The sequence below is a fragment of the Tenrec ecaudatus genome, chromosome 16 (assembly GCF_050624435.1).
Source record: "Tenrec ecaudatus isolate mTenEca1 chromosome 16, mTenEca1.hap1, whole genome shotgun sequence".
Lineage (NCBI taxonomy): Eukaryota > Metazoa > Chordata > Mammalia > Afrosoricida > Tenrecidae > Tenrec > Tenrec ecaudatus.
Genome location: NC_134545.1, coordinates 20747123 through 20888447, shown reverse-complemented (window position 1 = coordinate 20888447; position 141325 = coordinate 20747123). Strand labels below are relative to the sequence as shown.

General features: G+C 53.0%; 3 protein-coding genes and 1 non-coding gene across 6 annotated transcripts; 1 reads left to right on the top strand and 3 right to left on the bottom strand.

Annotated features, from left to right (window-relative positions):
* Nucleotides 1-35099: 35099 nt before the first annotated feature.
* LOC142429960 (U1 spliceosomal RNA) lies at nt 35100-35263 on the bottom strand. Its single transcript, XR_012780461.1, has one exon. It is a non-coding gene; the product is annotated as a U1 spliceosomal RNA (small nuclear RNA).
* Nucleotides 35264-38256: 2993 nt separating this feature from the next.
* Nucleotides 38257-43960, bottom strand: SNRPD3 (small nuclear ribonucleoprotein D3 polypeptide). 2 transcript variants are annotated; one of them, XM_075535137.1, is made up of 4 exons: nt 43815-43960; nt 42495-42719; nt 39523-39715; nt 38257-38483 (listed from the first exon to the last, which is right to left on the bottom strand). In XM_075535137.1, exons 2-4 carry the CDS (start codon nt 42618-42620, stop codon nt 38422-38424), a joined length of 381 nt encoding a protein of 126 aa, XP_075391252.1. In that variant the 5' UTR covers nt 42621-42719; nt 43815-43960; the 3' UTR covers nt 38257-38421. The 2 variants fall into 2 exon arrangements, with proteins under 2 accessions (XP_075391252.1, XP_075391251.1); XM_075535136.1 differs by having other exon boundaries at nt 42495-42638; nt 43815-43916.
* A 181-nt stretch (nt 43961-44141) lies between these two features.
* On the top strand, nt 44142-56289 carry GUCD1 (guanylyl cyclase domain containing 1). Of its 2 annotated transcripts, none has more exons than XM_075535135.1 (6): nt 44142-44278; nt 50035-50119; nt 50421-50586; nt 51730-51821; nt 54202-54443; nt 55245-56289. In XM_075535135.1, exons 2-6 carry the CDS (start codon nt 50109-50111, stop codon nt 55334-55336), a joined length of 603 nt encoding a protein of 200 aa, XP_075391250.1. In that variant the 5' UTR covers nt 44142-44278; nt 50035-50108; the 3' UTR covers nt 55337-56289. The 2 variants fall into 2 exon arrangements, with proteins under 2 accessions (XP_075391250.1, XP_075391249.1); XM_075535134.1 differs by lacking the exon at nt 44142-44278 and adding an exon at nt 44603-44810.
* A 14889-nt stretch (nt 56290-71178) lies between these two features.
* On the bottom strand, nt 71179-102154 carry UPB1 (beta-ureidopropionase 1). The gene is made up of 10 exons (XM_075534672.1): nt 102051-102154; nt 97889-98060; nt 96025-96112; nt 87181-87275; nt 85813-85974; nt 83605-83774; nt 78494-78575; nt 76063-76105; nt 75221-75375; nt 71179-71325 (listed from the first exon to the last, which is right to left on the bottom strand). Exons 1-10 carry the CDS (start codon nt 102152-102154, stop codon nt 71179-71181), a joined length of 1218 nt encoding a protein of 405 aa, XP_075390787.1.
* Between the last annotated feature and the right edge of the window lie 39171 nt (nt 102155-141325).

The window sequence follows — 141325 nt, the reverse complement described above, 5'->3', positions numbered from 1 at the left end:
TTCTGCTGCCTGGCCTCCTGCCCAGTACTGGCCCAAGGGAGGGAGAGGGAGGGTTCCTACCAGTGGGGGCGGGCTCCCCAGGAGAGCTCTGGGAGGTCCAGGTAGAAGCAGATGGTCTCAGTGTCCCTTGATCTGGCTGGTTGGAGACACTCGGTGACACAGTGGCACCCGGTGACACGGTGGTGGAGAGGAGCTGTGAGCCAGCTGAGCTGGACCCTGTCCACATGCCCCAAAGGCAAGGCCAGGCAGGGACTCCCCGGGGGGAAAGGGAGGGGAACCTGGCCGGGCTGTGAACAGAGTCAGGCGAGCCCCAGACAGAGGAAGCAGGTGGGCCTCGCTCAGTCGCTCCCAGGCCGGCCCCAGAGCCAGACGGCCCTGGCCTGGGTCCCGCTGGCCTGGGTCACTTGCTGGCAGGCCGAGAGGAGGTACTCCCTTTGCACAGGAACCAGGGGGACAGAGCTCTGAAGGCACTTCCCACGTGGGGCCTCCAGCCAGGGCCCTCTGGGTGCGACGACTGGCAGGGACCCAGGCCTGGGGACAGTTTGTTGACTCAACACACTGGAGCTTTCTCCAGGCCAGGTACTACTGCCTGGCCCCTCCATGCAATGCATTCGCCTCCAACGTCCCTTGTGTGTGGGCCAGAGCGGCCACAGGCAGAGACTGAGGGGTGTGTCCAGATAGCCTCGGGGAGCAGCTGACACATCTGATGCTGGGACATCCATCAGCCGGTGACATAGCTGCAGGTCCCCACTGGCTGCAAGGCTGCTGCTCACCCAAGTCTTTCCCCCACCCTGGGGCGCACTTGAAGTCCTCATTGGAGGCAGGAGAGGGGGCCCTGTGGCTATGCAGAGGGTAGGTGAGTGGCAACAAGTAGTGGAGATGGCTGGGGGGCCCTCAGTAGCTCCCCCTCCCCCCCTCTCGGGATGCCTGTTTCCTCTTATGTGAAGAAATGGAGGCATTTTCCTGTGGCTGGGATGCTAGAAGTGACGTCACCAGGTTCAGCCCCCAGCAGGCTCACCGGTGGTGCACAGGCTTCGGCAGCGAGCAACCAGGCCGAGAGACTAGGAAGAAAGGTCTGGTGATCTGACAACCACGTCTGTGAAAATCTTAGGGATCGCGATTCACCACCGTCTGACTGGCTTGCTTCGGGAAGGCTGGCTCTTTGGGGAGGGGCTGATCCCTGGAGGAGGCCGTCCCGTGAGTTGGAACAGCAGGAGACCCTCGGGGAGACAGCTGCCACCGAGAGGATGACGCCAGAGCAGATACCGCTTGGTTCTGTTGCGTAAGTTCAGCATGAGTCAGTTGAGTGTCTAGCTATCTGACAACAGAGCTCATGTGGAGGAAGTGCAGCCAGCACGCTCCGTAGAAGCCAGATGGCAAGACTAAACATTTTTTTAAAATAATTATCTATGTATCTCTTAGACAACGAGGCTGGCAAAAATTACTGAAAGCACCGTGGCCTACCAAAAGAACCAACCAACCGGTCTCGGGAGAAGTGCAGCCAGCGTGCTTCTTAGAGGTCAAGGTGGTGAGACTTGTCTCGTGTCCTTTGGACGTGTCGTCAGGAGGGGCCCGCCCCTGCAGAGGGACCTCATCCTTAGTGACGCACGGCGGTGGCTGTCCACGAGATGGTTGGACACGTGAGGTAGGGGCGTCACCCCTATGAGGTTCTCAAGCCTGGGAACACGTGTGAGGCTGGCTGGGAAAGGACCGGGTTTGAAAACGTGGAGGACAAAGAAGATGGAGACCCTCCGTGAGGTGGGCTCCCACAGTAGCTGCACCAACAGGCTCAATGCAACAACCACTGTGGGGAAGACGCAGGACCACACAGGGCTTCCTTCGGTTGCGCACAAGAACATGCATCTGTCTGTCCGTCCATCTCTCTATCCAGCTACAGATCCACCTGTACTAGTCCAGGTAGAGTAGAGAAACAAATTCATAGACACGCGTATAGGTATAAGTGAGAGTTTTATATAAAGGGTAAGTGTACATTAAGAAAGCATCCCAACCCAGTCCAATCCCAAGCCTATAAATCCGATATTAGCCCATATGTCTGATGCCAGTCTATAAAGTCTTCTTCAGACTCACGAAACACATGCGATGATGTCGGATGCAGGACAATCACAGGCCAGTGGGTAGAAAGTCTTTGGATCCAGTGGTGTAAGCATCTCAGCGCTGACAGGGATCTCCATGTGGCTTCTCCAGCACCCCAGGCTGCATCAGGGTAGGTCCATTTGGCTTCTCCTCAGGGATGTCTCAAAGGAAATGAGGAGAGAGAGAGAAGTCTCCCGACTCCAAGGAGGAAAAATCGGATTTCCCAGAATTCTCAGGAGAAGGCCATGCCCACACAGAGGCCTCATTGGCTATGAACCGATTGACAGACTAGATTCCACCCCTTCACTCTTAATCTTCACAAGTCCCAAATTGACACCAAATTATGTAACTGCCACACCACCCTTCCGTTCATCTGCCTATCCATCAACCCATCTCCCCATCCATCCATCCATCCATCCATCCATCCATTCATCCATCCATCCATGTATCCATCTACCTACCCACCTGTTCGTCCATTCATCCACCCATCTATCCATCCATCCATCCATCCATCCATCCATCCATCCATCCATCCATCCATCCATCCATCCGTCCATCCAACCTTCTACCTGTCCATTTATCTAGCTGGAGAGAGGAACAATGATGGTGAAGGCATTGGCCTCTTCTAGGGCTGCCTGGTACGAATGAGAATGGAGCTGGAGGTCAGTTTGCACAAAGGAAACCCAGGAGACACTGAGCTCAGGGATGCAGGATCCAAATGCAGAGTAGGACATCGGCAAGTGCTTTCCTCTCTCTCTGGGCCTCAGTGCCCAGCAGGTAAAGAGCGTCAGACAGAAATACACACTGGATGTGTACCCCCGGGGGTCTCGGATGCCAGAGTCCACGAGCTCCAGTGTTCACTGCATCATTCTTCATAAAAGCCCAAGGTGGAAATCATGGCAAAAGCATCCACATGTAGGTACTGCACAGACACAGTGAAGGACACAGGAACGGAAATCAGATACAAGTTACAATGTATCACCCATTAAAAAGAGGGATGTATTCTTGTACAAGTTACAATGTGTCAACGTGAAAAGGAATGATGTTTTGATACAATGTAGAGGAGCCTTGAGAAGCATTGAGTGAAAGACGCCCTAGGAACATATTGTTCCCCTCCAGGCTATGAAAGACCCCCCACAGGCAAACTCACACAGAAAGTTGATTAGAGGCGATTTCATCATGGTAGGGAGTCTCTGAGTGCTGCAAACAGCTGATGTACAGGAGCTGCTACCCTAAGGGTTGGAGGTTTGAGTCCACTCAGGGGTGCCTTTGAAGAAAGGCCTGGCTGTCTACACCAGAGGAACCGACCTTTGGAAATGCTACATAACACGGTTCTGCTGTGGCACCTTTGCGGTCACCCTTGCGTCCGAGAAGACTGAACCCAGTCTGGAGGTCCAGGCTTGTGGTGAGGGGGATGGGAAGTTATTGCTTCATGGGGAGAGCTGCTGTTTGGGGTTATGGGAACTTCTATTTTCTCCTAAGAAGGGATACACATTGAGTGTAGTGGTTGGGCAGTTCGAAACTACCAGCAGCTCCGAGGGAGAAAGACCGGGCTTTCGACGCCTGTAAATCATTACAGTGTGGGAAACCCACAGGGGTGTGCGATGCGTCAGCAGTGACGATGGCAGGGATGTTCATTTGGTTCTTGATGCTCACCGCAAGGTCAGCAGTTCGAACCCACCATTGTCCCTTGAGAGAAAGGAGGAGGCTTTCTGCTCCCCTCCACCGTGACCGTGTCTGAAATCCACGGGGGCAGCTCTTTGCTCTGTAGGGTCACTGTGAGTTGGAATGGACTTGACCGTGGCACTGAGGACCTTCCTCCGTGGGACTGTTTGCCATACAGGCAGTCTTCACCTTGGCAGCCAGAGCCTCAGGCGGCTGGCCCCAGGAGAGGTTATCTTCCAGGTGCCGGGAGCTAAGAGAATGTACTCTTCCTCACAGTGACAGCCACCTGTCCCCAGGGAAAACTAGCGTGTGCTCTACCAGCTCTCGAAACTCACCTCCTTCCCTCTGAAGGGCCAGTTGGGTCAGATTCCTGATCTTGTGGGAAACAGCGCGACCCATAGCCCACCGCACCGTCCACTCCAAACTCCCTGACATTTCGGGTCAGCTCTGATTCATAGCCACCCTCCAGACAGGGTAGAATTGTAACTTGTTACAGGAGTAGAAAGCCTTGTCTGAGAGAGAGAGAGAGAGAGAGAGAGAGAGAGAGAGAGAGAGAGAGAGAGAGAGAGAGAGAGAGAGAGAGAACCACGCAGACTTCCTTGATTGTAGTATGCATTTCATGGCGGTGATCTAGAACCGAACCTGCCAATACCTGTGCCATCTTCTGGTGCCACAGGACTACCAGAAGAGCACCGGGATGTGTCCTGGAAGGAGTACAACCAGCATGCTCCCTAGAGGTGACTCTGGCCAGCTTTCAAAACAGAGTTGTCGGGTTTTTTTCCCTTTGGCTGATTGTCGCGAGATTAGATCGAGTCCTTGATTAGAGTCTACTTCTGAAAGGTTGCCCCTCCCTTACCTGTCTTTTTAAAAGCAGAAGTTTGTTTGTTAAAGATGGTTTACATTCAGGACAGACACATTTTGTCTCAGGTTCTTGATTGTTGCCCACCCCCACCCCCCCACCCCAGGTGACCATTCTTTTTTTCACTCCTCCCCTCCCTGTGTTTTCTCTTCCCTAACCCATCTGAACGTTTGTCCCTGGGTAAATGAGACCCTTTTGATCTCAAATGGTTAGTTTATTCTAAGGTGCGTGACATCACTAGTGTTGTTCCCCCCCACCCCCACCCCCAGCTGCAATGGAGAGCCAGTCTCCTCAGGGGTGTGGTCTGCTTCTTATAGAAGTAGACACCGCAGGGAAGATCGCTTGCTTCTTGCTGGGTCCTGAGTCTGCTCATCAACCTCTGGTTCTTCCAATGTTGGCCAACGGCCTGCCATATTGTCTGCATGCCCTGGGTGTCTTCCGTGGTCTGCCATCAGGCTTGCCAACCTTGGAGTCATTCACCGCTGCAGTCACCCCTGTCACCGTTCTGTTGACCTGGGGTTCATCGGACCCCCCCCCCCCAGCTCCAGGAGTCAGGAGACGTCTTCAGTCTAACATCTGACTCAAAGGCTTGGTACCTGCCTGCACTTGGTCTTGATGGCTTCTACAACTGTGGGAACCCTTGTCTTGATATTAATCTATTTCTCTATAACACACATAAGCACCATGTGCTTTATTTCTCTAGAAAACCCAGCCTACCTCAGATATCTAAACAATATTGAATGTTGTGATGTGTGCAAAAAAAGGATTCCCCACCTCCCTCCCTCTAGATGCAAGAGTTAAGTGGTTTTCCTGGATTGAGAGCCAAACAAAGATTAGTTATAAGGCCATGTTAAAAGAAGATCAAAGGAAACACGTTTTACTTATCAGCATGAATCAGCATGACCTCAAACCACTCTCAGATAAAATAAGCCAGCTGAGCTCTCCGTGTCCAAACAAAAGGGAACAATGGATCTCCCACTTTGCTCAGCAGAGCAAAGGGCAAGACCAATGCAGCATACCTCAGAGAAACTGAGATCAAGTCCAGGCCATTGCAGTAAAGTGAGTCACCCACGTTTTGGGATTCCCTCCCTCCCTCTCTGCCATCACGTCGATGCTGACTCAAAGCGACCCTACAGGACAGAGTAGAACTGCCGCCGTGGGTTTCCAAGACTGGGAGTAGAAAGCTCCATCTTTCTCCTGCAGAGCAGCTGGTGGTTTTGAACCACTGACCTTACAGTTAACAGCAGCTAGTTCATTGCAAGTCTAGAGAAATCCAGTGGGGTTTTCATATGGCCCTTCTTAAAATTGGTTAATTCTTTTATTAAAAAAAAAACTTCTGACACAGAATAGGTCAATTCTCTACTCCACATTTCAGGACCCTTTTGTTTCTTCTCAATGACGGCCACGCCTGCAATGGAGTGTCCCTCATCCCACTTCCTGTCTGGGTTTCTCATTTCCTGTCCTCCTCATTCCCAATCCCTTGCTCTCCGCTCTGCTCCATCCCAGAGCCAGTGCTGCCCCTTTGATCACAAACGATTGATTGTTCTCAGTTGTGTGTACCCCACGTGTGAGTGTCCGCCTTAGAGGACAGACCTGTGGACTGCTTGGTGGGAAACTGAGCTGCAGGCGGGGCTCAGTGCCAGGATTTAAGGGTCATAATCTTGGGGGGTCCCACCATTCTCCCATTTTCTATTTGATCCGTCACCTTGGCACTATCGCTCTCTCTCACTTAATTTCTCTCTTTCACTCATCTTCCTCCTCCTCCTTTTCTAGTGATTTGGAGTTTGGTCCACAGCCCCCTCCCCCACCCCCAACCTTCTGTAATGTGATCCCTTTCACACTGGTCAGTAGGGTTGGCTGGGCACCATCTAGTTCTTCTGATCTCAGGGCCAGGGTGGCTGAGCCTTCTTACGCTCAAGATGGGAGAGATGCCGACATGCTTCCTGAATGGTCGACTGTTGATCCGGAGTAACCGTTACTTCCTTCATGGACTACTTAACTCTACCTCAGTGGTTCTCAACCTTCTTCATGCCACGACCCTTTAATACAGTTCCTCATGTGGTGGTGACCCCCCAACCATAACATTCTTTTCTTTTCATAACAATTTTGTTGCTACTTCATCACTGTAATTTTGCTACTGTTAAGAATCGTCATGTCAATATTTGATATGCAGGATGTATTTTCATTGTTACAAATTGAACATAATTAAAGCATAGTGATGAATGACAAAAACAATATGTCATTAGATATTCTGAAGTATTTATTTCTAATGATAAATCAATAGAATGTTGTCTTGAAGCATGGTGTAGCATGGGTCATGGTCTTCACGCTGCCGGGTCTGCATGTGGGCAGACCCACCTGGAGATGATAGAGGAGCGCTGTCTCCATTCCTAAGACCATCGGAAATAGGTGTTTTCCGATGTTCTTTTAGGCGACCCCTGTGAAGTCATTCGACCCTCAAAGGGGTCTTGACCCACAGGTTGAGAACCAGTCTCCACCTAGTGTGTGCATGCAGTATGGCCAGTGTAAGGGATTCCTGAACCAAGCAGAGAAGTTGAGAGTATCGTGGTGTCAGGATGGGTGACCAGGTAAGAGAGAAGATCTGAGAGTCATAGGATATCAGCTTTGGGCTGTTCCTGGTCACTAGTCCCCTTGAAGTTAAGTGGGTTCTGATGCTGCTACCTTAACTATCCCCGTTACAGTCACAGTCTACCTTTAAGTGCTGGCATACGACTAGGCACAGAGTCTAGAAACTGTACATCAGTTGATTTCTCTTTCTCCTCTCCTGGTTCTTTAGCAAGTAGTGCCAAGCACTTCAGTTAACACATGTAGTAAAATCCAGAATATATCGCCATTGCTTTTTCTTAAATAGTGGTATGTATTGAATACAGGCGTTAAGCTCTTATATACCTGTGACTGTCTCCATTTGGAAATGGGCTTTCTTGGTCGTGCTAAGGAGGCAGAGTTCATGTCCTTTTTGGTTCCGTTGTTTGCTTCCCTCACTATTTTCTATGGATTTTTATTTTGGTGAGATAGATATAAAATAACCCCCCTGCTATGACAACCACTTAAAATAATCATTTTATTAGGGGCTCATACAACTCTTATCACAATCCATCAATACATCCATTGTATAAAGCATATTTGTACATTCATTGCCCTCATCATTCTTAAAACATTTGCCCTCCATTCAACCACTTTTCCGTTTCAAATTGCCCACGTTGCTCAGCCATCACCACTGTCCGCCTCTAACTTTTGTCTTCACCCTTAACAGACCCTCAGTGCCCCCCCCAGGCCATATGTGCCCACAGGTGAGTCCCCGGAGAAGGCCCGCATGCTCGCGGGAAAGCGGGAGGGGTGGACACAGCAGCTGCCACCACAGGCTCATACATAGCCATTGGGGGGACGATGCAGGAACCGCAGCGTTTCGTTCTGCTGTGCACAGGGGTCCCTCTGGGTCAGAACCCACCGATGGCCCCTAGCACCAACACCATCATGGTTGAAATCCACCAGTGGGGAGAGACCATCTGCTCCCGGGTCCCCACGGAGCCGTGGTATAGGGTAGCTGAGGCAGAAATGATTAGACAGCAGAGGCCTGGGGATGGTTGTACCTTTAATAATAAACATTGGGCTCCACACAGCTGCCTTTCTAGGATCCCATAAGTGGATCCTGCGCCGTTTGTCCTTTGGGCCCATTTTTTTGCATTCAGTGTTCTGTTTTCCTGGTCCAGGCAGGTGGTAGGATGTATCTGTACCTCATCTCTTCTCTGGTTGGATACCAGGCACTGTCTCTTTGTAGCTCCTACTGCCTGGGAGGGTGTGTCTCCACTCTATCTTCTGAGAGGGAAAAGAGCAGGTTAAACAATCAAGTACAGGAGGATGAGTAACAGAGAGGTGGGTGAACGGAGACAACGGACAGTGTCAGACACGAAATGACAGCAGTAACATATAATCAATTAAGGATTCACCAGGGTGGAAGGGAGGGGAAGAGAAGGGAAAAAAGAGAGGAGCAGATACCAAGGGCTCAAGTAGAAAGAAAATGTTTTGGAAATGTTGATGGCAACAAATGTACAAGTGTGCTTAATACATTGAATGATGGATTGTATTATAAGATTTGTAAGTGCCCCCCCAATAAAATGATGAATTTATAAAAATGATTGAGCTACTCAAATGTATGAGATGTAAATTATGTGCCAATTAAACCATTGGGGAAAAATAAATAAAAAATAAATAAGCCAGTACTGAGGGGAGGATTCAGGCCACACAATGGCCACAACACCAAGGATTAACCGCTGGAGAGAATCAGCCTATGATGTCACCCCAGAGCTTCCTCCTGAGCCAGCGCCCTGCGCATGGAGGATCAGCCTCCAGCCATGGAGACGAGACTTACTTCTGCTCCCTTACAGCCACCTACTGTGGCATGTCTGTTAGGACAGCCCTAGAGATCTCATGCAAATCACTAATGTCTCTCTTTTTACTAATGAGATTTGTATTGTGAATGCGGTGGGGGTGGGTTTACGAGTCAGGCCATCCACTCTCCCTCCAACAGTTCAAACCATTCAGCAACCCACCCACCCCCCCTGCCCTGTCCTCCACTCCCCTCCCCTCCCAAGTCCTCTCCTCCCTCTTCTGGACTCCATCCTCCTTCACAGCCAAGCCAATCCCGGTGGGTTAGCTTTCTAGGCTGCTGCTTTGTCTCTCCACCCTTGCCCTGTTCCCTTTGGTCTGACACTCTTTGTCTTGGTTTTCATCTCTATAATAGTGGTCTCCGGCAATGAATGTCCTTTTGTGGTTGACCAGCGCCACTCCAGGCATGGTGTCCTCCGGGCCCCTCCCTGCTGTGGAGGGCTTCATGGTACCATCATTGTTTGTCAGCAACACACAATGTTCCATTGTGTGCAGGGACCAGACTTCCTTTATCCATTCTGCTGATGGACTTCGAGGCTGTTTCCAACGTCTTGCTATTGTGAATGGTGTTGCAATGAAGATGGGGGTACACGTGTCTGCTAGAGCCGTGTCTCTCACTTCTTTGGGGCATGTACCCAGCAGAGGGATTGCTAGTCTCAGTTGCTTTCAGCAACACCATAGCAAGTACCATGCACTGCCCAAAGAACAAACATGGCTGTCAGAGGAGACCATCCTCTAACAACCGATGGGTCTGTAGGCTCAACTGTGCGCTTATAATGTAGAAGGATCATAGTACAGTCATAGAGGGTAGGAGAGAGTACAATACAGGAGTCAGACACATTTTATGGTAGATGCTCACCTCAGCCCCTCTTGGTGGTCCACGTGGGGGTGGAAGAAGAGGGGAAGGCATCTTTACTGTCTTGGGATATTTATAGGTAGCCATAAGACATGCATATTGAGCAGTTACCTATGTCAACACAAAGTGGGTGGAATCTGCCGTAAGTTCCCTGAGCTCACAGGTGAGAAACCTAATGTCTGCATTGGGGGAAGTTATGACGGGGGCGGGGTGCCATCGCGGGAGGAGATAACAAAAGGATATCTGCTTCTATAGGGAGCTATAATCAATCATGTGCTCACTTTAAGGCAGCATAGTTGTTAGGGGAGACTCTGTGAGAAGGTTATTTAAAGCAGGATAATGTACTTGGACTTTATCTCTAAGATACCAAGGTGCTAGCTTTCCAGATTCCCTCTGTGATAAGTTAGGGAATCTAGACCCCAGACAAAGTGCAGCTAGAGCACTCCTTACCAATGAGCATGGTGAGACTTTCATGTTGCTGTCAGGAGAGGACAGCTACCTGGAGAAGGACATCGTGCTTGGTAAAGGGGAGGGGCAGCAAACACGAGGATGGCCCTCGAGCAGATTCCCTTTTAAAGAGATTAAATACTTTGCTGTTCTAAACTAGGGCCATTTGCCACTTCCAAAGATCTTCCATCCTTTGGCTCCATCTAGCTCTCTCTCTGTGTCAGTGTGTTCACTCTTCTTGTAGAGTGGGTCTCGCGGGGATTTGTGCTGTCATGTCCACAGCCTTTATTTCGCCTTCAGTTTTGAAAGATCTTTTTCTCAGGTATTGGGTTCCAATCATAGTCAGAACACGGGGTCGCTGTGAGTCAGAATCGACTCGGTGGCTATGGGTTTGTTTGGTTTGGGCTAGTGATTCTTCTGGCTCAGCAGTTCTCCACCTTCCTAATGCCATGACCCTTTAATACAGCTCCTCATGTTGTGGTGACACCACCAACCATAAAATTATTTCCATTGCTACTTCATAACTGTGATTTTGCTACTGTTATGAATTGGGCGACCCCTGTGAAAGCATCGTTTGACCCCCAAAGGGGTCACGACCCACAGGTTGAGAACCACTGCCTTAAAGATGTGTTCTACTGTCCTTTTATTTGCATAGTTTCCAATGAGAAATCTGATGTTCTTCTCTTTGTTTCTCTGATTGTAACTCCACCCCGCACCCCTAGATGTTTTTAAAGATCTTTCTCTTTTAAGTTTTGATATGCTTGGGCGTCGTGTTTCTTACCTTTGGCTTTCTAATGTGTGGATGTATTATTCTCATCATGTTTAAAGTTGTTAGTCATTGTTTCTTTCTTTTTTTTTTTTTAGTCATTGTTTCTTTAAGTATTTTATCCAGTCCCATCTTTCCATTGGGGACTCACTTGTTTGAAGATGTCGCAGGGCTGTCTTTGTTTGGTTTGGATTTTTGTGTGCGTGCTTGTTTCATTTTAGATAACTTATGTGGAGATTTCTTCCAGTTCGGTACTCTCCTTTCTCTGTAGTGCACCATCTGTTGTTAACCCCATCCAGTTCTAGAGAATTAATGTTGGGTCCTCCCTCTCCTCCTCTTCCTCTTTCAGCTCAAATCTTTAGGCCTCTAACTTTTTTAACACAACCACAAACAAACCTACTTGTGTTCAGTTTATTCTGACCCTTATTAAGGGACTGACTCTGCATAGGGTTTCAGAGACTACCCATAGGGACTTGAGCAGACAGCCTCATTATTCAGGGGTGACAGTAGATGCAGCCTCTTACCTCCATCTGGAAGCAGAAAGTCAGTATGTTTTCTTTTGAGTTTCTTTTTTTAAAATGATATGGAATGCCCAGCAGGTGAAGATAGAAGCTAGGATGGTCGATCAGTGAGTCTTCTGTCTCAGCCCTAATAGGTACAGATAAAAGTCTTGAGATCTAGAAAAAAAATGTTTTGAGAATGATGACGGCAACAAATGTACAAATGTGCTTGACACAATGGATGGATGGATGGATGGATTTGATAAGAGTTGTACGAGCTCCCAATAAAATGATTATTTTTTAAGCCTTGAGACTTGTAGGGACCTGATAAGGGCCTTTCTTCAATCTTGGTTTACTTATCTTTCTCTAACTCCATCCTCTGTTCTGCATCTTACCTCCAGTTGCTCAGCGTTTAGACTATCAATTTCCTGATAAAAATATCAGCTTCTTTAATAAAACAAAGAAAGAAAAAACCCGATTTTATTGGGAGTTGGGTGAAAATTTACAGATCTGATCAGATTTCCACTGAGCATTTCACGCATGTTTTGTTTCCCGTCTTTGGTGGTTGTCCCCACAGTGGACCATTGCTCGTCCCATGTCCTCCTGGTGCTTGTCTCCATCCCCTCTTCTTCCCTAAGCTTCTGACCTGCGTCTCTGGGTCCATGTGGCCCTTTTGATCTGGAATGGTGACAAGTAGGGTCAGAGTGGGCTGGGGGCGGGGGGCACAGTGAGAGTCAGCATTCCTTTTAGTCACAGAGTCAGAAGGTCAGTGGGAGGAATCTCTCAGATTGCCTTTTCTCTTACGGGTGAGATTTTTATATTTTTCTGGGAGTCAATACTTTACACATTTTAACACAACCTGTATGATGTGCACATGCAGAAATACAATTTATGTGCTTGTGTGCCTCGAGGCTGGTGTTTTGCCAGGGGAAGCCAGCCCCTAACACATCATCACGGGTCCGGTAGGCTCAATTGTACAGCGAAAATAAGTAAAGATCATAGTAAAGTCATAGCATGAGAGATCAAAGAGAAAGATATTGAAATAAATGGAGTCCGACACATTTCATGGTAGCATGCTCATCTCAGCCACGCTTGGTGGTCCACCTGGAAAGATTTTTTAAAATCATTTTATTAGGGGCTCATACAACTCATTACACAATCCGTACATACATCCATTGTGTCAAGCACATTTGTACATTCGTTGCGCTCATCATTCTCAAAACATTTGCTCTCCACCTAAGCCCCTGCCATCAGGTTCTCACTTTTTCTGTTCCTTTCCCTCTCCCCCTCCCTCATGAACCCTTGATAATTTATAAATTATTATTTTGTCATATCTTGCTCTGTCCCACATCTCCCTTCATCTGCTTTTCTGTTGTCTGTCCCCCAGGGAGGAGGTCACATGTAGATCCTTGAAATCGGTTCCCCCTTTTCAATCCACTCTCCCTATGCCCTCCCAATATCGCTACTCACACCACTGGTCCTGAAGGGATCATCTACCCTGGCTTCCCTGTGTTTCCAGTTCCCATCTGTACCAGTGTACATCCTCTGGTCTAGCCAGACTTGCAAGATAGGATTCAGATCATGACAGTGGCGGGGGAAGGGGATTAGAAGAAGCATTTAGGAACTAGAGGAAAGTTGTATGTTTCATCGTTGCTACATTGCACCCTGATTGGCTTATCTCCTCCCCGAGACCCTTCTGTAAGGGGATGTCCAGTGGCCTACAAATGGGCTTTGGGTCTCCACTCCACACTCCCCCGCTCATTCACTATGGTAAGATTTTTTGTTCTGATGATGCCTAATAACTGATTCCTAGAACACCTTGTGATCACACAGGCTGGTGTGCTTCTTCCATGTGGACTTTGTTGCTTCTGAGCTAGATGGCCGCTTGTTTACCTTCTATCTTTTGATAGCCGGGCACCATCAGCTTTCTTTGCCACATTTGCTTATGCACCCATTTGTCTTCGGTGATCGTATCAGGGAGGTGAGCACACATGTTATAATTTTTTGTTCTTTGATGCCTGATAACTAATCCCCTCGTCACCTCGTGGTCACACAGGCTGGTGTGCTTCTTCCATGTGGGCTTTATTGCTTCCGAGTCAGATGGCCGTTTGTTTACCTTCAAGCCTTTAAGACCCCAGATGCTATATCTTTTGATAGCCAGGCACCATCAGCTTTCTTAACCACATTTTGTTGTTCACCCATTTGTCTTCCGCAATTGTGTTGGGAAGGTGAGCATCATGGGATGCCAATTTAATAGAACAAAGTATTCTTGCATTGAGGGAGTACTTGAGTGGAGGCCCAATGCCCATCTGCTACCTTAATACTAAACCTATAAATATAGGCACATAGATCTATTTCCACATCCTCATATATAAATAAATTTACATATGTACATGCCTTTATTTCGACCTCTATAAATGGCCTTTGCTTCCTAGCTCTTTCTTCTATTTCCTTTGACTTTCCTCTTGTCCCACGATCATGCTTGAGGCTGGCGTTTTTCATGAATAATATTGTAGCATGCACTCAGATGCCTGGAGAACATTCCAGAGAGGAGAGAGTGGGGGCAGTTTCTGCAGCAGTCGAGAACCAAAACCTAAAATGGGATAGAGGCAGCAGGCCTGTGGAATTCCTTCACAACCTCCCTGTCATGGTGGGTTCTTCCCAGGTATGTGCTCCTAAGGAGGGTGCTATTGCTCCCCTTGCAGACTTGTCTATTGTTGGGCTGATAACTGAACCACGGGGAGGAGTGTGTTCAACTCCAGGCTGGAATGGTGATCGGGGATCATGTCTCAGATTTCTTTAAAAGAAAATTTTTTTTTTCGGTGAGCTTGGTCAGAAGCTTATTCTCTGGAGGCAGGGGTGAAAGGGTGGGGTAAGAGACTCTTGGCATATATTATGTTGAGATAGTTTATTGTGCCAGCCTGGCCGATAAACACAAGTGGGATTAATGAAGGGCGGAGAGATAAGTGGCTTGGACCAGTGTGCAGCTGCCTTGCTTGGTCTTTTCCTCAATTTAAAGGGCAAACTACCTGTGGGACGCCTAGCCTGTGGACAGTGTCGCTGTAAGTTGAGGTCCCTTTAAGACCACACAAATGAAAGCTACATCTCTGGAGCTGAGGACTGGCAGATGGTGACCTGGCTGATGGTTGGTGACCTGCCTTTCTGTTTGCTGCCTGTGCTGGGATAGCCTAGCTCTCTCTCTCTACAGAGGACTACGGACGGCCCTCAAGACTTGAAGGACTGCCAGTGTCTCACAACTCTCTCACGGAAGTGAGTCACACTGAGCCATTTGTTCTGCTTTATGACTTAACTGTTCATTTCTTATATTATATATCAATCTGTTTATAACTTAACTGTTAATTTCTTGTATTACATATCTGTTTATAATTTAACTGTTCATTTCTTGTGTCATATATCTTTATAAATATATATACATACAATTATCAGCAATCTAGTTTTATCTCTCTAGAGAACCCTGTCTAACACATATGCTGACACAACCCCCATCCCCCACCCAAATCCTAGCCCCCGCTGGAGTCCCCAGAAAGCCAGTAGGTCAAGGTAAACCCTCTGTACATGAGATGAGTGTTCTTCAAGGAATCTGACCAGCTTAAGAAAGAAGTCCTAAAGGTATAGACACCGTGGGTGGGGTGGGGGGGGGTTTCTTCACAGATTGTTCCTTAGGATCACCTTATAATGGCACACTCTCTTTAAGACCCTCCATCTTAAACACTCCTGGGAAAGTTGAATGTAAAGATAATGGGACTTTTCCCTCACAAACTTTGTGAAGTCCCCTTGTACAAGACGGGGAGCCCTGGTGACCTCGTGGCTACTCATGGGCTGCTAACCACCCAAGGTCAACAGTCCGTGATTAGCAGCTGTTCCTCGGGAGGAAGACGGGACTTTTTTTTTTTACAATTATAATCTCAGAAACTCAAAGTGACAGTTCTGCCCTGTCCTCGAGGGTCGCTATGAGTCAGCATGGACTTGCTGGCAGTGAGTTAGAGTGTAGAAGAGGGAGAGAGATGGGCTTTCTATGGCCGTAAAGAGTTACAGTCTTGGAAATCCACAGGGGCAGCTCTACCTTGTCCTATAGGATTATCACGAGTCACCATTGACTCGATTTGGAAAGTTAGTGATATAAATATTTAAAACAAAAAAAATAAAACACTGACCCATAGCCCTACAGGGGACAACGCTGGAGACAGTGTGGGAATCCCGTACGATCTGACCACACCACACCGAGGCAAAACACTAAGGGCGTGCAACAGAACAGCAAGGGGAGCAGAGCAATGAAGTCCTCAGGGAATGCCAAAAAGAGACTTTGGGGCCAGGGCTTGACACCCCATCAGACTTGATCAGGAAACACTCCTAAAGGCCAACAAACAGTACTTGAACTAACTATAAACTTTTCTTTCTTGTTGTGTTTGTTTTATTTTCTGTCACTGGCCTGTTGTTGTTTATTTTGTTGCTTGGTTTTGCTCTATCTTGTTTTTGTGCATGTTATTATTTCTGTAGGTCTGTACAAATAAAATAGGCTGTATGAACAATCTGGAGGAGAAAACAATGGGACTGACATGTATTGGACAGGGTTCTCTAGAGAGACAAACCAGATTGCTAGTAATTATATATAAATATATTTATAAAGATAGATATATAATTCAAGAAATAAACCATTAAATAATATACAGATAGATAATACAAGAAATTAACAGTTAAGTTATAAAGCAGTGAGACCCTAGCAGTCCTTCAAGTTTTGAGAGCTGCCAGGTACCAGTTTCCTTCTGTAGAGAGAGCTAGGCTATATATACCCAGGCAGCAAACTGCAGGGCAGGTCCCCAACTGTCATCAACTGTCAGTCCCCAGCTCCAGAGATGAACATTCCAATCGTGTGGGCTTAAAGGGACCTCAACTTACAGCGACACAGTCCACATGCTAGGCATCCCACAGGTAGTGTACCCCTTTAAACTGAGGCACAGAACAAGCAAGCCATTTATCCCTCTGCCCTTCAGTTAATCCTACTTGTGTTTATCGGCCAGGCTGGCACAATAAACTATAGCAATCCACCCCTTGCCAGCCGGGCACCTGTACACAATTCTTTACCCATACATACTTATATAATTTCCAGATATTAATGAAATCACACTTATACATATCATCAATCATCTATCATACATATAGATGAAAACACACTGAATCAAATTATATCTGACATAACATACTTGAACAAAGAAAATATATGCAATAATCACATACAAAGAAAATATATTGACAATTACAAGCCTCGCTTTTGCAATTGATCACATGATCGTAATTGATAGGTAGAACTGCCTTCTACTGCTACCCATTCTGTATTACCTTTGCCCTCAGCAAGCACCTCAGCTGGCTGTGGTTTTTGGCCTCGCGGGGTGACCCAGACCTTCATTCCTGAGGGGACTGGGTCATTATAAGTCCTGTTAGGATTGGGTTGCTGCAACTTACCATTTACTTTAATAACAGGGCATGGTAACACTAAGAGTCGGCCTATGGGATCTCCTGGATTCCAAACATATTCTTCTTTACCTCCATTATGTAGTACCAGTCCAATTTCTCCTTGGTAATCAGGATCAATCACACCACTTAGTACGGTGACACTCTTCCTGACCTGTTGATCCAAAGGCATGAGAAGTCCAAAGTGCCCAGGGGGCATTCTCAGCTGCCAGTTCAGGAATCCGTGCTGTGTTTCCAGGTGGGAGAGTTCCTTTCTTCGGGACCAGGACCTCCAGGCCTGAGGAACACAGGGTTGCTGGGACAGGAAGCAAAAATGCTGCAAGGGGATCACTAGGAGTAATAGTGAGTGGTGCCACTCCAGCTTCCACCCCTTGGTTCCTGGACCCATGAATTCTGGCTATTGGAGACACAGCGCCATATATTGGCCGCTGGTTTAGAGCGTATACAGCTTCCTGGAGAACATTGCCCCAGCCCCGCAAGTTGTTGCCACCTAGTTGGCGCCGTAATTGTGTCTTTAGGAGCCCATTCCATCGTTCTATCAAGCCGGCAGCTTCAGGATGATGAGGAACATGATACGACCAGTGGATTCCATGGGAATGGGCCCATTGCCGCACTGTATTTGCTGTAAAGTAAGTTCCTTGATCCGAAGCAATGCTATGTGGGATGCCATGCCGGAGGATGAGGCATTCTGTAAGTCCACGAATAGTAGTTTTGGCAGAAGCATCACATGCAGGGAAGGCAAATCCATATCCAGAGTAGGTGTCTATTCTAGTAAGAACAAAACGCTGTCCCCTCCATGATGGAAGTGGTCCTATGTCATCAACCTGCCACCAAGTTGCTGGTTGATCTCCCGGAGGAATTGTCCCATATCTTGGACTTAATGTTGGTTTCTGTTGCTGGCAAATGGGGCACTCAGCAGTGGCAGTGGCCAAGTCAGCCTTGGTGAGTGGAAGTCCATGTTGCTATGCCCATGCATAACCTCCATCCCTGCTGCTATGTCCACTTTGTTCATGTGCCCATTGGGCCATAACAGGGGTGGCAGAGGAAAGAGGAGGACCAGTCTCCACAGCGCGTGTCATCTTATCCACTTGATTATTAAAGTCCTCCTCTTCAGAGGTAATCCTTTGGTGAGCATTCACGCGAGATACAATTACCTTTACTTTCTGGGCCCAATCAGAGAGGTCTATCCACATACCTCTTCCCCACACCTCCTTGTCACCAATTTTCCAATCATGGTCCTTCCAATTCCCTGACCATCCAGCCAAGCCATTAGCCACAGCCCATGAATCAGTATATAATCTCACATCTGGCCATTTTTCCTTATATGCAAACTGAACCGCCAGGTGCACTGCTCGAAGTTCTGCCCATTGGGAAGATTTCCCTTCACCACTGTCCTTTAGGGAGATCCCAGAAAGGGACTGTAGTGATGCTGCTGTCCACTTACGAGTGGCACCTGCATATCATGCAGAGCCATCCGTCAACCAAGCATGACTTTTTTGGTCTTCACTTAAAGTATGGTAAGGAACTCCCCAGGAGGCCATACGTGCAGACTGGAAGAAAGGAGGCAATGTGACAGGAGTGGAGCCTGTTGGCATTTGGGCCACTTCTTCATTCAGCTTACTTGTTCCTTCAGGTCCTGCTTTGGCCCGATCTCGTATATACCACTTCCATTTAACAATGGAGTGTTGCTGCGCACGTCCAACTTTATGATTACGTGGGTCAGACAATACCCAGTTCATGATAGGTAATTCAGGCCCCATGGTGACTTGGTGGCCCATGGTGAGGCGTTCAGTCTCCACCAAGGCCCAGTAACAGGCCAACAGCTGTTTTTCAAAGGGGGAGTAGTTGTTTGCAGAGGATGGCAAGACTTTACTCCAAAATTCCAATGGTCTACGCTGTGATTCACCAATAGGGGTCTGCCAAATACTCCACACTGCATCTTTATCTACAACTGACACCTCTAGCACCATTGAGTCAGCTGGATCATATGGTCCCAGTGGCAAAGCAGCTTGCACGGCAGCCTGAACTTGTTGAAGAGCCTTTTCTTGTTCTGGGCCCCACTCAAAAATGGAGGCTTTTCATGTCACTTGACAAATAGGTCAAAGTAGAACACCCAAGTGAGGGATATGTTGCCTCCAAAATCCGAAGAGGCCCACTAGGCGTTGTGCCTCTATTTTAGTCGTTGGGGGAGCTAAATGTAATAGCTTATCCTTCACTTTAGTAGGAATATCTCGACATGCCCCACACCACTGGACTCCTAGAAATTTTACTGATGTGGAGGGTACCTGAATCTTTGTTGGGTTAATTTCCCAACCCCTTGTACGCAGATATTGTACCAATGAATCTAGAGTCTTTGATATATCCTCCTTAGTGGGTCCAATCAGCATAATGTCATCAATATAATGGACCAGTGTGACATTTTGTGGAATAGACATGTGGTCAAGGTCCCTTCGGACTAAATTATGGCACAGGGCAGAAGAGTTGATGTACCCCTGGGGGAGAGTTGTGAAAGTATATTGTTGCCCCTGCCAGGTGAAGGCAAACTGCTTCTGGTGGTCCTTTGAGACTGGTATGGAGAAGAAGGCATTAGCCAGATCAATAGCTGCATACCATGTACCAGGAGAAGTATTAATTTGCTCAAGCAATGTAATCACATCTGGGACAGCAGCTGCAATTGGAGTCACCACCTGGTTAAGTTTATGATAATCCACTGTCATTCTCCAGGATCCATCTGTCTTCTTCACAGGCCAACTAGGTGAGTTAAATGGGGATGTAGTAGGTAGGATTCACCACCCCTGCATCTTTCAAGTCTTTGATGGTGGCACTAATCTCTGCAATCCCTCCAGGAATGCGGTACTGCTTTTGGTTCACTATTTTCCTAGGTAATGGCAGTTCTAATGGTGTCCACTTGGCCTTTCCTACCATGATAGCCCTTATTCCACATTTTAGGGATCCGATATGGGGGTTCTGCCAGTTACTAAGTATGTCTATTCCAATGATGCATTCTGGAACTGGGGAAATAACCACAGGATGGGTCCGGGGGCCCACTGGACCCACAGTGAGGCGTACTTGAGCTAAAACTCCATTGATAACTTGACCTCCATAAGCCCCCACTCTGATTGGTGGGCCTTCGAAACATTTTGGGTCTCCTGGAATTAGTGTCAGTTCTGAGCCGGTGTCTAGTAATCCCCGAAAAATTTGATAGTTTCCTTTCCCCCAATGAACAGTCACTCTTGTGAAAGGTTGCAGGTCCCTTTGGGGAAGGCTAGAAGAAAGACTAACAGTATAAACGTTCAGTGATGTAGCAGGATCCTCCTTACAAGGGACCCAGCCTCCCCTTCATTCAAGGGGTTGTGGGTCTGTAAACTGGCTCAGGTCTGGGAATTGATTGAGCGAACGTGACTGTCTATTCTGCTGTTCACCTGATCTACCATTCTTTTGCCTGTACAGATCACGTAAATATTTAGTAGGCTTCCCATCTATTTCATTCCTAGGGACACCGTGGCTAAGTAGCCAATGCCATAATTCCACACGAGACAGGTTGCTTTGATTATTATTGAAAACCTGTTGTCTATTATAACCACACCCACCCTGTCTCTGTTGATTCAGTGCTGACACCTGCCCTCTACCATCACGGGGACCAATCAGCCCCATTGTGGGCAAATATCGGAGTTCGCTTAGGGCAGTGCCCACTGTTAATCCTGGTGCACATAGAATAGCAATTACAGGAGTCTTAAGAGATGCTGGGGCCCACTTCACAAACTTGTTCCTTATGGTTGTGGTAAAGGGTATGTCTTCAGGACACCCCCTTTTTGGATCTATGGGAATATCTTGATAGATCCATTCTAACATACCAATTTCTCTAAGCTTTTGGGTGCCTTCCTCTACAGTGTACCAAGGTAGGCCAGGTACTTCAAGTTGGTCTAATCTAGGCCATCTGGCAGTCCATGCTTCATTGAACCAACCAAATAAAGACTTAGATCCCTTTTTAGCCTGTCTCGCAGAGACATTGAAAGAAGAGTCTGTGCTTAGGGGTCCCATATCCAGAAACTCAGACCGGTCTAATATTACATTTCGTGCACCAGTATCCAACACCCTTAGTAACCATTACCAGGGGTTTTCTCCAGGTTTTTGCTTGTACGTATTTGAGAACTCGAGCAGGTCTTTATGTGTGTAGCGCACTTCTTCTTGGATAATCCTCTCAACCTCACCTTTAGGAGGTTTCTGAGACTTAATTTTAGTGACAGGTCTAGCGGAAATAATGGGTGGTGAGGGTGTTTCCTGGGTGCTCTCAGCAATATCTTGCGAGGCATCTTCCTCAGGTAATGCTACTGATGCAGCCCCCACCTGGCATATCAACTTGAATCGTTTGGCTAATCTGCTCAGGTGTTTCTAAGAGCTCAATATCCTCCTCTTCTGGATCATCAGCCCATATGTTCCCATCCCATGTTTCAGGGTCCCAACGTTTCCCAATCAGTGCCCTTACTTTGGTTTCAGACACTACTCTAGGTCTGCAATTCAGCTGCCATTGTAATTCAGCCACTCGTATAATGAGACTCTGGACCTGGTTCTCAGCAATGTCAGCTCTTTTACTAGAGGAGAGAAGGCTCTCCTTTGTAGCACAGATGGAAGTTTTCAAATCTGTTAGTCTGCATGTGAGGTGTGCTTTTGAGGCTCTGAGATCATCCCTCTCCTTAATAACACTTTCCGTTGTATGAAGGACCAGCCAACCAGCTTCCCTATACTTGTCATTATCACAAAACTCCTGGAAAATACCAAATATATGATTGCCTAGAGCATCTCCTTTATCCAGAACGTCATCTACTTTATGTGCTGCTTTAGGTATTATCTTTGCTATTTCACACCATGGAATAGTACTGGTTGTAGACGTATCCCCGTCAAGACTAAATAGGTTGGAAAACCAATTTAAGAAATCCATATTTATAGTTTATTTCTCTAGAAGCACTCCTGGTACCAAAATGTATTCGACAGGGTTCTCTAGAGAGACAAACCAGATTGCTAGTAATTATATATAAATATATTTATAAAGATAGATATATAATTCAAGAAATAAACCATTAAATAATATACAGATAGATAATACAAGAAATTAACAGTTAAGTTATAAAGCAGTGAGACACTAGCAGTCCTTCAAGTTTTTGAGAGCTACCAGTTACTAGTCCCCTTCTGTAGAGAGAGCTTGGCTATATATACCCAGGCAGCAAACTGCAGGGCAGGTCCCCAACTGTTATCAACTGTCAGTCCCCAGCTCCAGAGATGAACATTCCAATCGTGTGGGCTTAAAGGGACCTCAACTTACAGCGACACAGTCCACATGCTAGGCATCCCACAGGTAGTGTACCCCTTTAAACTGAGGCACAGAACAAGCAAGCCATTTATCCCTCTGCCCTTCAGTTAATCCTACTTCTGTTTATCGGCCAGGCTGGCACAATAAACTATAGCAGACAGTTCCAGGGGGACATGGGAGAGGGACAGGTAGGGGAAAGGAAGTGGTGTTAACAAACTCAGGGACAAGGGAACAACAAGTGATCCAAATCGGTGGTGAGGAGGCTATAGGAGGCCTGGTAGGGTGTGATCAAGGGTAATGTAACCAAGAGGAATTGCTGAAACCCAAATGAAGGCTTAACATGGGACAAGAGGAAAGTCAAAGGAAATAGAGGAAAGAGCTAGGAGGCAAAGGGCATTTATAGAGGTCGAAATAAAGGCATGTACATATGTAAATAAAGTTATGGACATTGGGCCTCTAATCAAGTACTCCCTCAATGCAAGAATACTTTTTTCTGTTCAACTGGCATTCCATGATGCTCACCTTCCCGACACAATTGCTGAAGACAAAGCAGGTGCATAAGCAAATGAGGCAAAGAAAGCTGATGGTGCACAGCTATCAAATGATATAGCATCTGGGGTCTTAAAGGCTTGAAGGTAAACAAGAGGTCATCTAGCTCAGAAGCAGCAAAGCCCACATGGAAGAAACACACTAGCCTGTGTGCTCACGAGGTGTAGAAGGGATCAGGTATCAGGCATCATCAGAACAAAAAATCTTACCATAGTGAATGAAGGGGGCAGTACGTAGTAGAGACCCAAAGCCCATTTGGCAGCCACTGGAGATCCCCTCACAGAGGGGTCTAGGGGAGGAGATGAGTCAGTCAGGGTGCGATGTAGCACTGATGAAGAATACAACTTTCCTCTAGTTCCTAAATGCTTCCTCCCCCTCAACTATCATGATCCGAATTCTACCTTGCAAGTCTGGATAGAGCAGAGGTTGTACACTGGTGCAGATAGGAGCTGAGGACACAGGGAATCTAGGGCGGGTGATAACTTCAGGACCAGGGGTGTGAGGGGCGATACTGGCAGGGTAGAGGGTGAGTGGGTTGGAAAGAGAGAACCGATTACACGAATCTACATGTGACCTCCTCCCTGGGGGATGGACAACAGAAAAGGGGGTGAAGGGAAACGTGGGACAGGGAAAGATATGACAAAATAATAATTTATAAATTATCAAGGGCTCATGAGGGAGGGGGAAGCGGGGAGGGAGGGGATAAAAAGAGAACCTGATGCCAAGGACTTACGTGGAGAGAAAATGCTTTGAAATTGATGAGGGCAAAGAATGTACAGATGTGCTTTACACAGTTGATGTATGTATGGATTGTGATAAGAGTTGCATGAGTCCCTAATAAAATGTTGTTGTTGTTGTTGTTTTTAAAAAAGAAGGGTCATCGAGGGTCTGGCCAAAGCAAGAGAACAGACCATCACACACAGGCACCACGTCCCTGTGAGGTCTCAGCACACTGACAACAGAGAAAGGAAAACAAGTCCGTTCCGGTCTCAGAGCTGCTTCAGATTCCCCTGCAACAGTGGGTGCTAGAAGACAGGGAGATCCTGCCACCCAGTCTGAAGGAAAACGGACGCCGTCCTAGTGTTTCATTCCTATCAAGTCATTCCATCCTGCAATACCAACCCCAGTCAAGCCATTCCATTCTAGAACTTCATTCTCACCAGTCAAAGAAAAATTGATATTGCAGTCCAGAGCCCAAAAAATAAATAGATAAATAAAGAAAGAAGGAGAAGGAGAAGGAGTTGTTACAGTAGGTAAATAAATCTGTTGCCCAAGACCTCTTTAGAGTGTTGAAAAGTGGGGATATCCCTTTGAGGAGGCCGGTGTGCCCAGCCCAAGACATGGCATTTAATTGCCTCACATGCATGTCAAAGTTGGACATTGGATAAGGAAGATCGAAGACGAATATATGCATGCGAATGGTGGTGCTGGAGAAGACTATTGACAGTACCAGGGACTGCTACAAGGACAACCCAATCTGACTTGGACAAAGTATGGCCAGAAGACTCCTTAGAGACAAAGAGGGTGAGACTTCATCTAACATATTTTGGACATGTGATCAGGAGCGACCAGTCCCTGGAGAAGGACATCATGCTTGGTAAAGTAAAGGGACCCCCAGAAAGAGGAAGGCCCTTCAGGAGATGGGCTCACATGGTGCTGCAACCCTGGGCTGAAGTATAGGGTGGGGTGGGGTGCAGATCCAGGCAATGCTTCCTCCTGGGGCACATCAAGTCGCTATGGGTGGGGGCCAACTCGCAATCAGTCAACCACAATAACAACCATCAAATAAAATTGTTCCATCCTGGAAAGCAATCCCCAATCAAGGGCAGGAATTCCATCCTAGAACTTCATCCTCCCCAATCAAGTCAAGGGTGAGGTAGAACGTTTTCATGGCACGACTCTCAGGCAAGGTAGCTCTGGAGGGTAGTGGTTACACTGCTACACTCCAGGTTCAAGGTTCGAAACCACCAACCTTTCCAAGGGAGAAAACCTTCTCCTGTCAAGAATGGCAGGCTCGGAAACCCACAGGGGCAGCTCCACCCTGCCCTCTGGGGGTCACGATGGGTCAGCAGTGACTCAATGGCAATGAATTTGGTTTCTTGGTTTTTACTCCCGGGCACCCCTGTGTCAGGATGTTGCTCGGCCAGGATGAGGTGGCCAACCAAGACAGGAAGAGGTTACATTGGAAGTGGGAGACTCCACAGAGGGCAGGTGGTCATTGAAAGACCCAGGAGGGAAATACTGGGAAGGGAAGGAGACAGAGATGGGGAGAATGGAGGGCGTGTCCACACTGCAGAGGTCCCATAACCGGCAGAGTTTGGGGGTGTATTGGCGATGAGCAGATTTTTTTTTAATTTAGCAAATTAAGAAGCCAGATACTTACCCCCAGAAAAAATCAAAGTGCGCAGACACGCCCAGCTGTGACCTACACATCCAATCATTGCCTGCAATATCAACACGGGGTGGGGTCTGGATGTGAGCAGGAGGAAGCCAGTGCTCCAAGATCAAGCAGAAACATGCAAAAGGGGGCTCTGGTGGGTGCCAAGCAGAAGGTTGGTGGTTCAAACCCACCAGCAGCTCTGTAGGGGAAAGATGAGGCAGTCACGCCTGTAAAGATTTACAGCCTTGGCCGGACACCCTCAGGTCAGCTCCACTGTCCTATGCGGTCGCTGTTGAGTTGGAATGGCAGTGGGCAGTAGGTAGGAGCCATGCCAGCCGGGTTCAGTGGAGAGAAACGGTGGGGGACAAGTTGGTTAAGAGTTGACAGCGATGAGTTTGAGGCAGGGAACAGGCAGGGAAAGGAGAGCCTGTGATTTTCACAAGCCTGTGGACCAACGTGTGTGTCTGACTACTCGTTGGGCTGCAAACTCCAAGGTCAGCAGTTCAAAACCACAAGCTGCTCCACCGGAGAAAGACAGGGCTTCTACTTCTGCGAAGGGTCGCGGTCTCAGAAACCCACAGGGGCAGTTGGACCCTGCCCTATAGGGTCCCTGTGAATTGGAATCCACTCAAAGGCAGTGAGGATTTGGTTTTTCTTTTTCTTTCTGAAAGGCAGGACACACAACTTTATAAATTGACTTGCAGGCAAGAGGTTGAGGGCTGACACACACACAGGCCACCACCCGCGCTGTATCACACCACGGGCGGCACCAACCTTGCTTCCGCATCCCTCGTTTATTCTATGCCTCCCTGCTCACGAATGATCGAATGATTGCCGGATGGTCTGGGTTACTCGCTGAAAGGAGGGTGGGGCTGTAGGCCCCAAGGAGGTACTTCAGTAAAGGACTAACCTAAACTGCCCTGCCACGGGCTCCCCAACCCTGTGGGCTGTGCAGCCCAAACTGCCTTAGAAACACAAGCTCACGCCATCGAGTCGATGTCCACTCACGGCGACCCTACAGGACAGGATACAACTGTCCCTGTGGCCTTCCGAGATGGTCACTCTTTACAGGAGTAGGAAGCTGCCTCTTTCTCTTCCAGGGTGGCTGATGGTTTTGAACTGCTGACTTTGTGATTAGCAGTCCAATGTGTAACCCCTATGCCACTGAGGGGGCCTTAAAACATACTTAGCAATGCTTAAAAAGAGGGGGGGGGGAAGCTGAATATACATGTATCATTCAGATAGATGGTTTTAAACTTTGAAAATTATGAGAGCAAACAGTTAAATTGAAATAAAGCCATAAAAGAGATTTTCTAAGGTGCGCCCCTGGACCCTCAGGACCTGGGAAGGGTCACAGCTGGCTCATGGGCCCAAAGAGAGCATGCAGAAGTGTTTTAGGGCTCAGGCTACCTACTGTGATAGGGAGAAGTCCCATCCCATCCTGTGGTGGGGGACTGTGGAGCATGCAGGGCTGGGCCCAGGTGGAGGCACAGTGGGGGGAGAGAGGGGTTATTGGCCCACCCAAGATGAGCAGTGAGGATTTCCAGATAACAGGTTGGCCAGGGGAGAGGGCTGGGGGCTGGGGGAGACCCAGGCTAAGTCTGGGAGCTGGAAGTGGACACTGACTCTGCTCCCTCCCGCGTCTGTTTGGGCCAGGTCTGATTGGGCAGCCCCCACTTCCTCTCAGAGACCTCAAAGCCCCCATTCCCAGTCTCTCAGGAGGATGGATGACCGATTGAACTATGTAACTCCTGCACCAACATCCCAAAGAGCTTATCTCTCCAGGCCAGGGTTGTGTAGCCCCTTCCCCAGCACCCCAGGAAGCGATTTATCTTCCCAGGCTAGTTTGTAGAGTCCCTTTACCAGGATTCCAGAGAGCAGGTTCCCAAACAACAAGAAGATTTCCCTGGGGTCCACATCCTGACTCAAGGCCCTGCAGCTGCAAGCAACAAAAAAATCTCCCTACCTTCTGCCAATGTGTACTTCCTTAACTCGAGCCCTATATGTCTCCCACCACCTTACGGAGAAGCTGCGGCTTTCCTGATCTAACTCACTGGGCCTCGGAACCCCCAGGGCCTCAAGAAGCCCCCCTTCCTTTCCCTGCCCTCCCTTCCCACCCGGGAGTTCTTTCCCTGCCTCAATAAAATCTCAACTTCACATTTCTGGCTAAATTCTCTCTCTGTTTCTCGTCTCCATCTCCAACCTCCCGCGTCTAGAGCCATGAAGAAGTGGTACGCAGCGCTGGGCCTGGTGGCCATCACTCACCCTGGTGGCCCTCATCGTGGTCCTCTGCCTCTGTCTGCCCTCATCCCCCCAGCACCCCTACCACATGTACCCCCGTGTGGCCATGGCTATAGACGCCAAGCACTGTGCAGTGATTGGGAGGTGAGTGGCCCTGGCCTCATGCAGGATGGGGTATGGGGTCTACAAGGTGACCAAGGTCCAGGGGCCACCCCTCACACATGGCCCTGGACAAGACCCTCACGCACAGAGATTGGCCTTCTCTGCTGTTCAGGGAGGACCATGTGCGTGAAGCCCTGGGCTCCGTCCGCTCAGCCATTCTCACAAGGAAAACCAATACACCAACTCCCCATTTACCCACACGGTTCATCAGCTCAAATGGCCATCCTGGCAAAATCAGGATTATGCCAGAACGGAAGACTACATCGAATGACAAAAATGGAAAATACATGTCTTTGCCTAACTGCCAGATTTCACCCTTACATATCTGGCCAACTGCTGAGAATGGCGGCTGAGCCAAGGTAGTGCATCACCTTAATCATTACAGCCAACATTCCTCTCGCCTCAGACTTCCACATTCTCTGCGGCCAGAAGGACCTCATTCGTGCACAAAATCATCCGAGAGCTGATGTCTTGTGGGATATGGAAAGACTTCTCCCCAGCTTTGTCTCCCCCAAAGATAAGCCAAACATTAGAGGCTGCTTGCCAGCACAAGGTGGGAGGTCAGATGCTTAGAGCTATTCTCCCTGAAGGCAGTCAGCCATCCAGAGCAACCAGACACTACTGTTTATCCCACCGTAGGAGGGGCTCACTCCCAGCTGTTAGGGACCATGGACTGCTTCCCCTGGAAGTTTAGACGAAATCCAGTCTCCAGCTGATGGGCCATCAAGGTTAGGCCGCCATCATGAATCTGGGATCTGCCCTTCTTGTCACATGCGTACCCTTAATCCCTCCTCTTCCGGTAGCAGGTACACCCCTAGATGATCCCCCTCCCATTACCGTATTACCTATAGTACAAACCCTTCTGTGATGTATGTCTTGACCTGTAATCAGGGGGCTTGCACACTCCCAAAAGATTTATAAGCCTTGACTAATAATCAATCACTCTTGCTCCTGCAATTCCCACCTTCCATATCCTCACGTGGACCCCCAAGAGGGGCTGAGGTGAGCATGCTGCTATGAAATGTGTCTGACTCCTTTCTCTCTCTTTTTGACTCCTTTATTTCATTCTCTCCTCTCTCTCTTATTCTCTATGACTTTACTTATTATCGCTGTACAGTTGTGCCTGCCGGGCCTGCGATGATTTGTTAGGGGCTGGCTCCCCTGGCAATGCTCGACTGGGGTAAATGTGAAATGTTAGAGCTAACAGCTCAAGAAGTTAGAAAGAGAGCGCAGAGCTTATTTGGTTGGTTCACTGAAGCTTGGATTAAGTGGTGGCTTCCACTCAATCAAGTTGAAATTCCTTGGTGGGCTTGGTAAGAGGGGAGGTCCGCTGCCTCCACCTCCGCCACCACCACTTCTGTCACCAGCACATCACTGCCACCCTCCACCTCTACCACCATCACCTGCTTTTCCTCCACCTCCACCACTACCACCACCGCCTCCTTCTCTACCTCCACCACTTCCACCGCCATCCCTATCACCCCTCCACCTCTTCAACCTCCACCTCCACCATCTCCATCACCTCCACCACCTCCTCCCTGGCCACCACTCCCTCTTCCACTATCTGTACCTCCTTACTATCACCCACAACCACTGCCTCTGCCTCCTCTACCCTTCCCCCCTCCCCCTCCACCACCACTTCCTCCACTATCTCCACCTCTTCCACTCCACCCTCCCCTGACCACTACTACCTCCCCCCACCCCCACCGTGGTCAGCAGTCCATCTGGAGTCCCAGTGCCCCCACTTGGGTCAGAGAACCCGTCCCCACAGAGGTGTTGGTCAAGGGCTGCGCTTGGGGGCAGTCTGTCACGGGCCTTCCTTCCTTCCTCCCGAGCCGGGCGGCCTTGGCCCTCCAACCTTTTGGTCAGCAGCCGGGCACATGAACCATTCACACCCCTCCCACACGGCCAGGGACAAAGCCCAGTTTTCATTTAATTAAAGATTCTAACAGGAAAAGAAAAAGTTATTAATTAAAGAACCAGTTTTTGTTACTTTTCAATGCCAGTCGGCTCAGGGTGTCAGAGGAGCGGCTCGGGGCCAAGGCTGGTGGTTCTGACTGCAGCTGAGAATGTGGCACCCCACGGGGCAGTTCTACTGTATGGAGAGGGGGCTTCAGGATTGATTTCAGAGGCTTCAGAAAACCCACAGATAACTGCTTTCTGACAAAGGGCCAAAAGACATTAAAAGGGACAGAGCCCCTTCAGCTGAGTTAACTTGGCCTCAGGTAGTGGGGCTCCCTAACAAGCTTTGTCTTGGCCCAACCACCACCAGCAGCTCCCCTCTCTGATACACGGTGTGGGTCAGCTGGGGGTGTGAATGCAGGGGCTGCTCACAGGGAACCTCTGAATGACCTTTTATTGAAGAAAAAAAAAACCCAAACACCAACCAGTGACCACTAACCATCTCTGGTCCTGGTGCACGTGCCTGGTCTTGGCATTCCACACAAAGGGGACCACGGGACAGTTTCCCCGCCCAGTTCGTCCACAGCCTAGCACACGTCAAAATGAGTACTATTCCATTGTTAGGAAATAGCAGTTGGTCCATTTCATTCCTGTTGACCCACACCTGGGCCGTTCCCACCTTCAGTAAACAGAGTTTCAGTCAACACAGGTGTACACGTCCCTGTTGGAGCCCCGGGAGCCTTTCGGTAAGTTCCTGGCAAAGGACTTGTGGGTCCTACGATACTTTTCTACGTGCCTTCTGGAGAAAAGGTCAAGTTATTGTGGGCAGTGATTTCACCATCCCGTGTGGTTACCAGCAGAGCAGGAAGAGCTCCCGCCGTACCAACGTTTGGCCAATCCTTGGCTTTGTGTGTTTTCTGCTCAGGCATCGCGGTGGGACCCCTGTAGCACAGTGGTTACAAGCTGACCCGCTAACAGTGGGGTGAGCCGTTCAGAAGCACCAGCTGTCCCGTGGGCGAGAGGAGACTGTCTACTCCTGAGGCAGCCCTACCCTGCCCACAGGGCCACTCGGGGTCACAACAGCAGGGACTCTGGGCTCGCTTTTAGTGGGTCAGTGTGCTGTACCCTGCTAGCACGTGTGTGGTGGTGATGCTGGAAGTTGTGCCATCAGCTTTTCTGATACCAGGAGGGCCGTCAAGGCGGACAGGTTTCTGTGGGCTTCCCAGGCTACGACAGACTAGGGAGGAGGAGGCCTGGCATTTTTATTTCTTTTTCTATAAAAAGTAGTCAAAGGAAACCTTACAGATCCACCACGTGTGTGACACAGTGCTGGGAGCCAAGCTTAGAAGTTAGGTTCTGTGCAGCAGCGATGACAGCACAGACACGGACAGGCAAGACCGTGCAGCGCCACGCAGCCCACCCCCTGGGCTTGCCTATGGTGTCACTGAGTCAGGGTGGACTCGATGGCGGGGCGACCTGGCGTTTAGTTCACATTGACCACGAAGAGCTCTGCTGACATGGTGGGATTTGTGGTGGGTTGCCCTCTTTGAGGTCAGTGGTTCAAACCCACCAGCCTGCCCCTCTCAGGGAGAAAGATGAGGCAGTCCGCTCTAGTCACGACGTACAGCCTTGGAAATCCTCAGGGGCCGCTCTAACCTTGCTCTGAGGCAATATTAAAGACGATTTTTGTTTTCTAATGATAAGGAGCATCTTTTCTTTTTCCCCAGCACCATTAATTTATAATTAGTCATTTTACTCGGGGCGGGGGGAGGGGGGCTCTTACAAATCTTGTAACAATCCATCATTCAATAGCACAAAAGCACACTTGCATACATGCTGCCATCCACATTGCCCAAACACCTGCTTTCTACTTGAGCCCTGGGTATCAGCTCCTCCTTCCCTGTGATCGGATCGGTCGCCAGTGAGGCATGCGCTGTGTCCATCGGAGGAGCAAAGACTGGGAGGCAGGCCCTCAATGAAATGGGTGGACATATGCCTGCAACCACAGGCTCAAATATAATGGAAGGTAAGGTCTTGTTCTGTTGTGCATAGTAGTCGCTTTGTGTCAGAAGCCACTCTCTCTCTCTTTTAAAAATCATTTTATTAGGGGCTCATACAAGTCTTCTCACAATCCATACATCCATCCATTGTGTCCAGCACATTTGTACATGTTGCCAGCATAATTCTCAAAACACCTGCTTTCTACTTGAGCCCTTGGTATCAGCTCATTTTGTCCTTTCCCTCCCTGCTCCTCCCTCCCCCATGAACCCTTGATAATTTATCACTTATTATTATTTTGTCATATCTTACACTGTCCTATGTCTCCCTCACCCACTTCTCTGCTGTCTGTCCCCCAGGGAGGAGGTTATATGTAGATCCTTGTAATCTGTTCCCTCTTTCTCCCTCATAGTCCCTCCACCCTACCGATATCGCCACTCTCACCACTGGTCCTGAGGGATTCATTTATCCTCGATTCTCTGTGTTTCCAGTTCCTATCTGTGCTAGTGTACATCCTCCGGTCCAGCCGGATACGTAAGGTAGAATTGGGATCATGATAGAGGGGGGAGGAAGCATTCAAGAACTAGAGCAAAATTGTATATTTCATCGTTGCTGCACTGTACCGACTGGCTTGTCTTCTCCCTGCAGCCCTTCTGCAAGGGATGTCCAGTTTCCCCCAGATGGGCCCTGAGTCCCCACCCCGCACTTCCCCTCATTCACAATGCTATGATTTTATTTTTTGGTCTTTGATGCCTGATACCTGATCCTTCAACGCCTTGTGATCTCACAGACTGGTGTGCATTTTCCATGTGGGCTTTGTTGTTTCTCAGTTAGATGGTCCCTTGTTTATCTTCCAGCCTATGGGACCACAGATTCTATATATTTTGACAGCTGGGCACCGTCAGCTTTCTTCACCGCATTTGGCTATGCACCCGCTTTGTCATCAGCTTTCGTGTCAGGGTAGACTGGTGTGTTTCTTCCACGTGGGCTTTGTTGTTTCTTAGCTAGATAGCTGCCTGATTGTCTTCAATCCTTTAAGACCCCAGACGCTATTTTGATACCCGGGCACCATCCGCTTTCTTCATCATATTTGCTTATGCACCCACTTTGTCCTCAGCGATTGAGTTGGGACAGGCTGGTGCGCTTCTTCCATGTGGGTTTTGTTGTCTCTCAGCTAGATGGCTGCTTGTTTATCTTCAGGTCTTTTTTTTTTTTTTTTATCTTCAGGTCTTTAAGACTTCAGGTGCTATATCTTTTCGTGGTCGGGGACCATGAGCTTTCTTCACCATATTTGCTTGTGCACCCATTGTCTTCAGCAATTGTGCCAGGAAGGTGAGCATCTCAGACTGCCAAATTGTTAGAACAAAGTGTTCTTGTGTTGAGGGAGTACTTGTTCAGGGACCCACTGTCCATCTGTTTTCTTAATACTCAACCTATAAACATGTACATAGATCTACTTCTCCCTAGTCATATATAAATATATTTACATCTTTATATGCCTGTATTTAAATCTCTATGACTACCCTTTGCCTCCTAGTTCTTTCCTCTATTTCTTTGCACTTTCCTCTTGTCCCACTATCATGTTCTGCCTTCATTTGGGTTTTAAGAATTCCTCAGTCACATTATTCTTGATCCAGCCCTGCCAGACCTCCCAAACCCTCCTTGACACTGATTTTGGATCACTTGTTGTTCCCTTGTCCCTGGGCTTAACACCCACTTCCTTTCCCCCGCTTCCCCTACTCCCATGTCCCCCCGGGAACTGTCATCCCGTTGCTCTCTCTTCTAGCTTGTTTTTCTGCCTATCCCTTCCAGGTAGACATGCTATGTACCATCACAAGACTGAGTACAATGAAGCGACAACAGAAAGTAAAATAGCTACAACAACAACACCCACACCCACACCCAAGCATATGAATAGTTCAGGGTCTGTTTGTTTTCCTTCACAAGTGCTTTCTAGTTAAGTCTGATGGGGTGCCATGCCTGGCACCGCCTCTATCCCTGGGGATTTCATTGCTCTGCTCCTCCTGCTGCTTTGCTGCATGCCTCCAGAAGCTGGCTTTGACGTGGTGAGCTCATGGCGGGCACAATTCACGCCGTGTGTCTCTAGTATTTTCCCCAATGGTGCTATGGGTCAATGAGGAACGCTGTGTCCTGTAGTGAGGCCTGCCCTGTGGTCATCTCTGTGCATTACTGTTCTGAGCTGGAACATTGTCCTCAGGGCTTGGTGCGCCAGGATGTGCGTCACTTTCTCCCCCCCCAACCCCCCCTCCTCCCCTCCTGCCCCCCGTTGGCTCCTGTGTGCTCTGACCAGACCAGACCAGTCCTTCTTCACCTCTTCTTGAGCTGTAGCGTCAGTGCTGTCCTCTGAAGCGAATTCTTCTTGGGGGGGAGAGGGTGGTGCTGTCCACTTAGTTGGTAATGGGGCTGGCCCCTCACGCCTATCGGTTCCCTGCTTCATGTCAGTGTGTTGCGTTCTTGTCTTGGAGTTCCGGGTTGTAGTCTGGTCCCTCTTTCCTTGTGGAGACATAATCAACACTCTCCCCCTCTGTGGGCTAGTGCCCTGTTCCCCCAGCTAACCATACCTTTTTCTCCCCTCCCTTTTAATGGACCACCATATGTATCCGAGTTTAGTCTGGCCCCTGCCATATTACCTGAACCTCACCCCAGGGGCGTATGCTTCTTCCTTATGCCCCTTTGGAATGTTTGCTTGACATATTTTGCTGGACGCTTGTTTGGTGAGTAAATGTTTAGAATGCTTATTGGTTCTTTATGTAATGTCCCCTGAGCATTATATAATGTCCATCCTTAACTCTTCTTATGGTTTTGCACTTTGAGGTCATTTTTATCCGAGATTAGGATCTCAACCCCTGCTTTTTTTTTTTAAAAACAATTTATTAGGGGCTCATACAACTCTTATCACAGTCCATACATATACATACATCAATTGTATAAAGCACATCTGTACATTCTTTGCCCTAATCATTTTTTTTTCTCTTTTCTTTTTTTACATTTTATTAGGGACTCATACAACTCTTATCACAATCCACACATATACATACAATTGTATAAAGCACATCCATCCATACATTCCCTGCCCCAATCATTCTCAAAGCATTTGCTCTCCACTTAAGCCCTTTGCATCAGGTCCTCTTTTTTTTCCCCTCCCTCCACCCCTGCTTTTTTTGAATTGCAATTTGCCTGGTGTATTTTTCTCCAGCCTTTGATTCTCAGCCTATTTTTGTCTGTAATGTTGAGATGTGTCTCCTGTAGACAGATCGAGGGTTTGTGTTTTCCAAGCCAGTCTATTAGTCTCTGTCTCGTAGGGCCTGAGTTCAAACCATTAATATTCAGGGTTATTACGTCTATGGACTGTGTGATGTCATTTTATCTCTTGTGTTGGAAATTTTCCTACCTCCATTTCTTTTCCGTGGGTTGTGCACATGTGTTTGTGGTTCATTCTTTTTTTTTTTTTTCCCAGGGGAGAGCGCGAACGCAGTCCCCCACTACCACAAATTATGCAGTCGAGTTTCCCACATTTGGGGAAATCGCAGGGGTCAGCACATCCGGAGTGCAATGGATAAGCCTCGCCCTGGGAAAACCACCTTCGTGATCATGGTATCTCCCCTGCCAGGTGAGTATTGTGGTTCATTCTTGCCTTCTTTCCATTGTTGAGCCAGTTTTATCTTGGGAGCTGTTTTCCCTTTGGTGGTCTCTGAGTTGTTCTGTGTGGAGGTCTCTTGTATGTGCCTGGTGAGTGTTGTTCTTCTGCCCATACTGGGTCAGTGAGGATCCTTTGTAGTGCTCGGTTCCTTTTACCATATTCCTTAAGGCTTTCCTTGTCCAGGGAGACTCTCACTTCTCCATCAATTTTGATAGATAATTAGGCTGGATAGCGTATTCTTGGGTTTGCGTTATTTTCCAGTAATTTTTGGAATATGCTGCTCCACTGTCTCTTCTTCATAGTGTCTGCTGACAGGTCTGGGCATATTCTTATCTGCTTGCTTTTATATGTGGTTGTGTTTTTCCCTAGCTGCTCTTATAATCTCCTTTTCCTCGTAGTTGGATAGTTTAACAACTATATGCCTTGGTGACTTCTTCTTGGGATTTAATCTAGCTGGCATTCTTTCGACCTCCTGGATAGTTGCCTGGTTTTCATTCATTAAGTTAAGGAAGTTTTCCTCCAAGCATTCCATCACTATTTTAGATGTTTTCCTTGATGTGCATTCCTCCAGCAGGCTGATAATTCTGATGTTCCTTCTCATAGCGTCAGACATAGCTCTGAGGTTTTTTCAGCCTCTCTGATGGACTTGTTAGACTTTTTCCTCACGTTTATTAATTTCTGCTTGCGAATTCTCTAGGTCGCTGGTGCGGTTCTCTGCCTCCTCCATTCTCTGGGTGAAGTCCGTGAGTTTGCTATTAGTTTTTGTTATCTCACTCTTTAACTCCTGTATTTCCCTTTGGTGCATGGACTGTATTTCCTGTCATTTCATCCTTTTTCTGTAATGCTTCCCTCATGTCCTGTATGGCTCCAAGCAGCATTCTGAAGATTTCTTTCTGTGGGAGGTCAACCTCTGCTTTTTCTATGACTGCTGTTAGGTCCTGGTGTTCCTCTGACATTGGATTTTGCTCTCTTTTCTTGTTGAAACTGTGGGAGTAGCTTGCTGGTTTTTGGTCGATTTATTGGAACTAAGTGCCATTTTCCGGGGTGTCTCAGAACCTTGGGCTCTCTGGGAGGTTGGTGTTGGTGTCTCAGCTGGCTGCCTTTAGTCAACTGTCTCGCAGGGTTGTTTCACCTTTGTCCTGCTGGGGATTCCCTCTCGCTTTGGCGTTATGATTTGTGCTCCAGCTGTGCAGCTGGTAGTGTTTTGCCCCCAGTGCAGGGGAGCGCATTTAGGGGATGGTGGGGATTGGGTAATCTGTTTCTGGCTAGGGGCACTTCCCTCAGGTAGGCAGGTGGGAGGGAGGCTGAGACTGGTGTACAGATGCACCGCTTGGAGCACAAAGGGTGGGATGGATTGAACAGGGAGAAGTGGGAATGCAGTGAGCAAGCCCCAATGGCTTGGGTTCCTATGTCGTAGCTGCAGAAACTTCTGTCAGACTTGTGCCCGCTGCCAGGCAGACCTGAAGCGGTATGGCAGGATGGGAGCCTCTGTGTGTGTGTGTGCCCGCACGAGCGTGAGCCGTGTATAGGGTGGGGTGGGGGAGGCCCAGGGAGGGGACTGGCTGGCAGATCTGCAAGGAGTGCAGTGATGGGGAGGGCACCTCTGGGCTGAGACCTCTGAGAGTGCAGGCAGGTCTGTGGTGCCAGGTGCGCGCCTCCTGGGAAAAGCAGGGAGAGTCTGGCCCGCTGGACCGCGAGGGGTGCCTGGGTCGGGGCCAAATATGCGGAGAGTAGGGGGTATGCTGACTCGAGCACACACATGGAACCTGAGGCAGGGTGGGGTTTACTGACTGGCGATTCTGTGTGGGGCACCGAGGCCAGGCACAGCCTCCCCTGTGCACCTGGCTGCCCTGTGGTGCTGTTCCAGGCAGAGCGGGTGCCCCGAGCGCCCAAGAGACCACTGGTGTCCCCACAGAGCGCTGGCAATCAGGTGCGAGTCCACTCTGGGTCCGAGAAATGCTCTGAGTGGTCTTGGGAATTGACAGACTTGATACCCCTACTCTGCCCCCAACTCTCCCCACTTACAGATCTCCTCAGAGCTCCGAGAATAAGATACCTGGTGGCCATCTTTCCCAGGCTCCCCAGAAGCCTAACACCTGATGACAGCTCTTTTCTGGAGAAATGCCTACCTTTAAAGATTGGATCGTCTTCATGTTTAAAATCTTAGGTGTCCCTTATGTATCCTGGATTATCAAAACCTCAGACTTCCTTTCAGCTGTAGGTTGTTAGTGCCACTTTCCTCACTAGGTGCCTGGAAGCACTTCTGGCTTTCTGGTTAACTTTTCTCTGGCCCGTGCAGCAGCCCCCAAGCTGTGCAGACCTCTTAGATAGAAGCACTGGACCTCATCAGGGGTCCAGACCCCCTGGGCTGCGGTCTGAACCAAGTTCAGGACACGTCTTCACTGATCAAAGTGCCTGCGTCTATAGATCAATACGGGCCGCCAGCAGCGTGTGTTGTAGGGGTTTCCGAGGGGAACAGTCTGTCCTTCAGGTCTTGGGGCAGAACCAGCAACTGACCTGGAACAGTAGCTGACACACCCCCAAGCGAACCTGGCATTCTCCCAGGACATCGCCCCGGGTGTCAGAACACAGCCTGCTGCCGAAGTACACATGCCACCAGACTCTAAAAGAACCCACTGCGCCAAGGTGAGCCAGCCTGCAGCCTCTCCAGGGGACAGCAGTCACTCCACAGACCACCCTCAAATTAGTCACCAACACCAGAGCAGAGTGGGTCTCAACCCACAGCAATGCTACAGGATGGAAGAGAAGTACTCAAGGTGGGAGTTACGGGATGGAGAAAAAACCCCGCAGTCAAACTGAGAGTGACCCATGGCGGGCAGCCCTCCAATACAGAGCAGAGCAGCCCGCTGCCCCCTCTTCCCAGAGCAGCTGGGGGCTTTGCAGCCAAGTACAGAAATCCCGGTGCCACCAGGGGTCCAAAGTGAACACAGAGGTCTTTGTTTCCTCAAAATAACAAACGACCAAAGAAAAAATTTATTGAGTTTAACGTTTCTCCAAATGTGATGAGGGAGACAGCCAGATCAAACCCTGGACTTACACACAAGCAGCCCGCCCTCCCCACCAACCAGCACATCTAGCAGAAAATACACCAACAAAGTTCTGTTCAAAGATAAAGTTATCTCCGCTTCTGGAAGATGTTTCCACGGCCCATTCCACGACCTCGTCCCCTTGCCGCCACTGTAGGAGAGAAGACATGTGTCAGGGTGGCCAGCTCATTCCCCCAGGGCAGCAGTGCGCTCCGAGATGAGGGGGAAGGTCTGAGGATGGCCGGAAGACCTTCTAGAGGGCAGCACCCAGGGCTAACTGCCGGTCTCTGCTCGGTCCTGGACAGGGGCTTGCTCACTGCCCCCTCTCAGAGCTTTTCTGCCAGGTATGAGAAGCTGCCCAGTAGCAGCAAAGCACACATAAAACCACTGCCCACACCAGAGTGCCTGCCCTCTTCTCTGACAGAGCCTGCAGCCGTGGGGGAGGGCGCAGTCACTGTAGGACCAACCACAGGTTGGCTGAGGGACAAGGGGCTGGGCTACCCAGCCTCACAGGCGAGGTTCCTTCTGGGGTCCTGTTGGATCCAGCTGCTACTGCAATGATAACAGGGACAGCCCCACTGAGAGGAGGCACAGCTGTAGGCACTCAGGGAGCCTTCACACACGCGCCCTGCCTCCCCAAGCAGTCTCTAGCTGGATCTTCAGGAAGGCATTACTAGTTCTTCCGGCATGGCCACCTCTTTGCAACATGAAGACAACTTCTAACGGCTGCATTTGCTCCTACATCCAATCAACAGGGCAGAGCCAGAAGGGTGTTGAACCCATTGGGAAAGGTAGAGCACCCCCCCCCCCACACACACAGGGAAGAACCATTGCCAGCACAGGAGAAAGCAGTCCAGCACCAGGTACGGAGGGCAGAGGTGGCTCCCACTGTTCTCTGAACAGGACCCCAAGGCCATCAGGTCTCAGGCATGGGTGGCAGGGCCAGTGCCCGTGCCTCCACCTCTGTTCCGGCCTCAGGCCTGCCCACTACAGCCCCCTCTGCCCTCAGTGCCCTGCCCTGGCAGAGAGAGCAGCGTGGGACTGGGGATGGGGAGCCAACAGAGGAGGGGTTGCTGTTTCAGTCAGGAGGCCTGCCTTTTCCTACAGGAGCCCCTGGGGTTGGAAGAAGGCAGCTCCTTTGCCCTGCAGGACCCCAGCAAGAAGGGGCAGGCATGGAGCTTGCCACCTACCTTGGGCCTTGAGGATAGCAGCTTTCCCTCGGCCGGCCCCAGAGCCCTGGTTCTTGTTCTTCATGCTCTTCAACATGGGCGCGTTCTTCAACATGTCTGGCAGGATCAGGAAGCGGATCTTGCTGCCGCGAATGTAGACCTGCTCCAGCTGCGCTACCCGACCGTCTCTGTACGTGACCGTGATGTTGGACATCTGGAAGAGACTACCAGCTCATCAGCACGGGCACTAGAGAAGGCACTTAGTCTGGGCCCTGTGACCTCGGCCGGGGCCCAGTTGGGGGTGGGGACTCACTGCATACAAAGGGGTCACAAGAAGCCCCTCATTCACAGTCTGAGTACTTATCGAGGCCTTCAGGGCGGAGTCTACTGGGCCAGGTCTACCTAGTCCCAGTGAGACACAGATGGTCTCCCACCACCTGGGGTGAGGCAGAGGATGATGCCTGGGACTGCAAGGTGACTTGAGGACACCCCAGGAGGCATGCTCTTTAGGACAACTGCCCAGGCACAGAGGTGCCACCCCCACCCCAAACAGTGAGGTGCCACCCCCAACCCAGCTCATGGCAGAGCCTTGTCTGGCAGCACAGTGGAGGGCCCACCCTACCCCTGCTCCCAGAGGCTACAGGGGCCTGGCAGACTTCTCTCACCACTCCAGCTTTATCATTTGCAAAGTGGGTAGGTCAGCTGCCTTGGAGGGGTCCAGGCTGGATGACCCGAGGCTCTGTCTCAAGAGTAGGAACTGCCCAGTACCCAGCACATACTGAGCATGCACTGACTGAAGCTTCTGATACCAGGGAGCCTGTAGTCTAGTCTGCTAGGCTGAACTAAGACTGAGATAGTCGATTGTGCCAACCTAGCTGATTAACATGTGGGATTAATTGAAGGGTGGAGAGATAAATGGCTCGCCTTTCTAGTTCTCAGGTCTCTTGCTTTGTGAAGGTCAGAGCAGGGTGCAGCTGCCTTAGCCAGTTCCCTGCTTCAGCTGGCAAGGCTTACTTCCTGCAAAACTTCCCCAAGGAGAAGCCACATGGACCTACCCTGATGCAGCCCTGGGTGCTGGAGCAGCCGTGTGGAGACCCCTGCCAGCACTGGGATGCTTACATGTTCACTGACTCGGCTTTCCTCCTGCAGTCGACGTCACTGCGTATATTGTGTGAGCTGGAGGAGATTGGTGTTGGACATATGGGATAATGTTGGACTTAGGGGCTTGGACAGCACAGGGTTGGGATGCTTTCTTAATGTACACTTAACCTTTCTATAAAACTCTCTTATACATGAGTTTCTGTGGATTTGTTTCCCTAGTTTACCCAAATAGAGACTCCAACAACGAAACACTGCCACTGCGTCTGTGCCGACTCAGTGAGCCCAGAGGGCAGGGTAGAGCCGCCCGGTGTTTCCCAGACTGCCGCTCTGCCGGGCACTAGAACAGCTGGTGCCTTTGACTTGCTGACCTTGCGCTGGGTTAGCAGCCCACCTCACAGCATCACAAGCTCTCACACTCCACACCCGATTTTAGGACAAGGGGTGGCTAACCTGCCAAAGTACACACAAGGAGTCAAACTTATACCCTGTGACTCCAGAGCCTGACCCTGTGAAGGGATTAAAAACCTCACTTGCTAACCTCTAGCTGCTTTGTGCGGACTCCTCCTGAGGAGGGGGCCTCCTGGGGCCTGGCCAGCAGAAGGCATTGAAAGGGCACAATGGCCTGAATCTTATTCATAGTCAATACCAAGTGCTAGAGGCCTGGGCCTGCATGCAGTCACCAAATAAAAGCACCTCAAAAACACAAGGATCCCCTAAAACCTAGCTTCATGAGAGCAAAGGCGTGCGTAGGAAGTCGGTTGCCTCTCCATGTCCCGAAGGAGGCTAGGCACCTCGGACTTTCAGAGCACCCATCAGATAGAAGAGATACACCCATAGCCAAGGGTGCCTGCATCCCCCAAACCAGGGACCTGCCAATAAGAAGCTGTGCAATGCTTTATAAACACGACCCCCCAGAGCAAGTGGGCAGCCAAGAAGCTGGCGCTTCAGCACGACTGAGGTGCGTCATTCACCTCTCCAAACTTCAGCAACTGCACCCGGAAAACAGCACCTCAAACACTCCCAAGGGGAGTGTTAACACATGGCTCTTGGGGTCCTGAGGAGAACTCACTCTGCACACTGAGGTGTGGGGGGCGCAAGGTGCTCCCCTGCGGGACTTGCCTCAGCATCCACCTGATTACTGCCAGCGGAGGCACGGAATTCCTCTAATGAGCCACCTGCCTGGCTAAGATGGCTTCAGGGCTACACTGCAGCTCGAGGTCTTTCTTCCTGCTCTCCTTCCACCACCGTTAGATCCATGCTGCAGCCAAAGTTCCCAGGCGCACTCCTCTCTCCACTGTCCTTTCCCCCAGTGCTCTCACACTCGCCCACGCCTGCACCCCACCCCATGAGCTCTGTGAAGGGCTCCGATTGAACAGTGATAGGCCTCGTAACCCCGGGCGATGGTACAACTTCTCACACCTGGCCACCTGACAGGCAAGTAGTCAATCAGAGGAGACGCCAAAGACAGCAAGTAGGAGGTGCAGTGAGATGCACTGCGTTATGCAGAAGTGTCGGCAAAAAAGATACGGCCCTGAACCCAGAGGAAATGGGACCACTGATCTGAAACAAGCCCCTCAAAATCTGAGGGGGCTTCCAAAAGCTCGAGGAAAATTGCATCTTGCAGAGAGATTTTCTTTCAAAAGTGGATTTTCCTGTGAGTTCTTGGAAGCTTCTTGGTGTGTGTGTGAGGGGGGCAGAGGGAAAGGACAGGGAGACAAACAACAAAGGTGCAGGTTAAATATTCAAAACGTCCAGTGGCACTTCAGCAGCAGGACCACACTTGTCTCTTGCTCTGGCCCATGCCCCTAGCACCACCCATCAGACACCCCATAAAGAGACAGAATTTGGGTCCTGCCCTCCCTGCAGGCCCCCGCCCCCACAAAGCAGGCTACCTGGCAGTTCATGTTGTCCTCTGCCTCGATGAGCTTCCCCCGGTACACCTCTCCCGTGTTCGTCTCACACGTCACAATGTGACCCTCGGCTTCGTGCAGGACTTTAATAGGCACACCGATGGACATCTTGGCGGGAAAAGGGGTCTGCAGCGAGCGAGACAACGGTGAGCTCTTCTTCCAGGGTCTGCCTCCTTCAGAGCTCGACGAACCACAAAGCACAAATTCCTGGGGAAAGGGAGTTTAGCACGGAGAGCTTGGATTTGGCAAAACGTATGCCAGATGCGGGGAGGGGGCTGCAAGAGCGAGGGCTGGGGGTGGGAGGAGCTGTAGGGGGGAGGAGTACCATTCCCCAACCCCAATGAGACCTGGCTGCCCTTGGCTGCTTGAAACTTTACAGAGCTGGCCGCCTCTAATTTACTCTGGAGTGCCTGGTGGGCTTCTAACGGCCCACCTTGGGGGTCAGCTACCCAACGCTTACTCCACTGTGCCACCAGGGTGCCCTCATTCACGTCATGTGAGGCTAATGGGGATAGTGGCAATGACTTTTCAGCAGCAGGGCTGTGTGTGTCCAGGGGGGCAGGCCCCTGGCTGGGCTCACCGAGAAAAGCACGATGACTTTTTTTTTCTCCCAGTCTGAAGGCTGAGCAGGGGAAGGGCCTCCTCGAGAGGCCTGATCCACCCAGCGAATCTGGTGGGGGGGGGTGGGTTGGGAGTGGACGTGTTCCCTAGGGTCACATTCTGGGAGCCGGCTGGTTGGAACGCAGGGCCTTGCGGTTAGCAGCCCAAGGCTGAACCCACGGCACTGTCAGGCCTCCTTCCGGAAAGGGCGCCACCGGGGTGGGTAAGCTGCTTTTCCGCGGTGGGAATCAATCCCCTCAGTCGCAGCTTTGGGCGTTTGAATTTTATGCCGAAGGCTGGGAGGTCCCCCCGCAGGCGCGGGCGTCAGGAAATGGCCCAATGAGCAGGTCGCAGCGTTTCCAACGTGGGCAACGGCGTGGAAAGGGGCTCGGAGATGCAAAAAAAAAATGGAAAAGCAAAAACACTAAAAGGACCCTCCAGACAGGAATGGGGGCAGGGGTGGGGGAGAAGTCAGTAACTCCAGAAAGGGCTTCAAGAATACCGCCTGGATACTTCAAAACGCATTAAAAACAAGTCGTTCCAGGGAGAGCCAAGAGTCACTTGCAGGCGCGAGCGCGGCGAGGCTGCTAGCCCCGGCCCCCTCTCCTCCCAACTTCGCCCCGCAGAACGCCGAAGCGAGGAGTCCCTCCCGTCTCCGGTCCCTCACGGCCCTCCCCTCGCCCGGCCCCGGCCCCGCCTCACCGGCCGCGGCCTGCTCCTTCGTTTATCCCCGGCCGCAGCGACTCTGGCGCAGAGAAGGCGAGAAGCGAGGGAATGGCGGGCGCGCGCTCCCACAAGGCCCCGCGCTCCCACAATGCCGCGCGCGGCGCCGGCCCACTTCCCCTCCCGAGTGGGGCGCACGCACCGCTCCGCCTCGGCACCCTCCTCAACCAGCCGGCTGGGAAACGCGGGCGGCGGCGCGAGCGTTCCGGCCCCGGAAAACGAAACAAAACGGAAACGCCGGCGACCGGGCCTGGGTATCACCGGAAACGCCGGCCCCCTGGGGGAGGGGCTCGGGGAGAGCGGTTCGGGGCTTGGGCTCTCAGGCACCCGACACCGAGGTCAGGCTGGACGGCAACCGGCCCTCCCAATTTAGCCGTTAGAACCTGGGTACCTGCCAAATAAGGAACAAAGCGAGAGTCTATTGCACAGATGGGGAAACTGAGGTAGAGTAAAACAGGGGTGACTTAGAGAGTGAAGAGGATCATCCCAGGAGAAATCAGGATTCGGAGGGGGCGGAGCGCCACAGGGGCGGGGCCTGACGGAAGGCCAGAGCGCCAGACCTGGGGCGGGGCTTGATGAGGGGGCGGAGTCTCCGGGGAATCACGGAGAAGGGCCTGTGCTTCGGTGCCCTAACCGGGAAAGGGGCGGGGCTACCAGGAAGCTAGACAGCGAATGGCTGGGGCAGGTGTCCATCACCTCCCAGCGCCAGGCGGAGGCGGGGCCCGATCGGGGGCGGGCCCTGGCGAGCGGGGGCGGGGCCTCCAGGTCGGCGGCCGGGCCGGGTGGTGCTGGGGTGGGGCTCGGGGCGGCCAGCTGCCACCACCCCTCCCCTCCCCTTCGCGGCTGCGACACGCAGCCTCCGCGCTCCCGCCCCAGCCCGAGCCGAAGCCTGCTCTGGGCCGGGGTCATGGGCCGCCCGCGCCGCTCGTGTCATGAGGACGGAGGCGGAGGCCGCGGGGCCGCCGATCGAGCCCGGTCAGTGCACCCCCACATCCCAGCCTTGCCCCCGGGGAACGAGGGTTCAGCCGCGCGACCTTGGGCCACCCCGTACCCGGGCCGAGCTCTGGAGCTCGGAAGGGACTGAGCCGTCTGGGCACCCAGACCCCCTTGCCCATTGGACTTGACCTCCAGAGCTTTGGTCCTTGTTCCCTGACTATGGGGACAACGGGTGGGGCCCGTCTGTGCCCTGGGAGGAGGGGACTCCAGAAACAGGCATCCCCCCATCACCACACACACAACATACACATTGATCTGGCTCTTCTCCAGCTCTTGTTTCTTGGTCCTATCTGCCCCAACGTGGTGGCCCTTTGGGGGACAGAGATGCACCCTGGGACTGGGACTGACAGGCCAGTGTGCGGTGGAGGGGCCTTCGCTTCTTATCGGAGAAGTAGAGGGTTTGGGGAACCAAGATTCCTACTCTCTTAATAAGAGGTGTCCACCCGGAGAGGCCCTGAGGGGTCATCACAGCAGGGCGGGGCCCCTTTGTGATTGTAGAGTGGAATTCAGCCCCTCTTGGCTGGTGGATGGGGACTTTCTAGGGTGTGTGCACCCTGCACAGTGTTATAGTAATTCTCCCGATCACCCAGTGAAGACATGGTCGCGTGGAGGGGATGAACAAACTGCAACTGGGAGTTGGGGGTGAGTGCCAGGGCCCTGGGGTCCCTGACTTGCACTGAGCACTGCTATCCGTGAACCCCTTGGCTTTCCAGGTGGCTGTGGGCCCGAAAGCTGTTATCAGGACAAAGGCCACTGCCTTGCTGGACCTTATCATTCATACACACACGCCCCACTCCCACACACTGAAGTACCTCCGAGTACCTCTGGGCGGGCCTGCCCAGGCCAAGGCTGGGAGTTGAGGAAGTGGCCCTCAGGGGCCCCAGGGTCAAAGGTTTAGGAGTTCAGAGGCAACTGAGAGTCCAAGGACCCAGTGGCCACAGCAGAGGCCTAGTGAAGAGGGCAGTCACCTGGATGCCTCAACAGGACAGCACCGTAGTGATAAGCAGGCCAGGCATCTCAGAAAATGCCTTTGCTTTCCCGGGGTGTGTCCGGCACCCATCCTCAGGATGGGCTCCCTGCCCGCCATGAGCCATTCTTGTGGGGCTAGCCAGTGGGAAAGGAGGGTGTGCCCATGGAGGAGCCTGGGACCAGAGCACAGGGATGTTCAGCATGGGAGAGAAGATCCGGATGTCTAAGGTAGCACTGTGTGAAGGAAGATAAATCCCCCCCCCCCAAAAAAATAACCAGAAAGGGGCTGTGTGCTTGAGGGGTGCTTGAAAGAGAGCCTCCCCTCCCCAGCGCACATTTGGGACACATGGATTTCAGGAGCCCTGATGGCGTAGTGGGACGACGCATTGGGCGGCGATCTGCAAGGTCAACCGTTTGAAACCACCAGCCCCTCCTCGGGGGAAAGCAAGGACACCCTGTTCATTCCTGTAATGAATTACAGTGTTGGAAACCCACAGGGGCAGTCCACCCTGTCCTGTCGGCTTGCCACGAGTCGGCATCCAGTCAACGGCAGTGAGTCTTGTTTGGGTCTGGCCCTTGTTGTTAGTTACGTCGATCCTCACCCATGGTGACCTCCAATGAGGCAGTCACCTGCCCCGCTGGGCTTTCTTGGCAGAAGTCTATTGCCAGGCCTTGCTTCTGGGGCACTGTTGGCCAGATTCAGCCCACCACCTTTGCATTTCTGCCCCAAACCGCTTGTGCCCCCTGGGGACAATGCCAAGCCCAGCCCACTACCACCTCCTGGAGTGCAGCTGACAGCAGCCCTGTAGCACTGAGTACGCCTGCTCCCTAGGGGTTCTGAGCCTGCCTGTCTCCCTCTGAGCAGACAGCCTCATCATGCTCCCTCCCAGTGGCTGTCCTCCCTACCTATTGCCACGGAGTCCGTTCGGACGCATAGTGACCCTGTAGGATAGAGTGCAGCTGGCGCTGTGTGTTTCTGAGGCTGGAACGCCTTACAGGAGTAGACAGCAACGCCTTTCCCCAGAGAAGAACCTGGTGGGTTTGAACTGCTGACCCGGAGCCCAAATACCTTGCCCATTACGCCACCGGGACTCTGGCTGACCAGTGCTTAACCCAGCTCACCACCAGCGCACTGGCGAATAACGGGACTGGATGAGTGGCCCCCTGCCCTCAGGAATCCGGAACTGTGCTGGGGAGGCAGTTGGTAACTTTGTATCATCCTCTTGTATTTTAGTTACTTTTGACAATCACTTGGGGGAAACAAAGGAGTCCTGGTGGCACAGCAGGTTAAGTGTCGTGCTAACGGGATGGTCAGCGGTTGCAGGCCACCAGCTGTCCTGCAGGAGAAAGCTGAGGCCGTCTGCTCCTGTCATGACTGACAGCCTCAGAAACCTAACAGCTTGTTCCATGAGTCCCACTTGACGGCAGTGGGAATTTTTTTCATGTGAAATGAGGGGCCTTGCTGGGAAACTGGTCCAAGACCCGGGCTGCCAATGGAAAGGTTGGCAGTTCAAACCCACCCCCTGCCAGGGGCCAGTTCCACGCCATCCTACAGGGTGGCTGTGTGCTGGGTTTGACTCAGGCCACCACAGTGGTCTTCATTTCCATACAGGAGTCCTGGGGCTCCTCCGTGAAGGTTAAGGTTAAACAGGGGTGGGCACTTGAGACCCGCCCAGCGGTGGTGGGGTGGCAGAAAGGCCTGGCCACCTGGTTCTGTCAGATCATGTTGTGAACCAGGCTCACAGCAGCCGGCTGAGAGGACACGCCTCGAGGACTCTGTGGGCTGTGCTGCCCTCGTGTTGCCTCGAGCTGCAGTGGGCTCAGCAGCTACATGGTGGTGGTCGTGTGTCTGGTCTGGGTTTGCTGTGAAAGAGGGTCCCCTCTTTTCCTCAAAAGTCGTAGTTGGGAAGCCACTTTGAGCTGGGACCTGAGGACGATATGCAGCAGGGGAGAGAGTCGAGTGGGGTGCTGTGAGTGTGGGGTGGGGGGGCTGTTGTGTGCATAGGCCTAGGACAGGCAGGAGCCTAGAGCAGAGTGAGCAAGGCTGGGGCAGGGTGCTGGCCAGTGTGGAGACAGGGCCAGGCTGCGACTGGGGGAGGGAATTGGGACAAAGGTCAGACAGTGGGAGGAGGTCAGCTCGTGAGGACCTTCTATGGGCAGGGGCCTGGACTCCTCTCAGAGGTCCCCAGTGATCAGCCGGGAGCCCCTGGGGGTGTCAACGCGTGCTCCCCTCAAGGGTGGAGGTTCCTGCAGACCCTGATGCACCACAGAAGAAAGGCCTGGGGACATCCGAAAACCCAGCCAAGGCGACACCTACGGGCACAGTTGTGGTGATACACATGGGCTGGTCTGTGCCCCGCCCCGGAGCAGGGGGCTTGGGAGAGGGTGAACTGTCATAATCCGGCCCACACACCTAGCCATAGGATGGTGGCAGGTAGACTCTGGCGTGGGGGGTCGGGTGCATGTCCCTGCCTCCTGCAGGGCCCAGCCCTTGGAGACAGTCCCCTGGGCCTGGGGGAAGCGTGGGCAGAGCAGATAGGAGTTGTGCACTGGGCCAGGCCCAGGACAGCACAGAAGCCGGGAAGCCCAGGATGGCCCCCAGCCTGGGAGCGATTCCTTCTATCCGTGCCTGGTAGCTTAGCAAGAAGTCCCGGGACTGAGACTCAGAGACAAGCAGCTGGGTCCCCACACTCAGTGGTCAGTCCAGAGAAGACCTCCCTGGTCCTTCAGACTCAGGACTTTCTCCTGATTCCATGCGGCTGAAGGTCAGGGAGGGAGCCCTGGGGGGGCACAGTGGTTGTGTGTGTTGGGTGCTAACTGCAAAGCCCACAGTTTGAAACCACCAGCCGCTCCATGGGAGAGAGACGGGGCTTTCTACTCTCATAAAGAGTTAGAGTCTTGGAAACCCAGGAGCAATTCTACCCTGTGCCATAGGGCCACTGTGAGTCAGAATCTACTCGATGGCACTGAGAGAAGGCCTGTGAAGTGCCCACCCTCCCCCCACAGCCCCAATTGCCCCTTGCCATTGCTGTTGGGGGAAGCAGCCCCTCCTAACTCATCTCTAAGGCATAGCAGGGCTTTGATTTCTGGGGCTACTGCCATGGGCCACCTGCGTCCCAGGAACTACTCCCCCCATCTGGCAGCTGCGAAGTCAAGCTCAGGCACCCTGGGAGAACCTGGTCTCTTCCAGGCCATCTCGCTGCATCCCAAGTCCTGCCGCCTCATGGCCATCTCCTGTCTGTCCTCTTCCTCCCTGATGTCATGAGGACACCAGGTACCAGTATGACTACAAAGACCAAACCCACTGCCATCGAGTCCACTCTGGCTCATCGGAGCCTGTGGGACCCAGTGGACGTGGCCCCTGTGGGTTTCTGAGTCTGCACGGTAGACTTTACGGGAGCAGACAGCCCCGTCATTTTTTTCCTGCGGAGTGGCTGGTGGTTTTGAACCGCCAACCTCGCAGTGGGCAGTTCGACATTTTCTTCACAGCACCACCAGGGCTCCTTGCTAATCCAGCTTGGGCCCATCCCACCTGCAAAAATCTGCCTTCTAGAGAGGATCTGCCTGCCAGCCCCGGGGTTAGACTCTAAATCGTCACTTGTGGACATAGTGACACGCCCCCCACTCCCCCCTCCCCCCCCCCATGTTCCCTGAGCTGGCGAGCGGCTCACAATATTCCAGCGTGCAGAGGTCACCGCCACTGTGGAGGGTGTTGTGGGCTGTGGCTTCTCAAGTTCAATGGCAGGTGGTTTCACCCCCACCCGCACTCCCAGTGTTTGATTCTCAGCCAAGTGCGTAAGCGCTGTGCCACCAGAGCCCCATCCGTTTTGGCTGGTTGCACTGTCAGCCTTGACCTGGTTTTGAACTCTGTTGTGATTGGGACTTACCAGCACCCAGTCCCCTGGGTCAAATCTCCAGGGCACACCCGAGGCGCTGGGCTCAGGTGGAGGCTGACAAGCCCTTAGGACTCAGGCCTGGCTGCCATCCATGTGCCTCCCCTGTGCCAGCTCCGGGGCTACACCAGGAAGCAGCGCTGCTATGCCCCAGCCTCCATATTGGAGGCCAGACCTCCAGGGCCCGGGGGGCCCCAGCAGGTGCCAGCTCCGCATGGAGGTAGCAGGAGGCAAGGAGGCAGTGGCCGCAGAGCCTCTTTCAGGAGGCTGAGCTCCCGAGAGCAGTGCAGAGTGAAGGCCGAGTCCTGAGGGGGCAGGTGTGGCCCTGTGCTTCTGTGCAGGGGACTTTGTGCAGCTGCCCGTGCCTGTCATCCAACAGCTCTACCACTGGGACTGCGGCCTCGCCTGCTCCAGGATGGTGCTGCGGTAAGCGGGGCCGGGGCGGGGACTGGGGACCACTGCAGTGGCTGGGGCTCAGCTAGGCCTCCACAGCTCCCCTGGTCACATCCAAGCTCTCCATGGCCAGGTGGGAGTCCCCGCATGTTCAGACTTGTCCATGGGCAGGCGCTCTCCGAGCTCAGAGCTGCAAATGCATGACCCACTGTGGAAGGGACTGAGGTTCCCGCCCTTTCTGATTGTAGCACCTGAGTTTCCTCCCCCACCCCCGTCCTTGTGCAGTCAGTGGGGCGAGGCCAGGGGGCCTGGCTTCAGTGCCCATCTGCCGCAGGTACCTGGGCCAGCTGGACGACAGTGAGTTTGAGAGCGCCCTGCAGGCGCTGCAGCTCACCAGGAGCGTCTGGACCATCGACCTGGCCTACCTCATGCGCCATTTTGGCGTGAGGCACCGCTTCTGCACACAGACCCTGGGCGTTGACAAGGGCTATAAGAATCAGGTGAGGCGCTGCCCAGCTGGAGGAGGGGACGGGACAGGGGTTGAGCCTGACAAGTCCAAAGGCCCTGGGCCAGGCAGCAGGCCAGGGAACCCCTGGAGTTGGTGTGCCCCGGGACCCAAAGGACCGTCAGTGGGAGAGAAAGCAGTGGGCAAGTGTTGCTGTGGTGGGTGAATGTGGGGCTGCTGACGGAAAGATCAGCAGCTTGAACCCGCCGGCTGGTCCTTGGGGGAAAGGAGAGGCTTTCTGCTCCCGGGAATAGGCTCAGAAACCCTGTGGGGGCAGTTCCACTCTGTCCTGTGGGGTCACCCCGAGTCTGGTGGGCGTGACACCAGTGGGGGCGCGGTTACAGTCTCAAGGCAGCCCAGATGCTAAGGAAGTCCGTCCACAGTCACCACATCCCCAGGCACCACCCCAGCCAAGCTCACATGCAGGCGCGCCAACACACACACACACACACACACACACGCGCGGAAGCTTCCCACAGCGTGTGGAAAATCCCATGCTCGCACCATCGCACTGTCCCAAGAACCTATGGCCACCCTGTTCCAAAACCAGCCATCACCCCTGTTCAGTGCATGTGAGCCATGGGCCACCGTAGCCCTCTGGAGACCACCTTGCTGCCACTGACCACGGTGTCTGAGCGGCCTGCACGGGCCAGGTGCTTTTCCCCAAAGAGATAGCTCTCCAAGCTGCAGAGCTGATATGCGGGGCAAAAGTCATCCTTTGCTTTCTCTTTGAAAAAACAAGGCCGACACGATCAGCCCAGAAGTGGCTCCAGCCTGTTGTAGGATAGGCCCCAAGACAAGGCCTTCACGTGGGGTTCCCGGAGCTGGCCCACTGCACGGGTCCAGGAAGCAGAGAACTAGCCCAGGGCAGGGTCTTGTCAAGGGGCCGACCCTTCCGGAGGCCCCTGCCCCTATCAGAATTGTCTAGTGGGCCCTACCTGCCAGTGCCCCCCACGCCCCCAGTCTCCCAGCCCCGTCAGCAGCACGCTTTCTCCAGCCAATGGTCCCTCCACAGCTCTGGGTAAGTACGGCTCCTGGGCCCCGCAGGTGACTCCTTTCTGCTCCCGTGCATTTACTGAGCAGGGTGGGGACAGCCTGCCTGGTGGCCACTCCAGCCCCCGTTCCTCCTCCCCTCCAGTCTTTCTACAGGAAACACTTTGACACCGAGGAGACCCGAGTGAACCAGCTGTTCGCACAGGCCAAGGCCTGCAAGGTGCTGGTGGAGAAATGGTGAGCTCCTGCCCCACCTGCTCCCAGACCTCCGGGGGAAAGGAACCAGAAGTCTAGCAGAACCGAGGGTCTCTGGGTGGTGTGACGAGTCAATGCAGTGAGGGACTCAGAGCACAGACACATGGGTCCCCCTCTCAGCTCTGACTCCCTCTGAGGCTCTGGGAGGGTCCTGGCCGGCTGCCCGGGGTAGCTGTGACTGGTGGAATAATCATCGCCCAGCTCTGGATTCTCGGGGCCTCTCTCGGTGTGCAGGGTTTAAAGAAGTCCTGGGAACACTTAGCTGGGCCCCTGAGAGGTAGGTGGTTTGAAACCACCAGCCACTGCAAGGGAGAACGACGAGGCTGTCGGGTCCCATAAAGGTTCAGAGTCTCGGAAACCCTCGAGGGCCATTCTCCATGTCTTCTGGAGAAAACTCAAAACTCACTGTTATGGAGCTGATTCTGACTCATTGGGAGCCCTAGTGGCATGGTGGGTCCACGTTGGGCTGCTAACCTCAAGGTCGGCAGTTTGAAACCACCCGCTGCTCTATGGAGGAAAGAGGAGGCTTTTGACTCCTGTGAGGAGCTACAGTCTTGGGCACCCATGGGGTCAGTTCTCCTCTGTCCTGGAGGGGCGTGGTGGTCTTCCGTGTCTTTGAGGGCCATGGTGCGTCAGAGTGAGCACGCAGTGGGCTTGGGGTTTTTCTTTTCCCACTACTTCGTCCCGACATCCTGACCTGACTGCACCTGACCCCGCCAGTGTACATACAGATCAGGTCCCGGTCCCAGGCACCAGGGGTGAGGGCCCGAACGGCTTTTTTATTTTGAGGGGGCAAAGTGCCAGGTGTCTGTGGGGCACGTCTGGACCCCAGCCTGGAGCTTGCCTTCTCTGAGATGGAGGCCCGCTTGCCCCACCCTACACAGGCCACAGCGGGGGTGGGGCCCTTCCTGCCCCTTCCCCCCTGCCCCTTCCCTGGCTGGCAGTAGGGGTGGGTGCAGCGGGCTCAGCTTGCAGGAGGCCCGAGGAAGGAGTTGGGGCTGAGAAATATGCTGGCTCAGGGCCAGGGGGCCCTGCTTCTTGTTGAGGCGGAAGCCCTGCCATACACAGGCCTTTTGGACCAAGGCCATGGGATAGCGCCAGGCATCTGGGGCCCAGCAGGCAGCCACAGGGCCATGTGGTCCAGTGCAGAGCGGGCTGCCGAGGAGGGTGAGCACTTGTACCCCCTTCCCCCTCCACCCCCTGGCTGCCTGCTAGGGCCTTGGTGTGGGTGGGGGCCTGTCTTGGCCAGACAGCCTTTCCGGAAGGGGCTGCCCACCAGAGCTGGGCGCTTGGGAGCCAACTGACTGCCCTTTCTGCTGCCAACTATGATGTTAATCTCCATGCACACACGTGAGCCCAGCCCTCCCCAGGAGCCAGGCCCCATGCATGCTGCCAGGCGGCCTCAGGAGTCAGTGGGGAAGTGGGTGAACGGTGAGGGGGTTCTCCCACCAGGGCTTTGAAGCCTGCCTTTTGGGGGCACAGTTCATGCCCACAACGCCAGGTGATAGTGGGGGCTCATCTGCCTCCCATGTGTGAGGTAGGGCCCCCAGGCCCCAAGCAGCGCAAGGCTCACGCTGGCAGACTCCCCTAAGCTGGTACTCAGGGCCCTTGCTGTAAAGCAGTAGTTCTCAACCTGTGGGTCGTGACCCCTTTGGGGGGTCAAATGACCCTTTCACAGGGGTCACCCAATTCATAACAGTAGCAAAATGACAGTGATGAAGTAGCAAGAAAAATACTTTTATGGTTGGGGGTTACCACCACACGAGGAACTGTGTGAAAGGGGTCAGGGCATCAGGAAGGTTGAGAACCACTGCTGTAAAGGATTCACAAGGGCACTATGGGGGCCCCATGCACAGCTCTAGGGGCCTAAGGCAATGGCAGCTGTCCCTGTGGCCCCAGCCTGCAGGCAGGACCTCTGCAGGCTCTGGGCAGGGGGCACGCAGGAGCAGCAGAAGCAGGGGCCTGCCAGGAGCTCTGTCACGGGTAGGCAGCTAGGGGTATCAGCTTAGGGCATGTCAGCCTGGGGTGTTGGCTTGGGGTGTCAGCCAGTGTGTGTATGTGTGTGTGTTATTGGGGCTATCAGCAGCTGGGGTGTGTCAGCCAGTGGGTAACAGCTTTGGGGGTTCAGCTGGGGTGTGTCAGCCAGTGGGTAACAGCTTTGGGGGGTCAGCTGGGGTATGTCAGCCAGTGGGTAACAGCTTTGGGGGGTCAGCTGGGGTGTCAGCCAGTGAGTAACAGCTTTGGGGGCGCCCACTGGGGGTGTCAGTCTGGGCTACCAGCCAGGGGTGCCTGTCAGCTGGGCCTGTGAGTTTGTGGGTTCAGCAGCGGCCGGCTGACACTGTCCCCCCTTGCCCCCCTCCAGTGCAGTCAGCATGCAGGACATCCAGGCACACCTGGCGCAGGGCCACGTGGCCATCGTGCTGGTGAACTCCGGCGTGCTGCACTGTGACCTGTGCTCCAGCCCCGTCAAGTACTGCTGCTTCGCGCCCCGCGGCCACCGCTGCTTCTGCCGCACCCCCGGCTACCAGGGCCACTTCATCGTGCTGCGCGGCTACAGCCGACCTGCCGGCTCCGTCTTCTACAACAACCCAGCCTATGCCGACCGTGAGTGACCGCCCGCCTCGCGCCTCCCACCTCCCGAGAGTTAGGCCCGCTCAGCCCACTCCCGGGTTACCCGACCCAGTTCCCCCCACCCGGGTTAGGCCAGTTGAACAGGCAGGCCACAGCCCTCCCCAAGACCACGTCACTTCAGACACCCAGTGTCCTGCACACTGGCTGCATGCATCAGAGGCCCGGGGGGGGGGGTGTAGGGGGCACGGCACTCATCACAGTTGACTCCTAGCAGATGCGAGTCTCCAGGCACACAGACGCCTGAGGCACCTCCTGAGTTCCCCAAGCACACAGCTGGGGTCACAGTTCCAAACTGGAGTGGTCCCCCACCCCAACCCTCCGCCTCCGTGGGCCTCCCCACGTGGCCAGCCCATTTGCAATAGCCATCTGGTGTGGTCTGGAGGCCAGGGTTCTGGTTACTCAGGTACCAGCCCCCCGAGTCCCCAGGATGTGTGGACAGGACACTCTCGGCTGCTTCCTGAAAGGTCAGGGGTTTGTGTCCTCCCAGAGGTGCCACAGAAAAAAGGCCTGGCGACCTCAGAAGCCCAGCCCTGAGAACTGCAGCCTTGACCACAGCCCTTTTTGAGGCTCCCAGGCTGGCGGGGACAGAGGATGCTGGGGTGCCCACTGACCACCCGAGGGTGACTCCCCCAGAGCCAGAGAGAGGCCAAGTGCTCTCCCTGGGTGATGTGCTGGGAGGGGCTGCCCTGACCCTCTGGCCCCGGGGGTTGGTGGAGTGAAGCAGGACTTGAGGAGGGGCGGGTGGACATCCCTGTGGTCGTCTCTGCCCCGCAGGAATGTGTAGCACCAGCGTCAGTAACTTCGAGGAGGCCCGCACCAGCTATGGCACCGACGAGGACATCCTCTTTGTCTACTTGGACAGCTGATGCCCCGGGCCCCTGCCTCCCTGCCGCCTCCCTGCCAAGGTGCCGCCTCCCTGCCCAGTCCCCTCATCAGGCCGCACCTTGGGCCGCAGCCCACCTTGCCACCCCCCAAAGCCGTCCTCTCACCATACTCCTAGAGGCCCCCACCACTGCTTTCACACCTAGTCTCTGCTGCTTCTGGTGAGGACACCCCTCAGACCACTTCCCCACAGAGCCCCCAGCAACCCCCCCCCCGAGTTATGCTAACCCCTGGCCCTCAGGAGGCCTGACAGTGGCCCCTCCCCCACTCTCCCAGCCTTGCTCTGCCCCTCTTGGGGGAGCATTCACTTTGTGGGGGCACTGGTAGAGTCGCAGCTGCTTGAGGACCATGAGTCCTGATGACGGACTGACTCCCGATAGAACCTGGGTGCCATCGCCCTGCCTGCTGGCCACCCCAGCCCCCCTCGCCACACCAGACACGGCCTTGGGCCAGTGGGAGGCGACGGCATGCAGGGTCACCTTGGTGGCCGGGAAGCCACCTCCACTTCAGGGACTGTGAGTGCCAGCCGGACCTCGTCTGCATTGCCTTAACGCCTGGGGCCCCACGTGTGGGCACTGGGAGGCCCGGACACCCCAGCAGTGGATGGTGAGGAGTGCAGGCTGGTGTGAGTGAGGGCCGAGCAGAGGGCCCGAGGTGGAGGCTCCGGCAGCTCACTCTCCAGCCCGGCCCCAAGCTGCCAGGGGGCTCGGACACAGCCCAAGTGGTACCTCCTTCCACACCTTCACAGGGGCCAGGGGTCCCCCCACCCCCCACCCACTGCACAGGGCACGCTCCCTGCCTGCTCTCGGGAGCTCAGCTCCGGCTATGGGGAGTGGGAGGGATATTTTGCACCGCAAAGGTTTTCTACATAAATATATTTTGTTTGTAACAAGCCATTAATAAACATTGTCACTGCTGGGTGGCCATAGCCTGGGTCCACCCGTCTCAGTATGCTGGTCACTGCTCGGGGCAGGCCCTCCTCAGCCAAGCCGCTGGTGGGTCCTGGTTGGACCGGCTATGGCCGGAGCTAAGATGCAGTGTCTCCTTCCCTGGCCTGTGGGAGTGGAGGTGAGCCCGGTATCCGCCCTCCATGTGCCCCCTGGCCCTCATCTGCCACGCCCTGTGCTGGGGGCTGGGGGAGCTTTGCTAGTATCTCACTTGGTAAGAATCCTCTCTTCTACAAGGGCCCGTCTGGGAGGGCTGGAGCCCTGGTGACAGTGGACCAAGCACTGAGCTGCTCAGCGCAGGGGCGGCAGTTGGAGCGCACTACCCAGTCAGCAGGAAAATGAGGCTCTGTTCCCAGAGAGACTGGCAACCTCAGCAACACACACGGGCAACTGAAGGGTCCCTGTGAGTCGGCCTGGATAACAGTGATTTGGGGTGGGGGTGATCTGACAGCCAGCAGGGAATGGGTGACCCCGTCTTCATTAGGACCCCTCCACGTGCAGAGCCCAGTGCCCCGACCTGGACTGTGTCATCCAGTCTGTCTACTTGCCCACCGCTGCTTGTAAGGAGCCCAGGGGTTACTTACCCATTAGGTTGCCAATCATCGCTAGCTCAGCAGTTTGAAACCACCGGAAGAGTCCCCGGCAGATATGAGGCTTTCTATTCCCTTACAGAATTGCAGTTTCAGAAACCCACAGAGGCAGTTCTGACCCTGTCCTACAGGGGCCGCTGCGAGTCAGCTTCGCCTCGGAGGCAGTGAAGTGATCATTCATTGTCGTGGGAAATACTTGAGCATTCCTTTTTGGGCAGACACAAGTCTGAAGGTCTCGTGTGTGTGTGTGTGTGTGTGTGTGTGTGTGTGTGTGTGTGTCCCCAGCTGAGGTCTGTGAGCCCCTTCACTTGGGTATTGATCCTACAGGGAACCCCCAGCTACAGGACTCCAGGAGGAGAAGGGGGCATCTTGCTCTCTGGGAACACTGGTATGGCCTATGCCTTCCTGACCCCCTTACATTTCAGAAGCAAGCTCTTCCCCCACCCCCACTGAGTGGACACCACTGGGCCGGACCTTCTAAACCCCATGCTGTCATCAGCTGACGTCGAGTTGGTTCTGACTGTCATTGGTCAGCAGCAGATGGACACACCGCTGGTCCTGCTCTGCTGTCACAGTTGTTCTTGAGTCTGGACCGCTGCTGCAGCCACTGTGTCAACCCGGCTCGCCAAGGTCCTTGCTCTCTTGTTGCTGCCGGTTACAGTAAGCATGACATCCCCCTCTAAGACCCGGCCTCTCCTGAGGATGTGTCCAGAGTACAGGAGACAAACTCTTGCTGTCCTGGCCTCTAAGGAGCGTGCGGGTAGAAAAGTGACAGCACGAGGGACAAGAATGAGCCCGAGTGGACAGCTGGCTGTCCGGAGCATGTGCTCCGAGAAGCCCCTCCACCGTGATCGTGCCACCTCCCGAGGCCGCCACTCACCCCCTAGGTCTCCGAGGCTGCCAATGGCCCTGCAGCCCCTCCACCCTCTTCCCTGCTGGACCACGAGTCAAGCCAAGGGCTGGAGCCCATGTGACCCTGCTCACGCTGCAGAGCCAGACACATGGCCCCCACCCATCCTCTTAATTCTCCACCGAGACGATCCGCCACCTGTCAGTTGTCCCCTGCGTTGGCTTGTGTGTTGCCGGGACACTGGAAGCTATGTCCCTGGTATTGGAGACACCAGCAGGGTCACGATGGCGCAGAGGGAGTGGGGGGGAGGGGACGGGGGGGCAGTAAGGCTTACGGGGTGTCAGAAGAAACAGCTGCAAACACCCATTCATCAGAACTTGGCATGTAGGAAGTGTGAATTTTGGAACGTTGGATGTTGTCAGACACCAGAAACGGAGAGGAAGGCCCTCGGCAAGATAGATCCACACGGACTACACTCAGGGGCTCAAGCGCAAGGACAACTGTGTGAGGTGGGTGCAGGACCAGGCGGGGTTACGTTCCCTGGTACACAGAGTGGCTGTGAATTGGGACGGGTCCGAGGACACCTAACAAAAGCACATTGATACGGCACGTAGAGGGGCCCGGGCAGAGCTGTGACGAAACACTGGGCTGCTTCAACATGCTGGCAGTTCAAACCCACCAGCCGCCCTGAGGGGCAAAGATGAGACTGCCTGCTTCCGTAAAGACAGACCGAGTCGGACACCCTTCCGGGGGAGAGTGGCACAGGAATCTCTTGGTGTCAGGGGGTTTGGCTTGGTTTATAATACCAGCCAAGCCCAGGTCTTTCCAGTTGCCTCATACACACGGCCCCTCTGAGCACTGAGCAAGGACGGCAGACGAGTCATGGACGTGTCCCCCCTGTGGGTTCTGGGGGAGACAGGGACCACGCCATGGACTGCCAAAGGAGCTCTGAAGGCAGCATGGTGAAGCACTCGGCTGCTACCAGAAAGGTTGGCAGTTCGAGGCCCCCAGCTGCTCTGTAGGAGACAAGAGGAGGTTGTCTGCTGCCATAAAATCTGACAGCCTAGGACACCCCTCTCCCCGCTCCCCGCCTTTTCCAGGCTTTATACAGGGAATGTCAAAGTTGTGACCACATTGGCATTGCTTTCAACCACCCTGGTCAGACTGATGGAGGGCCCCTTGAGGGATTCCATCCTCAAAGCCACGGATTGTCCCTGGCGGGCCACCGCAGTCCCCGTGACCCATTCTGGTGTAGGAAGTCAGGCGGCGGCTTCCTTCCAGAGGCACCGGCTGGCCCCTCGGGTAGTCAGGGCCGGCCGGCAAAGGTGTGCAGGCAGACACCACCCATAGGTCACACAACCCACAGGCGACCCCGAGGGCTTCTCAAAGGTCCCAGGCTGGCACCAGGGACTCACGCAAGCTCCAGCAGTTCTGACGTAGCCCGTGGCACCGCGGGCCCACGGCTGCTTCCAGAAACTGACAGCCAAGAGGCCCCGCTGCAGCCCTTGGGCTGTGCAGCTCAGGGAGCTACCCTGGGGCAGGACGGAGCCAATGGCAACAGGTTTGTTTGGGGTTCGTTCTTCCTCAGGGGAGCATTCTGGAGGGAGGATGACTCATCCTTTCTAGGCACCCTGAGCACAGCAGTCTCTGAGGGTCACCAGCTGGAAAAGGGGACGCAGATGTGGCCCCTCACGTCAGCTGGAGTCACAATGACTGCACCTTGACCCAGGAAGGTATTCAGGTCAGCCTCAGTTCACGGGCAAGGTGTCCAAAGGCCAGGGATCCGCACGTTGCAGCTCCAGGGCTCTATTCGGCCCTTTCAGTACGTACCCATGGCTCTGACGTACAACGGAAACGGAAAATAAAACTGCCCTGGTTTCCTTTGCAGAGAATTGCCGTCTCATTTGTTCCTACACACACGTCTTTATGGCTCTCAAATAATTTTTAAATGGTTGCGAGGCACCGGGTTTGGGCTCTTCTGTCTCCAGAGTTTGCCAACCCTGGTAGAGCATAAGCTGGCCCCAGGCTTCCTCCTTGTAAGTCAGAGTGGAGATGTTCTACCCACGAACCCTGGTGGCATAATGGTTCACGAGTTGGACTGCTCACCGCAAGGTCAGCAGTCTGAAACCACCAGCCGCCCCTTGGGAGAAAGATGAGGCTTTCTACTCCTGTAAAGAGTTACAGCCTCTGAGTCTCACAGGGGCAGCTCTGCCCTGTCTTACAGGGTCGCGATGACTTGGCGGCAGTGACTTTGATGTTTGGGTTGGGTCGAGCTAGGATCCCTGGTGGTGGAGTCCCCACCAAGCTAATGGACACATTGGTGGTTCAAAGTCACCAATCACTATGTGGGAGAAAGATGAGGCTGCCCGAGCCAATAAAGGTCAACAGTCTCAGAAACCCCACGTAGTCGATAACAGCAAAACACTCTAGTCCTGCACCGCCGTCACCATCGTTGCTTAGTGGAGGTTTGGTTCGACTAGAGAAGCAAATCTAGGGAGACTCACATGTGTATAAGAAAGAGGTTTATATATGAGAGCAATTGAGTATTGAGAAAACATCCCAGCCCAGTCCAGATCAAGTTCATAAATCCGGTATTAGCCCATATGTCTGAGACCAATCTATAAATTCCTCTTCAGACTCACAAAACACATGCAAGGATGCCGGATGATCACAGGCCAGTGGGTGCAAAGTCTTGTGGATCCAGTGGCAGTAGAAGCATCTCATTGCTGGCAGGGGTCTCCACGTGGCTCCTCCAGCTCCCAGGGCATGGGCTATATCAGCATAGCCCCATGTGTCTTGTCAGTAGAGCATCTCTCAGAGAGTGAGCAGAGAGAGCTTCTCCCGCCTCCAGTGAGCTATTTATCTCCTTAGTGCTTCCAAATGAGGTCATCAAACTATGACCTGATTGACAGGCTAAACTCCACCCCTTGACTCTTAATCCTCTCGAATTGACAACAGATTTTGTAACTAACACAAGTCTGAAGAGGACTTTATAGATTGGTATTAGACATAATAGACTTGATCTGGACTGGGCTGGGATGTGTTCTCAATATTCAATTGCTCTTGTATAAAAAGCTCTGTCTTATACACATGTGTCTATGAGTTTGTTTCTCTAATCTACCCGGACTGACACATCCTTCCTTTTTTTTTTTTTCCTCCACATCCTCCCTTCTAAGAGCATTCTGGCCAAACAAGACAGCTCTGTTTGTTCTACTAGCAGTGCCTGGGCCCTCCAGTCGTCTTCACCAGCATCATAACTTGAATGGATCTGGTTTTCTCTGGCCTTCCGCATTCATAGGTGAGAAAAGGCAAGTTCAGAGCAGACCCCACAGGGGCAGAGCCCACCAAACCATTGCCAGAGAGTCTGTCCTGTGACACCCTCAGTCATCACACGGACCCCCAAAATGCCCAAGCACCTGCAGGCTCCACGTTGGAGCGGAGTCTTGGGGCCCCCCTGCTGCACGGCTGCCTACTTGTTGTGCTTCCCCAGGTGAGAGGTGTGGACAACCACATCCTTCCTGCTGCCTTCAAGTACGCTTCTTTCAAAAGCACATCCACCAGTCACCTACGCTGGCCTCAGGGCCTGGGTGACTAAACCATTGGGAAGGTTTGGTTTTGTACAAGGGGGTACTCGAATAAAAATGGAATTTTCCCCCCAAAAGCTATGTATTGAAATATTTTTACGACTTTTATCACCTTCAGAGTACTCTCCATGACACTTACCGTATATACTTGTGTAAAAGCAGAGTTTTTCCAGCACATTTAAAAAGCAGTTTTTGTGGTAAAATCAGGTGCCTTGGCTGCTATTCGGATCAGCTTATACTTGAGTGTATATGGTAATACATTTATCAAATCTGCAATTCCATTATTGGAAACGTCTCTCAAACTCATCTGTTTGCATAACTGATAGCACCCCCCCCCACCCTTTTTGGTCTTCTATGTCGTCAAATCGCTGTCCTTTCATGTCCCTCTGCATTCTCGGAAACTAAAAGAAGCCGCACAGAGTGAGGTCAGGCGCGGGGGGCAAGAGAGGCATGCTGTTTTTTTGTCAAAAACTGGTGCACTGAGATGACTGAGCAAGTACATTGTCACGGGCCATCTAGCTCAGAAGCAACAAAGCCCACATGGAAGAAGCACACCAGCCTGTGCGATCACGAGGTGCCAAAGGGATAAGGTATAAGGCATCATCAAAGAAAAAAAAATCTTACCATAGTGAATGAAGGGGGAAGTGCAGAGTGGAGACCTAAAGCCCATTTGTCGGCCGCTGGAGATCCCCTCCCAGAGGGGTCAAGGGGAGGAGATGAGTCAGTCAGGGTACGATATAGTACCGATGAAGAATACAGCTTTCCTCCAGTTCCTGAATGCTTCCCCCCCCCCCCCCCAACTACCATGATCCGAATTCTACCTTGCAGGACTGGATGGAGCAGAGGATGTACACTGGTGCATATAGGAGCTGGAGGCACAGGGAATCCAGGGCGGATGATCCCTTCAGGACCAGGGGCGTGAGGGGCGATACTGGGAGGGTAGAGGGTGAGTGGGTTGGAAAGAGGGAACTGATTACAAGGATCTACATGTGACCTCCTCCCTGGGGGACTGACAACAGAAAAGGAGGTGAAGGGAGACGCCGGATAGGGCAAGATATGACAAAATAACAATCTATAAATTATCAAGGGCTCATGAGGGAGGGGGGAGGGGGGAGGGAGGGGGAAAAAAGAGGACTTGATGCAAAGGGCTTAAGTGGAGAGCAAATGCTTTGAAAATGATGAGGGCAAGGAATGTACAGATGTGCTTTAGACAATTGATGTATGTATATGTATGGATTGTGATAAGAGTTGTATGAGCCCCTAATAAAATTTTTTTAAAAAAGTACATTGTCATGGTGGCAAAACCATCTGCCACAAATCAGGCCTTTTTTCGTTAACAGTCTGACCTGGTGGAACGAACTCCAAATGCACAATCCCTCACCTGTAAAGAACAAAGGAGCATTGTCTTGATCTTTGATTTCACTTGAGGAGCTATTTTGGGGCAAGGTGACGATGGCATCTTGCACTGGCTTGATTGATGTTTGCTTTCAGGGTTGGAAGAATAGCACCATGTCTTCTCATCAGGAATGACCTTGGGGGGAAAAAGTCTGGGTCACTTCAGAGCTGTTCTTCCAAAGCACGGCATGTTTGCACTCGAAGCTCCTTTTCCTGGTCAGTCAGAACCCGAGCCACGAATTTCTCAATGACCCTTTTCATTCCCAGATCTTCTGTTAAAATTCACTGAACCGAGTTCCAATACAGTCCAGACAAGTTCCCCATCTCCTGAAGGGTCTGTTGTCGGTCTTCGAGCACAAGGGCACGGATCTTGCCGCCATTTTCATCCACTGGGAAGTTGATGGAAGTCCCGCAGACGAGGTTTGTCATCCACTGACATTTCACCTTCTTTTAAACCACTTGTGCACTTGAGTATTTCCCATCGCGCTGTCCTTGTTAGCCGTGTTCAACATCCAACAGTTTCTGTGGCATTTTCCCAAACAGGAAGCACCATTTCACAGTCACACGCTGCTCTCTTAAATCGGCCATCACAAAAAACGAGGTTTGAGCAAAACTGCTTTTATGAAAAAATTCACTGTGACCAGAGAGGACCTTCCCCAGCAACACCACTGGGTGCACACTCGCTCGCCCAGCGGGTAAAAGGCAAACCTTGAAAGTTCTGCCTAGCGGAGCTTTTTTTGTGTTTTGGTGGGGTACCCCCTCATGTTGTGGTGAAAAGACATGAAGGGCCCTTCAGACGGTTCATGGAAAGGCAGGATTGAAGCATAATGGAATTTCCCCAATGGCTGCAGCCTCCTCCTGTCTACAGCAATACCTGCACCGTTCCTTCCATTTCCACCTGTACATTTCAGGTCCAATGACTCCATTCTCTGAGTGGCCCACCCACGCTTGGTATCTTTTTCCAAACCATCCTTCCGCCATGAACAGATCCTCACCGTGTGCCCTTCCTTAGGAAACTACCTTGGGAAGGGGGGTACCGGAGACACAACTCATAAGATGGTCATTTTTGTTCTTTGTCTCGCCAGAGGTCAGATAAAGCCACACTGTTTACTTGACTGTTTTCTGGGCAAAATAAGGGAAATATGAAAATAGAAAACTTGTAAGCCCACTTGCTTTCAGCCATTAAATTTTGGTCTTTATTTTATTATTTTATTTTTTTTCAATTTTGGTCTTTAGATGGGTTCAGGCCATGCCTGTAAAGAAAGCTTTGGGGGGAAAAAAAGAAATCTTTGAAAATATATGCCCCATCCAGTGCTTTGTCAGAAGCTGGAAAGATCTGGAACCATGAAGAAAACTCTCTGGGACTGAATGTTAAAGGGAGCCAAGGGAGCCTGTGAGCAGGCTGAAATGCTTGCTAGGTGACCACCTGGATCTACTTGTTGAGTAGAAGTGGGACAAATGCAGCACTACAGAGACGGGTTGAGTTTGGCCACTGACAGCTGTGGACGTGGTTTACAGGAAAAAGAGAAGACGAGAGCGCATTGACTGGTCTAAAGTTCATGACCTAGCATGAGGGGGCTAGGCTTGTTGAGTATTGGTGAGAGCCCATGGTCTAAAGGCAAGGCGACCAATGGGCACCCTGTGGAGGCTGAGTGAGGCAGCCCACATTGAGTTGACCAGAACCCGACCAGATGGAAATTTTTGAGCCTGTGAACTGGTGCATATTGTTGCTGACTTCATGGAAGGCCTGTCCGGATTTGACTTTGCTTATGGATGCAGACTTCACAAGGTTCCAACTGGAATGAAGATTTCTTCATGTCAAAAAATATGATTGTCTCCTCAGAGCACTGGGTTGATGTAAGTGGGCAGTATGTAAATTGGATACCCCAAATTGGGATAAAGACATGAAGTGATTGGCTTACAAACTTTCATAGGTGGCGTAACATATTCCCAGGATTATAGGATTAGGTGTGGGTGTTACTTAATTGCAATTGTGAGGCTAAAGAATGATGTACAGGTGCCAAGTTGGCAAGGGGTGGATTGAGTTAGTTTATTGTGCCAATCTGGCCGATAAACACATGTGGGGTTAATTGAAGGGCAGAGGGATAAATGGCTCAGTGAGCCTCAGCTTTTGAGTTCTGGGGTCTCTTCCTTTGTGATGGTCACACCAGGGTGCAGCTGCCTTAGCCAGTTCCCTGCTTCAGCAGGCAAGGCTCACTTCCTGCAAGACATCCCCAAGGCGAAGCCACATGGACCTGCCCCGATGCAGCAGGTGCTGGAGCAGCTGCGTGGAGACCCCTGCCAGCGCTGAGATGCTCACATGTTCACTGATTTGGCTTTCCTCCTGCTGCTGGTGTCATAGTGTGTGTCTTGTGAGCTGGAGGAGGATTTTGTGGATTGGTGTCAGACATATGGGTTAATGGTGGACTTGTGGGCTTGGGCAGCACTGGGTTGGGATGTTTTCTGATGCGCACTTACCATTTATATAAAACTTACCATTTATATAAAACAGGAGTTTCTGTGGATTTGTTTCTCTAAAGTACCCAGACTAACACAACCTCCCATCCCCTCCCACTGCTGGTAACCACAAATGATGTTTGGTTTCTCTGGACTAAGTAGTCTGGCTTGGCTCCATACTCTGTGCTTGTGGGAGCAGGAGTCAGGAGATCAAGAACCGCATTGCGTGGGGAAACCTGCTGCGTGAAACCTCTTTAGAGTGTTGAAAGCAAGCATGTGACTTTGAGCGCTAAGGTGCACTTGACCCCAGCCACGGTATTCTCAACATGCACATGACAGTTGGGCATTGAAGAAAGACGACTGGACCAAGAAGAATCGGTATATTTGAACTATGGATGGTGGCAAAGAAGATTGAAAGAACCATGGACAGCCAGATGGACAAACTGATCTGTCTTGGGAGAAGGACGGCCAGAGCGCTCCTTAGAGGCAAGGATGGTGAGACTTAGTCTTACATAGTTTGGACATGTTGCCAGGAGAGACCAGTCCCTGGAGAAGGACATCATGCTTGGTAGCGTGGAGGGGCAGCGGAAAAGAGGGAGTCCCTCAATGAGATGGATTGACTCAGTGATAGTAACAACGGGCTTGGGCATAGCAACAATTGTGGGGATGGTGCAGGACCGGGCAGTGCGTTGATCTGTTGTGCGTGGGGTTGCTATGGGTCGGAACAGACTCGATGGCTGTGGAAACGGAGAACTGGGAAGAGTGTGTGTGTGTGTGTGTGTGTAAATTCTCCACGCACGTATTGTAAGGAGTCTGGGGGGGGGGGCGCGCTGAGGCTCTTGAGGAGGGAGGCCTTCACATTCGTGGGTTGGAGATGCATCCCAGTCACATTCACCTAAGTAAAAATTCTTGCCCACAAGGTCCCCCGTGACAACGAAAATGTAAAGAGCGGCTTGCAAGCACATGGTTGCTACTGGACGCTTGAAGGTTAGCTACCTGAAGATTATGGTCTGCCATCAAGAGCCATCAGACCACCCCACCTTAGGTCCAGCCCACTCCCTTCCGATAAGGATCATAGATTGCTACCCTGGAGGTGAGCTCAGGGGCACTCAAGTTCAAGCCAGCTCAGAGATGACCAAGGGTGGTAAACAGCCATCCCAGCTCTAGGACCCACCCATCTTGTTACCTATGTACCGTCCTGTCACTTGTATACCTCTAACTCATCCCCTTCCTGTAACGTGTATGCCCCTAATACAACCCCTTCCTGTTACATATGCGTATGATGTGGCCAGCATGTGCCGAGACGATCTAAGATGAGAGAATACATTCGCCCACACTCTCTCTCTCTGGTGCCAGTCTCCATAGAAGAGTTGAGCCCTTGCATGCCTTGTCCGATGTTTCTTTAATTTACACTCCAATTACACAACCACTTCCAGGGCCCTCTTTGGTTGTAGGGGCTGGTCACCCACATATGGCCTGTGGTCTCCCTGTTTCATCTTCCTCCTTCCTGTCCGTCAGCCTCTGCAGCTGCACGAGCCAGGAGAAGCCTCCAACTGACATCTGATCCATGGACTAGAGCTGGACTGGACTGGACTTACCCACGCCTACACCTGGGTGAGCCATCTCTTGATCTGCATCTCTCTCTGTAGACATACGCGTACAAACGTCATGGGGTTCTGCATCTCTGGAGAAGCCAGCCTAACACACCACGAGTCAGAATGGACCCGATGCTCATTTTAAGTCGTGCAGCAGTTAAGCATCGAGAGGCCACCAAGACGTCGGGAGGTCGAATCCCTTGGCTGCTCCTTGGGAAAAAGATGAGGCTGTCCACTCCTGTGAAGACTGACTGTCTTGAAAATCCTTGGGGTTAAGAAAACTCAGGGGAGTCCTGGTGGCTCAGTGGTTACGTGTTGGGCTGCTAGCCACAAGGTCAGCCGTTTGGAACCACCAGCTGCTCCGTGGGAGAAAGAGGAGGCTGTCTGCTCCTGTTACAGCCCCAGAAGCTCATGGAGCAGTGTTTCCCTGTCTGATAGGGTCTCTCTGGAGTCGACATTGGCTCGGGGGCAGTGAGCTAAGTTCAGTAGTAGTTGTACTCTGTCCTATGTGGTGGCTATGAGTAGGCACCCAACTTGATGGCAAGTTGTTTGGTCCCTAAACACTCACCCCACAGACATAACCTGTCCATCTGTCCTCCTGTGTCCTTAGGGACGACGGCATCGGACCAGGCAGTGGTTTTGTTCTGTTGTACTCGGGTAGCTATGGGTCAGAACTGGCTTGAAGGCATCGAACAATGACATCAGCTATGTGAACTCACACAGAATGGCCCCGCTCTGCTCAGCACGATGTTTCTAAGGCCATTCACGGTGCGGCCGTCTTCACGGGTGCATGACACTCTGTCACACGGATGGACCATTACCTTGAAGGTGCCTTTCTCCCTCGATGGACACCTGGGCTGTTCTCACCTCCGGGCACCTGGGCGCAGTGCAGTACTGCTGTGAACCCCGGTGGACAGGTATCGGATGCCTTGCCTGCCTTCCTTCCGGGGCTACACCGTGACAGGGATGTGCTCCAAGCCGTCAGGGGTTTACGCTTGTTGGGATCCATAAACAGCGCTCACGGGAGCAGCGGACAGGAATTCAAATGACGCATTGCCGTGTGCGGGGATGTCACGTTGAGGTCGCCGGTGCGCCTGATGGAAGGCCAGGTATTTTCAGTCCCCTCGTCAGCGTGCGAAAGCTGGGCACAGCTTGAATATGGAGGAAGAGCGAGGAGTCCGTGAATGTGAATGATGGTGTGGGCGAGGGCTATTGGGGGTCCCCCGGGTGGCCCCAAGAACCAAGTCTATCTTGGACGAAGCGTGGCCAGAATGCTCCTTTGAGGCAAGGGTGGCGAGGCTTCGTCTCACAGACTTTGGACCCGCTGTCAGGAGGGACAGGTCCCTGGAGAAGGACTGTCCTTGGTGAAGTCCAGGGGCAGCGAGCAGGAGGAAGGCCCTCGGGGAGATGGATTGATACAGAGGCTACACCTGTGGGCTCGAGCCTGAGAACCAGTGCGAGGGCGGTGTGGGCCCAGGCGGTGTGTCACTCTATCGCATACAAGGTCGCGGTGAGTCGGGACGCACAACAATGACCAGGTGGGTTCCGGGTTAACCGTTTGTGAGCGGTGGCCCGGCCACTTCCTTTCCATCCCCAAACAGCATCGGGGAGGCTGGGGTGGTACGCAGGACACGCTGGCTACAGGGCTGGATTCCGGTGGTTGGTGTGAGCCCAAAGCCAGGGGGCTCCACTGGGCCCCCTCGGTGGTGGGGGCCTGTCTGGAATCATCCCAGCCTTGACTAGAGAAGGAGGGGTGGGGGCTGCCCTCACCACTGAGCCACCGGGCCAGTGAAGGAGATAGGTCACTGCCTTCCTGGGCAGGGAACTAGCCAAGGGAGAAACACTGAGCCCCGACCCAGCCGCCACCCATTACTCAGCAGCTAAGGCTGGAGGCCCGGCAGGTGGAGACTTTAGAAGCAGTTTGCACAACAGTGGGCAGCTTAGGCAAGGCCGGGAGCTGCAGGGCAGGCATGGAAACACCGAGTCATGGGCCAGAGCTGCTGCCCACGGACTTTGTTTCCCCTGGAGACCTTCCAACGGCGTGAACCTGGCCTGGGTTTCCCTGGACGAGTCCACTATGGCTGCCGAGCGGCCGTGAACTTGCGGGAAAGCACCCAGATCGCTTCTGAGCAGCACCTTTGTGTAGTGCCCCCCTGAGCCACTGGGCCACATTGATACCCAGGCAGCCATGGCATGCGCCGGACAGACAATGCGTTCCTGTGGACTGCGCTTCTCATGCATAATCTGCAACCACAACAGGACATGCTGCTGCCCCACGTGACCACGGACCCTCCCGGGCGCCTGGAAAACACGCCAACCCTCTCCTTGGGAAAGGAGGAAAATCCGTGGGGGGCATTTCTTCGGTGTGCTCTGACTGGAGTATTGTACGGCAGAGCCAACCAGGAGCAACGCCAGCCACGTTTGGTGGTCGGGGGATACGAGAACTCGGGTGGGAGGTACGAGGGTCAGTCATAATTACAGTCTCCTAAACCCAAAGCAGCTGCTCTACCCTGTCTTACAGGGTCTCTGTGGGTCAGAATCCACTCCATGGGGGTGAGTAAGCAAGCGAGCGAGTGATCCCTCCATCCGGGCCCATACACTTCCGAAAGGTAGTGTTCCCATCTCTCTAAGGCCTCCCTGAAGAAGGCTTCCCTCTTCGACGGACACCACATCCGAGTGGCAGCTGGGTATCCCCCAGGGACTCCGGTGGGGCTCCTTGGGTTTGGGAATCAACCGCCCAAACAAGAACAGAAACGCAGGGAGGCAAGATCAAGGCTGGCGAGTGGACGGGTCAAGTTCCCCAGGGAAATGGCTCCCCTTGATAACATTGTTGTGATGGGGAAGGAAGAAGTCACCAGGGCAATTGTCCTGGCCTTAAGTTTCTCATTTCCTTAAAACTCCTCCGCGAGAGGTCCTGGGAGTGTCCGGTGTTCTTCAGGAAAACTCAGTGGAGCTGGCTCCTTCCCCAGCCAGCTGCCACCGTCCTCTGAAGTGGCTGATCTTGAATTGGACTGGCCCAGCAGATCCCTTGGGAAGTGATGATTTTTTTTTCCCTAGATTTTTTTTGGGGGCGGGGAGCATGGGGAAGGCACTCCAGTGAGCCAAAGGCAAGTGTATTCCTGAGGGCTCGACTGTAGCCATCCGCTGATGGCGGAGACGTGGTGACACACGGTTTGTTTGGAACCGGCCTGGGCATGCATGTCTCAACTGGAAGCTTGGCTGCGAGGCTTTTGGACTCTTGCTCTCGTGTGTGTGTGTGTGTGTGTGTGTGTGTGTGTGTGTGTGTGTGCATTTGCATGTAAGATTCATCTCAGGGCAGATCTATGAGGTGCATGATCTCGCACAGCCCTGATGGACAGGCAGGCCCTCAGGAATCTTGGCTGGAATTCTCAGCTTGGCTGAAGGGTATCCTTCTGCACCAGGAAATGCAGCTTTTCATCTTCAGATCTTCCCACAGACCCAGTAAGTGAGTTCCCCCCAGATGACCTAGAGAAACCTCCTTTCCTTAAAGTCAAGGGAATTGGATTGAGTCACAACACCTCATAACTTCCAGGGCAGTAATTAAGTAGATCGTAGGCTGGGTTCTCTAGGGGAGCAAGACCAGCGTAGCTTCTCTGTAGAGAGAGGTTTCTTTCTATCAAGGAAATGGCTGGCAGGCCCGTGTCTGTGGGCCAGACATCACGCCGGAGGCGTCTCTTGACTCCCAGAGCCGCAGGGGCTGGCAAACTCAAGGTTGGCAGTGCAGATGGCAGGCTGCTTGCTCACAGGCTGCAGAAGATGATGAATCGCAAGATTGGCAGGTAAGTTGTCAGGCTGCTGGCTCAAGTCCCAAGAACCAGCGGGTCAGATACAATTCAGATATAGGATCCCCAGCGAGCGGAAGAACCCCGGGGGCCTTACCAGGATGTCTCTCTCTATAACTGACCGGCTGATCACATCAGAGCACACCACGGAGGGGGTTGCATTCGATCACAACTCGACCACATCACTATACAGCTGCCCAGTCCCTGAGAATCGCGGCCTAGCCTCGTAGACATGTAACCTGAGCCAGCATGGCTAGGGTTCAGGGTCGACATCCCTGCTGGGATGCCCGGAGATGAGGGTTCCACCAGCCGGCACCCTCCGACAGCGCGCAGGGACTGGACCAGCCTGGACGTGCATGCTTTTTTAATGGCGGTGAAGAGCAGGTGATGCACAATCAGCCACCTCCTGTGTGTGCCATTCAGAGGCATTTGGTTCATTCACAATACTGTGTAACCCCCACCTCAGTCTACCTCCAAAATTATGTCCCTCACCCCAAAATAAGCCCACACCCAATTGAACCCACTACACAGCGGTTCCCAGCCCCGGCCTGCCTTCCACTGGACAGCAGTGGCCTCTGGGAAAACTCAGAACCTTCAGGCTCCACTCACTTGGCAGACGGGGTGGCGGCCAGGGAGCCCGCGGCGGGAGCTCGGAAGCCGGAGGGCAGCGATTCCTTCACGATGTTGGGGCTGTATTCCGGCTTGACTGCCTCGGCCAGCTCCCGCACGTACATCTCATATCTGCCGGTCATCTGAAAGCGAACCACAGCCACGCTTGAGAGGGTCCTGGTGGTACCGTGGGCTCCAGGCTAGGCGGCTCACTGCACATTTGGGGGCTCAGACCCAGCAGCGCCTCCCTGGGAGGAGGGTGAGGCCGCCTGCTGCTATGAAGACGGACAGTCAGGGACACCCTCAGCTCACTGCCATTGAGTCCATTCTGACTCATAGGACAGGGTACAAACTGCCCCTGCGGGCTGCTGGGACTGGAGCTCTTGACGGGAGTAGGAAGCCCTGCCTGTCTCCTTCGGAGCAGCTGGTGGTTTCGAACCGCTGACCTTGCAGTTAGCAGACACGCGTACCCACTACACCACCCGGGCTCCTATGGGACACACTCAGGGGTAGGATGACTGGGTGGGAATCCACTGGAAGCTAGGGGGTTCGTTTACTTGTTGGGTTGTGCCCTGGGGAGGCTGTGGGGGACATCGTGGGCAGCTAACTGCATGGTCAGTGGTTCCAACCCACCAGCTTCTCCTCTAAAAGACTTAGGATTTGGAAACCCTAGTATCTCGATCGGCTGTAGGTTTGGGATGAAAAGAAACAAGAGTCCCTGGGTGGACAGAGTGCTTAGCACTCGGCTAGAAGTCCAAATCCACCCGGAGGCACCTTGGAAGAAAGGCCTGGATAACACCGGCCATGGGAAACCCAAGGGAGTCCAGCCCCAGTGGGACCCAGAGCTAGGTCCTCCTCCAAGCCTCTGGCCTGGTTGAAAATCCGCTGATGCACTACCATCTCCAGCCACTGGAGGGCAGGCGTGGGGCAGAAATGCACCGTGAGGCCCGTGAACTTTTTTTTTTTTCTTCTTTTCCAGCGTCCTCTTTATTCAGCGTCCAACGTTTATTTATTCTAATCACTGAGGCCCGTGAACTTAATTGCAGGGATCCTCACAAGCCCCACGGCCCTGGTGTCACCTCTCTGAGCTGTGACCAAGATGATTCACCTGCCCCGACACTAGGCCAGCAGGAGACCTCTGTTCCCTTCCCACCAGGAAGGTTCGGCCTCTGTCCACAGACCCCACCCAGAGAGGCGAGTGACCGGGTCACAGGCCGGCAGAGGGGGGAGTTGAACCCAGGACTCCTGGATCTGGGAGGGGTCAGAGGGCGGGGTCTGTGGGGTGGAGAACCCACCCAGGGAGTTCACCCCATGCTCTCCGGGACTCACGCTGGGTGGTCATCGTGGCCTGGGAAAGTTTCTGTTGTTTTTTTTTTTTTAATAAAAAGTGTCCACTCTCTGTTCCTTGCTGATGGTGATCTTAAAACAAACCCCCACACCATCCAAAACCCAAACCAGTGGATTGTGAGCCCCGGGGGCTTCTGGAAGCAGGCTGCCAGGACTTTACTTCGAGGCAGCCAGGTGGGACCGAGCCCCCCACCTTTCCGTGAGCAGCTGAGGGTGTCCTGCCTGTGTCCCCTGGGCCTGTAGACTGCAGGGACATGGCTCGGTCAGAGGACTGTGCTGTGGGACTCTCCTGGGTTGTGAAGTTTGTGGGTGAGCAGAGATACAGAACATTCCCCGACTCACTTTCAAAAAGAAAAATGCAGTTGCTTCCGGGGTGAGGCTCCTCCTTCCCTCCGTGGTTAGGTCTGTTTGCCAGGGTCCCTGGTGGCGCAGTGGCTATGCATTGGGCTGCCAACCACAAGGTTGGCAGTTTGAAGCCAGCAGCTGCTCTGCAGGAGAAAGCTGGAGCGTTCTACTCTGGGAAAGAGCCGCAGCCCTGGAGACGCACAGGGCGGCACGGCCCTGTCCTACAGGTCGCTGTGAGTTGGCTTGGACACATGGCCATGAACTTGGCTTTGGGGTTTTGTTTCCTGTTTTTTTTTTTAGTGGTTCAAGGAAGGAGCCCTGGGGTTGCCATGTTGGGCGGCTAACCAAAGGGTCAGCAGTTTGAAACCACCGGCTGCTCTTTGGGAGCACTTTCTACTCCTGTTGGCTTTCTACTCCTGTAAAGAGTGACAGTGGCTGAAGCCCACAGGGGCAGTTCCACCCCATCCTCTGGGGTCGCTGGGAGTCGGCATGAGCTCGATGACATTATTACTTTTACTATTATTATTTTATTATGATTTTTTTTAGACCTGCAGTAGTTGGCCGCTTTTGGTCACCCTCATCTTACCGGTCCCTGCTCCCCTCATTTCTTTTCTACTGGTGGCTTTTGTTCTTCCCTTGCCCTGCTCTTTTTCTAGCCGTTGGGGAGGCTGGGTGACGGCGTGGATTGGGGGCCTATCTCTTTGGGGCCCAAGGACGTTGTTCAGAAGGCAGGAAAGGGAGAGGCACGCTCCACAGTGCAGGACAGGACAAGCGTGGATGGAAGACGGATACGCTCTGCCAGCCTTCATCCCATTCGGTCAGCGGTCCACCAACACGAAGCCTGGGCCTGGACGAAACCGAGCGGCCCATGGAGGAAGGACACTGGGGGGGGGGGCCACGCAGCACCTCTGAGACTCAAGACCAAGCTCAGGCTGCTGGGAGCTGGACCTGGAGCTCAGGCTCGTGGATGATCTAGGACACTCACTCTTTCAGGTCTGCCGGGCCAGTGCCAAGGGCCCCTGGGATCCTGCTTCCCGGGCCCACCTCAAGGTGATCCGTACACAGCAGGGCGGCAGACTACAACACTGCCAAGCCTGTGATCTCCCCGCGGCAGGTGGAACCATCATGATCTCTGGGCCTTTCTTCCTAGTCTGTCTGTCTGGAAGCTCTTCTAAAGCCTGTTCTGTGAGCCCCATGAACTGGTGGGTCAAGGTGGCAGGGGGAACCACCCAACAAGAGGCCTTTCCAGGGGTCCCGGGCATGGTGACGGCTGGCCCATTCCCAGAGGGTGTACGCCTGTCCCCTGGCCATGGCTCCTGGCATCACAGGGTCACCTCGGGGACTGTGAGTGCAGGCCTCTCAATGGACAGGGGAGCTGGAGGGAGTGATGTTGGCAGGGCTGGGTGAGGGCCCACTTCTCTGCATGGCCTTGACCTGCTTGACCCTCGGGGCTCTGCTGCAGGTAGAGTCAGAAGCACCAGTTCATCCTGTGCTCTGAGCCAGAGGGAAGTGCGATTGGAGCGGCCAGGCCAGCCCGCCTGCCTCCTGATGACCAACGGGGAGACCCATCTGTCTGCAGGCACCAGACTTGCAAGAGGGAGGCTTCTGAAGCCTTGCACAAGGAACCCTGGTGGTGTAGTGGTTACCAGTTCAGCTACTAAGCTTGAGGTCAGCAGTTTGAATCCACCAGCAGCTCCTCTGGAGAAAAAGGAGACTCTCTACTCCTGTAAAGAGTTCCAGTCTTGGAAACCCACAGGGGCAGTTCTAGCCTGTCCTATAGGGTTGCCATGAGTCCTGACCCTGGGTCAGCACCCACTCAGTGGGTTCGAGTTTGGGTGCTTCAATGAGGGCTCCCTGGTGGCACTGTGGGTTCGGCCCACTAATCGAGGAGGCTTCGTGCTCCCCAAAAGATCTCAAACACCCCACACAGAGGCTCCATGCGTCGGAAACAACTCAACGGCACTGGGTTTGGTTTGGAGCTCATGAACATAACGAAGAAAACCCCAGTTATATTTGGCAGGGGTGGGGTGGGGTGGGGCGCCGGGAAAGGACACAGTTCAGTCTGTAACAGCCCCCCTGGGTCCTCCTGGGGGCGCTGTGGGCTAGAGGCTGGGCTGGTAATTGTAAGTTCAGCAGTTCAAACCCGAGGGAACCCTTCCAAGGGAGAAAGACGAGGTCATCTACTCCAGGGGGGCAGAGCTGCCCTGTCCTGCAAGGGGGCTGTGAGTTGGAGTTGACCTGTCATGGGTGGGCCCTGGTCGGACGTGACCAGGAAGGACAGGGAGGCTGGCATCGGGGTGGGGCCAGAAGGGGACACCCAGCAGCGGGGTGCCCGGAGGAACCCACCTTGAAGTTCCAGATGTCATTCACCTGCCGGCACAGGTTGAGGTCCAGCTCAGCCACCAGCAGCCCGTCACGGTGACGAGAGAGCCCGGGAGTGCGGCTACTGTCCGGTGCCGCCACGTAGCTGGACCCATAGAAGTAGCCAAAGTTCTGGTGGGCTTCAGGGCAGAGAGGGGCGTCATGAGCACATGGGCACCAATGCCTAGCCCGTCCGCCCTCCTCCTCCCTGAGCTCCTCAGGGACCCCTCCTGGAAAGGGACCTGTCCTTCACCCTTCACTTCCCCACCCACAGACTCTGGGGCCCGCCCAGGGGAGCTGAGACTGCGCCCCACTTGCCAGGTGCGACTCCCAGCTCCACACGGGCTAAAGTGGGTCCAGCCCTCAGTTCTGCCCCCACTAGGACTTCAGGGGGAATTGGCGCCTTGTCAGGAAGTACTCAGCCCCTCCCAGGCTTCCACCCCCACATGAGTCCCCTCCACCTGGCTCAGACACCTGCCCCCCACCGTCCCAGCAGACACCAGGGGCATGGCTAACAGAGGCCTTGAGATTGGAGCCCAGGGACCCTGCCGAGGCTCTGAATACCCACACAGCTCAGTGGGGGCCCGGGAATGCTGTAGGCTGCCCCCACCCAGCCCAGGGCTCACTGAGGACCTCCCACCCCCACACGCGGCACAGAATTCAAATGTCAAACAGGCACTGAGTGGTCAGAAGTGCCCACCCTCCCAGGCCCCCACCAACCACAGCTGCCTTCTCTGTACCAGGTGGGCATAGCCCCAGCCCCCTGCCCCCCTGAACTTGGATGGGAAACAGCTCCCACCACCACGGAGCACAGGGCAGGCAGGTACCTTTCTTCCCGTCTCCAGAGGTGAACTCGTTGGGAAAGTGTTCCTGGAACAGGAAGTCAGCGTCACACAGGGTCCTCTTTTGCACGCGCGAGTATGTGTGTGTGTGTGTATGTGTGTGTGTGTGTACACTCAGCTGCCAACTCAAAGCGTGCCTCTCCGGAAAGGCCTGGTATCCCCTTCCAAGAGCTCAGTCACAGCAGACCCGGGGGTGTTGGGGGTGGGGGCTCAGGGCTTGTCTGACACGGGAGGAGGATGGGAACCCACGCCTCAGCAGCCGGCGGACAGGTGCACAGTGCGAGGCTTCCTTCTGGCCTGCCATCTCTGGAAAGGGCCTCTGGGCGGCGCCCACAGGCTGCAGGCTCAAGCCCACCGGGGACACCACAGAGGTATGGCCTGGCAACCTGCATCCATGATCTTGAGAGCCCCGGGAGACACAGGGCGCCGTGAGCTGGACCAGCCTGGACTGCAGGGGAAGAGGACCAGTTTTTAATTCTCTGGAGCTCCGGGGCTGAAGGGGGCTCTGCTGGGGGGAAAGACACAAGGCTTTGTGGGCGCAGGGGGTCCACGCTGGCCTGGTGGCTCAAACCACTTGCTGCTCCCAGAGAGGAAGAGGAGACTGTCTGCTCCCGTCAAGAGGCACAGCCTCGGGGACCCTCAGGGGCGGGCCTGCTCTGTCCTCAGGGTGGCCGTGAGTCAGAACGTGCCCTAATGGAGGAGGAGCCCCGGTGGAGGAGGAGCCCCGATGGAGCCATGTTTAAGCACTCAGCTGCTCCCTCTGAGGCCAGTGGTTCAAACCCACCAGCCGCTCCCTGGGAGAAAGATGAGGCTCATAAAAATTGTAGGCTCAGGCACCTTGGGGGCAGCTCTGCTCTGTCCTACACATGCCAGTTGAGTGGGGTGGACCCCACAGCAGTGGGTATGCGGCGGGGTAAGCCTCGGGCTGAAAGGTGGGGCTCACGGTCTCAGGAGTGCCCAGGGACACCTCTACTGAGCCTCAGGAGGCATTTTATGCCTCCTGGCCTAGCCCTATCATTCCAGTCTGGGGTCTCCGGCCTTCAGCAAGTGCCCTCTCCCCTCAAGCCCAAGGGACCGGTGCTGCCCACCTGGATGTGTTATGGTGGTCCCAGCAACTGGCTGTCCCCAGGCAGATGGCCTCAGCATGGGAACCTGACAGGACCGAGCCCCACCACTGAGTGGCCCACAGCTGGGCAAAGACTGGGTCACCCACGGGGCTTGCTGCTCCGCATTGCCCTGTCAGGTGCCCCGTCCCCCGTTGCCTGGGGGGTGGGAGGAAATAGGAAACCGGATATTTGGGGGCGAAAGGTGACAGTCATCACATCAAAGAAGCGGCACAAATGACTTCTGGTAAAAGCCGAAGCAGCGCTTGCAAAAGCTGAAGGGAGAAGCCAGGGGGAGGTCATGGCAGCTTCTTTAGAAGTGACAGGCTGGGGGTCAGGGATTCCACCTCCCCTGAAGCAAGGTGGCCTCTGCCCTTAAAACCAGCCCCCCCAAAACAAACAAACAAATAAGCACCCAGACTGACGGCCATGGAGTGAGCAGAGCTGTCCCTGTGGGTTTCCAAGACTGTTTATGGGAGTAGAAAGCCCCATCTTTCTCCTTTGTCCGTGGATCCGGAGCAATGACTTTTGGGGTCACTAGGGCGCCTTGGTTTGGGCCTTCCTACTGGGCCGTACTGGGGATTTGTGCTGGCCAATGGGTGGAGGGGCAGGACGGCTATCAAAAGGCCTAGGCAGTCCAGTGTAGGAAGTCACTCAGGGCTGCCTGAGAAAGGTCATGGGCATGGATGCTCCAGGAGCATCCTGGTTGGTGAAGACACCTGGCCTGGGAGGTATCTCATCCCATGGGGCCGAGACAGCTGGCTGCCTGCTGGAGCCCTTGGGGGGCCCCCCCTATCTCCCTTCATGTGTCTCCTCTGGGTTGTAGCCAAGCTCTCTGTGAGTCCGTCCAGATTAGAGAGTGAGGGTGTGAGTGGCGTGGACCCTGAGTTTGTGGCTGGCTTCCTGAAGAGGCCATGGGAAACCAGGTCCAAATCTTCAGGCTGGGGTGTCCCTTAGACCCTCCCCCCATCCTCACCCGGTGGTGCCTGCCTGTTCAGGAAGATGAAAGACAGTGAGTGTCCTTATAACCCAAGGGCTGCCCCCCAGCTGAGGGTGGCTGGGCCAGAGATGGTGATCATGAGGGGCGGTGACCTGGACTCTTATCCTCCCCTGGGGGTTGGGGCTCACACCTTCCTTGGGCTATGTCCTTCCCTCAGGTCAGGGGACCCTCCCTGCCCTCCACGCACTAGGCACACTGGGCCTGCAGGTTGGTGGCCTGCGATCTGAAGGGCATGCGGGACAAGAGGCAGAAGAGGCCCCACCAGGGACGTGAGATGCTCCCCAGCAGGCCGGGCCAGGGCTCTGAGACTCACCTCGCCCACGCGGTTGATGGCGCAGGTAAAGCAGTGATTGGCAATGGCGGCGTTCCTGGCCTCGATGGGCCACAGGGATTCGCTGTGAAGAGGGAGGGGAACAAGGGCAGGGGCATGACCAGGAGGCTGCAGGCCCCGCACGCGCCCACACAGACTTCTCAGGCCCATGAGGCCTGGGAAGGGTGGTGCTCCAGGGCAGGTGTTGGGCTGCTAACCACAAGGTGGGTGGTTGGAATCCCCCAGGTGCTCTGCAGGAGAGAGAGGAGGCTGCCTGCTTCTGTGACGATGGCAGTTCTTCCCTGTCCTGCAGGGTCACTGACTTAGACTGGACTGGGTGGCAATGAGCATGGCTTTTGGTGTGAGGCAGCTCTACCATCTGGCAGTGCAGTGGATTAAGCACTGCGAACCACAAGGTGGGCAGGTCGAACCCTTCCACTGCCTGGAAGGAAAGGGTGAAGCGGTGGCTCTGACGAAGACGGGCAGGCTCAGAAACCTCATGGGCACTTCCCTTCTGTCGTGCAGGGTCGCTGAATCAGGATCCAGTCAACCGCACCGGGTTTTGCCGTGGGGGTGGGGGCTGGCAGGAGAGAGAGCTGGGGTCCTAGGCCTGGTTCTGACCCCCAGCTTCAGTTTTTCCACTGAAGCTTCCTCCTAGGGGGAGTGTGTGGGTGAAGCCCCCAGCCAGGGGCAGGGTAGCTAGCCAGGGGGCAGATCGCCTTCCTGTGGGTCGGGCAAGACCACTGCCGGGCAAACACTGGAGGGGCCTGGGCCTGGGCCTGGGAGCTCAGCTCAAGTGCCTGCCCAGCTCTCTGCCACCTGCGATGCTGCCCCACAGTCTCCTGTGTGTGTGTATGGTGTGTGTAGTGTTTGTGTATATGTGTGCATGTATATGGTGTATGAGTGTATGTGTATGATATGCATGTATGTATGTGGTGTATGTGTATATGGTATGTGTGTATGTGTCTGGTGTGTGTATGTATATGGTGTGTATGTGTGTGGTGTGTGAGTATATGTATATGTATGGTGAGCATGTATGTGTGTACATGTATATGGTGTATGAGTGTATGTGTGTATGGTATGTATGTATGCGTATGATGTGTGTATATATGGTATGTGTATATGGTATGTGTATGTGTATGGTGTGTTTGTATGTATATGGTGTGTGTGTGTGAGTATATGTATATGTGTGGTGAGCATGTATGTATGTGCATGTATATGGTATGTGGGTATATTGTGTGTGTGGTGTGTGTACACGTATGGTGTCTGTAGTGTATGTGTGTGTGTGGGGGCACTAGAAATAGCACAAACTAGAAACACAAAATCCCCCAAACCCAGCTGTGCCTTGTCTGCCCCGCCCCACGGCGACCCCCCTCCCCCGCAAGTGTGCCCACAGAGTGACAGTGTGCCCAGAGTGACAGCGGCTTCTCTCGAGCCTCTCTCACCTGCAGACTGCCAGGCCTTGCCTTCAGGCACTGCTGGAAGGGTCCCCTCATCAGCTGTCAGGTTCATGGGTCAAAGGCATACTATCTGCCCCCTCCCCGCCCCCCTGCCCTGCAATGGTCTGCAGTGCCTCCTCCTTGTCTTCTGAACCCGGAGGCCCAAGGCAGAGGCTCCAAGGTTCTCAACTGGTCAGGGGACGGCTGAGAGGGGAGGCCCCCAGCAGAGCTGAGCCGGGCCTAGGATGGGGGAGGCCACCTTGCTTGGACCAGAGGCTCCCTCCCCCATCTGGGGAACGGTGTGACCAGCCCTCTTGTCATGGAGGAGCAAGACATCGGTCCCGATGTGCCGGGGTCCGCCCTCCTGTCAGCACTCGCCGGTTTAAACCAGCGAGTAGGAGGCAGGTGGGTGGCTGTCACCAGCCTCATTCTTAGGAAGCAAAAACCAAGGGGGAAAAACAAGCCCACAGGCTCGATTGAGGGGGCTCCCTCGGCTGCCTGGCTGCTAAGCTGAGCTGGCAACACCCCCAAGAGAGGCTCTGCACGGCTCACGCCTGAGCAGTGATGTTCTCAGGAAGTAACCCACAGTGATGGGGGCCACCTTGTTGCTCCACTTGGGGCCTCCGGGAGGGGAGGGTGCTAGGCAGGGCCGCTTCCTGATTCGTGCCCATGCCCAGGGATGTGCCAGGGCGGCCAGGGTTGTGGCTACGAGTCTGGATGGGTTTGTAAGGCCCTTGAGCTTGCTGGACACCGCAGGGTTGATCCTGGCACATGGTGGTGACCACGGTGCGCTTCAGGATGGGTTCGAACAGCTACCCTCCCGGCTGGCACTGGAGCCCCGGGAACTGTGGTCTCGTAGGGTGTGTGTGTGTGTGTGTGTGTGTGTGTGTGTTGAGAGGACTATGAGGTCAGAGAAGAGGTGGGTGGTTCCAGAAACCATGGGCTTCACGCAGTATCGGACGAAAGATTGTTGTTTCCATCAAACTCATCTTCGGTCACTTTAAGGTGACTGCACAGAAGCCTACCATCGGACTCTCCCCTCTGAGACGGCTCTTGGCTGCAGCCGGATCCAGCGTCCAAGTGCTTGTTGGCCTTTCAATGCACTTGACTCTCAGATCTGCCACGCGCGGTCTCTTCCAAGGGTTGAAAAGCAAGGGCGCTGCTCTGGGGGCTGAGGCGCGCCTGGCCCAAGCCGTGACGTTTTCACGCGCTTTCTCGCACGCATGCAGGTGAAAGTTGGGCCCTGGAAAAGGAAGACGGAGGAAGAGCCGATGCAGTTGAAGTGGGTGCTGGGGAAGAACACACACAGCGAAAAGCACAAACGTCTGTCCTGGAAGAAGCGCGGCCAGAAGGCTCCTTAGAGGCAAGGATGGCGAGACTTCATCTCCCGTCCTGTGGACGGGTCGCCAGGAGAGAGCAGTCCCCACAGACGGGCATCCTGCTGGGTCAGGTGGAGGGGCAGCGAAGAGGAGGGCCTCGATGAGATGGACGGACACTGAGGCTGACATGGTGGGCTCAGGCTTCAGAATCAGGGTAAGGACGGTGCAGGACCGGGCGGTGTTTCGCTCTGTGGTCCATGGGGTCACTATGGGTCGGAACCGACTTGATGGCCCCTAACAACAGGTCGGGGCATCTTCTCAACCTCTCTCCCCAGTGGCTTGCCTCTGTGGGCCTCTCCCTGCCTGAGGTCTTGGCATCGGGGACCTCCACACTGGGTGTGCCCTGCGCCTGGGAGACTTTCATCGGAAGGAGGAAGAGTGACCACTGAGCCGTGCAGGCTGCAGAGGGCAGGAGTGGGTGCACTTTATGTGGGGAGGCCTTGTTCGCTTCACTGGTCATCACATGAGGCCAGGCGGTCCTGCCCAGCCCCGCCCTCCCGGGGGCCCCTCCGGAAGATCCCAGGATCAGTGGTGTGATCACTATGCCCTGCACAGCCGTGGGACCCTGCTCCTGCCGGCCGGGCTGCGTGAGGTCTCGGGCGGATTCTCTTCTTCAAACCCACATCAGGCTGACTGCCATCAAACCCGTGCTTAGTGCAACCCCTCCCCGGCCCCTGTGGGTTTCTGAGACTGTCACTGTTCACAGGAGTAGAAAGCCCCGTCTTTCTCCTGAGGAGCGGCTGGCGGTTTCAAACTGATGACCTCATGGCTCACAGATGAACGTGTAACCACACCACCAGGGCTTCCAGTAGCCCCATGTCGGGTTTCTAAGGCTGCCAGCCTTTATGGGAGCAGCCAGCTTTGTGTTCCTCGGGGTTCTGGGGTGCCATCCACAAGCCAGGGGTTTCCAGATGCAAACAGAGGAGCCTGGGACGGGGTCCTCTGTGGAGTCCGCCATGAGGAAACATGTCTTGCCTGTGGGGCGGCTCTGGGAATGGACGCCGAGCCGTGGCAGTCCCCATGCCTTTCAGGAGCGCCACCCTTGACCAGGGCCCCCTCCCTTCGGGATGTAAAGGTGCTGCTGTCTGGGAATCCTGAGGATGGCGGGTGGGCGGGGTCCCCTTGGGTGGGAGGGGTCCCCTCATCACGTTCAGCAGGGCAGCGGAGCTTGGTGCTGGTCCTGGTGGACTTCACGACAGGTGGACAGGTGGGCGCAGCCATGGAGAGATCAGAGAATGCATCGCACTGGGCAGATCCGGCATGGGACCTCGTTAGTGTGCCGAAGAGCAAGGCTGTCACTTGGAGGGTGAAGTCACAGACACATCTGACCCCCGCCGTGGTGGTCATTTGGTTCATGTGCTGTGCAAGTTGGACACCGAGTAAGGGGACCAAAGAAGAGTGGACCATTGTCTTCACACCCGGAATGCTCCTCAGAGGCAAGGCTGGCGAGAATCGTCTCCCATGTTGTGGATGCGTGAGCAGGAGAGACCCGTTTCTGGAGACGGTCGTCCCATGGGGGAAAGTTCAGCGGCAGCCCCAAAGGGGCGACCCTTAGTGAGATGGAGTGACACAGTGGCGGCAACATGGGCTCAAAAACAATAGTGAGGCCGGTGCAAGCCAGGTGGTGCTTTGTCCTGTGTTTGTGGGGTTGTTGGGAGTTGGAGCTGACTCAATGGCATGTAGTCACCACCACCAGTACCCAACACCTAACCACCACCAGTACCCAACACCTAACCACCACCACCACCCAACACCTTACCACCACCACCCAACACCTAACCACCACCACCACCCAACACCTAACCACCACCACCACCCAACACCTAACCACCACCACCACCCAACACCTAACCACCACCACCACCCAACACCTAACCACCACCACCACTCAACACCTAACACCCAACACCTAACCACCACCACCACCATCCAACACCTAACCACCACCACCCAACACCTAACCACCACCACCACCCAACACCTAACCACCACCACCCAACACCTAACCACCACCACCACCCAACACCTAACCACCACCACCACCCAACACCTAACACCCAACACCTAACCACCACCGCCACCATCCAACACCTAACAACCAACACCCAACACCTAACCACCACCACCCAACACCTAACCACCACCACCACCACCATCTGACACCTAACCACCACTACCACCACAGCAACAATCACTGTCTTTCACGCTCTTCCCTGAATAGCTGGCACACAAGCACACACCCTGAGGGTCCTGCTGCCAGCTGTAGCTCCCCAGCCCCACCCACCTGCCCAGTCACCTGAGAGACCCGATGGTGGCCGAGGGGTTGAAGATGATCTCCGCCCCGTTGAGACTGTACAGGAGCCAGTTGAGCGGGTGATGGCGGCCATAGCAGATGTTCACAGCGATCCTCCCGAACCGGGTCTCGAACACGGGGTGTCCCAGGTTGCCCTCCATGTAGTATGTGGACTGGAAGATAACGACCTAGCGTTTGGGGGTCTTCGGGGGGCATTGGAGCTTGCTGCTTCTCCAAACTCCGGCATTCCAGTCACAAAAGGAGCGAGCCCAGGCACAGGGACAGCCAGCAACCGGAGGAGGGGAGACACGTGAGAAGACCCCAGAGCAGCCTGAGCACCTGTCCAGGAGGAGCGGAGGTTCTCTGGGAGCACGGGCGGCAGGGAGAGTCCCCGCGGAGAGTGTGTGTGCGCACGCGGACCAGCGTTTCCTTTCCCCTCCCCCATGGAGGGCGTCCAGGGGTTCCTGTCTTCCTGCTGCTGTGAGCTGGGGTGTGCTTGGATCTATGGGTGCTGCTGCGACGAACATGGGTGCGCATGGATCTATGGGTGCTGCACTCTTGCTTTCTTTAGGGTGTATGCCAAGGGCTGTCACTGCTGCACCATATGGTATTTCTACCCCAGATTATTTGAGGAAGGGACAGTGTTTGCTTGGGTTTTTAGGGGGTACGTGTTCACACACACACATGTGCTTCACTAGTTTCATTTCTCTAGAGAACCCAGGTGAAGACACCACATAACCGCCAACTACATCATTCCATAACCTCCACCTTACATCATCACACAACCTCCGCATGACATCGTCATGCCTCCGCCAGGCGACATCATTATATGAACGTCATGTTCCATCATTACCTGGGTGCCAGCCCACTGAGAACCAGGGTCCAGCCCAGCTGACACATGACCTTAGCCACACAGCCAGTGTGGACACTCGCCTGGCACCCGAACCATTAGCTACTGGCAGACATACCTGGTTTAATGTGCGAGAGAGGCGGAAAGGGGAGTCGAGGAACGTCGGCGTCTAAGGAGGTAGGTGGTCAGTCCGTAAGCAGTGCCTACTGCACATCACGTTCACGCAGAGCGGCTCAGCCACGCGGTGACCCTTTAGCCCATCCGTTAAGTGACCATCTACACGGTCATGGTAGAAGTACCAGGTACCCGGCACTCAGATCCCATGGGCACCAAGGACAAGGAAAACCCCAAAGCCAAGTCCAGACTGGTGGAGGGGCAACTCAGAGCTAGCCTGACCTGATGGGGTTACAGGAGTCGGGCCACACTGCGCCCTTCATTTTGGTTTCACCCTCAAACCACTGACATGCAAGACAGCCTCTCGCGCGTGTCCGTAGTAAACGGTGAGTGTGCTCAGCTGCAAGCCAGAGGGGTAGGGGGCCACATCCACCATGGGTACTGCCCAGGTAAGGGGCTGGCAACCTGCCTCTGAACAACCAGCCCCTGGAAGCCCCTGTGGGGGGTGGCCACTGTGACTGGGACATGAGGTGTGCCTATGGGTGACCATTCTCAGCTGGTCGCTGACAGGTGGCGTCTGAGGCCGCTCAGAGGCATTTCAGAAGAAATCCCTGGTGATATACTTCCCCTAAACCCGCCCTGGACAACTGCATGCGGGCACAGGTCTGCCCAGACACGGGCAGGGCACCATGCGTCAGAACCTACGGGGCGGCAACTGGGGGGCTTGGACCTCAAGGGGTTTCCAGGGACCCACGTGGGCTACCCTGCTGCTCGTCCAGCTCACGGACCAAGAGGCACCTGACTCAAGTCATGCAACTTCCACCACTTTCTGTGCACGTGAGAGTGGGACATGGAATCCGGAAGGGTGACGAAGGGTCGATGCATTTGAATCACGGCAGCGGTGAAGGATATCAGCACGCTCCTTAGAAGCAAGGATGGGCAGACCCCGTGCTGTTAGGGAGGGACCGGTCTCTGGAGAAGGCCGTCCTGCTTGGTGTAGCAGAGGGGCAGCGAGAAAGAGGAAGAGTCTCAAGAAGAGGGATGGGCACCGTGGCTGCACCGACGGGCTCAACGCCAAGAGCAGTGGGAAGATGGGCAGGACCGTGCAGTGTTTCGTCCTGTTGTGCGCGGGGCCACTGTGGGTCGGAACCGACACCATGGTGCCCACCACCACCACCAAGTGGGGCCACCTTATAAAACAGGAACCCTAACGCTCTCGGAGCGGCTGGGGGCCCAGGGACACTCACCTCGTTGAAGTCGCCCACTCGGGGGATGTGGTTCTTCCTCGTCTTCCCCAGGACGGCGCCCGAGTTGGAGACCACCACAGCCGTGTTCCAGAGCACATCCCCGTGCACGGAGTCCCGCTCCAGGATGGGGGACACCACCACCATGTTGTGTTTCTCCGCCAGCTGGAAACGGGGCGCAGTGGCTTCAGATCCCCCCACCCTGCTGCTTCTCAGGGGGGAAGAGGCTGCTCTACCTGGTGGTGGCCCTGGCTCAGGGCCAACCTTGGACTCTGTTGTGAGAGGCTACATGCTGGGGGCCGTCCTAGGAGACTCCGCCGGGATCTGACCCGTGGCTGTAGAGTTGGTGTGACTCATGACCCCGCCCCTGGGTGTGACAGGGTTTCCCTGGCTGTGACCTTGACGGAAAACAGGCAGCCAGACCTTTCTTCTGGGGCCCGGCCGTCGTTAATGGCTGGTCTGGGCTGCAAACCGCAAGGTCAGCAGTTGGAAACCTCCAGCCGCTCCGAGGGAGAGAGACTTTCTACTCCTGTGAAGAGTGACAGTCTCAGACGCTCACAGGGGGGGCAGTTCCACCTATCTTATCGGGTTGCTGCAATGTTGGCAGTGAGTGTGGGCTTTGATAGGGTCCTGCGGAGTGGGTTTCTTTCTGGGATTACCCAAGGGCAAGCATATCCGTCTCCTCAGGGATCGCTACAATTCCCACCATTCATGGGAGCAGACAGCCTCCTTTTGCTCCCGAGGAGCAGCTGGTGGGCTAGAACCCCGGACCTTGTGGCTAGCAGCCCAAGGCTTAGTTTGCTGTGCCGCCAGGGCTTCTTGGTTGACCGTTCAGTGCTGCTGAGAGCAGGTAGGGTGGGTCAAGTGAAATAAGAGGGCAGGACTGTGAGCTGGTGTCAAAGGGACACCTAGCTGCCCACACAGAGGGGGCCTGGGGCCATCGCACCTGCGACTCAGGTCCCTCACCTGAAAGGGGGCGTTAAGGGAAGCCCTGGGATGTGACCAAAACCCAAACCAAACACTGCCATCGAGTCTGCGTGACTCTTAGGGACCCTGTAGGACAGGACAGAACTGCCCCGGGGGGTTTCCAAGATGGTAACTCTTTATGGGAGTTGACAGCCTCATTTTGTTCCCGAGGAGCAGGTGGAGGTTTGGAACTGCTGACCTGGAGGTGGGCATCCCAAAGCTTAAGCACTATGCCACCTGGGTGCCCTTGGTGTGAATGAAAGGGCAGTTTCAAAAGTTGGGCAAATCATTCTTTGCGACGCTCCTCTGTAAAGCAAGGCGCAGGGCTCTTTATAGCCGTGGCCTTGGGCAGAGAGAGCCCTGTGGGTCGGGCGCCGGGGGTGCTATGTTCACATCATGTTTTACCTTCTGGCAGAACCGGGTGGTGGGCCCGTCCTCCGCAGACTCGGCAAATTCCGTCCAGGGCAGTTTCTCCCTCGTGCAGAAGGCGAAGGGCATGGCTGGAATCAGAGGGCAGGCCGACTCAGGGCCGTGTCCACGGCTTCGGCTCAGAGGGGCCCTCAGCCTGGCGGGGCTGGGAGCAGCCGTGGGGAGGGGGCCACCACAGAAGAACAAGACCAGGCCTTGGGCCCTAAGCAGGCCCTATCCTCCGGGGCTCAATGATGGAGCCAGATGTAACCTCGCTACAACCTTAAGGAGACAGCACATGGGCAGCTCCCCACGGAACTCAGAATCAGAAGGGAGACCAGAGAGTCAGCAACTGGTGGAACCCTCGAGGCTACGATCTTCTCGACTGGGACAGAACTCACTGCCCCGTTAGAATCAACAGCCATGCTGGTGCAGCCCTGGCCCCAGGATGGAGTTCTGAGGGTTAGGGAAGGAGAAGGGGTGCCAACAGGACTCACAGGGAGGACACGGGATGCGGGAGGGCCCACGGAGGGGATGGTAGGGATGAGGTGGAACAAAATGTACCTGCCTTGTTGGACATAAAGCGAACCACCTGCTCTGTAAACCTGCACCCAGTTCCAAGTCAGGGAGCAAAAGAAACCTTTCCCAGCCAGCAGAGCCCAAGCTGCTGCCTGCCCAGTGGTCAGAGCTTGACCACAAGGATTTTTCGGGGAAGCTGGGCCCCTCAGCGTGTGATCCCAAGGAAGGGACAAGCCTGCCGGGGTGCAGCACAGCATGGATGAAACACACAACTTTCCTCTAGTTCTTTAATGCTCCCCCCCCCCCACTATCATGACCCCAGTTCTACCCTACAAATCCGGCTAGACCTGAGCATGTACAGATAAGAGCTCTTGATACACGGAATCCAGGACAGATAAACCCCTCAGGAGCAGTAATGGGAGTTGCGATACCATGAGGGTGGGAGGAAAAGGGGGAACTGATCACAATGATCAGCATATAACACTCCCCCCAGGGGAATGAACAACAGAAACATGGATGAAGGGAGACAGCAGTCGGTGTAAGACACGAAAAAAAAAATTTTATAAATTATCAAGGGCTCATGAGGGAGAGTGGGAAAAAAAATGAGAAGCTGATACCAAGGGCTCAAGTAGAAAGAAACTGTTTTGAGAATGATGATGGCAACAAATGTACAAATGTGCTTGACACAATGGATGGATGGATTGTGATAAGAGCTTTATGAGCCCCTAATAAAATGATTAAAAATGTTAATTAAAAAAACAATGATGGCAACATATGTACAAATATTCTTGACACAATGGATGGATGGATTGTGATAAGAGCTGTATGAGGCCCGAATAAAATGATTTTAAAAATTTAATTAAAAAATGATGATGGCGATATATGTACAAATGTGCTAGATACAATTGATGTATATACATTGTTATAAGAACTGTTTAAGAGCCCCCAATAAAATTATTTATATATATATTTTTAAAAGACTGCCACCCAGGGACGGGCTGTCTCAGTAGAGGGGGCCACCCACTGGTGACCTCCTGGGAAGTATGGGTCCCCTGGGGTGACACCAAGAAAGACATGTGTTCTTCCCACAAGCCTGGCATCACTGCGGAAGAAAGGCCGGCAATCTCTTTCCCTTGAGATTCAAGCCCAGCCCCCCAAAGCTCGTCCAGCACTGACTCCCAGTGACCCCCCCAAGACGGGGCACAATTGCCTCCTGGGGGATCTGAGGCTGGAAAGCCAGTGTCTTCTGATTCTCTTCCACAACACTTTTGTTGCTCCCTCCTATACATGTCTTTTTAAAAGCTGGTGGGGATGTTCCAGTCTCTTTTTATTAAATTCTGTTTTTCCACAAACTTTTCATCGTAGCCCCTTTTATCTATGTAAACCCATCTGCAGCAGCTTCACAGAGCTGGTGGGAAGTTTCCGTTACTCTTTAATGCCATTTCCCCAGCCTCTGCACACCTACGCGGTCCCCCCACAAACACTGGTTCAGAGTGCCATTTCCTCTCGGGGCAGGTGGGAGGGGTGTGGCGGAGGATGTCAACCCCTCGGGCCCAGGCGAGTGGCAGAAACACTGGGCCTGGCAAGGGGTTTTCTGCTTCCAATGGCGATGTGCTGACAACCAAGCTCACCAGACAGTTCCCAGCAGTGCCCCTCAGAGACACGCGTTCCCGCCCTCACTCTGTGCTGGCTGGTATCACCAGGGGTGCCAACGGCCAACTCTTCACAAGGCCGTGTGAGCCTTTCACTTGAGGAACTCTGGGGGACTCAAACCCCTAAACCTCTGGCTAGCAATTGAGCGTGTTCACTGATGGCACCGTCTGGGAGCTTCCAGGTGGTGGTAGAGGCTACGAGCCACGCTGCGAACCTCAAGGTCGGCAGTTCGAATCCACCGTGAAGGAAGCTGGAAGCTGCTCCGTGAGAGAAAGAGTTCACAGTCTTGGAAACGCACAGGGGCAGTTCCGCGTCAGAACCGCCTCGATGGCGGTGGGTTGGGGTTTTTTGTGTAGTTTAGGGAGCTCTCCTCCCTGTTGTTCCTAGTGCTTCCTCCCTCCCCCTCCCCTTCGCTCCCCCACCCTCACCCCCACCCCCCGGCCTAGGTCACAAAGTCAGGCCCTGTGCTCAGCCTTGCAGGCCCTGGTGAAGCATGTCACAGGGCAGTTAGAAAAACCTCACCCTCAGGACCCTGGGCCCTAAGGTTGTGCCCACCTCCCACCCAGTGCCATCAAGTACACGCTGACTCACAGTGACCCCACAGGGCAGGGGACAGCTGCCCCTGGGGGGTTTCCCAGACTGGTAACTCTTTATGGGAGTAGGAAGCCTGATCTTTCTCCCCTAAAATTGTGCCCTTAATAATGCTCACAGTCTGCACCCCCTGCTGTCAAGTCAGTGCTGCTGGCTAGCCATGCTACAGGACAGGGTAGCACTGACCACCGGGCTTCCCAGGCTGCAGGCCTTCGCAGGAGCAGGCACCGCTTCCTCCTCTCTCAGAGCTCGGAATCGTTCTGGTGAGAGCCCAGTACTTAACCCAGTGCTCCACCAGGGCCCCACCCACTGCTGTGGAGTCAGGGCCCCACCCCTGGCAATCCTCTAGGGCAGAGTAGACCAGCTCCCTGGGGTTGTTGAGAGGTCAGTGGTCACGGGAGCAGACTGCCTCATCTGTCTCCAAGAAGGGGCTGGTGGGTTTGGACCGCAGACCTTGCAGTGAGCCGGTCCGTACTTAACCAGCAGTGCCCACGGCTCCTGGTTCAGTGAGAAGGTGTCAACAGCTGCCTCACTACAGACAAGTGGACAGCAGCTGGAGGCAACAGCAGCCCGTGGGGGCCGGGCTGGCCTCTGGGAGGAGGCACCAGCTATTTTAAGGAGGCCGGCAGGGAAGCAGGCACTCACACCAAAGTCTCTTGCTGGCCATCAATTCTCAGCTTTCAGAATGGGAGGGGACACACACACACACACACACACACACACACGAAAGCCCCAGGGAGCCAAACCTCCCTTCTCTCCATCTCCTTCCAAATCTTCCTCTCCAGCTGCTGGCAGGGCTTCCTGTTTACACAGTGCCCTGATGTCAATGGATGGGGGCGGGGAGACCCAGAGTCCCACCACCCAGGCCTTCTGCAGCAAGATGGCGCGGGGCCACCCCCTCTTTAATCAATTCGGGCTTAGCCTCCAGATTCAGATGGTGTGGCTGCAGGTGAGGGGTCCCCAGGACCACAAACCCACTCCAGCCCAGGGTCATTCCGACTCAGAGCAGTCCTTCGGTCTTCACGGGAGCAGACAGCCTCATCTTTCTCCCACAGAGAGCCTGGTGGCTTTGAACTGCTGACCTTGTGGTTAACAGCCCAGTGCTTAGCCCCCAGTGCCACCAGGGCTCCTGAGAGTCCTACAAACTGACTCCATATCATAGCGACCCTGTGGGGTAGAGTGGAACTGTGCCCGTAGGATTTCCGTGGATGTCAGTTTTTCTGGGGGCAGACAGCCTCATCGTTTTCCTACGGGGGAGCTGGTGGGTTTGAACTGCTGACCTTGTGGTTAGCAGCCGAGTACTTTGACCAGTGTGCTGGGCCTTGCCGGATGAGTTTCCCAGGCCCAAGACAGGGCAGAAATTGAATTGTGGAGGGCCGGCCTGGCAGGAACCCCTCGGGAGAAAGATGGGCCTTTCTACCCACAGACAGAGTGACCCACAGGGGTAGTTCTACGCTGTCCTGCAGGGTCGCCGTGAGTCAGGATCCGCAGTTAAGTTTGGTTTTTTGTATTTGCCGGGGACCAGGAGGAGTCCTGACAGGGTGATACTTGGGTCGCTAACTGCAAGGTGGGCAGGTCCTTAAATCCCTTAAAGAGTTATGGCTTCCGAAATCTTATTCCACAGTCCCTCCTTGTCATCGAGTGGATTCCCACGCAGAGCGATCCTACAGGACAGAGTCAAGCCACCCCTTTGGGTCACCCAGAGATGAGCAGAAAACCATAAGATAGGAAAGGGGGCAGCAGGGGTGGGGTGGTGGGGCTTCAAAAAGTTCGAGGAAAAATGGGATTCAAAGACAATGGGAGTTTTCCCAGGAACCTTCCAAGCCCCCTCCTAGCTCAGCTGGTTTAAAAACACAGAGTCCCCAGCAGCAGCGGAGAAGACCGGGGGCACCCCCATCCCACGCTCTCCCACATACCCTCCGAGAGGGGTCCCTGCACATAGGGAAGGGGGTGGGGGCATGGGAAGGAAGCAGTGCCTTGCTCAGACCCTCTCGCCCCAAAAGAAGGCTGGAAACTCATTCTCTAGAGGGTGCTTCATGTTGGGTCACGGCTGTGGGTGGCTGGAGGGGAGGAGACACTGAGAAAGAAGGTCTGAGAACCCAGCGGTCCCCTGGGGCCCCCGTCTGCCTCCTTCTTGGCAGGCGATTAGAAAGCTCTTCTCTGGGGACCCAGCCGCCTGGGAGGAAGGGCCTGAAGCTGCCAGCAGCCTGGGTCACACAGCAAACAGCAGGTAAGAAAGAACTCCAGGAGACGAGCCCTCCCTGGGCCCCGAGCCTACAACCAGTTTTTCAGTTTCTTGTTGGGAAAATAGATGAGGTGAAAGCAAAAAGGAAACCTTTAGGGGGCAGAAAACAGCCACCGGGGGAGCTGGTGTTTCTCCACACCCACAGCCTCCAGCTGGGGGCCCCAGGTGCTCTTCTGAGGCCCTGCGGTACCATCCCTCTAACTCTAACTCTTCCCAAGGAACTGAGAGATCTGTGTCTGTGCCCGTGTCCAGAGGGCAGGCTGGGCGTCCTTGGGGCATGTGAATCATGACCCTTCCCAGTGTTCTTTGGGTTGGGGGAACAAGAAGCAGGGGGCAGGGGCAGGAGGAGCTACGCTAGTACCCTGAGCTGGAGGAACCACGTGGAGACCCCAGCCAGCACTGAAATGCTTACACCACCACTGGATCCACAAGCCTTCCCACCTACTGGCCTGTGATCTTCCTGAGCTCAGCATTATTGCATGGCTGTGCGACTCCAAGGAGGAATTTATAGACTGGTATCGGTCCGATGGGCTAAGATTGGACTTAGGACTTGATCTGTAGTATCGGTCCTATGGGCAAAGATTGGACTTATGGACTTGATCTGTAGTATCGGACCTATGGGCAAAGATTGGACTTATGGACTTGATCTGTAGTATCGGACCTATGGGCAAAGATTGGACTTATGGACTTGATCTGTAGTATCGGACCTATGGGCAAAGATTGGACTTATGGACTTGATCTGTAGTATCGGACCTATGGGCAAAGATTGGACTTATGGACTTGATCTGTAGTATCGGACCTATGGGCAAAGATTGGACTTATGGACTTGATCTGTAGTATCGGACCTATGGGCAAAGATTGGACTTATGGACTTGATCTGTAGTATCGGACCTATGGGCAAAGATTGGACTTATGGACTTGATCTGTAGTATCGGACCTATGGGCAAAGATTGGACTTATGGACTTGATCTGTAGTATCGGACCTATGGGCAAAGATTGGACTTATGGACTTGATCTGTAGTATCGGACCTATGGGCAAAGATTGGACTTATGGACTTGATATGTAGTATCGGACCTATGGGCAAAGATTGGACTTATGGACTTGATCTGGACTGGACTGGGATGTTTCCTTGTATATAAAGTTCTTTCTTATACACACATGAGTGTCTATGAATTTGATTCTCAGTCCACCGCACTGACACACTGGCCCAGCAGACCCCTCGCAGACCATTGTTTTGATGAGCCTGCTCTGGATGAACGTACCCTAACGAGCCCAAGATAAGAGTATTCCCGAGAGGATTGGTCTGCAGTCACCATGGACGGCAGGGACATGTCTAAACAGAACTTTGTTTGAAAGAGGCCCGTGTACTCGTATGAGCGGGAATCCCAGTAGCCAATACTTCTTCATGGACCCTCGCCTAAACAGGAGAGAGCGGGAGAGCCAAAGCCACGGCACTGAGGTGATTCTAATGCAGAATGATCCCACAGACAGACGCTTCACCCCAGAGAAACTCAGGGCCGAGATCAAGGGACTCTGCCCAAGGGGACTCTGCCCATCTCCAAAGACTGGAGATGCACCCAGATTCTGCCCTATGGCCATCGACCTTGAACCCTAGCTGTAAGGACCTTTGCTAAGGACCAGTCACTGTTCCCACCTTCGTTCACCCTGTCCTCCTCTCCCCCGATGCCCACATTCCACATGTTAAAGGATGGAAATCCAGTCTTGGTTATTGGACCTCCAAAGAGCCCCAGAGGCACTGTGGGTTACACAATGGTCTGCTCTCCCAGAGGTTGGCAGTTTGAACCCACCAGGTGCTCTGAAGGAGCAAGAGGAGGCTGTGTGCTCCTGTCAGGAGCAGTTCAACTCTACCCTACAGAGAGGCTGTTGAGTCGGAAATGAGCCGAGGACAGTGTGGCTGGGGCTGGGATGAGGGGTTTCTCGGTCCACAGCTTGCTTTCTCTGCCCTTATTCTCAAGGACACCCAGGAGCAGCCCTGGGCCAGCACCTACCTCCAACTCACCTGGGCAGCCTCCACCCCTTACCCCACCCCCCCACGGACTCCAGCCTCTGCAAGGCTGGATTTATGCAGGTGGAACTCATGTCAGGTCCAGCCCCAGAATCCTCATCAGCCCCCACAGCTCACGGTGAGTCCCCTCCTGGGGCCCTGGACTTAATAGGATGCCGTGGTCTGGGTGTCCCATCCGGACGTGGCCAGGGAGGGCTGGGCCTGAAAAAGCCTGAACCCGTGGAAGGTGATTACCTCCCAGAGGAGGACAAAGCAAATCTCATTCCCTCAATCGAGAGGGACAGAAGTCCTGCCTGGGGGGGACAGTGGGTTACAAGACCGGCTGCTTTGTACTCCTGTAAAGCGTTACTCTACTCTGTTAGGGGGTCGCTGTGCGTCAGGCATCAGCTCAATGGCAATGGGGAGCCATGGCGGGGTAAACTGAGTTGCAGTGTTCTCAGGAGGAACCCTGGTGGTGCCCAGGGCTAAGCACCAGGCTGCAAACTGGAAAGTCATAGGTTCCGACTCACCAGCCGCTCCCAAGGAGAAACATGAGACTGTCTGTTCCCGAAAAACCCGATGGGCTCAGGAACCTTAAGGAGCAGTTCTGCTCTGTCCAATCGAGTCACTAAGTCAGAATCAGCTCAACCTTTGCCCTGCCCCACTCTCTGAGTCTACACCAATATCTTGGAGTCTTGCCTGTGCCCGGCACCACCAAGACTTTGTGATTAAAAAAAAAAATCTAGATGTGTTTGTGCAACAAGCCAGAGGATTCCTCTGTTCATTTAGAATAAGCGCCCCCACCCCCACCGCAAGATCAGGCCACGATCCAAGAGAGGCACCAACTAAAACTGCACGGAGGAAGCACACTAGCCTGTGTGATCCAAGGATTGTAAACAATAAAATCAAAATCCGAAGGAGGGAATGGCAGCAGAGCTCAGACTGTGAACACCTGGTTTGCAGACGGCTACTGATGACAGTGCAAGCCCCCCAAATCCGTCTGCAGGGTCCACACATGGATTAAGCCTCTGGCAGACGCCCTCTGGTCAAAGTTGAGGGATGTGAATAATCTTGCTATCGGACAGAGAGCATGGCTAAGCCGTTTACAGCAGATGTAGCTATCATGTTATCTCCCCCGGGACCCGTTTTCATGTTGTTTCAGTTTTTAATATTTCCTGGTTTCTTTCTGATTGTGGCTTTTCTCTGTTTTGTCTAGTCGTTGTTCTTTGGTTTGTTTTGTGAGGTTCGTCCGCTTGCTGTGTGTGTTTTATAGGAGTGTCTGTATATGAAATCCAGGGTAGGTAAGTCTTTAGTGACAGTAACTGGATTAATAATTACCAGGGGCCTGGCAGGGGAGGTTGGGGTGCAGAACGGGGAGCTAACAACGAGTAGGACAAAGAAGAACATGTCCTGAAATCGATTGTGGCAGCAATGATTCCACGACTCTTCTTAATGTGACCGAACTATTACATTGCATGATGTGACATAGATGTCAATAAAACTATTTTTTTTCAAAAAGAAAAAGACCAGGTCCTGGAGATGTTGAGGGCAGACTTGGCCCAGAGAGTAGATTCAGACCATGTGTGTGTGGCGGGGGGCGGTTACAGGCTGGGGAGGGCCCTGAAGTGGCAGACAGAGAGCCATTTCTAGCAGTCAGAAAAGGGAGGAAATATTTTTGAAACTGGTCAAGGTGAAGAAAAGATGGGGAAAGAGGAAGGGTCTTGGTGAAGCTTGTGGGCAGAGGGCTGCACCAGAGAAGGAACCTTCTCCCTGGATGTCTGGAAGCTACGGCGAGTGACGCGTGCTGGGGGCCGAGAAGAGACTTACTCCAAGCTTCCTGGAAACAGATGATGTTGACCTTGCACATGGCGGCCACCTCGGCGATGGCCTCGATGCGGCGGTGCAGGGCGGAGACCTGACAAAGCAGAGGGAGGGGGGTGCTCAGTTGAGAGCCACTAGGCAGCCCACCAGCCGCCCCCCACCCCACCCCCAGGGGAGAAAGATGAGGCTGTCTGCCTCCGTAAAGGCAGACACTCTCAGAAGCCCACAGGGACAGTTAGTTATACTTTGTCCTGTAGGGCCGCTGTGAGTTCGAGTCAAGTCAACAGCTGTGGGTTTCATTTTTTTTAGGTTTTAGCACTACCGGTAAGGCCATTTCCAGAGGCAACAATAGGCTCCCCCATAGCAATGTTGGCGAGGATGGAGCAGGACTGGGCCGCGCTTGGTTCTGTTATGCATGGGGTCACTGGGCGTTGGTACTGACTGGAAGGCCCCTGTGATGGTTGGATGATTTTAGGTCAACTAGACACTCCTGGCTAGGGGCGGAGTCAAGCCTGTCAATCAAGTGATAATCTGATGAAACTTCCTTGAGGGGCGTGGCCTTTTGTATAAGAGGGAGGGGCTCTAGGAACCACCTTGCTCTCTGCCCCTCAGCCTTCCTGCATGTTGGGACTCTGCTGGCCTCAAGGGGTGGGCCGCGAGATCCTGAGAGCTGCCTGTGCCCTGCCATGCCCATGAGACGCTTCACCCACTGGCCTGCGATCTTCCTGCTTCTCCATTCTGCAGCTCCCGCCAGGCTGCGTGAGTCTGAAGAGGGACTTGGGGACTAGCATCAGACTTATGGACTGGAGTTGGACTGAGATGAGGTGCCTTCTTTTGATATAAGATTACTTGTTGGACAGAAAGGTGGGTGAAGGGAGACAATGGACAGTGTTAGATACGAAATAAAAATAACAATATATAATTGATCAAGGATACACGAGGGAGGGAGGGAGGGGCCAAAGAGGAGCTGGCTCAAGTAGAAAATGTTTCGGAAACAATATGGCAGCATATGTACAAATATGCTTGATACAATTGAAATATGCTTGATACAATTGAAATATGCTTGATACTATTGATATATGGAACCTTATAAGGGCTGTAAGAGCCCCCAATAACATGATTTAAAAAAATAAAAAGATGACTTGTTGGTATAAAGCTCTTTGTTCTGTGTTTATGACAGGAGCTCCTATGGTGTAGGAGCTACACATTGGGCTGCGATCCAAAAGGTCCAAAGTTTGAAACCACCAGCTGCTCCATCTACTCCCCTCAAGAGTGCAAGGCTCAGCGACCCACAGGGGCAGGTCTGCCCTGTCCTAGAGGGTGGCTGTGAGTCAGCATCGACTTGACGGCAGTGGGTTTGGGTTCTCAGTTTTGCTTATTCCTCCACCTAGGCAGCTGAAACACACTCACACATGAAGAACTGGCAGATCTTCGGGAGCTCTGGTTTGCAGCTAGCCATACGCTCAGCGGTTAGAACCCACCAGCCACTCCTTGGGAGAAAGAGGAGACTGTCTGCTCTGGTAAAGGTGTAGAAGTCCCAGAAGCCCAAGGGGGCAGCTCTACCCTGTCCTATCGCATTGACAAATGGCAGTGAGTCACTGAGTTCTGTCAGGTCGCAGTTGCCGGTTGTACCCCAGGCGTCCCTCAGCTGCCTCGTCCAGAGCTTGTGACTGTGAGAGACACAACCACACCAGGGTCATCAGCGACCCGGTGGGAGATCCTGGCAGAGCCCCTGCACCAAGCTCCAGCTGCTATGTAGCAAACAGAACTTCTGATCATGGTCTGGAGGGCCCGCTGGGGAGGATGGAGCAGGGCAGGCTGGCCTGGGCAGAGGCGGTGGTCTAGGCCTGGAGCGGGCATACCCACACACCTGGTCAGCCACGGGGGCATCGGTGGGGAGGGGCGTCCGGTTCTGCACCAGCCCCACTCGCACTCTGCGAGGCCCCCTCAGCTGTTCGGGGGCCGCCTCAAAGGCGTAGCCTTGCAGCTCGAAGTCCCCAGCTGCGGCCGCGTCCAGCGCCTCCAGGGGCAGCTCCAGTTTCCTAGGAAGGAGAGAAGGGAGGAGAGGCGGATGAGGGCAGCGGCGTTTCCAGCCACCCTGTCCCTCCTTCACCCCATGCAGCGAAGAGGTCAGGGGCCGGGGGGATCATGGAGGCGGGTTCTCCAGGGGGACCACCAGAGCAGCCGTGTCAGGGGGCAGACTGACCCCGGGACATGGACTGAGCTGTGACTAGGGAGGGGGCAGGCCGTGGGGCCAGAGGGCCTGTGGGGATTGAGGATCATGTGACTTTGGGGTACCAGGGTGGGGAGTGCTATGGCCATTTCCCACTAGGACTTTATCTCAGAGGCACCCTGTACCCATGCCTGTCTGATGGTGGCTTGTGTCTAAGTCGTCGGATGGGCAGAGCTCAGGGCTTGCCTGGCCAGGTCATGGGAGCAAAGAACACAAGGGTCACTTACAATACTGCCCAGCGGACTGTCACCATGGATATGCCCCTTCGACGCCCAATGTCCCCAGGACAAGGGCCCTGGGATGGGGGGGGGGGGTGTTATGAAATCTCCAGGGAACACATCAGAAGCAACCTGACAGCCGAGAGCTAATAATAACCCCCTCCCCTCCCACTTTACATCACTCTCAAAGACGTTCTCTTCAAAATCATAGTCCTGTCAACCCTGCTCCCAGCCGCCCCCTGACAGCTCCTGGCTGCACCCCGCCCCTGACAACTAGCCCGCCTGCCATGCGCACCCAGGGCCCGTTGCCAACAGGGGCGGGGCTGACTCTCAGCCAGCCAGCACCCCTCTGGACGACGGGTGGGGCGCCCCGAGTTGGTTTCAGGTAACTCTAATGGCTCGCTCAGGCAGATCCTAGGAAGAGAGAGGGGCTGGTGGCTACTCCCTCCAGAGCTGAGCCTATGGCAGAGGGCCCAGTTCCCTGGGAGGGCGTTCTGGGGGGGCCTGTCCCCCTTGGCCATCCAGGAGGCTGTAACCATCCTCCTTGCTGTCCCTGAAGTCCTCTGTCCACTCTCCTGATTGTATCACTCCAAGAGCTGTCCCCGCCCCTCTCCCCAGGTTCCTTGCAGACCAGAGTGCCTTCTGCTCCCTGGGCCATCACCCCCCCAACCCCCCACAGATCACCAGGCCTTTCTGCCCAGCCACTTCTTGGAGGACTCAAACCTCAAACCTCTAGGTCAGCAGCCCAGTGAGCCATCCTGTTTCCCACCTCGGAGGGTCCCACACCCTGTCTGCCCAGTCAGCCTGCAGGATGCCATTTTCAACACAAAGGTAGCAGGGGGGTGCCCACCTAAGGGGCCACTCTCAGGAGACCCAAAGGACAACTCTGGGTCGGAGACAATGTCCAGGAGGCAGGAAGGGGCCGGCTGCTGTTGCCTGGTGCTGTGGAGTTGGTTCTGACCCACAGCACCCCCATGCACAACAGGACAAAGCACCTCCTGGTCCTCCACCCTCCTCACATTCGTTCCCCTGCCTGGGCCCATTGTTGCAGCCCCTGGGGCCATCCATGTTGTCCAGGGCTTCCTCTCTCTTGCTGCCCCTCTATTTGACCAAGCACGATGTCCTTCTCCAGGGATTGGACTCTCCTGACAGCACATCCCAAGCATGTGAGACGAAGTCTGGCCATCCTCGCCTCGAAGTGACCCTGCTGGCAATTGAAACACCAGGGACAGTGTGTCCAGCAGCATAGTCACACACAAGTCACACAGGACGACAACCAAACAGACAAGTGGTGGGAGGGGCTGAAAAACCAAGAACCAAACTGGCTGTCACCGAGTCTATGCCAACTCACAGCCACCCTCTGAGATGGTAGAACTGCCCCTGTGGGTTTCTGAGACTGTCACTCTTTACAGAAGCAGAAAGCCTGGTCTTTCTCCTTTGGAGCAGCCGCTGGTTTTGAACTACTGACTGCAAGGTCAGCAGCCCACTGTGTAACCACTATGCCACCAGGCTGGAAAAGACAGACGGATGAGAGCATGGGAGCCTCAGGCTGTGCCCTTGCTCAGCATCCAGTCTCTGTCCCTGCAGGCCTCACTGGACGCAGAGTGAGGCCCAGCTGCCCGGCCCCAGCCCTGGGCACCCCCCAGGAGCCCAGTACTCCATGTCCCATCCCCCTACTTGTATAGCCTCCTCTGCTCCCTTCATGGTCAGGCACCATCAGAGCAGTAAACAATTAACATTAGACTCTGCCTTAAAAGGGACATGTGCACAGGGAGCTGGGGACCAAAGGGGACAAGGGGAGAGGATGAAAAACAAGGACTCCTCTTCAAGGTGCTCCAGCGGTGCTTGTGGGGCTGCTGACCACAGGTGGCTGGTTTGAACCCACTGCCTTCTCCAAGGGAGAAAGATGAGGCTGCCTATTTCTGTACAGATGGACAGCCTCTGAAACTTTAGGGGGCTGTTCTGGTCTGCCCTTACAGGGTTGCTGTCGGAATCCATTAGACAGATGTGGGTTTGTTCCCCACCCCCACCCCCCTACCCCCAGAATTTTTTGTTCTCTCCCTCTCAGGACTGCTCAGGATCTTCTTACCAGGAGAGCGTGTACCCTACCCTTAAAACCAACTCACTCCTCCCCGGAAGCTGAGGCGCTCATTGTTCTACCATATTTTCTTCTGAAGTCCCCAACTCTCAGCAAAAAACAGAGGCGTCTAGCAAGGGGTCCCCTCTGTGGTGGGGGAGAACTCTTGGGAAAGTTTGGGAAGAGCACTACCTCCCAGGGCCAGTTTGCCCACCCCCACCCCCTTGCTGTTGAGAGCCCACCCCCTTGCCATTTGCTGTTGAGAGCAGCCACGTCCATTACAGTCCAGCCTCAAGGTCACTGCCTCAAGGTCCTCTCTGGTCTGCTTGGGGGTGGGGGAGGAGGCAGGGCCAGGCGTCACTCCAGAGAGGACATCGGGAAGCGGGCAGCAAGGCCCCTGTGGCAGGGTCAAGCATAGGAGCCATAGGCGGGTTCGAAGGAAGCAAAGAAACCACGGGACATGTGGCCGTAGCTCCCGTAAAGCCTGGCGGCGTGGGAGACCCCAGGGAGCATTTCATTCCGTTCTGGGGGGTGGCCGTGCCGGGATTGACTCCATGGCCCTGCGCTTTGTTCCTGTGTGTTGGTTGGTGGTTCCCACACTCACTGCCCTGGTGGGGGAGGGGGATGCCGATGCATAGCAGCCCGCTAGGACAGGGCACAGGTGCCCTGGGGCGTTCTGAGACTGTCACTCTGCAGGAAGAGAGAGCCTTGTCCTTCTCCCAAGAAGCTGGTGGTTTCGAACTACCGACCTTGCGGTGAGTAGCCCAGCAGTGAAAGCTTTGCCGCGGTGCTTACATGCTGGGCTGCTCAGCACAGGTGGGCAGTTGGAACCTACTCCAAAGGAGACAGGTGAGGCCGTCTGCTCCCAGAAAGCTGGGTCTTCTCCAGCATTTCCAGTCTGTCCCAGGGGGTGGCTGGGAGTCAGAGTCGGCAGGATGGCAGGGGGCCAGCCTTCGGAGTGGGCAAGGGGTACAGGATGGGGGAGCATCTTTGCCAGACCACCAGGTTGTCAGCTCAAGCCCACCCAAAGGTGCTGCTGTAGAAAGGCCTGGTGGTCTGTCTCCGAACAGTCACAGGGTCACCAGAATCGGAGCGGACTCAAAACTTGGGAGTGGGCACTCGAGGCTGGTCACTCACACAGGGAGAGGGAGGCGGCCAATGGGAAAGAGTGGCTCCTTATGCACCCCCAAGTCCAGTCCCCACCCTCACTCCCACTCAGACAGGTCCTTGCAGGATGGGGTCTGGGAACCCCTGGGAGGAGAGGTGGGTGGTATTGGGGGGGAAGGCAGTGTGTGTATAGGGGTCTTGTAATGGTCATTCTAACCTGGCAGCCCCAGAGCACCCTGGATCCGTGACACTCAGGCCCCTATGCTGTCGGTTCCCCAATTCGGGGTCCCAATGCCACACCTTGGGACTCCCAGACCTTGAAGTCTTCCCTCCGGCCACAACCCCCAGACCTACAGTTGGTGGGCTCAGGACCCCCACCTTACCATTTGCACCCTACCTGGTCTCCTTGCCGTAGAGGATGCGTTTCACCTCCCGTAGCTCTCCAGGTGGCAGGTGTTTTTCTAGGCATTGCTCCAGCGACCCCAATTCAGGCCCGGCCATGCTGCAGTCTGCCAAGCCAGGGCCAGACGTCCAGACCAGAACTGCCCGTACTTTGTCCCCGGACTCAGCAGGACTGAGTAGCTGGACTGCGCATGCGCCCTCAGCCCTGGCGGGGTGGGGTGGGGGGAGTGAGAAGCCCAGATAACTTCGGACACGGTCCCTCCACCAACCACTGCTCGTGGTTGGGATCGGCCCCTGCCTGCACCCCCAGCGGTCCATGCCCTCTCCTCCACAGACCAACACCGCTGCACCTAGGGCACGCCCCCTCAGCAGTTAGGACCGCCCCTTTGGTAGATAGGCTCCGCCCCACCCCGCCCTCCAAGATTCTCAGGGTCTCCCCTCTCTGCGGCTCAAAATGGTATGAGGTCGTCATACGAAACTGGACGTGTTGTCAGGGGAGACCAGTCCCTGGAGAAGGACATCATGCTTGGTCAAGTGGAGGGGCAGTGAAGGAGAGCAAGACCCTCAATGAGACAGGTTGCCGCCGTGGCTGCAACCGTGGGCTCAGGTGAACCTTGTGACCCTGGCCCGGGGCCGGGGAGTGCTCCTTCCGCGGCGCACAGGGTCACCTTTAGGCGGTACTGACCAATGACTCCGCATCTCAGCCACCAACCTCGTGACCCAGGCAGTTATCTGGTCACTCCGGACTTCCGTTAGGAAGAGCTTTGGAAGCCCAGGGGTTAAGCGCTTGGCTGCTGACCCAAAGGTCAGTGGTTTGAACCCGTAGCCGCGCTGTGAAAATGTGCCAATCTACGTCTGTAAAGATTAACAGCCTTGGGAAGCTCCTGAGACAATCCTAATCTGACCTATGGGGGTCGCTATGAGTTGGGTCTCCGTCGACAGTGACAGGTTTGGCTTGGGTTTGGGGCTTAATCCGTGTGATAGGACTACAAAGAGACTTCAAAAGTTGGTGGTGGAAATATGGGACGAAAGCGAATGGAAGTTTCCCACCAACTTTCTAAACACATCCCCCCCTTAACCACTTGCAGGATTGTCTAAAAGTAAGAAAAAGCAAGAATAAAGAAGAGTGTTAATAGTTAGCAGTAGGTGTGGCGGGACCACGCTTTTGAGAGGTTTTATTTAGGCCACTGATTCACAGCTTTAGATAATTATTAACTGACAAGCTTCTAGTATCTGACGGAGCTGTCTTTTCAAGCATGCAAACTTTAATTGAGGGCTTTGGGTGTACTTGGGAAATGCAGAGATGAATAAGACCTGGTACCTGTCTTCCTGGAGGTGAGGTAGAGACAAACTTGCAAATGCCTCACAATACTGCAGATTTAAATAGTCTCCTTGTGGGGGGAGACCTGGTGTCAGTGCAGTGAACAACTGACTTCCTGTGGGCTATTGAAGCACTCATGGTCTGTGACTCCCACTGAACAATTGGGTGGGGCTATGCAAAGAAGGTGTTTGTGGTCCATAAGGGGGATTGGACAATCTGTGAATAATGCAAATAAGGTTTATGGAATCTTTGTGTGGGGGTGGGGTGGGCAGGTGGGTAGAATCATGCCAATAATAGGTGAGGAACCTTGAGAAGAAGATTGGTCAGTTCTGGCATCCCATAGGGCTTAAAAGAAACCAGTCCCACAGGCAGACAGATGATCCAACTGCCACAAAGGAACTGATGAGAGTAGAGCACATCTTTTTTTTGTTGTGTGTGTGTGTTTTTTTAGAGCGCATCTTTTGAATCTGAAGTTCCAGAGCTGAGAACCTCCTATACCCAGGAGACAGGAAATGCTGTAACACCAGAGATGGCTAAGAAGCTGGGCAGCTGAATCAGGAGACCCGCTTTGGGTATTTCCAACCAGTCGATTCTGTGCTGGCCCAGGGAGCGAGAGAGCTGAGCATTTGGTGGAGCAGGATGCCCAAAAGACTGCAGAACTTGCCTATGCAGGGCAGGGGCCAGGGCTGAGAGGAGCCTGTCTTCAGGAGTGTGCAGGGAGAGAGAAGGACTTGCTTGCTGCCCTGGCCAAGAAGCCCTGAGAGAGTGGTTCTGTCCTGAAGAAGGGAGACTTTGCCTACAGGCTTCCTGATCGGGACTCCAAGTTGTAACTTGTTAGGCCCCTCACAACTGTGGCCATTGCAATCGATGATCAAATCTACCAGAGAAGTAGAGAGTGCTGTGAGAGGGATGGCTGGTGTCAGAATTGGTAAAAAGTTGGGCGGGTGAAGGTGTGTCTGACTCCCAACTCATAGGAATCAACTTTGGGCTGATACCGGATACTGATTCTCTCTCCGCTTTGTGAAGTTAGGTGAAGCGATTGGATTTGACCCCTAAGCCATTTTTTTTAAACACCTCGTTCCATTTTAGCAGGAACACTACAGGGTGCAGAGGTGGATGCCCCAAGATCAGTGTGTTAGGGTTCCCTAGAGAAACAGAACCAGGACACTTATGATTGTGTGTGTGTGTGTGTGTGTGTGTGTGTGTGTGTGTAAGTGTATGTTAGTCTACACAGCAGTAGAGAGGGCTCAGGTCAACTCACTTCTGTGGAGCAGTTAATATACTAGAAGTCCTTCAACTCAAGAGGGCTGCTGGGTCCAAGGTCAAGGAAGCAGACAGCTGAGTCTTCCCTAGGGCAATGCAAGCAGTCTGGTCACAGGCAGCACACAGTAGGGCGAGTCACCAACAATCACCAGCTCAGGACCTTAGCAAAGCAGGCCGGATGGGATATTAAACTCAAGCAATGCAAGACGACAGGATCTGCCAGCATCCGCCAGCCTCAAGCTCAAGCGATGTATAAACTAGCAGCGTGGCAAAGCAGGTCTCGAAGGAACCTCAAACTTCAGTGACAAGATCTACGGGTTGGATGTCCCACAGGTAGTGTAGCTCACAAGTTGAGGCAGAGAACTACCTAGCTAAAGCAGCTGCACACTGGTCCGATCACCTGAGAGCAAGAAAGAGGGGGGACAGGGCCTATCGAGTCATTTGTCTATTTGCCCTCTAATCAAACTGTGACCTCATTAATCCCACATGTTCCTATTGGCCAGGTTGGCACAATAAACTTACCTATCACAGTCAGCATGCCAGGTTTATGACTGGAGAGGCAAATGAATCCAAGATGGCAGGTTAGAATGCAGATCATCCATTCAGCAGGCTGCTGGTGACTCCTGGATCAGCAGGCAGTATGGCAGGCAGGTGGCTGAAGTCCAAAGAACTGGAGGTTGATGAGCCAGCTTCAAGATCCAGACCCAACAAGAAGCAAGTAAGAATGTCCAGTGTCCACTTATCTAGGAAGTAGACGACACCCCCAAAGAAATGTCCCTTCAGTTGATTGCATCCGGACTGTGGCCTGAGGAAAGGGGTGTGCTCCCCCCTCATTTCTTACAGCTGATTGGTTGCTCATAGCAGATCCCAGTATGGAGGTGGGCACTTGGTATCCCATAACATCATGGGGATTACTAGGGCTTAACCCCCAGAACACTGAGAATCCGGACTCAGCCAGGTTGACACAAAGCCTGACTATCAGATGGTGATAGTCAAGGACAAGGATGGTGTCATGAAGGTGGGTGACATTTCAGCTGGACCTTGAAGCTGGAATACAAATGAGCATTCCTAGTTAGATTGTGTAATCCAGCGGTGGTAGTTACATAATCTGTTCTTGGCTTGAGATTTAAGAGTGAAGGGGTGGAGTTTAGCTTGTTGATCAGGTCGCAACTTGATGACCTCACTTGGAGTTGCTAAAGAGATAAACAACTTGCTGGAGGCAGGACAGACAGACATTGACTTTGAGACATCCCTGTGGACAAGACACATGGGGCTGCGCTAGAGCCCTGGAGCCGAAGGAGCCACGTGGAGACCTCTGCCAGCGATGAGATGCTTTTACCGCCACTGGATCCACAAGACTTTCCACCCACTGGCCTGTGATCTTCCTGCATTTGACATCCTTGCATGTGTTGCATGAGTCTGAAGAGGAATTATAGATTGGTATCAGATTGGTATCAGGGCTAATAACGGATTTATGAACTTGATCTGGCTGGACTGGGATGTTTTCCTTAATGTACAATTACTCTTTGATATAAAGTTCTCTCACACACACACGTGTGTGTCTATGAATTTGTTTCTCTAGTCAACCCAGACTAGCACACTAGCATTGCCTATCACTCGAGAATGGGCTATTCCAACGAGGTCATTATAAAGCATTGCCTCAGGAACACAGCACACTAACTTGAGAAGGTCAACCGAAAGTTGAATTTTTTTACCCCCTTGAATGTTGTTTATTCATTGACCTTCTCAACTTGCACATTCAACACCATGTACCTTCTAAATGGACACATTTGTAATAGTCTACCTGAAATTTGACATTTTAAAAATAAATCATTTTATTAGTGGCTCATACAACTCTTATCACAATTCATACACACATCAATTGAGTAAAGCACCCTTACACATTCGTTGCCCTCATCATTCTCAAAATTCACCTTCCACTTGGGTTCCTGGAATCAGCTCATTTTCCCCCTCCATCCCTGCTCCCCCCTCCCTCATGAACCCTTAATAATTTATAAATTATTATTTTATCTTATCTTACACTGCCAAGCGGCTCCCCTTGAAATTTGACAGTTTCTACAAGTTATCACTATATGCAGTATCTGAAGAAGAAAGACATGATTTTATTTTTTTACCTAATGATGCAGCACACAAGTGCTGATGATATATATTCCATATAACTGTCATCTCGTTTACATTCAAAAGACTGGTGAAACTAGTAGAATTCTTGCAATCACTACATGGAGCAGACTATATCGTATTTCTTTTTTTTTTTTGTAGAAGCTCATTTTCAAATTTATTTATTATCATTTTGCTGGGGGCTCGGACAGCTCTGATCACAATCCATCCATCCATCACACTTGTACATATGTTGCCATCATCATTTTCAAAACAGTTTCTTTCTGCTTGAGCTGTATCAGTATTTCAAGAGTTTATCCCAACCCGTTTCTTCTTCGACACTTGTAAACATCATCAGGATGTTGCTTGAAGAGACAGCCCGCTGGAGGATGGTGGTGCCCAAGGTCAGCCCTGCTTCCAGCCGATCAGGTTTGCTATTTGTGGACTCCCAGCGTAAAACAAAAGGCCACTTGGGAGCCGGGCTGGGACCAGCAGCCGGGAGAATGGGTGCGCCATCTTGCAGGCCTGGCTCCCGGGAAGTTGTATTTTAAAGTTTCTTTTTAAATGGACGTTTGCCTGGTCAATGTTTAACCTGAGGAATAAGACACCTTGTGAGCACCTTCTGAGGGAATCATTCAAAGCGAGTGTACACTCTGCCCTCGTTTCTCTTTGGAATAACCACCCCAACCATTGAAAGCAATAACTAGACTCTCAAATAACCACCCCAACCATTGAAGGCAATAACTAGACTCTCAAATAACCACCCCAACCCTTGAGAGCGATAACTAGAGTGATAACAAGGGACGGACTTCCTTGTCCTGAAGACCAAGTCTGTCTGTGGCAGCCTGGTGCTGGGTAGGGGCATGAAACCTCTGGCTGAGAGTAGGGAAACCTGGCCAGGAAAGACAGCACCCACAGCCACCTGGATGAGGCGGTCACAGCTGGAGAGAGAGCCAGGGCGGAGGGAGAGGGGTCAATCCATGGATAGCTAATCTCTTAATTCTTCCAAAAGACCCCCAAACACAGAGACTCCCTAACACCGGAAACCCAAAAGCAAACTAACAGAAAACCTGGACATTGGTTAAGCATCCCCTGTAGTGCGGTGGGTGGGTTCAACATTGGGCTGGTCACAGCAAGGTCAGTAGTTCAGACCCTCCGGCAACTGCTGGGGAGAAAGATGGGGCTGTCTGTCCCCTTAAGGATTGACTGACAGTCCCGGAGCCCCCAGGGAATGGTTCTCCTCCATTCCATGGGCTGCTGTGAGACTTGTTGGCGGTGGTTTGGCTTTTGGGGGATGCAGCCCAAGGAGTCTTGGTGGGACGGCCGGTTCACGCTTGGCTGCTGACCTGAAGGTGGGTGGTTTGAGCCCCACAGCTGCACATGATTAAACTGTCGGTTTCTGTAAGGCCTGGCAGCATCAGAGACCTGATGGGGGCACCTCTGCTCTGGCCTGCGGGCTCACTGTGAGTGGCACTGACTTGATGGGGTGGGGTATGGGTTTGAAGTAAGTAGAAGTGTCTGCTATGAACCTCTGGATGAAGCATGGGGAGTGGGGGAGGGTGAGCTGAAGCCTTCTCGCAGAGAAGGGCCAGCCCGGCTGGGATTTTGACAGAAGTGTGTTTTTTCCGCTCGTAGTGAGGGGTGTCTCCCTTCACGCCCAGCTCAAGTAAGACCTTCCTTCCACAAAAAACAACAAAAAAAAAACTCACTGCCAGTCAGTAGATTCTGACTCAGAGCGATCCCATAGGACAGGGTGGAACTGCCCCATGCGCTTTTTCAAGACTGTAACTTTTTTCGGGAGTAGAGAGCCTCGTCTTTCTCCCGAGGAGCAGCTGGTGGTTTCGAACTGCTGACGTTGTAGTGTAACCACAAGGCCTCACTCCCAGTAAACTTTCACAGTGTTTACTAGGATGTACATGATGGACTGTAGACAGTGCCCCTGGCGGGTAAGTGCCCAGAGAACTGTGGCATTCACCCCAGGAGACCCCGCTGCCCCTCAGGGAATACCCCGCCCTGTCTGAAAGATGGCACCCCTCAGTGGCTTCTGCATTCACTGCTGTTTGTTCATGCCAATATACACGTCATCAGCTGCCGCCCAGCTTCAAGGCCCCCTGTGCCTTGGTCCCCTTGGAGATCTGGGCCTTTCCCCGCACCCCATCCATTCAGGCCTCCTTCTCGTCCCTGCACAAATGCTCCAAGCACCCCTGTGGGGCCTGGCTGCACAACCCCAGCTGGTCTCCCCGCTTCACGGGGCCTCTCCTCTTAGCAAGGCCCTTCCTGATCCCGCAGCCAACACCCACCCCTGGCCCTCGCAGCAGTGATCCTGGGCCTGTTAGGTTTCTCCAGGTTAGAAACATGATCCGCTATGGACGGTGGAGGAGCCCTGGTGGCGTGGTGGGTACACATTGGGCTGTGATCTGCCGAGTAGGCAGTTTGAAACCACCAGCAGCTCCTCAGAGAAAGACCGGGCTGTCTGCTCCTGTCAACAGTGACGGTCTCAGACAGACACACTGACTCGCTGTGAGTCAGCACTGACCTGATGACATGGAGCGATGTAGCCTTTGGAGAAGGACTTCATGCTGGGTAGAGTGGAGGGGCAGTGGACATGAGGAAGGTCCTGGACCAGGGGGATCAACACTGTGGCTGCCACCATGGGCTCAGGCATAGGAACCATTGTGAGGAGGCGGCAGGACTGGGCACCTGTGTTCTACTGTGCATAGGGATGCTATGGGTTGGGACTGACTCGCTGGCCCCTAACAGCAATGGTGGCTGTCCAATCAGTAGCTCATAAGGACCCCATAGGGACAGAGTACAGCAGAGCCCCAGACCTCGACGCTGATCCAGTCTAGAAGGAGCATCGAGATGCGATGCAGTCGAGTTCTGAATCCATTTTCCCCATAACTGAAAACGGATTAATCCATTCTGAACCACCAAGTTTTACACCCACCTTGCCTTTTTGTACAAAACATTACACAGAAATTTCAAAGTAAATAAGTTCAGAGTTAAATACTATAATCTAAATAAGAAATGCAACATTACAAAACGTCTTGAACAACGACAGGATGGCCCAGACCTTGAGACTGAGGAGCATCTGGATGTGCGAACGCGGATGTGGAGAGAAAGGCTGGAGAGAGGCATTGTCTGGAAGGGGAATCCCCTCTATAAAATCAACTGGTAGCTGCTGTTCGGGAGTTTTTTCTCTCTTTTCTTTTTTTTCACTAGGACCTGGCTGGCTTTCTCTAAACAAAGAAACATAAAAACCTGTCTAATGAGGTCTGCTGTTGGGGTTTCCTTAACTGTTTTCTAAAAGGGTTTATTACTAAATTATCATCAACAATATCGGTAACACGGTTAACTGTTCCATATCATGATGATTCCTTTTTTTAAAAACTCTTATTTCTTAGGACCCATGTTTTTTTAATCTAAAAACAGTACAAGGAACCACAAAAACTAAGAAAATTCTAGCAAAACGCTTGGAACACAGCCACAAAAGATGTAAGCACCGCGTATTAACAACGCCAACTAACGCTGAGTGACTGAAACACGAACTGCTTTTTTTTTCTTTAAACATTTTATTAGGGGCTCATACAACTCTTATCACAATCCATACATATACATACATCAATTGTATAAAAAAAACTGCTTTTGTTTATAAAGATCGCATGTGTCGGGTCAGATTCCAATGTTTTGTTCAAGCTGCGATGTAAGAATTGCTCCACAAAAAAAAAAAAAGAATTGCTCCACATTTCGAGGCGAAATCCGATTCTGTCGAGCACTGATGCGGTGCTACTGTAGAACTTCTCCAGGGGGTTTCTGGGACGGCCAGCCTTCATGGGAGCAGACTGCCTCTACCTCGGAGGCACTAGTGGTTTTGAACTGCTGACCTTGGCTTGGGCAACCCGCTCCTCCCTTAGGCCTTCTGAGGAACCTTAACAAGCAAACCCAAACCCACTGCTGTGGAGTCAATGCGGGCTCATAGCAACGCTGTCAGACAGGGTGGAACTGCCCCTGTGGGTTTCCAAGACAGGAACCCTTTATAGGAGTAGAAAGCCTCGTCTCTCTCCTGTAGAGCGTCTGGTGGTCTTGAACTGCTGACCATCCAGTTAGCAGCCATCAGGAAAACTACAGTGTAACAGAAAGAATGCTGGATCAGGTATATAAAATAAACCCCATCCTCATTTTGCTACTTGAAGCCGACAAACTGGACTGCAAATTAAAATCAAATGCCATAGAATTAAAAAAAAATTTTTTTGTGTGTGTGTGATTCAGGAAAGGCATTTGGATCTAACGCTCACTGGAAAGCCTAAATACATCCTCCTTAATGACTTCGTGAACTGGCTACCGGAGCCACGTTGGTTATATCTGTTGGGCAGCTAACCTCAACGTCAGCAGTTCGAAACCACCTCACACTTCACAGGAGAAGGACGAGGCTTTGTACTTCCGTAAAGAGTTACCGTCTCAGAAAGCGCAAGGCCAGCTCTGCCCTAGGGTCACTGCGAGTCAGAATGGACTTGATGGCAGGGAGTTTTGTTTCTTTGGGAAGGTCCTGGCTACTGACCTTAGAGTTATTATTTATTGTTTCCCCAGCCCCACCCCCCACGCTCAGTGTTGGTAATGGCTTTGTATTGAATCATTTATACTCTCTGAAGCCGTGCTTCTGGGAAGATGGCTAGGAAGGCTGTCGTCTGAGGCCATAATAAAGCTGAAGTTGACCATTGCAGGCAGGGGCTGGCAGAGGAAGCGGGCGGGTGGGTGACCACAAACTGGAAATCCCAGGTGAGACTTCTCAGCATCAGCGTGATCAGGAGCGTCCTCTGATCAGAAGTCAGCCGTGGGCCCAGCAGCAGGGCCTGAGGCATCTGGGGTGCTGGGCTGTGCGATTGCCAAGCCCAGCGTGAGCCAGCAGTGTGCCTGCTGCCGCCACCGGCTGCCAAGCAAAGCCAGAGCTGTCTCAGCTTGCAGCTGGAGAGCCCTGGTGTCCAGACCCCAGGGGAGGTGTCTGTGTGGGTCCGGCTCGGGGCACACACGTCCACTGAATACCCCCCAACCCATGGGGACAATGCCCTGTGTCGAAGGCATCTGGGACAGCCACCGACAACCCTGGATTCAGCCCCTTGTTTCCCGAAGGGGCTGCTCTGGGAGGGCGACAGGAATACTGTCTGGGAAGCCCTATGAAGAGGGGCTGAGTCTCACCAGAAATAACAAACCAACAAAGACCCCCCGTGCCCCTACCCCAATACTGCCATCCAGGGGATTCCAACCCAGACCCACCCCAAACCAAGCCTGCTGATGTTGTCAGTTTGGACTCAGACCCCGCCCCCCCCCAAACTAAGAGCCTCTGCCCTCTAGCCCCTAGCGCCTCATCACGACCCTCCTATAGGACTGAGTAGAGCCCCCCCCACCCCAAGGTTCCTAAAACTGTACATCGTTATGGGAGCAGACTCCAAACGAGACAAAAGCTGGCTCCCACGGAGTTGATGCTGCCTCGTAGCAACCGTTGCAGGCCAGAGTAGCACTGCCCTGTGGGTTTCTGTACCTCTTCACAGGAGTAGAGCGCCCCATCTGTCTCCCCCGGCCTCAAACTGCTGACCTTGCAGCTAGCGGCCGAATGCGCCTCCACTTTCTGCCGCAGAGCAGCTGGTGGCTTTGAACCTCTGACTCTTCAGCCGGCAGCCCCAGAGCTCTCTCAAGGATGCACCCACCATAAAGCCGATGCTGACGCATAGTGACCTTCTAGAATCCAGTGGGACTGCCCTAGAGCAGTGGTTCTCAACCTGTGGGTCGCGACCCCTTTGGGGTTGAATGACCCTTTCACAGGGGTCACCTAAGAGCATCGGAAAACACCTATTTCCTATGGTCTTAGGAACCGAGACACGGCTCCTCTCTCCATCTCCAGGCCGGTCCGCCCACATGCAGATACGCCCACCTACGAGGACCCGGCGTGAAGACCGTTACCCATGCTACACCGTGCTTCAAGACAAAATTCCAATGATTTGTCATTAGAAATAAGTATTTCACAAGGTAGAATGACATATTGTTTTGGGGATTCATCACTAGGCTTTAATGATGTTCGATGTGTAGCAGTGAAAATACACCCTGCCTATCAGATATTGACATGACGATTCATAACAGTAGCAACATGACCGTGATGAAGTAGCAACAAAAATAGTTTTATGGTTGTGGGTCACCACAACATGAGGGTGTGGATTAAAGATCTCGGCATGAGGAAGATTGAGAACCGCTGCCCTAGAGAGTTCCTGAGGTTGCCACAGCTTTACCAAAACAGACAGCCTCATTGTTCTCGTGCTCAGTGACTGGTGGGTTTGAACCGACAACCTTGCAGTGAACAACCCAGCACTGAACCCACTTCACCACCAGGGAGCCTGTTTTGCCCCCAGATGGCGTCGAGAGATGATGAGGCGGCCTCTGCAGGTGATGGGCACCCAGCCAGGCACTGTCCCAGAGCGAGTCAGCTGACCGCTCAGAGGGCGGAGGAAAGCGGGGGCACGTGGTCCAGGAACCAGACAAGAATAATAAACATGAGCCGGAGGGATGATGCATGTCGGGAACTGTAAACAGGCCATGGAACAGGACGATAAGGCCGGGCACCTGAGGACGCAGGGGTCTCGGGAGGGGGTCGGTCGTGCTGAGGAGCCAGCTGGCGGGAAATGTCTATAGTCGTTTGGATTGGTCTGGCTTGAAAGGAAATGGGCCGTTTTCTTTGCAGGAGTGTTCAGAACCCCCAAGCTGGGACCTAATGGCGTTAGGAGTGTTGATCCACGTGGGTGGGGGGATCCTGGTGCAGAGCGGCCTGCACCTGGAGAGGCCTGTCTGAAGTCAGACTGACAGACAAAACCCCGCTGTGGGCGAGTCCCTTCTGACTCAGAAAGGCCCTGTGAGGTTTCCCATAGCGTAGAACTGCCCCATAAGGTTTCCCATGGCATAGAACTGCCCCATGGGGTTTCCCATAGTGCAGAACTGCCCCATAGGGTTTCCCATAGTGTTGAACTGCCCTGTGCAGTTTCCCATAGTGTGGAGCTGCCCCATGGGGTTTCCCATAGTGTAGAACTGCTCCATAGGGTTTCCCATTGTGTAGAACTGCCCCATATGTTTCCCATAACGTAGAACTGCCTCATTGGGTTTCACAGGCTGTTCATCATAGGAGTGGGCTGCCTCATCTTTCTCCCATGAAGCAGCTGGTGGGCTTGAACCACTGAATTTTAGGCTAGCAGACAGGTGCTTAACCAGCATGCCACTGGGGGTCATTTTCTTATTTAAAAAGCAAACAAACAAAACACAGCCTTTGAGTAGACTGAGACTCCTGGCTCCCTTTTAGGACAGAGTAGAATTGTCCCCCAGGGTTTCCCAGGCGGTCAGTCTTTGAGGACCAGATAGATGATCTCACCTCTCTCTCCAGGGGAGTGACTGATAGGATTGAATCACTGACCATTCAGGCAGCAGCCCGCTTAACTCACTGTACCACCAGCACTCCTTGGAGCCAGGGTAACCAACAAACAACAAGCTCATTGCCACCGAGTCCATTCTGACTCCTAGAGACCCTCTAAGACAGGACAGATCTGCCCCTGCGGGTTTCTGAACTCTTTACAGGAGCAGAAAGCCTCATTTTCCTCCAGCGGAGTAGCTGGTGGTTTTGAACTACCGACCCTGTGGTTAGCAAGGCGATGCATAACCACTAGGGAGGCAGCTAGGTGGGAAGAAGTGTGTGGAGATGAAGAGGCCACACACCTAGTCAGCCGCACAGGTGCTCAGGGCAAAAGCTAGGTGTAGAAAGAGTTGGGTATTGGCTCCGCCAGGCCAAACAGATGTGAGCCCGGCCCTTCTCATCCGCAGGTAACTGACATCATGGCACACAACACTCATTGGCACTGGGTCTGGACCCTGGGCTCAGCTACTTCCTGCCAGATTCACAAGCACAGATAATTTCCTGGGCCCACTGCCAAGTCCCAGGGCCCCAGAGCCTCGCCTGGGGGTCTCCAAGAGGCGACTCATTCCCTCCACTCTTTCTGGCAGCCTCAGGGGTCTCGCTGTCTCCCTGCCATCCCTCAGGCCCTGCTGCTGGGCTTCATGGCCCCAGTCGTCCTGTCCCTGGGGCTGACTTCCTGCCAGCTTCCTCCCTTGCCTGCGGGAGGACTGCATCAGCCATCCATCTCAAGTCTCACTGCATCCTCACCGCCACCCTCACCCCATCTTCATCACCGCCACTCTCCCGCCCATCATCACCACCATGACCAGTCAACATGCATTCTGACCCTCAGCCTTGCCAGCACGGGGATGCTAACTCAAACCCACCGGCTGTCTGCTCCCACAAACATCAACGGGAGCAGAACCCTAGGAAGTAGGCCTTTGCTTTTCTGGAGGGTAACTGTGGGCTGGCGTCCACTCGACGGCGGGGCGGAGGTGGGGGCATGAGGGGGCAGTGCTGGAAGGCTCTCCACCCAGTGGACCGACAGTGCTTGATCAACAGGAGCTGTGTTTACCAGGTTCAGTCCGAACCCTGCCAGGCGTGCCACGCAGGTGCCCCGGTGGAGGGGCAGATGCTCCTGCCAGAAGAGCTCGTGGAACGAGAGGGGGTGAGTCCAAGCAGAAGGGCCAGCAAGGTGGGCGGCGTCCGGGCTTTGCCCACCCCAGGCCTGGGCAGAGCCAAAGAGGGAGGGTGCTAAGCAGATTCCCCACAACGCCTTTCGCCATCCTCCCAGCGCCACGGCTGCAGCCCAGCCCCTGCTCCAAGCGGAAGGGTCCCGAATTCAGTTAAAGGAAGGAAGGTCCCCGCCTGGGGCCTCAGGGTCGCCTGCAGGGACAGCAGGTCTTACAAAACAAGCGCCCGTTGCACCACTTTCCCCGGAGCATTGATCAACTGCTGGGCAGGACAAGCGGAAATGCTTTCCCTGTAAATAATTCAAGCCTGCGGGCTCCCGCGCCCTCCGGAGGACAGGGTGAGAGTCTGCTGTGCTCCACAGGGAGGAGGGAGCGTCACGGAGGAGGAAGTGGACCTTGGGTTTGGAAGCCAGGAAACCAGGCCGCCTGTGGCCTGGTGGCCGGGGTGTGAAAGGGAGAGTCTTTGCCGGTTGCACATCTGGAACTCAGCATCCTTAAGCCCAACGAGGCCAGGAGACTTGTCAAACCTCGTGGTTCCAACACGTCTGTTTCTGTGGTGGCTAGTGGTCAGCTGGCGTCCAGGAGGCCCCAGTCCAGGCACCGAGACAAACTGCTGCGTGGGCCTTTTGAGGCTGCGACCCTCACTGGGTCTCTCTTCCCGGGGCCTTTGAGGGAGGTTCAGATGGCCCACCCGTGGGCTAGTGGGGGGGGGGGGGCTTCACCAGGTGGGCAACCTAGGGCCCTATTGTCGATGTGTATTTCTAGCCATGGATTAGGTGTTGGGCTGTTAGCTGCAATGATGGTGGTTCGATTGCACCAGCCCCTCTGAGGGGGAAAGCTGAGGCTGTCTGCTCATGTCAAGATTTAGTCACGCACATCATTGTGAATAAGGGGGAGTGCGGAGTGGAGACCCAAAGCCCATCTGTAGGCAACTGGACACCCCTTTACTGAAGGGTCGCGGGGAGGAGAGGAGCCAAGTCAGGGTGCAGAGTAGCAACGATGAAACATACAGCTTTCCTCTAGTTCTTAAATTCTTCCTCCCCCCACTATCATGATCCCAATTCTACCTTACAAATCTGGTAGACCAGAGGATGTACACTGGTACAGATAGGAACTGGAAACACAGGGAATCCAGGATGGATGATCCCTTCAGGACCAGTGCTGAGAGTGGCGATACCTGGAGGGTGGAGTAGAAAGGGGTAACCGATCACAAGAATCTACATATAACCTCCTCCCTGGGGGACGGACAACAGAAAAATGGATAAAGGGAGACGTCAGACAGTGTAAGATATGATAAAATAGTAATAATTTATAAATTATCAAGGGCCCATGAAGGAGGAGGGAACAGGGAGGGAGGGGGAAAATGAGGAGCTGATACCCAGGGCTCAAGCAGAAAGCAAATGTTTTGAGAATGACGATGGCAACAAATGTGCTTGACACAATGGATGGATGTATGGATTGTGATAAGAATTGTACAAGCCCCCAATAAAATGATTTTTTTAAAAGATTTACAGTCACGGAAACCCCATCAGAACAGCTCTGCTTCCTCTGTATGCCTTTGAACTATGGGGCTGGTGAGGAATTTTGAGAGCCCCACGGACTTCCAGGGGCGCCTGGGCGGAATGTTCCTGAGAGGCAAGGAGGGCGAGACGTTGTCACAGGTGCCTTGGACCTGTTGTCAGGAGAGACCAGCCCCTGGAGCAGTGCGTCCTGCTTGGTGACGTACAGGGGCAATGAAGGAGAGGAAGCCCCCATGGACACCTACGTGGGCACCGCAGTGAGGCTGGCACAGGACCCGATGACACGGACACTCTGCTTCACAGTCAGAGTGAGAGGGAGGCCCTGGCGGTGGAGTGGTTCTGCGTTGGGCTGCGGCCCCACAAGGTCAGCAGTTTGAAACCACCAGCTGCTTTCTACTCCGATGATGCTTTCTACTCCCAAAATAACACATGACATCTTAATGTTATGGATCCATTAAAAAAAAAGACAAACAAGTTTGTGTCCGAGAGACAGAGGGGCAGTTCTGCCCTGTCCTATAGGGTCGCGACGAGTGGGACTGAACTCGATGGCGGTGAGTTTGGTTTCTCTTTCCTATGAAGGGGCCACAGGGGTGCAGGAGTTTAGCATTCAACGGCTGCCCCAGTCAGTAGTTTGAACCCAGCAGCTGCTCCCTGGGAGAAAGACGAGACAGTCCGTTTCCATGACGATTACTTCCTTGGCAACCCTGCAGGGTGATTGGATTCTGTTCGTAGGCTTTTCATGAATCCGAATCACCTCGACGGCAGTGGGTTTGATTTCAAATATTTCTATCAGGTGGGCTTAGTTCCCAAACTGGAACAAACAGACAACGATCCTGTGTTCTAATCGAGTGTGCCTCCCGGTACAAACTTGCATTCAACCGCTTCTACCTAAATGGCTCGGTGACAGGGGTACTCGGCTCACAGTTGTGGTGGCTGGAGCCTCTGATGAGGGGAAGCCGGAAGCCTTCGGGGCCCACCTTCCCGGGTTTATACCGAGCAGAACATGTCTGAGCAGGTCCCTGCACCGCGGCTGGCTGCAGACATGTGTCCTCTCGGCAATACACTTGTCTCCATCGCGTGAGCTGTGGCCGCTGGGTGCTGTTGAGAGCGACCCTGTGAACCACAGAACGACACCCCCCTGTCCCGTGCCATCCCCACAAAGATTCTTCTCTTGGAGCCCGCCCATGCAGCCGTGGGTCGATGCATCTTGTCGGAGGCCTTCCTCTTGGAACACGATGTCTTCCCCAAAGACGGTGGTCTGCAGGGGGCCTTCCTGGGGCCACTCAGTCCGAGGCGAATCGGTCAGCCCCGAGGGTCATGGACACGACTCTTGTGGACGCGACCAAGGAGCCACCGTGATGGATTGTTCTGGAAGGACACAGGGTGACCTGGGGGAGCGGGGAGGGCTCCCGAGGGAGACGTTTTCAGAAAACAGGCAACTGGATCCGTGAGAAACGGCACGGCAAGTTGTTCCCGGAACGTTCCCCCATCGTGCTCGATCGCCTGCCCCTTCTCTGGGGGCAAGCAAGGGCTGTCCAGTGAGCAGTTTGCGACGGACTCTAACCCCAGGCAGCCCCGGTCTTGCCCCATCAGCCTTCTTGTCATTGCCCAAACTCAGAGGACCGTTTCAAAGGAACACACCTGAGTCCGCCGAGGGTGCTGGGAGCAACGGAGGAACACAGGATTCTTGGGGGGATGGGGTTAGGGAGGTGGAAACATCACCTCCAGAAATGTAGAGACCTGGACGGAGCCATAGCTTCCTGCTTGAACAGGATGTCTAATAAAGATTCATGTGATTCCATACCAACACTTTCCGACTACCCCTCCCACGGGCAGCTCTGGCCCAAACTCCCTCCCATAGCAGAGTTGTATGGCGCCGTCTGGACTTGCTGTCCTTCAGGACGACCCGTCCACCGCGTACAGAGAGCTTTCTGTGTGTTTCCCCCGGACTTAAAAAACCGTCACAGGGTCCAGTCCTTGGCTGTTCCGTGCTTCCTCCTCTCTCCCGTTTTATTTTTCAAATCCGTTTCCTGTTTTCCTTCATTTTCCAGAGCAGTTTCAGGTTTACAGGATCACCACGCAGGAAGCCCGGCGGGCCACCTCCCCCAGCCTGCCCCCACCCCGAGTTTTTCCAGTTAGTAACATCTACTCTTGTTGTTCACTGCCGTCCGGCCAGTTCTGACCCATAGCGACCCCACGTACACTAGATCCCCAAACGGGCCTGTGCCGTCCACCCTCACCATGGCTGTCGTGTCCACCCCATTGGCAGCAGCCTCGGTGTCCATCCAGCTCCTTGAGCGTCTTCCTCTCTTTTACTGCCTCTTTCCTTCACCAAGCAAGAGGTCTTTCTCCAGGGACCCAGCTCTGCCGACAACACGTCCAAAGTACGTGAGACGAAGTCTCGTCCCCCGTGCTTCGTGGAACACGGTGGCATGTCCTACTGTGCACGAGAGGCGAGAGGCGGAAGTCACTTCCGAGCTCTGCGGTGGAAGGATGGATGAACTTGAGGACGTCACCCGTTGCATTACGTACAACCGCGTCCTACGCAGGGTGACGGGACCCCGACCACGCTGTGGGACACCTCATGACCACGCTGTGGGACACCTCGTGAGCAGAGTGGACCTGGTGCCCAGGGAGGACACAGAGTGAATTTAGCCAGACACACAAGGACAGATCTGGAACGAAACCACCACGACAAAGAGTCAAGAAAGGGTCTCACACTACCAAGAGATAGAGTTTGGGGGTTACCAGAGGCCGCCGAGGCAACTGGGAGCTGGGAGGAGGGCGGGAAGGGGAAGCCGCGGCTGGAGGATCGAGAGGCGGGGAGGTGGGTGAGAGAGGTGGCGGCATCCAACCAGAGGGCGGTGGTCAAAACATGACGGGGACAGGGCACAAGGCGTGAAGTCTGATGAGCTGTTCACTGTGAATGGATCCTCTGCTCTGAAAACATCACCCAGTTCACACACACACACGCACACACACACGCACACACACACGACCTCTCCTTAGGGATCCATGAGCTGACCTCTCGCTCTGTCCTGGACAGACCCACTGCTTTGATTGACTCTTTATTTTGAGTCAAGAGACTAACCTCCCCTCACTGCCAGCGAGTTGACGCTGACTCACAGCGACCCGATAGGACAGGGTGGGCCTGCCTCTGTGGGCTCACCCGAGACTGCAGCTCCTGACTGGAGTAGACAGCCTCATTGCGCTCCTGCAGAGTGGCTGGTGGTTTCGAACCGCCGACCTGGTGGTTAAAGGACCAACGTGTAACCACTAGGCCCCAAGAGTATCTGCAGCCATGCATGGAGGGCAGAGACCTTTTAAGACACCTTTTGGTTGGTATGAACCAGTGTGACTATACGAACAGGGATTCTAGTAGCCACACTGTGGCTGTCCTCTCGTGTTGCTCGGTTTCTATACATTTAAGGCCCATCTGCTAACGAACCCAGGAGTCAGAGAGCGGCAGGGTCCTTGGGCCTGAGTGGTCCTGACACAGTGGGACGGGTGAGGCGTCCAGACCCTGCTTCGGGGTGGCTCCCAGCCTGCCTCTGGGCTTGTCCTCTCAGCTGCAGACTCGGGGTGCAGGGGCAGCTTGCTGAGCGAGAGCTTCAGGCCTGAGCCTGGCATCTCTGTGTCCAGCTCTGTCTTTGGTATAACCAAGTGGGGTGGGAGGATTCTGGAATTTAGAAAGTCGAGGTGACATCTCTGCACGGCGCTGCCCGTGGGCTGTGTGAGCCTGGGCAAGTGAACAGGCTCCCTGAGCCTCTGTTTCTTCATGTGTGAGTTGGGGATGATATTCACGGGCACTCCCCTCCAAGGTGACCATGGAGACCCCTTAAAGCAAAGCCAAACCCAAACTAACCCATTGTCATCGAGCCCATTCTGACTCTGGTGACTCTCCAGGCAGGGTGGAGCTGCTGCTGTGGGTTTCCAAGACTGTAGCTCTTTATAGGAGTAAAAAGCCTCATTTTTCTTCCAGGGAACACCCGGTGGTTTTGAACTGCTCACCTGGTGGTTAACAGCCCAACCCGGATCCACTCCGCCACCAGGGCTCCTTGCGGAGACCCAATGGAAGAAAATATACCAATGTCTTTGACACGCACGCTGCCTATTAGGATGACAGATCAAAGACCCTGTTACTCTGACACCCCTCTACCACTGTGGGGCCCCTGGTGGTGCCGTGGGTTAAGCAAGGGCCTGCAACTCCCCCAAAGTTAGCCTTTCAAACCCACCGGCTGCTCCAGGGGACAAAGATGAGACTGTCTACTCCCATAAACAGCCTCAGAAAGCCCAGGAAGCAGTTTTGTGCTGTCCCACAGGACCTCTATGGCTCAGACAGCGAGTTTGGTTGATGAGTGACAAATTGGGACGCTAGCGGGAAGGTTCAGTAGTTCAAACCCGGCAGCTGCTCCACGGGAGAAAGATGAGGCTGTCTGCTCCTGTCAAAATGTACAGTCTTGGAAAGCCTAGCGAGACGTTTTACTCTATCCTACAGGATTGCTGTCGGGGGTCCTCATGATGTAGTGGTTACTATGCATTCGGCTGCGATCCGCCTGGTCGGCAGTTCAAAGTCACTAGAAGCACCTCGGGAGAAAGTCTGGGCTTTCGACTCCCGTCACCAGTTACTGTTTCAGGGGACACGGTGGGTCGTTGGGAGTCTTCACTGCTTCGATGGCAGTGAGACAGGTTGTTACGAGCGAGTATCGACCCCAAGGCAATGGGGCGTTGGGCTAGGCCACCACGAGGCTGCACTTAAATGCATTTGCAAGGAACAGACTGAAAACACCCACTGCCATCCGTCGATGCTGACTCACAGCAACCATAGAGGACAGGCTGGAACTGCCCCTGTGGGTTTCAGAGACGGGTGCGCTGTATGGGAGTAGAAAGCCACAACTTTCTCCCAAGCAAGGACCCGAAGATGCATGGAATTAGCCAGCTGGACTCAGCCCAGGCCCCGCTTTTGGGAAAGGAATGAGAGAAATTCCCCAGATGTGAGTGGTCAGGACCTCCGGGCTATGATTCAGCTTCGGTCAGCTGTCAAATTTTCCCACAGCGCAGCGGAAAGTCACTGAGGATCTTTGAAGACAGGGCCACCTCCTCCTTCGGCATCTCCCTGAGCCAGAGGGCCCAGCACATTGGTGTCCCTTGCACCGAGGGCGACCCCAGGGCCAGGGTCTACAGTGGCTCCTGCCAGGCCCCCAGAGATCCAGGGCTTCCTCCGCTGGCAGCCAGCTTCTTCAGCCCAACTGTGGGTGTCAGAGAGGCAGTGGGTGCCACTGATGATCTTGGGATCCAGACCGCCAAGTTGCCTTCCCCTGTGGCGCTCCCTCCCCGTCTCTGGGCCCAAGGCTGAGCTCAAGGACCCTCCTTGGAATACAGCACCCACAAGTGGTCATAACGAAGGTATCTTACGTTTTCTCTAGTTATCCCACAGAAGAGTCTTCTCTAAGTGTCACCAGCCACGTACGCATTGGCTTAAAGCCCTACCATCTTTTGAAGTCTCACTGGGTCCCTAATATGTCCCTGCCTTGGCCCCCACCTCCAAATATGTGTCCACTTGGGTGAGCCATTGTGGCAGTTACATCATCTGGTGTCAACTTGAGACTATGGAGAGAGAAGGGGTGGAGTTTAGCTTGTCAATCAGATGGTAGCTTGATGACCTCATTTGGAGGTACTACTGAGATAAATAGCTCACTGGAGGCAGAACACACAGACTCCCCCTAAACAACATTCCTGTTGACAAGCCACATGGAGCTACACTGATGGAGCCAGAGCTGAAGGAGCCACGTGGAGACCTGCCAGTGCTGAGATGCTTCCACCGTCACTGAATCCACAAGGCTTTCCACCCACTGCCCTGTGGTCTTCCTGCATTCAGTGTCATCGGATGTGTTGCATGAGTCTGAAAAGGAATCTATAGATTGGTATCGGATATATGGGCTAATATTGGATTCATGGACTTGATCTGGACTGGGCTGGGATGTTTTCTTAGTATACGATTATTCTTTTATATAAAGCTCTTTCTTACACACATGAGTGTCTCTGGATTTGTTTCTCTAGTCCACCCAGACTAACACAGCCATGATTCTCGGGATTAGGTAAGTCCCCCCCATTTTGAGGCCTGACACAATCAGGTCCTCCATTCTGTAGGCTGATGCAACCACCCAATCTTTCCTAAATTTTAACTTCGAGGATGTGAATGAGACCGGATCCCATCTACAGGATGAAGCTGTGGCCTGCTCCATTTCTTTAGACATATGTTATGGTTCTCTGGTTGAGACAGGCTGCTGTCTGGGGCCAGCGAGTCGGTTCTGACCCACAGGGACCCTCTGCACGCCACCTGGTCCCACGCCAGCCTCACGATTGTTATGTTGGAACCCATTGGTGCAGCCACCTCCTGGAGGCCTTCCTCTTTTTTCGCTGTCCCTCCACGTTACCAAGCACGATGCCCTTCTCCGGGGACTGGCCTTTCCTGACAACACGTCCAAAGTACGTGAGACGAAGCCTCCCACCCTTCACTTCCAAAGAGCACTCTGTCTTCTCCATGGGAGGAAGATGAGGTTGTTTGCTTCTTTGAAGAGGGGCAATCGCAGAAACCCTATGGAGAAACCTTCCTCATTCCCTGATGGCATGCCTGTGCCTTGGAATGGACTTGAGGAAAGTGAATCCACGTGTAACCCAATGACGGATGGCTCTTCCGTTTCCGGAATCCAACCATCACCCGTTGTTCATGGGCAGAGGCGTCCGCACAGCCCAGGACTCTCACCGCATCCTTCAAAGCTGCTCCCCGGTTCACGCCAGGAGTCTGATGTTCTTTCGACAGGCCGACGGGGAGTCGCTGCTTTCCGATGGGTTTGTAATTCCCACTTTATTCTGAATCACGAAGGAGTCCCTCTCTGTTGATGCATCTCCAGCCCTAACATTAGGTTCATGCTTCGGAGGCATGGCCACCCGGAAAACAGGAGCAACATGCTAACCAAATGCCCAGTCTGGCCCTCCACATGGCGTGAATGGCCACATGACCCAAGTTATTAAGGGGATGTGTTACCCTCCCCCGCCCCCCATTGGATCCGAGACAAAGCTCAAGTCCATGGCGGTTATCAGGAGCTTCCCAGCACAGTGTATGTCTTCCTTACCCCCAACCATGGTCTCCACCCCAAGTTTTTATTTTATTTTTTTTCCTAATCAAATCTCAATCATGCAATGTTACATTATATAGGTAAGGAGTTACACAGAAATCTGTTACATTCCAATCACATTATAGCATTAATTAACAAGTCCAAAATCTTTTTTTTTTTTAGTTTTTTTTTTTTTACAAGTCCAAAATCTTGATCTTTCAGCAAAACAACAGTCTGCAGTAATAGTCCAGTCACTATTGTATAAAATGTTCAGTTATGATAGAGTCCCAGAGTTTCTCTTAGACAGCGTCAGCAATGGAAGAAATATCTCAGCGGTCAACAATCGCCATTCTCAGGAATCTTCAAGGTCTTGTTGACGTTTTGGGTAACTTCAGTAGCAGGACAGGGGTCAGGTCACACATCAGCTTCCCTGCTTTCTTCTGCGCCTTGCTGGCTGAAGAGAAATCAGTCTATCTCCTTTGCCTATGACAATATAAACAAATAGCCCCTCTCTTCGGGGTGTCATTAACCCAAAAAAGGAATTATGGTTAAGATTGAGTAACTTCTCCCTCTCTTCCTTGTCCATCTTTCTCCAAACGTGGTTGCGTCCTTCTAAAGGGAGTCCATCAGCTTTATTCTCAGCCCCGCTTGGTGGTCCACGTGGAGGGACCCAAGTTTTTAATATACAACTCTGTCAATGGTTACAGCAGGACATTGACAAGGAGTTGCCACGGGGCTAAGCCACATTCAGAAGAGGACAGGGGACAAGGGACAGCATTGCTGATGTCAGGTGGGTCTTAGCCGAACACAGAGACTACCAGAAAGATGGTTACCCGTGTTTCATTGTCTATGCCAAGGTCTTCGACTGTGTGGACCATGACAAACTATGGATAACCTTGAGATGAACGGGAATTCCAGAACACTTCGTTGTGTTCCTGCAGAGCTTGTGCACGGGAGCAAGGGGCAGTTGGGAGAACAGCACAAGGGAATAACACATGGTTTAAAATCAGGAAAGGTGGGCGTCAGGGTTGGATCCTCTCACCATACTTATTTAATCAGGATCTAGTTGGGTACCCAACACTTGAATGGGTCCTCAGGAGCAACTTTGCGATCATGGAAAATATTAAAGACAGACAGACAGACAGCGGGGCCCAGGGGCTCCTCGTTCCATGTCAGGACTGAGAGTGAATGTATTTTCCACTGGGGATAGATAATGGGGCTTATAGATCTTTCACAAGGCATGCACGTCATACAGCTGACAAAGTAGATGGGTGATATCATAAGCAAATAACATAATAGACAAGCAATGAAGTGAGTCATCTTCTTGACCTAGTGCTAGTGGACCTCAAACTCCCCTGAGCCCTCCCCCAGGGGTTTGCCACACTTTAAGGTGGTTTGGCAATAGAACCTGATTGCCCTTATCCATAGACAGCCTCCAGGCCCAGAGAATAGCCAGACCGGGAAATGATTCATCCTTTATGGTAGCTCCCTTAAGACAGTTCCTATATGGGGCCTAGAGGAGGGACTGTAGTCGGTCATGAGAATATAGATTAAGACTTATTTATATCTCATAGCCATGAGGGTCTTCCCCCACCAGAGTTGGCTTTCCAGACCCAGAATTAGAAGCATAGAAGATTTAGCTGCAGGATATTCTCGTCCAGCACCTCAGTTTAGTACACAAATCCTCAGAGAACCTGGAATATACGAAGAAGAAGTGGTGTATTCGTCTGGGTACTATAGAGAAACAAAGCCACAGAAACTCATGTCTAAGAGAGAGTTTTATATATAGGTTAAGTGTGCATCAAGGAAACATCCCAACCCAGTGCTGCCCAAGCCCACAAGTCCAACATTAACCCATTAACCCATATGTCCAACACCAATCCACAAAGTCCTCCTCCATCTCACAAAACAGACACAACGATGCCGACTGCAGGAGGAAAGCTGAGTCAGTGAACGTGTAAACATCTCAGCGCTGGCAGGGGTCTCCACACGGGTGCTCCAGCACCCAGGGCTGCATCGGGGTAGGTTCATGTGGCTTCTCCTTGGGGATGTCTTGCAGGAAGTCAGCCTTGCCAGCCGAAGCAGGGAACTGGCTAAGGCAGCTGCACCCTGGTGCGACCATCACAAAGCAAGAGACCTGAGAACTCGAAAGGCGAGACTCACTGAGCCATTTATCCCTCCGCCCTTCAATGAACCCCACTTGTGCCAGGTTGGCACAATAAACTAACTACCTCAAGTGACCTCAGGATCGGGGGAAGGCTTATGAACAACCTGCGATACGCAGATGGCACAACCTTGCTTGCTGAAAGTGAGGAGAACTTGAACCACTTGCAGATGAAGGTCAAGGACTACAGCCTTCAGTATGGACTGCAACTCAATGTCAAGAAAACCAAAAGCTTCGCAACTGGATCAGTAGCTAGCATCATGGTACACAGAGAGAACACTGGCATTGTCAAGGGTTTCCTCCTGCTTAGATCCACAATCAAAGCTCATGGAGGCAGCAGTCCAGAGGTCACACGACGCCAATGTTGCCTTGAATAAATCGGATCCCCAGCACCTCTTGAAAGTGTTGAAAAGCAAGGGCGTTACTGGAGGACTAAGGTGTCCCTGACCCGAGCCAAGGTATTTTCACTCACCTCATAGGCATGTGACAGCTGGACATTGAATGAGGGGACACTGATGGAAGATTGACATATTGCGTTACAGTGCTGGTGAAGATACTGAAAGTACCATGGACCGTCAAAAGCACCAGCAAATCCATCTTGGAAAACATATGACCAGAATGCTCTTTAAGAGCAAGAGTGGCGAGACTTCATCTCACCTACTTTGGGCATGTTGTCAGGAGAGAGGCCAGTCCCTGGAGAAGGACATCCTGCCTGGTAGAGGGGCAGCGACAAAGAGGAAGGCCCTCCAGGAGATGGACCGACACCATGGCGGCCATACAATGGGCTCAAGCGTAAGAACCATTGTGAGGTAGCATGGTGCGGGTCTGGGAGGTGTTTTGTTCGGTTGTGCAGCGGGGCACCGAGTCAGAGCTGTCTCAACAGCACATACCAACCACAACAGGGCTTGTGGAAGGAGCCCTGTTTGTGCTGTTGGGTAAATGCTGGGCTTCCAGCCACAAGGTGGGTGGTTCAAACCCACTAGTCACTCCGAGGGAGACGACAGCCTGAGAAACCCTCCTCTGCCCTGTTGGGTTGCTATGAGTCAGAATCTGCTCCAGGACAGTGGGGGGGGGGGGGGAAGGGTAGGTTTCCGGAAGCTTGATGGCTGTTCAGAGAGGATGACTCCCAAGAGGTCTATAAACGCTCACAGTGTTTCAGCAGAATATTACGATCGTTTCATTAAAAAGATAAGGATGAAGCCGCTTGGAGAGCGAAGGTGCTTCCCACAGCCCCCGATGCGTGTGAGAGTTGGACAACGAATTAAGGAAAACCCAAGAAGAGGGCGGGTGAGACTTCCTTCCACGGACTTTGGACATGTTGTCAGGAGAGACCAGTCCCTGGAGAAGGACGTGGGGAAGCAAAGGGACGTCGGACAAGAGGAAGACCCTGGACAAGATGGATTGACTGGGGGGCTGCCACAGTGCGCTTACATGGGAGGATGGTGCCAACCGGGCAGTGCTGCGTTCCACTGGGTCGAGGGGAGCGGGAACCACTTGACGGCTCCGCCCACCAACAGCGGAAGGAGGATGGATGGATGTGGGCACAGTATCGAGAAAGACTGAAAGCACAGAGAGCTGCCAGAGGAACAAATAACTCTTGTCTCAGAAGAAGTTCAGCCAGAATGTCCCCTAAGAGCAAGGACTTGGTCTTACATGCTTTGGACACGTGAGGACGGCACATAGGCACGTTCTGTTGTGCACAGGGGAGCCATGGGCCAGAGCCCACTCGATGGCATCGCACAGCAGGGCAAGGAATGTCGGTGAAACCATATTACTACCTTTTCCTTTTTTAGAACAAAGTAGTAATGAAAGGATAAGAAGGAGAAAAATTCCCTTTTCCCCGCTGGAAAGGGCATTTATAGAGGTCTAAATACAGGCATGGACATATGCAAATATATTTATGTTTGACGATAGGGAAAGAGATCTATGTAAATATATTTATAGGTTTAGTACTAAGGTAGCAGATGGACATTGGGCCTCCACTCAAGTACTCCCTCAATGCAAGAACACGTTCTATTAAACTGGCATTTCATGATGCTCACTTCCTGACACAATCGCTGAAGACAAAGTGTGTGCATAAGCAAATGTGGCGAAGAAAGCTGATGGAGCCCGGCTGACAAAAAATGTAGCATCTGGGGTCTTAAAGGCTTGAAGATAAACAAGCAGCCATCTAGCTCAGAAGCAACAAAGCCCACATGGAAGAAGCACACCAGCCTGTGTGATCACAGGGTGTCGAAGGGATGTGGTATCAGACATCAAAGAACAAAAAATCATATCCTTGTAAATGAGGGGGAGTGCAGAGTGGAGACCCAAAGCCCATCTGTAGGCAACTGGGCATCCCCTTACAGAAGGGTCCTGGGAAGGAGATGAGCCAGTCAAGATGCAGTGAAGCAACAATGAAACATACAACTTTCCTCTAGTTCTTAAATGCTTCCTCCCCCCACTATCATGATCCCAATTCTACCTTACAAATCTGGCTAGACCAGAGGATATACACTGGTACAGATGGGAACTGGAAGCACAGGGAATCCAGGACAGATGATCCCTTCAGGATCAGTGGTGAGAATGGAGATACAGGGAGTATAGAGGGAGGGTGTGGTGGAAAGGGGGAACCAATTACAGGGATCTACATATGATCTCCTTCCTGGGGGACATTCAACAGATAAGTGGGTGAAGGGAGATGTTAGACAGTGTAAGATATGACAAAATAATAATTTATAAATTATCAAGGGTTCTTGACAAGAAAAAAAATTATCAAGGGTTCATAAGGGAGGGGGGAGGAGGAGGGAGGAGGAAAAATGAGGAGCTGATGCCAGGGGTTTAGGTGGAGAGCAAATGCTTTGAGAATGATGAGGGTACTGAATGTACAAATGTGCTTTATACAATTGATGGATGTATGGATTGTGATGAGAGCTATATGAGCCCCCAATACAATGATTTTAAAAAGAAGAAATACCATCTCAGAAACCCCCGGGGGAAGTGCTACCTTGTCCTGTGGGGGTGCCATGAGTTGGAATCAACTCAGTGAGTTTGGTTTGCTCTGTGTGTGGTCTGGGAAAGGAGGCAGTGAGGGTGACCGCAGGGTGACACTGATGAGTGATGGCCCTGAGATCGAGCAGAACTGCCCCCTGGACTTTCTTGCCAGGGTCTTTGCAGAAACCAATGGCCAGTCCTTTCCCCAGAGGTACGGTACCACGGGGCAGGCTCCGCCCACCCACCTGTTTAAGGGGAGGCAGACTGTTTGTGCCAACCAGGGACCTTGGTTTATATCAACCCCACTGCCATTGATTCCACTTCGGTGATCCTGGTAGAGTTTTGAGACTGTTCATCTTGATGGGTGCAGACAGCCTCATCTCTCTCCCATGGAGCTGCTGGTGGCTTTGAACAGCTGCCCCTGCAGTTTGTAACCCAATGCATAACCACCATGACACTAGGGCTCCATGGAACGACCTCTCGGGGACCGCAAGAGCAGACACCCACAGTACAAGCTTATCATTACTCCTCAGACCCTCGCTGCTGTATTAGATTGTCAGTCCCCACTGTTGGAGAGCACCCCATTCTCAGCTCTGTTTTAGCCTTAACACTTACCACGACCTAGAATGCTAACCTCACTTAAAAATTTTTAAACTGTTTTATCAACACATAATTCACATATTATATAAGGAGGTATGCCCCCCCCCCCGAAAAAAGCTCTGCTGGGTAGAAATTTCATAGTATACGTTTTCCTGCTAGGTGAGCATCGAGCAACTCACTCTGAGTTAGTGCACTCAGTGGCGTGTCCTGGGAAGGTGCTCTCTGGTCACAGTGAATTTTTTTTCGTAAAAACAGTTTTCCTCAAACCTTGTTTTTTTTGTGAAGGCTGATTTAAGAGAACAATGTGCGGCTGTGGAACTTTGTTTCCTGCTGGGGGAAATGCTGCAGAAACTTGTGATATTGAATATGGCTTACAAGGACAGTTCTATGGGAAAAACTCACGTGTGTGAGTGGTTTTCTTGTTTCAAAAGGTGAAATGTCGATTGATGACAAACCTCGTTCTGGATGTCCATCAACTTCCCGAACAGATGAAAATGTCAGCTCATAGTTTCCAGGTCAGACTATTCATCAAGTTTTCTATTTAGAGGTTCTGAAAAGATTGCGTAACAGTGTGCAACAACAAAGGCCTGATTTGTGGCAGACGGGGGACTGGTTTTGCCACCACGACCATGCACCTGCTCACACAGTCATCTCCAACACACACACACACACACACACACACACACACATCCAACTTATGCACTAGTTTTTGGCGGAAAAAAAAAAACACCAGCATACCTCTCTTGCCCGATGCACCTTAATCACCTGACCTTGCGCCATGAGACTCCCTTTTGTTTCTGTGAATGACAAGGGACATGAACAGACAGCAATTTGACGACATAGAAGAAGTGAAGAAAAAGAAACAAGGGAGGTGCTGTCAGCCATCCAAACAGATGCGTTTGAAAAATGTTTCCAAGAATGGAATCACGGATTAAACAAATGTATTAAGTGTAACAGAGAGTCCTTTAAAGGTGATAAGGTTGTTTTGTATAAAATAAATATACAGCTTTGAAAAAAAAACATTCCGGGTTTTTTGGGTACCCCCCTTATACAACCAATACTCCAATCCTATAAAAAGAGCTGTGAAATCATCAACGGGATCAATTTTAGGATATTTTGTTCTTTCTTGTATCCATTATTGTTAACTCTCCATTTCCCCCAACCTCCCTGTCATAGCCCCCAAAACCATTCATCCAGTACCTGTAGCTATAGATTTACCTAGCCTGGGTTTCATATGCAGGTAAACATACAAAAGCAAAAGCCAAAAACAACAATGAACAAAGTGCCAACGATAACAAAATAAAACATAGAAAAACCCTCCATTGAAAAGATAACAGAAAATAATTTAAACAAAAATTTGAACAAATTAAAAATGGATCCAAAGAGAGAGCAAATGATGAGGTATTAAATTTTGACGAGGTCTGTCTGCATTCGCCCACTTACAAAACAAAGGATTACCGGAGGCTCAGCACTTCCACTTACATCCCACATGGGTGTAAGGCCCACTGCCAAAGAGCATTTGTTTTCTTGTTTTTTAAATAGTTTTATTGGCAGAGGCTTCACATATCATACCATGTAATCGTTCATCATATTAAAAAGATTTGTGTAACCATCTGTGTTAGTCTGGGTACTTTAGAGAAACAAATCCATAGAAACTCGTGTATAAGAGAGAGTTTTATATAAAGGGTAAGTGCACATCAAGAAAACATCCCAACCCAGTGCTGCCCAAGCCCACAAGTCCAACATGAACCCATTAACCCATATGTCCAACACCAATTCACAAAGTCCTCCTCCATCTCACAAAACAGATGCAACGATGCCGACTGCAGGAGGAAAGCCGATTCAGTGAATGTGAAAGCATCTCAGCTCTGGCAGGGGTCTCCACACGGTTGCTCCAGCACCCAGGGCTACATCGGGGTAGGTCCATGTGGTTTCTCCTCAGGGAGGTCTTGCAGGAAGTGAGCCTTGCAAGCTGAAGCAGGAACTAGCTAATGCAGCTGCACCCTGTTCTGGCCATCACAAAGCAAGAGACCTGAGAACTAGAAAGGCGAGGTTCACTGAGCCATTCATCCCTCTGCCCTTCAATTAACCACACATGTGTTTATCAGCCAGGCTGGCACAATAAACGAACTACCTCACCAACCCCACAATTTCAGAAGATGTTAGAGTGAGTCCGGGTTGACTAGAGAAACAAATTCATAGACACTCATATTATGGATATGAGAGATTTATATCAAAAAGTACTTGTATATTAAGAAAACATCCCAACCCAGTCCAGATCAAGTCCATAAGTTCGATATTAGCCCATATGTCCAATACCAGTCTATAATTCCTCTTTAGACTCATGCAACATACCCAGTGACGCCGAGTGCAGGAAGATCACAGGCCAGTGAGTGAAAAGTCTTGTGGATGTGGGGACGGTAAAAGCCTCTCAAAGCTGGTGTGGATCTCCACATGGCTCCTCCAGCTCTCTCAGTGTCTCAACATCAGGAAAGGGAAGCAGAGAGAGTAGGTCTGGCCTCCAGTGACATACCGTATATATTTGTATATAAGCCGAGATTTTCAGCACAAAAAATGTGCTGAAAAACTGGGGTTCGGTTTATACACGGGTCAGTAGTACCCCAACGAGGTGTAACATCTTGCTGGGGCCCCCTCCCCCAGAGGTAACAGGAGGAGCGCCCATTATCTCGCAGGTGACTGCCATTTCTCCGCTGTTCATTCAAAGCCCCACTGACACTGCAGGGCTTTGAATGTTTGTTTACTCACATCTAACCAATCAGAGCCATCCTATGACATGGACGGCTCCAATTCGCAGAAGCATCCGTAGTGATTCATTTAACGCTGGCAGCTGGTAAGGATGTGTCTGTGGCTGCGCTTCGTCTCTCCCCTCTGGTCTCTGTGTTAATTCACATCCTGCATCCCCGCCTGCACAGACTGCCCCCGCACCCCCTTTCCTGGCTAACACATCGGGGAGGGGCATTACCATGAAAGTTCTTTTTCAAAGTCTTGTCTTTTTATCCTATTAGAAATGGATACTCTTGAACCAAAACAAAAACGCTGGTCATATGAGGCTGGTTTCAAAATGAAGGTGGTGTCAAGAGCAGAAAAGAGCAATAACAGTATTGCAAGAAGGGAATTCTGTGTTGACGAAAAGCAAGTGAGGGAGTGGCGAAAAATGAAGGCTAACTTAGAACAGATTCCAAAAGCTAAAAAAAGCTCATCGTGGTTTGTCTTTTTATGGGGCTCTAGAGAGTGAATTGCATAAATGGGTTATGGACTGTCGTCAAAATGGTTACTGCGTAACACGCATGGGAATCTGCATATGTGCTCCACAAATGGCTAAGGATGACAAATATAAAATACCAGGCATTGAAAAATTTGCTGCGTCAGCAGGATGGTGTACCCACTTCATGAATAGGTTTGGCCTACTATATTTGAGACAAAGAACAAAGATTTCCCAGAAATTGCCACAAGACCTTGAAGAAAAAATTATGTCATTCAGTCATTTATTATAAAACACAGAAGGATTTATAATTATGACCTGGCAGATATTGGGAATATGGACAAAACTGCCATGACTTTTGATCTTCCAAGCAACAGAACTGTGGCAAGTTTAGGAGATAAAACATTTTTCTCAAAACCACAGGAAATGAAAAAAAAAAACCACTTTACAGCTGTTCTATCACGTTTTGCTAATGGAACTAAGCTGCGTCCTGTCATTATTTTTAAAAGAAAGACCTTGCTGAAAAGATCAATTTTCCACCAAGAATTACTGTGCGTGCACATGTTAAAGGCTAGATGGATGAAGATGGAACAAAAAAATGGCTGGAAGAAATTTGGAACCGACGACCAGGAGCAGCCTTAAAGAAAAAGCCATCGTTACTTCTTTGGGATATGTTCAGAGCCCACTTATCCGATGACATAAAAAAAAATTGGCAAAATCTAGTAAAGTTACTTTAGCCGTTATTCCAGGTGAGCTTACGTCTGTACTGCAGCCTCTGGATGTATCTTTGAATAAGCCTTTTAAAGACCGTGTGCGAAGGATGTGGCGTGAATGGGTGTCATCTGGTCAAGTCTGACTAATAAAAGGTGGAAATCTCACGAAGCCTGACATAGAATTAATAGCAAAGTGGGTTCGAGATGCATGGGAAGACATTCCAGAAGACATGGTGCGATGTGCCTTCCAGAAATGTAGTATTAGTAATGCTATGGATGGCAGTGAAGACTGCGCTTTGTATGAAAATGACAGCAGTGATGGTGATGACGGCGATCTCAGTGAGGACAGCGTCCATGATGACCTCACACCAGCTGAAGCTCTGCATTGGGATACGGATGATGATGAGGAATCCAGTTTTGAAGGATTTTAATTCTTTACATTTTAGCTTGGTTACTGATTGAGCTCAGGGAACAGTACTCTTAAGGTCTCATTGTTGATACCTTATTGTTTTTGTTGAACCTATTTTCCACGTACTGTGCTGGTTTACTAATGTTAAATGACTTGTCCTTTTATTTATGTTTTTTTATTTAAAATAAATATTTAAATACATTACCCCGCTGGTGTCTCAATTTTTAGTTATTTTATTTTCATTTGTTTTGATTATTGAAACTCACCAATAGCTTCTGCATTTTCCACCCTAGGCTTATACTCGAGTCAATCAGTTTTTCTGATTTCCCAGGTAATAATTAGGTACCTTGGTTTATACTCGGGTCGGCTTATATTCAAGTATATATGGTATTTGTCTGCATCAAGCCTCCAGATGAAGTCATCAACCTGCAACTTGAGATTGATTAGGGCAAAAAATGTACAGATGTGCTTTATACAATTGATGTATGTATATGAATGGATTGTGATAAGAGTTGTATGAGCCCCTAATAAAATGTTTAAAAAAACAAAAACAAGCAAACAAACAAACAAAAAAACCAAAAAACTGCAACTTGATTGACAGGCTAGACTCCACCCTTTCTAGTTGACAGGAGATGATGTAACTGCCACAATATTCTTTTATTCATTGGTGTTAGCGCCCCGTTTCCCCCCATCCTTCCCTGCCATGGCTCTCAGCCTTCCTAATTCCTCATGTTGTGGTGACTCCCAACCATAAATTTTTTTCGTTGCTACTTCATAACTGTAATTTGGTTACTGTTATGAATCCTAATGTAAATATCTGATATATGGGATGTATTTTCATTATTACAAAATTGAGCATAATTAAAGCACAGTGATGAATCCCCAAACAACATGTAACTCTATATTGTGAAATATTTATTTCTAATGACAAATCAATAAAGTTTTGTCTTGAAGCCTGGTGTAGCATGGGTAACAGTCTTCACGTGGGGTATACTGTATGTGGGTGTATCTTCATGTGGGCGGACCAGCCTGGAGACAGATAGAGGAGCCATGTCTCAGACCATTGGAAATATGTGTTTTCCAATGGTGATAGGCGACCCCTGTGAAAGGGCCATTCGACCCCCAAAGGGAAGGTGACCCATAGGTTGAGAACCATTTCTCTAGGCAATTACCAACCCAGCTACCCTCTCTATAGTCTCTGACATTACATGTGTGTGCCGACGGGCTCATGGGGCAGGAGGGGGCTGAAGGAGGGGTGGCCACCCCTTAGTCACTGAGCTTCTACTAAGGGCCTTAGAACCACTTGGGGACCATCCCCTGGGTGTCTCCCACCCGAGGTGTGACTCACACTTACTGATAGGATTCCCACCCAGCGGTGGGATTCAGATAATGTAACAACCCGTTCACTGCCCTAATGACCTTTTAAAGTATATTAAAAAAACAAAAAACAAACCCAAAACCCAATGTCCCGAGAGGTTGTTTATGACGTCATGCGTGCAGCGGATCTGTAAGTAATGATGGTCAAGGAGACACACCAAAGATGACGTCATAAGAAAGGGGGAGTGGGAGCACAGGCTTACAAAGGAATAAGGCTCCCAGCTGAGCGATTCATGAACCCCGGCGCCCCCAGGGCTCTGTTTGAGAGGAGGAAGCAGACAGAGGCCCTGGGCCCAGCCACCCACCGCCTCCACCACCACCCACCCCGCACATCCCTTTGGCCGCCACTCCGTGCTGGAGTTGGACACGATTGTGGGGATCATTCTAGCTGGCTCCCATTCTCAAAGGGGAAATCGGGGTCCAGAAAGGGGAGCACGGGCCTTTGGAGGAGGCCTGACTCTCGACTCAGTGTTCTCTTGCAGTCTCTGAAGGCCGGGAGACAAACAGGGCCGGTGGGCCAGTGGCCAGGCCCCCGCAGAAGGTCACGGAGCTGAGGCTGGGAGTCTATTCTTAGCCTGAACTCTCAGTGACTCTGGTCCTCGGCAGGCTCATCCCCTGTGCACGGACCTTCGTGTGTGTGTGTGTGTGTGCGCGCGCTGTGGGTGCTTTGAGTCAGCCATGCTCCAGAGAGGAAGTGGCTCTGCAGACTCCACCCCCCACCCCCCAAGAGGCAGCACCCGAGAAAAAGGCCAGAGCTGGCCTCCCGGATGCTCTTGGCATGCTGTGCTTGGGCCTCGGCACAGCAACCGACCCAAGAAGCTACCAGAAGAGGGCTGGCTTGGAGAGGTCCCCGAATCAAGTCTTCCCTCTCCCCCATCCAGTCCACCCGTCCAGAGGTCCATCGGCCTGTAAACACGCCTCCTGACGGAGTCCAGCCTCTCAGAGGCCACGTTGCTCTCGGCCGGGCTGACCCGTCACTAGGGGCTGTTGAGTGGACTCTAGCTCACAGCAACTCTGTCTGAACCACAGAAGGAAACCCCGCCCGGCCCTGAGCCATCCCCACAGGGTGACTAAGCCCATGGGGACAGCCCCTGTGTCAACCCATCTCGCTGAGGACTGACCCTCGCCTGTCTTTCCCAAGCATGATGTCCTTCTCCAAGGACCGGTCCCTCCCGATGTCAGGAGACTGGTCCCCCCCCAGAGGACAGGACACCAAGTCCCGCCACCTTCTCTTCCAAGGAGCCTTGTGGTCGGAGCAAATTGTTTGCTGGGCGTCTGCTCTGAAAAGTGGCACTGAGGAGAGTGGAGTCGCTCCCGGCCTCGGGTTACTTGGGAAGGGCGAGAAACGCAGAGGCTGGGAGGACACGGACAGGGGCCCACGCAAAGTGACAAGTGGCAGGAACCGGGGTGCGTGCCAGTCGAAAGGAGTCATAGCGTCCTACGGAGGGCTCAGAAGATCGACGACTAGTTTCAGTATCAGTCAATGGTTGTCCAAGGCACACGGCCCCCCAGGCCAGAGTAGAGCTGGGTTCCCCAGGAGGTCCGTCCTATTCTTTGGGTTCTCATTTAAAATAAAATTATTTAGATAACTTAATGTGCAAGGATAAATCTAACAGTGGTGTTACGAGGCTTCCAGCGTGTACCCGCATGGGTTTATTCCAAACCAAACATGGCTCGGTATGTCTCTCCTACGAGAATTTCTTTGGGAGCCCTCACCCCATCCACCCTCCAGCTCTGATCTTGCCCCAGAAGAGTTCTTTTTGTTCCCCAAACTCAACGAACGTTTCAAAGGAGCAGACTTTGAGTCCCTCTTCCCTTTTTGACATGGTGGAAAGTGAAGAGGGTAGACTTCTTTGGGGGAAAGATTCAATAAAAAATAACCCAACCTCGCTGCCATTGAGTTGATTCAGATTCGTAGCCAGCAGATGGGACAGGGTAGAACTGCCCCTATGGGTTTCTGAGACTTGAACTCAGAATGAGACTGTGACGACAGAAAGCCTCTTTCTCCCATGTCTGGGAAGGGGTAGGGCGATAGGAATCCTGATTTTAGACGTGTGCAGACACAGGTGGAAGCCATGTCGTGAAGCGATCACTTCCCGTCGGAGTGCTGTAGCAGAATGAGGTGAACATACTGGATGGTACCCAGCTACCTAAAAGAAGAGCCGTCTGGGCCTTAAAGGCTTGTCTTGCAATAAGCAGCCATCTAAGTGAGACGTCAATTGAGTCCGCATGGAAGGAGCACACCAGCCTGTGCGATGCCGGGATTGTAAATCATATCATCCAAAGCCGAAGGAGGGAATGATATCAGAGCTTAAATTATGTTTGAAGAGGCTATGGGAGCCCAAAAGAAATGCTCAGGGACCTCATGTGGATTAAGCCTCTGGAGAACCCCTCTGACCACCAACCAGGGATGGAATAGCCTCACCCGCAGACAGGGTGCACTGGACAGTGGATTAACGGAGATGCCGTTAGGTTACAATGTAACACTGTCTCATGTGTTCTTCCTTTTGACCCATTTTAAATTTGTGGCTACATGTGGGTCTGCTAACAAGGTCAGTAGTCACATGTGTATAAGAAAGAGCTTTATATACAAGAGCAATTGAATATTGAGAAAACATCCCAGTCCAGATCAAGTCCTTAAGTCTGATATTAGCCCATATGTCCAATACCAATCCATAAATTCCTCTTCAGACTCAGGCAACACATTCAATGACACCAAATGCAGGAAGATCACAGACCAGTGAGTGGAAAGTCTTGTGGATCCAGTGGCGTTGTAAGCATCTCAGTGCTGGCACGTGGCTCCTCCAGCTCAGGGCCCTATCATAGCTCTCTGTGTCTTGTCAGCTGCAATGTGAGAGAGTCTGTACCCTGCGGGGTCCTTGTGAATTAGAACGACTGGCTGGCAGTGGCAGTGGGGTGGGCCAGGAGAATCTGACTCCCTTCACTTCCTCCTTTGGATCCCCCTTTTCCATGCACATTGACTTCCCAGGATTATGCTAATGTATCCTCAATATGAGGTCCTTCTCCAGGGACTGGTCTCTCCTGACAACATATCCGAAGTTCCCCGGGGCCACAAGTCAACAATGGCGTGCTTGCAAATGCAGTCTCTGGACTCTGAATCATCATAAAATAGTGATTGAGGCTAGAGATGTGCTTTCTATAATGACCTGAAATTGTTCCATCTTTGAAGGCTGAGTGTTCACATTTGTATTTCTTTTCATCAGGCGACGGCTCCAGGTGGCCGTTGGACGTTGCCTAAGGAGAGACTCAAGAAAGAGGGTCAGCATTTGAATGATGCTCGCTGGTGACGAATATTGAAAGTCCCATGGGCTGCCAAAAGGACAAACATCTGTCTTGGCCGAAACACAGCCAGAGTGCCCCTCAGAGGCAGGGACAGCGAGACCTCATCTCATGTTCTTCGGACATGTGGTCGGGAGAGACCAGTCCCTGGAGAAGGGTCTCACACCTGGTGAAGAATTTCAACAAGGCAGACGGACACTGTGGCTGCATCAATGGGCTCAGGTAGAGGAGGGCCCAGGGCCGGGCAGCATCAGTTCTGTGGTGCACGGGGTCGCTATGGGTCAGAACCAGCTCCTTTCCACTTACCTGTAAAAGTCCAGCTCGAACCCAACCCTCTGCCACCCACTCGCCTCCCATGCAGAGCGGCCCTAAATCCAGGCGATATTCGCGTAATTCTAAAAGAGGGATCCGGTGCAAGGATCACTTCTGTGTGGACAGCTGTCACCACAGCAGTGTGCCTTGCCTAAAATGACACAAAAATCTCGGGCACTTGGGGACACCACCACCCCCGCCATTGAATTTCAGGGGCCCTGGCCGTGCCGTGGAGAATAAGCTGCAAGGTCCGTGGTTTGAACCCACCAGCACCGTGGAGGCCGTTGGCAGCTTGACACGTCTTCCTGCGGGGCCTCCGTGCATCGAGGCGCCCTGACGCAGTGATCAAGGTGGAGCGAGGCTCCGCGATGGAAGACGAAGGCGCTCTGGTGGCACTGTGGGTGCGGCATTGGGCTGCTAGCCGAAAAGTTCTCAGCCCACCAGCCACTGGAGGGAGAAAAGACGGTGGGGGGGGGGGGGGGGTGCTGTCTGCTCCCAGGACAGCTGAAACCCTAGGGTACAGTCCTGCCTTGCCCTGCGGGGTCGTTGAGAACTGGAACCAACTGGCTGGCATTGGCAGTGGGGTGGGTCATGGGAATCTGTCTCTCTGCACCCCCTCCCATGGCTCCCTTTTTCCGTGCACATTGACTTCCCAGCACCCCACCCACCCCCAGCCCCGCCACCACTCCCTGTATATTGTTCTGCAATTCCCTGTGGGCCGGCGGTGTGTGTGTTACATGTCAGGACATGGTGCCACTTAACAGAAGTGCCACTTAGCAGAAACCAGCTGCACGCTTCTTTCCAACCTGGCCCCTTTCTCCTGCTCGCTCACATAGTCAAATCTGGCCGCCCAACAACCCAACCAGCCCTCTGCCTTTGGAAGAGTCCCCAGGCTCCCTTCTCCCCCGTGCTCTGGCGGATGGGGGGTCGGGTGGGGGGAGAGAGCGCCCACTAGGGTCTCCCCTGGCCTCTTTCCGGTGCTGGATCAAGCGTTTCCTGCTTCCCATGTCTCCAGCCTTCCTGCCTCTTTCCTTCTCTTTGATGACGTAAGCCCTCTGGGAGTTCCTGAGCGTGCGGGCACGGCGGGGGCCTTGGAAACTTGCACGTCGGACATGTCCGGCTCTTGATGAGCTGTGGCGCTCCAGATAAGAGGTCCCCTTACTTCTCACTTTCATAGCACGGCTTCCTTGTCTGCTGGCCCCTGGCACTGCCCTTGAGCAGGCTGGCCTTCGGCCCAGCGTGAGGGACCCTCCCCAGCTCCTCTCTGACCACTCGGTGACCCTTTCTGCTTGAGGGCCCACACCCCCTGATCCCAGACAGCCTCTGGAACCCTCTTTGGGTTTTTTTGGTTCTCTTTCTGGGGGCCCCACTTGCTCAGACGCTGGGGTGCGTCTCATCTCTCCTGCGTCTTTCATCTCTTTTTCTTTTTACTGGTTGTACTGAGGACACCTCACAAAGAATTAAGAGACGGAGATGGGAGCCAACCCTTTTTCTCCCTGCCTTTGGGGAATCAGCGCCCTCCCCCCACCCCCCGTCTTCAATTTCTATGTAATTGTCCTATCCTAGTAAGGCTTGTGCCATCACCCCCACACTCGATCCCCCAGCGTCTTCTTCTCCCTCACACTCAGTGTGAGCTCCCATCTCTGTCTCTTTAGTCTGCATGAGGGTGTCAGGTTCAATGTCTTGGTTTTTTTGGGGGGGTTCTCTTCAAGAACACCCACTGTCGACGTTCACCCCTGGAAATGGTGGTGGCCAACTCCTTCTAGTGGGGTGTTTGCTGGTGTGAACCCATAGGTCAGACCTGGCCAACACTGGACAAAGCTGGCTCCTGTGAGGTGGGAGCCGGAGGCACCTCCACCCTCCAGTTTGGTCACCATTGCTGGCGCCAGCTGTACCCCCCCCCTCCTCCCTCCCACCCTCCCCGGCGCTCTCTCTTTCTCAGATGGTTTCATAATCCCTCGCCGCACAGAACTCACACAGTGATGAGGTTTGTTAGGGAAGCAGCAGGATGGGTGCCGGCTTGGAAGGCACTGGCTACGACGCAGGGGACAGTTGGTGAAAACAGTTTCCAGCCCAGAAAGCTCTCGGCTTCTTCTAGGCCATGTGCGCCCCGGCAGGCATGCAGCGGGCAGGCAGCCCTTCTCTGCTCATCTCCTTTGCAGTGGAAGCCTGGTCCCCTCTGCCTTCGGGGAATAGGCCCTTATTTTCAAGTTCAAGGCAGCCAGATGGGAACAGGATAATCC

Bases quoted from the DNA above. Each gene is read 5' to 3' on its own strand.
- SNRPD3 (XM_075535137.1), bottom strand. From the start codon at position 42,620: ATGTCCATCGGTGTGCCTATTAAAGTCCTGCACGAAGCCGAGGGTCAC. The intron at 39,716-42,494 runs GTAGCCTGCTTT...AGTCTCTTCCAG, and splicing joins AGGACAACATGAACTGCCAG to ATGTCCAACATCACGGTCAC. The intron at 38,484-39,522 runs GTAGGTGGCAAG...TCTCTCCTACAG, and splicing joins TGCTATCCTCAAGGCCCAAG to TGGCGGCAAGGGGACGAGGT.
- GUCD1 (XM_075535134.1), top strand. From the start codon at position 44,768: ATGAGGACGGAGGCGGAGGCCGCGGGGCCGCCGATCGAGCCCG. The intron at 50,120-50,420 runs GTAAGCGGGGCC...CATCTGCCGCAG, and splicing joins TGCTCCAGGATGGTGCTGCG to GTACCTGGGCCAGCTGGACG. The intron at 54,444-55,244 runs GTGAGTGACCGC...TCTGCCCCGCAG, and splicing joins CAACCCAGCCTATGCCGACC to GAATGTGTAGCACCAGCGTC.
- UPB1 (XM_075534672.1), bottom strand. From the start codon at position 102,154: ATGGCCGGGCCTGAATTGGGGTCGCTGGAGCAATGCCTAGAAAAACAC. The intron at 85,975-87,180 runs GTAAAACATGAT...CCCCGTTTCCAG, and splicing joins CCACCCGGTTCTGCCAGAAG to CTGGCGGAGAAACACAACAT. The intron at 75,376-76,062 runs GTACCTGCCTGC...TCTGCCCTGAAG, and splicing joins CTCTGGAGACGGGAAGAAAG to CCCACCAGAACTTTGGCTAC.